Source organism: Homo sapiens, chromosome 21 (genome assembly GCF_000001405.40).
Source record: "Homo sapiens chromosome 21, GRCh38.p14 Primary Assembly".
NCBI lineage: Eukaryota > Metazoa > Chordata > Mammalia > Primates > Hominidae > Homo > Homo sapiens.
In genome coordinates, this window is record NC_000021.9 from 7550891 (window position 1) to 7693700 (window position 142810).

Below are 142810 nucleotides of genomic sequence, written 5' to 3' on the forward strand. Positions count from 1 at the left end.
GATCCATGGGAGAAGTGTGGTTTCTCAGGGTCACGTATTTGCTCACCACTTCCTTGGGCAGGGTAGGTTCCCTTTGGTCTGTGTTACTCCCGGGTGGGCGGTTGCCATGCCCTTCTTTTTCCCATGGGTTGAGCTGTTTCCTTCATTAGTCCCACTGCAAATATCTGGGTGTTTCAGTTGATGGTGCTGTATTTATTTTCCCTCTTTGTTTCTTTTCATGAAAGCCACACACCATAGCTACTTCTAGTCAACCCTCTTGGCACACTTTGCTACAATATTTCAGTAGATGGTTTTTATCCTGTAGGCTGTCTCATGGTCCCATATGGCTGGCTGTAGGAGCACAAGCCTGCACCAGCAACCATGTCCATTTCAAAGGCTAAGAAGTAGGAAAGATGCAAGGTCAAAGTGGCTTGCACAGCTGCATCAGCTCCATCTGAGGAATCTCCCTGAAGTCCCATCAATACTTATGGTTACAACCAATTGTCTTGAATAGGGGTCAGAAACTATAACCTTTGTGTTTGTAAGTTGCTGTTTGAATAAAACTAAATTTCTAATTTTGTGTTTTGTTTTGTTTTGTTTTGTTTTGTTTTGTTTTGTTTGATGGAGTCTCACTCTGTCACCAGGCTGGAGTGCAGTGGTGTGATTTTGGCTCACTGAAACCTCTGACTCTTGGGTTCAAGTGATTCTCCTGCCTCAGCCTTTCAAGTAGCTGGGATTACAGGTGTGCTTGCATCACCATGCCCAAAATGCTGGGATTACAGGCATGAACAACCACACCCAGCCCTGACTCTCTGTTTTTAAGAGTGAAAGCAAAATTAAAACTGTGGCGATGACAAGTGCTCTTTTTCTACACTAAATTCAAAGGTAAACAGAAGAAGATGGAGGTTTTCTCAGGTGAAGTGGGCACTCATTTTTCAAACAAAGCCTTTTTTGGTGATTATTTATTTTCAGATCAGATGGGAAAAAAATCTGGGTTCTTGTAAGCACTCCCTTTATGACCAAATGTTAGTCAAGCTTAACTGAACCCTCTTTTTGACTAAGCCAACCTTGACTTCTTGCCCTGCTCCTGGTTTGAGAGGCTCACTTTCATAAATCCTGCTAATACTGTTTAGTAAAAATCCACATATCCCTTATGTCTACTAATATCGTGATTCCCTTTCTTTGATATTTAAGTCCTTAGCCAACCTGTAACCAGCCTTCTGCTATAAAAAGTTCCTCTTCCTCCTTTGGTATTTTATCAAATGTTTTTCAATAATTTTTATCCACTGATTTATTCTGCTTATTGACTATAAATTCTTCGTTGTCTGTGTTCAGAGTTATGATCAATTTCTGAACTGAACCCTATTACGATGGCCATAAAATCTACTACAATAGTATTAATGTCTTTCTTCCCAATTTTTAACAAACATCAGAAATTTTTATTTCACAGTTTCCCAACAGTATGTTTGAGTATAAAAACAGTTTTCAGTTTGCCCCCAAAAATGATGTGATCCACTGTGTAGATGTGTATGCCTGATCCTTGTGTCCAAAAAAGTATGTTTTTATTTAAATGGGGTGAGGGTGACAGATTATAGAGCCAATGTTTTCCTAAAATGCTGAGTCATAAGTGAAACCATACAAATCAAGAATATAGAATGCTTGGACTCCAACGTTTTTAACCCTGAGGATATTTTGATGTCCATAATTTATATTACTGTGAAAATAATGCACAAGAAAGAAAACTGATAGCTCTCCCTCTCCCTCTCCCTCTCCCTCACCCTCTCCATCTCCCCACGGTCTCTCTCTCCCTCTCTTTCCACGGTCTCCCTCTGATGCCGAGCCGAAGCTGGATGGTACTGCTGCCATCTCGGCTCACTGCAACCTCCCTGCCTGATTCTCCTGCCTCAGCCTGCCGAGTGCCTGCGATTGCAGGCGCGCGCCGCCACGCCTGACTGGTTTTCGTATTTTTTTGGTGGAGACGGGGTTTCGCTGTGTTGGCCGGGCTGAGCTCCTAACCGCGAGTGATCCGCCAGCCTCGGCCTCCCGAGATGCCGGGATTGCAGACGGAGACTCGTTCACTCAGTGCTCAATGGTGCCCAGGCTGGAGTGCAGTGGCGTGATCTTGGCTCGCTACAACCTCCACCTCCCAGCAGCCTGCCTTGGCCTCCCAAAGTGCCGAGATTGCAGCCTCTGCCCGGCCGCCACCCCGTCTGGGAAGTGAGGAGCGTCTCCACCTGGCCGCCCATCGTCTGGGATGTGAGGAGCCCCTCTGCCTGGCTGCCCAGTCTGGAAAGTGAGGAGCGTCTCTGCCCGGCCGCCATCCCATCTAGGAAGTGACGAGCGCCTCTTCCCGGCCGCCATCACATCTGGGAAGTGAGGAGCGTCTCTGCCCGGCCGCCCATCATCTGAGATGTGGGGAGCACCTCTGCCCTGCCGCCCCGTCCGGGATGTGAGGAATGTCTCTGCCCGGCCGCCCCGTCTGAGAAGTGAGGAGACCCTCTGCCTGGCAACCACCCCGTCTGAGAAGTGAGGAGCCCCTCCGCCCGGCAGTCACCCCGTCTCGGAAGTGAGGAGCGTCTCCGCCCGGCAGCCACCTCGTTCGGGAGTGAGGTGGGGGGGTCAGCCCCCCGCCTGGCCAGCCACCCCATCCGGAAGGGAGGTGGGGGGTCAGCCGCCCGCCCGGCCAGCCGCCTCCTCCGGGAGGGAGGTGGGTGGGTTAGCCCCCCACCCGGCCAGCCGCCCCATCCGGGAAGTGAGGGGTGCCTCTGCCTGGCAGCCCCTGATGGGAAGTGAGGAGCCTCTCTGCCCGGCCAGCCGCCCCGTCTGGGAGGGAGGTGGGGGGTCAGCCCCCCGCCCGGCCAGCCACCCCTTCTGGGGGGGAGAGAGGTGGGCGGGTCAGCCCCCCGCCCGGCCAGCCGCCCCGTCCGGGAGGTGAGGGGTGCCTCTGCCCGGCCACCCCTACTGGGAACTGAGGAGCCCCTCTGCCCGGCCAGCCACCCCATCCGGGAGGGAAGTGGGGGGGTCAGCCCCCCGCCCAGTCAGCCGCCCCGTCCGGGAGGGAGGTGGGGGGTCAGCCCCCCGCCCGGCCAGCCGCCCCATCCGGGAGGGAGGTGAGGGGGTCAGCCCCTCGCCCGGCCAGCCGCCCTGTCCAGGAGGGAGGTGGGGGGGTCAGCCCCCAGCCTGGCCAGCCGCCCCGTCCGGGAGGTGAAGGGCGCCTCTGCCCAGCCACCCCTACTGGGAAGTGAGGAGCCCCTCTGCCCTGCCACCACCCCGTCTGGGAGGTGTACCCAACAGCTCATTGAGAATGGGCCATGATGACAATGGCGGTTTTGTGGAATAGAAAGGGGGGAAAGGTGGGGAAAAGATTGAGAAATCGGATGGTTGCCGTGTCTGTGTAGAAAGAGGTAGACATGGGAGACTTTTCATTTTGTTCTGTACTAAGAAAAATTCTTCTGCCTTGGGATCCTGTTGATCTGTGACCTTACCCCCAACCCTGTGCTCTCTGAAACATGGGCTGTATCCACTCAGGGTTGAATGGATTAAGGGCGGTGCAAGATGTGCTTTGTTAAACAGATGCTTGAAGGCAGCATGCTCCTTAAGAGTCATCACCACTCCCTAATCTCAAGTACCCAGGGACACAAACACTGCGGAAGGCCACAGGGTCCTCTGCCTAGGAAAACCAGAGACCTTTGTTCACTTGTTTATCTGCTGACCTTCCCTCCACTATTGTCCTGTGACCCTGCCAAATCCCCCTCTGCGAGAAACACCCAAGAATGATCAATTAAAAAAAAAAAAGAAAACTGATAATGCTTAAAATTAAACATGGTGCAACGTATCACTGACTAAAAACTGATATAAGAAAACATTATTCCAAAAAACATTTGGGTATCCACCACTTAACCCAGGAAAGTAGACCGTGTAGAAATAATGGTCCCTACAGACAATTTGTAGAAGCAGAATCTATAAATTATGATGTGAAAAATTCAGGTAATTTTTGTTTAAATATAGTGATCCTGATAAAAATTCAATTGAATTAAAAATTAGAGAAGATTAACTTGAATTAGTTATGTTTTTATAAAATATAAATTATGAAGTTAAAACGTAATATATAAGTATGCTCTGGAAAACACATTCTCAAATGAATAAAATTTCTTTTTATTGGATTAGTTGAATGTTTGATGTTATCTGTTTATTAAACCCAAGGGGATATCACCACCGATCCCACAGAAATACAAACTACCATCAGAGAATACTATAAACACCTCTATGCAAATAAACTAGAAAATCTAGAAGAAATGGATAAATTCCTCGACACATACACCCACCCAAGACTAAACCAGGAAGAATTTGAATCTCTGAATAGACCAATAACAGGCTCTGAAATTGAGGCAATAATTAATAATTAGCTTTCCAACCAGAAAAAGTCCAGGACCAGATGGATTCACAGCCAAAATCTACCAGAGGTACAAGGAGGAGCTGGTACCATTCCTTCTGAAACTATTCCAATCAATGGAAAAAGAGGGAACCTCCCTAACTCATTTTATGAGGACAGCATCATCCTGATACCAAAGCCTGGCAGAGACACAACAAAAAAAGAGAATTTTAGACCAATATCTCCGATGAAGATCTATGCAAAAATCCTCAATAAAATACTGGCAAACCGAATCCAGCAGCATATCAAAAAGCTTATCCACCATGATCAAGTGGGCTTCATCTCTGGGATGCAAGGCTGGTTCAACATACACAAATCAACAAACGTAATCCACCTTATAAACAGAACCAATGACAAAAAAACCATGTGATTATCTTGAGATATCAAGAGATGCAGAAAAGGCCTTTGACAAAATTCAACAACTCTTCCTGCAAAAAACTCTCAATAAATTAGGAATTGATGAGACGTATCTCAAAGTAATAGGAGCTATCTCTGACAAAGCCATAGCCAATATCATACTAAATGGGCAAAAGCTGGAAGCATTCCCTTTGAAAACAGGCACAAGACAGGGATGCCCTCTCTCACCACTCCTATTCAACATAATGCTGGAAATTCTGGCCAGGGCAATCAGGAAGGAGAAGGAAATAAAGGGTATTCAATTAGGAAAAGAGGAAGTCAAATTGTCCCTGTTTGCAGATGACATGATTGTATATCTAGAAAACCCCATCATCTCAGCCCAAAATCTCCTTAAGCTGATAGGCAACTTCAGCAAAGTCTCAGGATACAAAATCAGTGTGCAAAAATCATTAGCATTCTTATACACCAATAACAGACAAACAGAGAGCCAAATCGTGAGTGAACTCCCATTCACAATTGCTTCAAAGAGAATAAAATACCTAGGAACCCAACTTACAAGGACGTGAAGGACCTCTTCAAGGAGAACTACAAACCACTGCTCAATGAAATAAAAGAGGATACAAACAAATGGAAGAACATTCCATGCTCATGGGTAGGAATAATCAATATCGTGAAAATGGCCATACTGCCCAAGGTAATTTATAGATTCAATGCCATCCCCATCAAGCTACCAAAGACTTTCTTCACAGAATTGGAAAAAACTACTTTAAAGTTCATAAGGAACTAAAAAAGAGCCCTCATTGCCAAGTCAATCCTAAACCAAAAGAACAAAGCTGGAGCCATCACGCTACCTGACATCAAACTATACTACAAGGCTACAGTGACCAAAACAGCATTGTACTTGTACCAAAACAGAGATATAGACCAATGGAACAGAACAGAGCCCTGAGAAATAATGCCACATATCTACAACCATCTGATCTTTGACAAACCTGACAAACACAAGAAATGGGGAAATGATTCCCTAGTTAATAAATGGTGCTGGGAAAACTGGCTAGCCGTATGTAGAAAGCTGAAACTGGATCCCTTCCTTGCACCTTATACAAAAATTAATTCAAGATGGATTCAAGACTTAAATGTTAGACCTAAAACCGTAAAAACCCTAGAAGAAAACCTAGGCAATACCATTCAGGACATAGGCATGGGGAAGGACTTCATGTCTAGAACACCAAAAGCAATGGCAACAAAAGCCAAAATTGACAAATGGGATCTAATTAAACTAAGGAGCTTCTGCACAGCAAAAGAAACTACCATCAGACTGAACAGGCAACCTACAGAATGGGAGAAAGTTTGTGCCATCTACTCATCTGACGAAGGGCTAATATCCAGAATCTACAACGAACTCAAACAAATTTACAAGAAAAAAACAACCCCATCAAAAAGTGGGTGAAGGATATGAAGACCCTTCTCAAAAGAAGACATTTATGCAGCAAAAAGACACATGGAAAAATGCTCATCATCACTGGCCATCAGAGAAATGCAAATCAAAACCACAATGAGATACCATCTCACACCACTTAGAATGGCGATCATTAAAAAATCAGGAAACAACAGGTGCTGGAGAGGATGTGGAGAAATAGAAACACTTTTACACGGTTGGTGGGACTGTAAACTAGTTCAACCATTGTGGAAGTCAGTGTGGCGATTCCTCAGGGCTCTAGAACTAGAAATACTATTTGACCCAGCCATCCCATTACTGGGTATACACCCAAGGGAGTATAAATCATGCTGCTATAAAGGCACAAGCACAAGTATGTTTATTGCGGCACTGTTCACAATAGCGAAGACTTGGAACCAACCCAAATGTCCAACAATGATAGACTGGATTAAGAAAATGTGGCACATATACACCATGGAACAAAATGCAGCCATAAAAAATGAAGAGTTCATGTCCTTTATAGGGACATGGATGAAGCTGGAACCATCATTCTGAGCAAACTATCCAAGCACAAAACACCAAACACCGCATGTTCTCGCTCATAGGTGGGAATTGACCAAAGAGAACATATGGGCAGAAGAAGGGGAACATCACAATCCGGGGCCTGTTGTGGGGTAGGGTGAGGGGGGACGGATAGCATTTGGAGATATACCTAATGTTAAATGGCGAGTTACTGGGTGCAGCACACCAACATGGCACATGTATACATATGTAACAAACCTGCATGTTGTGCGCATGTACCGTAAAAGTTAAAGTATAATAAAAAAATAAAATAAAATAAAATTTAATTAGAAATGAAAAAAGAAAATTCTACAACTTGAAACTAGATAGAAGATAGATCAGAAACAAAAATAGGAGTAAAGTGTGACTTTCTTCTCACTGTTTGATTATTATAGAGGCATTTTTATTTCATTAAAATCTTATATTTCTGGGGCTAGTTAATGTTATGATATTTTATTTTTAAATAGTTTTATTTTATTTACTTCAGTTAATTTGTAATTTTTGAGGATGCATTGTAGGTGTATATACTTATGGGGTTCATGAGATGTTTTGATGCGGTCTCGCAATGCATAATAATCACATCATAGAGAATGGGATACCCACCCACTCAAGCATTTATTCTTTGGGTTAAAATCTGATTATTCCTTCTTAGCTAGTTTAAAATGTACAATTACATTATTATTGACCAGAGTCATCTCGTTGTGCTATCAAATAATATGTCTTATTTATTCTATTTTTTTGTACACATTAACAGTCCCCACCTTTCCCCCAGCCTCCACTGTCTTTCTTAGCTTCTGAAAACCATCCTTCTGCTCTCTATGTCCGTGAATTCAGTTGTATTAATTCTTCCATCCCACGAATAAGTGAGAACGCACAGTGTTTATCTTTCTGTGCCTGGCTTATTTCACTTAACATACTCTTCTCTTTTATCCACGTTGTCGTAAAAGACAAAATCTCATTTTTATGGCTGAATACTACTCCAATGTATATATGTACTACTTTTTTTATACATTCATTCATTTGTAGACAGTTTGCTTTCAAATCTTAGCTATTGTAAACAGTGCAGCAACAAGCCGATTTTCTTTCTTTTGTGTCAATGCCCATCACTGGGATTGTTGGGTTGCATTGTAGCTGTGGCAGCTCAATTTTTAGCTTTTTGAGGAACCTCCACACTTTTTTATAGTGGTTATACTAATTTACATTCCCACCAAGAGTGCACTAAAGTTTTCTCCACATCCTCGTCAGCACTTGTTATTGTCTGTCTTTGGGATATAAGACATTTTAACTGGAGTGAGATAATGTCTTATTGTAGTTCTGATTTGCATTTCTCTGAGGTTTAATGATGTTTAGCAACATTTATATGTCTGTTTGCCATTTGTATGTTTTCTTTGTAGAAATGCCTCCTCCTGGCTGGGTGTTTCATGCCTATAATCTCAGCACTTTGGGATGCCGAGATGGAAGGATCACCTGAGGTCAGGAGTTTGAGATCAGCCTGGCCAACATGGCTAAACCCAGTCTCCACTAAAAATATAAAAATTTGTCAGGCATGTGTTCTGCATGGGAGATCCATGAGGAAGAAGAAAAGGCACACACAATACTTTTAAGGGTAAACATCTTTTGTCTCAATTATATGGCAATACAGATATAATAAGTAAATGATATGATAAGCAAATTGATATGAGAAGGGAAAAAATATATATATTTTTTATATATATAAATATATATATTATATATATATAATTATATATGTATTTATTTACATTTATTTATTTAAATAATTATGTACATAATTATATAATTATTTTTATTTACAGTTATATGTATAAATTATATACATATATATGTATATATATATATATATACATATGTTTACACACAGCAGACTACAGAGTATGGAGGAAGCATCACCAGACAGAGAAGCAATAGCCTGGGCTCCAGAGTCAGACACTACACTCACCAGACTATGGAGGATTCATCAACAGACCGGGAAGCAACAGCCTGGGCTACAGAGTTGGCCCCTCATCCCTGCAGAGATGGGGAGAGGTCTCAGGAAGCTCTAGTGCCATCTGGGACCCTAGCTCTTTTTGTAAGGAGTTCTTTGGCATAAGGCCGGGTAACGAGGACTCTTCACTACTGGGCTCAAAAACCACAAAAATGTCAAATTTTTGGCGATTGTCTGTTGTTTTTCAATAACTAACATACAGGAACAGATTAAAATAGAAATTTCTCTGAGACACTGGTGGATGAACGCCTGAAGAAACTCACAGAACCTGTTCCGGGACTTGGTGACCATTGTTTGTGTCCATGTTCAATTGAGATAAAATTGAGTATTTAACTTTTCTTCCAAATTTGGCTTCAATTTGATACTCAATTGTAGGAAAATACCCTTACAGATACTTGGGGAAAGCATACTTTATACAGATTACAGATTCAGTGTAAGCACAGGAGAATTAAAAGCACAGTTAATGAAAACCACACCCACCATGGCTGTGCAAGGAGAGTCGTAGTGTGAGAATTGTCAGGGATATACACACAACATTCGGTATGCAGTAAGGTACAGGGACGATTCTCCAACGTAGCCCATTTTTGGTGGCCTCTGGCAATTCCACGCATAGCCAACATTGACTGCAGTTGGCTTCTGTTGCAGTGGTGGCTATGCAGATGATGAATTTATTCTTGGCATCAGACACAGAGACACAGGTACTGACCATTAGTAAACAGGTTATTCTCTGTAATAACCAAAACAGAGGGGAACATAATATTGTTTTTCATCTTTAGGAAACTGTACTATGCCTTCAGTTTCTTCTCCCATAGCTACAAGTTCACCAGCCATAGGAGTAGGATGTGATGGACGCTGTACTCATATTTTGGCTCCAGGATTTAAGCTACGTGTACCAGTGCGTCTGAATCTCCCAGTTCTGTATGTAGCCTCTGTTGGGGCAGAGACATCCTCAGGGGTTAATTGTTGACAAGGTACCACTAAAAATTGAGGAACCCACATCTGCAGTTTTACAGCAAAAGATTCTCGAGTGATATTGTATACAATGATCTTTAACTCTCCCCTGTAACCACTCTGAATTATACCACCATACATTATGCCGTTCATTGCAAGACTTGAATGTGTTTTAATCCATTCATCCGCATTCAAATTTGCAACTATGGTGGAAATTTTGGCCTGTTGATCTGTCTGCTGATTAAATAGTCTGTCGAGAAAGCAGAGACACATGAGCATCAACATGAAAAACAGTGATAATGATAGTGTGCACCAGGATTCAGGTATCTTCCCAGGAGTGTTTTCCCTCTTTATGCCTAATTAACCATTTGTAAAGATAAAATAGAGAATGAAGGTGGTGTCGGTGAGATTGGACATCAAAAGACACAAAAGGAATGTGACATGGTGACCTGAGAAAGGAATAGAGAGAGAAATTAAAATAGACAAAAAGGGGAATCAGCAAGGAGATGGAGGAGGCAGAATAGAAGAGGGGACTCAACAAACAGGAGCAGTTGGTGCAACAGAGGGTGCATCGCATACTTGTACAACGCTTCTTTCATTTTCTAGTTACTTTTCCTTTTAAATTTGTGTCAGATTTAGTTAAGGTGTCAACGTTTTTTTAAATCTTTTTATATACTGAAAATATTCTTTGCTGTTTAGTAAATAACTTTCAGTATTTCAATTTGCTCTTGATAAGAGTATTAATTTTTAAATCAACAGACAACATTCAGTAAAACTAGTTAGTCTAATATGCAGCAGCTTCTTCTCTTCCACATGTGATTTGGGAATTTAATGCACTGTGAGACGAAATTTCCAAGTCTATGATGTCTTTAAGTTCCCTTTGCTCTTTTTTTTTTTAGCAGATATTGAAGAATGGGCTGGCTGGGCATGAAACTTTCTTCCACCAAGACCATCTTTTCATGATAAATACATTGTCCTGAGTTATTTTTATAGCTAATCCTCTTTCTTGTTTCCAATTGTCAATTATTACATATTTTCAACTTTATAATTTTGGAAGTTCGATGTGATTTCTCAAAAAAAAGAAAGAAAAAAAGAAAATGCTTGAGTTTAATGTGATTAGAATAACAGAGAAGTTTCTCCTGGTCAAGAGTATAAAATTTGGTCTGAGACCTTTAGCCAGTGCTGGTGACTCTCTGCTGGCCTGTCCTCATCCTATCCCTCCCTTCCCAAACATACACTTACACAGTCACAAGGCAGCTGAGGAGAGGAGAGCACAGACTTTAAACTCTGTATGTGTATATATTTTAAGATAGAACCTTGCTCTGTTGCCCAGGATGGAGTGTAGTGGCACTATCTCGGCTCACTGTAGGCTCCACCTCTGAGTTCAGGCGATTCTCGTGCCTCAGTCTCCCAAGTAGCTGGGATTACAGGTGCCTACCACTATGCCCAGCAAATTTGTGTGTTTTTAGTAGAGTCAGGGTTTTGACATGTTCCCCAGGTTGGTATCATACTCTTAGCCTCAAGCGAGCCACTGGCCTTGGCCTCCCAAAGTGCTGGAATTACAGGCATGAGCCACAATACCCGGCCTGTCTTTATATGATTTCTTTGGCTGTAAAGAGTATCAGTGGTGTCTGTACCTTTCTCAGTGGCTTAGGGTATCGTTTTTAGCAGAGGCTGTGGTAAAGTTTTGCTGGGAATAGGGGCACCAGAGGTTTAGTCATTGGATCCCAGTGGTGGCAGTGGTGAGCTTACCATGCCTGCTTTTGGGTCTCAAGGCAGTTATGCTGGCAGCAGTGTTAACAGGTCCAGGAAGACTAATTATTTGGCCTTCATGTGATTTGCTCAGGTGTCAGCAGTGAGCAAGGTGGGTGGGCAGCTTCTTGAGCCCCTGGACAGTGGTTATGGCATGGATGATGGCAGTAGCAACGACAAGAAAAACCTCTGACTCCCAAGCGTTCCATGCTGGTGTTGGTGTTTGCTGTGATGGGCTGGGAAGGCCAGTTTCTAGGAACACAGGTGGTGTATATATGTGGGTATCAGCTGCGTTAGTAGCTCCAGGTTCAGTGAGTCCATCCTCAGGTCTCAGAGAAGAGTGCTCAGGTGCCAATCTTGTTAGACTTCACTGGACTGAAGTCCATATTTTAAGCACTATCTGGCTCCACACACTCATTGGCCGTTCTTATCATCACTCTGAGCCCATTAACCCCGCAGCAGAAAAACATCAGGAAAGTTTTTAATATTTCTTCTTTGGGGCACAGTATGCAAGGAAAGGAATTGTATTAAGAGATGAAGTAAGTACTCTTATTAGAAAAAGGAACACTTTGGGGCCAGAAATGGACCAGTGTCCAAGGCATGCAGAAAGCAGGAAATAATTACCGGGTCATGGGATGGAACTATGGAGAGTGACTAAAGTTTCAAGATCATAAACCAGTCTTTAGTTGCTCCTAATTTAATTTAATGCAATCCTCACTCTTTGTCATCATTTGGTTTTAATGTATAAAGCTATGGGGTCTGCTTATTGTATGTTTTGTAGTATAATTTGGAAATTAATCTATCAGCTCTTTTTTCTCAGCCCAGTTGGTGTCTTGTCAACTCCTCTGCACGAATTGCTTCTTGTTTTCTCACAGTCCAGCCCTATGTTCTCATGAGCTGTGACCCTGGGGTATCCAGGCTCTGGTTTGCCTGCTGTGGAAAAAGTGCAGCTTTCTAAGCTGGTCACATATCTCTACATTAAATGTACATTGTCTTTTTAAAGCAATGTTCAGACATTCATATATTCTTTCTTCCTGAGGTTTAAGCACCACAAGCAGCAGTCATATAATGGAGAGATTCTCAACAACAGAGTGAGTCTCTGCCATAATTGGATTTATTATACATTAGAAACAGCAGTTACATACTAAATGTTTTACAAAGTGTTTTTTATAATTTTTATTTCCTTAAATATTGCAAATAGAAAATTTAGAGGTCCAACATTTATTTAAAATTTGGCTCTTGTAATTTGCAGTGGAAAGCTTATATGAGTATCTACCTCTAAACCAATTAATTAAAAATGCTCTGGGGTTAACTGGGCACCAAAGTATAAGAAAATTTTAATTAAGTGAAAAAGTCTAAGTAATGACCAACTAAGGAAATAAAAAGGAAATTATACTTTCAACCCCCTTTCCCCCAGTTGCTCTATGCTCTATTTTTTTTCTATTGCCAAGTTGTACAATTTTATTTTTGTCCTTGATAATTGTACTTTATTTTAACGTGACTAGATTATATTTTATTTTATTTTATTTTATTTTATTTTATTTTATTTTGTTTTATTTTATTTTAATGTGACTAGATTTTGCCTCACTCCAGGCTGGAGTACGGTAGCATGATTATAGTTCACTGTAACCTCAACTTCCTGAGTTCAAGTAATCCTCCTGCCTCAGCCTTCTAAGTAGTTGAGACCACAGTTACATGCTATAATGTCAAAATAATTTTTAAAACATTTTCAGTGACAAGGTCTTGCTTAGGCTTGTCTCAAACTTCTGGCCTTAATTGATCCTCTGGCCTCAGCATCCCTAGCAGCTGAAATTTCAAGTGTGAGCCACTGAGCCCAGCTCTTTATTTTTATAAATATTTATCTCTTTAGTTTTTTCTGAAGCATTTTCAACACCTTCACCTGAACTTTCAGGCTTTCAACTCACAGTTGATTTTATCCATTTTGCTATTCATCCTATTTATTCTATTGCTTATATACTTTTGTAACATATTTAATATTTTGAGTTTTAAATTCTTGATACTTATATGTATGTATTTTTAGTTGTCTCTTTTGCAAGGCTGCGATTCTCTCTAGAGAAGAGAATGGGCTCTATGCTTTCTTGAGAAAAGCATTTTATAACATGGGAGTAAAACAGACCCTGTGGAAAATAAAATAAAAGGCATTTTAATCATGATTTTTTATAAATTGCTATTTGGGAGACACAAATTTAGCAAGAAGCTATATCATGTTCCATTCAGATGAGGTTAGGGAGGGACTTATAAAGTTTTACTGCAAGTTTACACAAGTGAAAGATTTTAGCACAGTCTATGATGGACAATGTTTGATTGCCAGCTTAGACTGTATCTAGGCAATCATCAGCTTAATTCAGCACAGCTTTCTCTCCAGGAGGTTTGTGATCAGGCTCAGTATAAACAATCCAAGTCAAATGCAGTTGCCTTTTTAGGACATCTGTAATTTTCCCAGTTCGAACAGGTAAAATTCCACCTGGGTGTGTATGAGTATTAATTCAACTCCTCATGTCCTCCTAGTTGTCTTTAGAGACCTCTCAAATAACTATCTCCATTTTGGATTTCTTTTAATTAGAAATAAAGAGCGCAAGGATTATCACTGGTTGGGAATATAGAAAAATAGTGCCCACCTGTGATTCATCGGACCCCAGTCAGAGAGAAAAGGCCAAGATATGCCTGACAGAAAGGCTTGAGGACCTTTAGGTAATTTATTCCTCAAAAAGAATTGGTTCACACCTGTAATTCCAGCACTTTGGAAGGCCAAGGCGGGCAGATTATTGGAGGTCAGGAGTTCAAGACCAGCCTGACAAACATAGTGAAACTAAAAATACAAAATTTGCTAAACATACTAAACGTACAAAAATTAGCTGGACATGAAGCTGGGTGCCTGTAATCTCAGCTACACAGAAGCCTGAGGCAGCAGAATCTCTTGAACCCAGGAGGTGGAGATCGCAGTGAGCCAAGATTTTACCAATGTACTCCAGCCTGGGTGACACAGCAAGACTCTGTCTCAGAAAGAAAAAATTGGATAAAGAATTGCCCTAATGCTGGGAATTTTACCTCATAGGTAGTAAAAATATTTACAGAATAAGGCCCAGGTGTAGCCATAAAGTGGCATTACAATTCTTTCATTCTAGATAAGAAACTAACTTAAAAAAAGAATAGAAATTCTAAGGTAAGAGACAAAACTCTGGGAGGATTTACATCTAAGGTAAAGGCTCAATCACAGGACACCAGAAGAAGATTGAGAATGCAGCTTCCTTTCTGCCCTGCATCCATTGTCAATAGACTTTCCCTGGCCTTCTCCTTTTGACTTTGGTCATTTTATTTTATAATGTTTTTTTCCACATAGACCTGATGCAACTCCAGAGTTGGAAGAAAAAACAACAATGTCCTAATAGTTGCTTAGAGGAAACCTCAGCAAGTGAAGCAGAAGTTGATTTATTTTTTGTAAAATCATAGAAAGGTATTCATCCTCCTGATCTCTGCAACTGCTTTTTAAAGAAATCTATATTTCCAAGACTGTCGCTATGCTTTGTGAAAATACCTTCAAATTATTAATTCTGCAAGTTCGAATGATCTATCTTCACTCTTTCCTTGGGTTAATATTAAAATGAACATATGCTCTGAGAAAAATGGACCTGGGTGTCTTATCCGGCAGCCAGAAACTATGACTGCTTTTCTCTTCTTCCTCATACATTATGCTGCCGACTCTTTAGGATTTCATAATTCAAGGAGAAATGTTAGAGTCTGTATCTCATTTAAGCTTACACAAGTGAAATAAAAAGAACCACAACCACAACTCCGATTTTGTAGTAGAATGAGATTTTCATATAATATTCGACTCTAGCATTTACTATTTACGAAAAATAAATATTTCCCCTCCTCTCTGGATAAACACATTCTGGGGAAGAGCTCTCAGGGAGATGGAGAAGAGCTGTCTCTTCTTCTTCTGATTTTCAGTTGTTCCAGCAAATGTCTCACAATATTCTTTACATTGAAGCTGCAGGAAATGAACCAAAACACCAAGTGCCTTAGTTGGGCCCTGCTGCTGAGGAAGAGGCTGTGTTTGAGCTGGTCTCAGTTTGCCCTGTCACTGACATAGGACTCTGTACTGGGGCCCGGCTACTAGATGGAAGGGCTAAATTATGTTGGGACTTCCCTCAGAATTATGGCTCACCCTCCTCCCTCATCTGCATTCTGAGCTCCAGGCACTGTGTAGAGCACTCCGTTCATTGACAGTTCCCATGTATCCCTGATATGTGAGTCATCAGCACGGCTGCACTTCACAGAGGACAAAATGAAATCGAGGGGAGGAGAGGCAACTCTCGCCACCTGCAGGACTGGTCAGTGGTGGAGCCGGGATCCCAGAGTCAGCTTTTAGGATCACTTCACTCACATTAAGCCCAAAACTTCACTGAGCCTTTTAAAATAAAGGGATACTGATTGTCCCACCTCACAGCCCTCGGGTAAAGCTAGATCAGGCTCAATGTGGAGGGCACTGAGCACAGCACAAGTTGCATGTGAGTGGGGACTGTCATTGTTTCCTGGGGCCCTCAGGTTTGGAGGTTTCCTGCCATGTAGTGACAGCTGGCTTAGGGGGCATTAGGGGAGGGGCTTCCCCACAGTTTGTTGCAACAGCCACCTGGCTCAACCAGGAATGTTCCAAAGTCATCCAGATAATTTCCCAGATGACCACTCAGTCATGTGGTGTCCTACTACCCATGGGATACAGCCTAAACTTTTTATCATAGGAGGAATAATTTCTAGTGTCTGACAGCACAGTAGGATAACTACAGTTAGCACTAATTTTTAGTATATTTTAAAATAGATAGAAGAGATGGCTTTAAATTCTCCCAACACAAAGGAAATTTTTCAAACACAAAGAAAATAATATCCATGTTTGAGGTGATGGATATTCTAATTACCCTGATTTGATCACTGTACATTGCATGCATGTATCAAAATATCACTCATGCACCACAAATATATACTATTATTATGTATCAACAAAGGGAAAATTGCTAAAAGTGGCTCCCAACTAAAAAAAAAAAGTCAATTTCTAAGTCACAGAAAAAGATGCTCACTTTAAATTGTAAGTTCTGTGACAGAATGTAAAGGTTTGCATAGTCACTTTTACAGTCCCAGACTATCATGCATAGAACTGCCTGGCCCCGTGTGTATGTACACACAGAGATACAACCATGCTTCTCTAGTGGGGCATTTTTTTCTCCCTGAAACATTTGCCAATGTTTGGAAACCTGTCTTGCTGTCTGGTTATTTTAGTAAATTGATTGTGACTGTAATTAGGCCCAATTTAATGACTGTAATTAGGCCCACTTGCTGTCTGCACATAGATGATCAGGGGCAAGTAGTCGAAGATATAGTTAAAGACATGATGAAACTGGCACATGTGCCAGTACAGGTGTGGCACCGATTTGACACTGAGGCCATGTTTGAAAATGGTTCCCGGCACTAGAAGGATTTAAAACTCTTATAATGGAAACTATAGTAGTAATAGGAACCTGCTTACTGATCTCTTGCTTACTAGCTGTACTCATTCAAGTGGTAAAAGTTTTCATGGCAACTCTAGTTCACCAGAACGCTTCAGCACGAGTGTACTACATGAATCACTATCAATCTGTGATAGAGGAAGACATAGGTAGTGAGGAAGAAGGTGAGAACTCCCACTAATAAAATGAGTGAGAGTCTCAAAGGGGGAAAATAAGGGAGGAGACCAACCCTCATATTGTCTTATACCCAATTTCTGCCTCCAAAGAAAGAAGAAGTAAAAACTAGAAGGCAGAAATGAAATCCACAAGCAGACAGCCCAGCGCCACACCCTGGGCCTGGTAGTTAAAGGTCAACCCCTGACCTAATCGGTTATTTGCATAAAAAATGCACTGTGAAGATCCCTGTCCTGTTCAGTACCTTTCTAATTACCAGTGTATGCATCCCCCAGTCACATACCCACTGCTTGCTCAATAGATCGTGACCCTCTCATGCGGACCCCCTTAGAGTTGTGAGCCCTTAAAAGGGACAGGAATTGCTCACTCGGACGGTTCAGCTCTTGGGAAAGAAGTCTTGCTGAAGCTCCCAGGTGAATAAACACCTTCTTTCTTTAACTCAGTGTCCAAGGGGTTTTGTCTGCAGCTCTTCCTGTTACATTGGGAGAGGCCAATGTGGGCAGCGACATGGGGAGGCACAGATCCCTTAGTGGTGGCTGTGTGCTCTGAGGCGAATGTGGGGAAAATCAGACCTAAGATGCTTCATATGGCTGATAGTACCAGCTTTACAGCTGCAGCAGTCTGCGACAGGGGAAGGCATGGTCCTGGCTAAGCAGCATCTGAAACTCCCGCAATAGGACCAGGTCTGGTGGACTCAAGAGTGAAAGTCAGAGTGAAAGTGAACTGCAAGAGAGGAAATGAGAGTGAAAACATCAAAAGTGGCTCCTTTGAAAAGCATAATAAAGAATTTTAAAAAAAGAGTTAGAAGTGATTATAGGATGAAACTGAGTGTTCAAAAGTTAAGGACATACTGTGAATTAGAATAGCCCTGTTTTAGTGTCAGATGGCTTGCCAAAGGCACTATAGAAAAATTGGCCGTGTGTTTTAAGGTGGTGACTAGGGTCAGAGAACAGCCAGGACATTCAGACCTAGTCTTTATATTGACTCATGGCTAAATGAATGCAGCCCTGCCTAGCAGTTTACTGTAGAATGCTCGCAGCTCACGGCAAGAGAAAATCAGCTGCTCTGGCAGCTACAGAGTTAAAAGGAGACACAGAGGCTTGTAGCACCTCCCAGCCAAAAGTGAAAGTAAAATCAGCTGCCCCAGCAGCTGAAGACAAATGAAAAAATCTCAGAAAAGGCAGAAAAACCGGTTTTGTAACAACCACAGAAAAGAATAGAGACCGCTCCTCCTTACATTCCAATCTACCCCCTTTACCAAGGTAACTGTCCCTAAGGAGTTAAGTTCAAATGGATACATGCTGCCAGTCTCACCCGAGAAGGTGAAATGAGAGCGAAAATCAGGCAGGCCGTCTCAGGTCTGGTCGTGCATAAGATATGCTCATGCCTCTTAAGAGGACAGGAGGACCCCCACTAGGACCCAGATGATGCAGTCCAGATTCAGCACCTACAAAGGTGCCGAGAAGCCCATCTGCAAAGGCTAAAGGATGGTAAAAGAAAAAGGCAATCAATATTTTTAAAAATCTCAGACATGCTTCAGGGTGCAGATAAAAGCACAGCAAGTTCTATGAAAGACTTTGTGAGGCATTTTTATTGTACACTCCGTTTAACCCTGAGGCTACTCAAAAATCAGTGCAGGGTGAATCCAGCACTTGTAAGGCAGACCCAAGGAGATATCAGGCATAAATTGCAGAAGTTACAAGCTCCGTAGGCGAGAATGCTACTCAGCTTATTAAAGTGACAACCAAGGTGTTAATTAACCGAGATGAGGAGGCAAAGGAAAAGGCTGATCACAGGCTTAAGAAAGGCTAACTTACTAGCAGCAGCCCTTCCGGGAAGAGGAGCTGGCTTTACAAGGAGGCATGGACGCGGGCGTGAACGTAGTCATGAAAAAGGCTAGTCTGGACAGGAGTGTGAAGGCCAGCCGAGGCTAGAGAGAGATTAATGTGCATGGTGCAAAAGGAAAGACACTGGAAGCATAAATGTCAAAGAAATAATGAAAATGATCAGGGCAATAGTAAAAGAAACAAAAAACAAACCAAAAAAACCCAAAAAAACAGAACCAAAAAATCACACACACACACCAGCCAAGGGCTACTACACGCAGAAGAAACCCAAGAACCACTGCACCTGCTGTAGAAGGCAGAATAAAAAGTGTCAGAAAAAAGCTCAAATCTCCTCTAAAAGTGTCAATATTTAAGCTTTTATATAAGCCAAGAGGAAAGATGGCTTAGTCCTGAAAAAAAGCAGGCTGTTTGTGCACTTTCTACTCCAACCACCCGGTGTCAAGTAAGAGAGTTTCTAAGAGCAGCAAGGTTCTGCCGCGTTTACAACCCAAATTTCTTGCTCATGGTCAAGCCATCATACCAAGCCACTAAGAGGAGGAAAAAAGGAGCCCCTCCTCTAGGAGGCCAAAGAGGAGAAGGATTTTAAAGAAATCAAAGAAGCCTTGACTCAGGCCCCAGCTTTAGGACTGCCAGATCTAACTAATCAAGCTTTTCTTCTTGTATGTCCACAAGTGAAAGGGAGGCCATAGGGGTTCTGACTCAAGCCATAAGGTCATGGCATCGCCTGGTGGCATATTTATCCAGGCAATTAGATTCTGTTGCACTTGGATGGCCTCCTTGTCTTAAAGCACTAGCAGCCACTGCCGTACTGGTGCAGGAAGCTAGTAAACTAACTTTAGAGACTGTGAATACCCTAAATCCGGCTACCTTACTCTCATCGAGTCAGTGCCAGGAGGACCGTTTCATTGTGGTGTGGACGTGGTAGATGAAGTGTTCTCAAGCCAGAGAGATTTGACAGATCAGTCCCTCAGGGACCCAAACATTGAATATTCTACTGATGGAAGCAGTTTCATACTAAAAGGAGCCCGCCAAGCTGTGTATGCAGTGGTGACTTTAGACTCAACAGTAGAGGTGCAGTCTTCATCTACAGAAACTTCTGATTAGAAAGCAGAACTAAGAGCTCTGACAAGAGTTCTCTGGCTAGCAAAAGACCAAAAGACCAATATTTATACAGGTTCCAAATATGCTTCTGCCACTTTGCATGTTCATAAGGTTATTTACAAAGAAAAAAAGAAGACTTTTAACTGCGGAAACAAAGAAATAAAGTACAAGGAAGAAATCCTACAGCTCTTAAACGCTGTATGGGCCCCAAAAGTGACGGTAGTGAAGTCCTGCAAGAGGCAGCAAAAAGCAAGAACACTAAGGGCTAAAAAAGATACGAAGGCAAAGAGGCAAAGAAGGCTGCAATGACAACTCCACCTAAAGAAGATGCCTTAGCTATGCCTCTCCTCCCGGAGATTCCCCTCCTGGAGATCCCAATCTTCACTCCAAATAACAGAGCTTGGCTTCCCCAGGAAAATAAGAACTACATTGAAAGAGGATAATACAAATTCTTCAATGGGAGGCTAGCCATACCTGAAATGGTGACCCCCAGATTTGTAAAACAATTCCACCACCGAACTCAGATTAAAAAAAAAATAAAGACATTATTAAGGCATCATTTTTATCTGCCATGGCTCATTGCTATTACTCGGGCCATTTGTAAACTGTGTTTAACTTACACTCGGAACAATCCACGACAAGATCCTACTCGGCCCATGGGAGTTCAGGAAAAAGGAGCCATGCCCTGTGAAAAACTGCTAATGGACTTCACTGAATGACCCTGAGACGGGGGCTATCAGTACATATTGGTGTTCATTTGCACCTTTTCAGGATAGCTCAAGGCCTTTCCCACCAGGACAGAGAGGGCACTAGACGTGACCAAGGCGTTAAGAGACATTGTTCCCAGATTTGGGCTGCCTCTAACTCTAAGATCAGAGAATGGACCAACATTTGTGGCTAAAATAGTTCAGGACTTAACTCGACTATTAAAAATAAAATGGAAATAACATACAGCCTACAGGTAGCAGATCTCAGGTAAAGTGGAGAGCATAAACTGGACACTCAAGCAGCTGTTGAAGAAATTTTGTCGAAAAACTCATCTGAAGTAATATCAGGTCTTGCCCATGGTCCTCTTATGAGTCAGGTGCACCCCCACCAAAAAACTGAGTATTCGCCCTCTGAGATTTTGTTCAGCTGCCCACCCCCCAGAAAAATCAGATTCAGGGTAATCTCTGTAAATTGGGAAAACTAACTTTAAGAAGGCAAATGCAGGCTTTAAGTATGGCTATACTAAAATGCATGGTTAAGTATGTAAAAAAATGCCTATAAGTCTAACAGACCCAGTACACCCTTTCAAACCTAGGGACTTCGTTTAGGTAAAAAATGGAATTCAACCACTCTAGGACCCATATACGATAGGCGCCATATTGTAATCATGTCTACTCCCACTGCTGTTAAAGTTGCAGGTGCCACACCTTGGATTCACCATAGCCATCTAAAACCAGTGACAGTAGCGAGTCGTGATGACAACCTGTGGATTAGCCAACAAGACCCAGATTGCCCCACTCGAATAGCCCTATGGCAAATCTCAGCCACCGGTAAAAAGGACAACCGCCCTGCTCTGACCACACTGGAGGCTGGTCAGTCTAAGCATGGCTGAAGCTTAAGGATTCTTCAAACTCTGCTCTAGTCACATCCCGGAAGCTGACTAGTGTACACACAGCCGAAGCTAAGAGGACCATGTCCAGATAAGTAAATGTGAATACAATTTATAACCATAGTTACAATTCTGTCAATACTGATTGTTCCGTTGTTATGTTATTACTGCAAATGCTGCAAATGTCTATGCCCAGAGGAAAGTTTTTGTGCCCATGTGTAGTGTAAGCATGTTTCTATTACATACAACAATGTTGTTACCATTTATGCTTATACTGAAAGGGGATAAATCTCTTGAAGGATGTCCATGCTGTGTACACATTACCTGGATAAAAAATACCACAGTTAAAACTCTACTGTACCATACCTACTATGAATGTACAGGAAGCAAATTAGGAATATGCATATACAACCAGACCACCTATTCAGTCTGTGACTGAGGAAATAATCAGCTATATGTATGTTATGAGCCTGGGCTCTTACCCTATTAATTCTATTTTGAGGTAAATATTATATCAGAGGGAGAAACAGAAGGAAAGCTTATAGCTCAAACCAAAGAAATCCCACCCTTCTAAAAAGGGCCTATTTCTTCTTTGATGACTGCCATGCCACGTATGTTCATAATCCTAAAAACCAGATTGTAAGACAAGGACATGCGATCCTTTAAATTTTACTATCTTAAAGCCAGAGCTACCTTTTTGGTCTACAGGACAGACAGCACTATTACCAGTTGATAGACAAGGAGCAGGTCTTGGAGTTCCACTACTAATTGTCAAAAATACTATAAGGACTCAAATGCATCCAACCCCTCAATACCAAGTCATTCTGTAAGCATTTTGATCAGCCAGTGCCCGAGGTTCCCCCATCAACCAAAAACTTATTTGCTCAACTAGCTGAAAACACAGATGGCAGCTTAAAAATTTCTTCATGCTATGTATGTAGAGAAACTAATATGGAGAATGAGTGGCAATGGGAGGCAAAGGAATTAATGCCACAAGATAACTTCACTTTGCTTAACCCTGCCAGTGAACCAACAGCCTCAGCCAGTGTTTGATTGTTAAAAATCTCCATAACTGGAAAGTACTGTATCACTCGATGGGGAAAGGCTTTCACAGACGCAGTAGGAAAAACAACCTTCCTAGGGCAACAGTATTATTACGAGACTAAAAACAAAACTCTATGAAGAAATGCCCAGAATGACTCCTACTTACCAGATCCAAACACTTTCTCTGGATTCCTTACTCTAAGCTGCACTTGGCATCAGGTAGATGATTCAAATGCTTGAAAGGCACCCTCTGGCCTATATTGGATCTGTGGAGCATGGGCATATTGGCAACTGCCAGCAAAATGGGCAGGGACATGTCTGTTAAAAGCAATCAAGCCATCCTTCTTTCTAATTCCTCTAAAGCAAGGGAAATTCTTAGAATATCCAGTTTATAATAAAAATAAAAGAAGAACTAGAAAAAGCATAATCACAAAAGTAACAAAAATATCAAAAAAGATGTGGACACAGGAGACTAAAAAGATAATAAATGACCTCCTGAAAGAATCATGACATGCTATGGGCCAGCTACCTAGGTGCAAGACAGGTCATGAGGGTACTGCACCATAATCTATATCCTCAGCCGCATCATGAAGTTGCAGGCAGTCCTTCAAATCATAACCAATGAAATATCGAGGGCACTAGATTTATTGGCAATACAAGCAACACAAAAAGGAAATGCTATATATCAAAATAGGCTGGCTTTAAATTATCTCTTATCCTCCGAAGGAGGAATATGTAGAAAATTTAATTTAACCAACTGTTGCCTAGAAATCAATAGCCAAGAAATCAATATTAGTGGTCATAAAAATTACAGCTAGAATGCACAAGTTGGCCCAGGTTCCACTTCAGACTTGATCCAGGTAGTCCCCGGATTCCTTGTTTGGAGGATGGTTCTCAGCATTTGAAAAATTCTAAACCCTCATTAGTAGGTTCTTGCTTATTCTTTGCATCTGCCTTATCCTCCCTTGCCTTTTGTCTCTGTTTATTAGGAGTATTCAGTCAACTATGGAGGCAATGGTAGCCCAAAACACTACTGTACAGTCTGTACAGTTGATGCATTAACCAGATATCAGCCACCGCCAGAAGAAGAAAAAGCTCAGCTCCATGAAGACTTGGCAAATAATGGTGCTTTCTATTAACACCTCTGTTATAAAAAGCACCAATGGGGAGAATGGAACAGGAATTATAAGAGATTAAAGAGTGTGTAAGCAGAAACTCACTTGTGTGTAAGAAAACCCAACTTCTGTTGAGAAAGAGTAAGAGCTGGAGTCCTTTAAAAACTAACTGCCTGTTTTTCTGTGGCTAGTGATCCTTATCTCTCCTCCTTTCCCAGGGATTGTGAAGACCCTGTTTCCCAAGCTGTGAAGCTGCAAGGTCACTAGACAGATAAATTCAAGTCACAAAACAGGTTTTTCCTTGAAAAGTAAGAAATAATGTAATGCATGTCTCAATTGAATAACTGTCTTTGTTTCTTGCTTCTGTAGTATGATTCTCCCTGCACAAATCTCTCCCCACCCATGAAATGCTTAAAAGGTAACTTAACTCTTTGTTCAGGACTCATTCTTTGGATGTTAATCCACTGGACCAGTGCACCTAAATAATTAATAAATACCCTCCTGAACCCCATCGGCCTCTCTGATTTCTTAAAATTCCACTACATACAGACTTCTCTACTATTGACCCCCACATTCTTTTCTTCCACACAGGAAGTCCACATATAAAATCGTGTGTGAAACTATTCTATTTGAGGTGTATTTCTGTGCCCTAGGATCCAGATAATCCCTTACATTTTAAATTCTTGCTTTTTTGTGGCTCACAGTATGATGTTATCAAAAATTAGGCAAATATTCTGATACTTTCTTAATTTTACAAGGGGGAGAATTGTCCTTAGATAATTACATTCTGGAAAGGCCATAATGAGCAACTCTGGACCTGATTGATTGTCATTTTTGGGTCCACTGCAGGGCTGCATACTAAGGGACAGTGGTCATTCTGAGTTCATAGAAAAAACCTGACATGAGAGGGGACATTTTGCTAGACATGCCACCTGGTGCACAGAGCTGAAAAATGAGACCTGCTGGTGACGTGCTTATCAAGCTTAGGGTCTTGAGGGCTTTTTAAATTCAGTGCTTTAAAAGCTGGCCTCACATCCTGAGTTCAGAAAAACCAAAATTTTTTGTTTTCTATAGACTTTTTGGTTGAAAATCCCTTTTCCATGGACTTTTAAACTAGTTATTTACAGCACAAGCCCCATGTCTAGTAACAAAGGTGTCAGCCATCTTCAAAATGTGTTTTTATTAATACTTTATTTTTAAGCTTTATTAACTAAAGATATATTTATTTATAGTCACTTTGAGTCTCCAGGATAAATATTAGTCTTAAATTGTTATTTCTCATAAAGTCTTGGAGGTTGCTAAGTTCTACTGTTTTGCACGTAAAGAATCAAGAAACTCTTTAGTACAATATTAGAAAATACTTGTATTTACTTAGATTTTATAGTACTATTTTTATTTTTCTTTTTATTTCTTAGATATAGGTACTCAAATTTCTACAAACTGACAACATAATATGCTTACTTGAAAATATTACCAGAATAATTGAAGTTGATAATTAAAAATGAAAGATAAAAAATGTGAGAATTGCTGAAGCCTTGTGGTGGGTATGTATGATAAATGTTAGTTTATAATTCTCCCTATGTTTGCTAAGATTTTTTATTTTCATAATATCTTTTAAATATATAATTTAAACATCTTCTCACATGTTTTATCAATAAATTTAGGAGTTCAATATTGAATTTGAGTGTTGAAATTGGTTACAAATGAGGGACAAAAGAGCAGCTTTCTAATTGGCCATACACTAAAAGTACCAGCAACTGTGGACAGGGGTGCCACTAACACACTTTATTTAACATTTTTGCTGTGAGTCATTTTTGATAAGGAATATTTTAACCTTATGATGACATCATAACAAGTTTCTAATAATCAGTGACTCAGAGTGGTCTTCAATAGTGTACTATTATTTAATTTACATTTCTGGCCTGGTAAATCTAAGCAGGTAATTTATGTCTATTAATACATTTTACAATTGTAATTTTTTTCTTATAACTATTTGCCATGAAGATTTTAATGTTATAACTATATCTTTGTCTTTTCCTCTTTATTTAACATGCCTTGAGATGAACAATAAATGGGTTTGGTTTTACAGTCTGTGACTTAGTTCTCCAAAAGTCAACAGTTTCATTTGGAAACATTTTAGAGGGATATAATCTTATAACAAAACCATCACATGTTTTAAGTGTACAATTCCAAGTTCTTAAAGTGTATTTACAGACACCCATAACCACAATCTAATTTTGAAATCACCTTATCACTATGGAAAAAGAAATTAATCTCTTTTGTACTTACTGATTTCATTACCCTGGTCATAGGCAATCATTAGCCTGTTTTTATATATAAGCCTTTTATTAAAAGTTATTTTAAGTGAAATCATAAATTATCTGCCCTTTTGCATTTGGTTTATTTTACTTACTTTAGTGATTTTGAGGTTTTTTCCTGACATAGCAGGTATTATTACTTCATTTTCTTTGTTTGGCACATAGTATTTTATTGTATGGACACACCACACGTTATTTTTTCTGTTATTATTTGATGGATATTTTGGTTTTATCCCCTTTGGGCTATTACAAATACTGCTCCTTTGATCATTTACATCTGATTCTTTGTGTAGTCATAGGTTTTCATTTCTTTTGAGTACGTAACAGAGTAAAATGTCTCAGTCATATGGTGATACTATTTATAGCATTTTGAATAATTGCCAAATTGTTCTTTAAATCGGTTGTTTTTTACACTCCCACATACAATGTGTGAGGCTTTCATATTTTTGATATCTTTGGCAACCTTTTTTATTGCCTTTTACAGGTCTTCTAGTAAGTATGTCATTGAGCTTTTGATTTGCATTTCTCTAAACTAATAATGTCACATATTTTAAATTTAATGACAAATTTTGCTTCTTATCTGTAGAAATTTTTAATTCAAATTCCTTGCACATTTTTCAAGTAGTCAATTGTCTATTTATTATTGATTTATAAGACTTTGTGTATTTGAGCAAGATGGCTGAATAGACAAACCAAGGTGGAACAGCTGACACCAAGGGACCAGGATGACTGGCACACTCTTAACCGAGGGCAGGTACTGATAGTGATGGAGGAAAGACACAACATCTGAACTTAAGATTCAGAAGCTGGGAACCCTGCACAGGGCTAAAGCACAGTGGAACTGATTTCTGGCCCCCAGTGACTCTGAGAAAAACAGGTGAGTTTAAGTGGCAAGGAGCTACCTGCTTTCCTGACTGGCCTCTGGAATCCCACTGGCAGAGACCCTCTGACCATCATGGAAAATGAGTTGAAAGGAAGAGCTGCTTAGAGAAGTGACAGGGGCAGCACACCAGCCAGTGCACAGCCAAGAGGGTTTATTGTGGGAACATGTGTAGTGAAGCATGTCCAGGGATGCCCACACCAATAAGCTTAACTTGCTCCCATAAGAGACGTTAGCCCTAGGGGAAATTTTGGACAAAAAGTCTGCAGGGTGGTGGCCCATCAGATGGGGCTGTTTTGACCTGAGCTTGCGTTGGTGTGCTGGCCTCTCCTGCGACCCCAATTCGGCCCTGCATGCTTGCAGTGCAGCCTTGAGTACCCTGGGGGCCTGCATCATAGATCCTGAACTGGCAGATCATGTCTGACTAGTAGACAGCTCCAGTGGGGTGACCCCATCCAGGCATCAGCCTGCCTGCTGCCTCTCCTCACTGCAGCTTCCCCCCAAGGCCCATTGCCACCCCACACATCACTATGCTGGTGTGTGTGTGTGTGTGTGTGTGTGTGCATGGAAGGATCTTGCTTTCCCTGTCCTGTCAGTGCACATGTGCATATGCATTCTGCCCTGGCACTGCTGTTGGTAGGAGTGTACTCCAGGCCCCCTCTCCTGCTATACCACCACTGCAGACAGAATCTTGGGGGAAACAGAGGCCATCTGCCCCACAACACCAGCACCCTGCTCCTTTGTCAACACTGTCATTTGAGTACAACTAAGCACAAAAAACAGCATACTCTCCTCAGCCCTGAGCAGCCACCTTCGCCTGCATGAATACACACAAAACCACTTGACTGAGCCAACCTTATAACACAATTAAACCCTTAAGGTCATCAAGCAGAATAAAAGGAAAAATCCAAAAGTTGACAACTTCAAATATTAAAGAAATATCACCCCAGAAAGATAAGAAAGAACAAGCACAAAACCTCTGACAACTCAAAAAACCTGAGTTCCTCTTTTCCTTCAAATGGTCACAGTACCTCTCCAGTAAGGTTATAAATCAGTCCAAGATAGCTAAAATTACAGAAATCAAATTCAGAATATGAATAGAAATAAAGATCATTAAAATGCAGAAGTAACTTGAAACTCAATTCAAAAACGTTAAGAATCATAATGAAATGATACAGGAGCTGAGAGACAAAAGAGCCAGTATTAAGAGCATAACTAACCTGAGAGAGCTAAAAAAATCACACTAAATTTTTTTATAAGAAATTCACAACTATTAATAGTAGAATAGACAAAGCTAAGGAAGAATCTCAGAGTTTGAAGACTGTTTATGTGAAGTAAGACATACAGACAGAAATAAAAAAGAGTAATAAAAACCCCCAAGCCTCTGAAAAATATAAGATTATGTAAAGAGACCAAAGGTATGACCCACTGGTGTTCATGAAACAGGTGGGGAGAATGGAAGCCATTTGAAAAACATATTTTAGGATATCATTCATGAGAACTTCCCCAACCTGGGGAATGCTGGCTAGAGAGGCCAGCATTCAAATTTAGGAAATGCAGAAAACTCCAGTAAGATACTTCATAATATAATAATCACCAAAACACATAGTTATCAGATTGTTCAAGCATGAAATAAAAGAAAAAATGTCAAATGCAGCTAGAGAGGAAAGGGAGGTCAACCACAAAGGAAAGATTATCAGTGTAAAAGTACGCCTTTTAGCAGAAATCCTACAAGCCAGAAGAGACCAATACCAATATTTAACCTCCTTGAAGAAAATAAATTCCAATCAACAATCTCGTATTTGGCCAAACTAAGCTTCATAAGTAAAGGAGAAATAAAGTTCTTTTTAAACAGGCAAATGCTGAGGAAATTCATTACTACAAGACATGCCTTACAAGAGCTCCTGAAGGAAGAACTAAATATAGGTGAAAAAAACCTTTATTAGCCACTAAAAAAACACACTGAGGTATACAGACCAGTTGCGCACAAACAAGTCTGCATAATAAGCAGCTACCATTATAATGGCAGCATCAAATGCACACATATCAACACTAACTATGAATGTAAATGGGCTGAATGTTCCAATTAAAAGGCAAACAGTGGGAAACTGGATAAAGAACAAAGAACCAATGATATGCTGTCATCAAGACTCATTTCACATGCAATCAGTTTCATAGGCTGAAAATGACGGGATAAAAATCTACCAAGCAAATGGAAAACAGCAGAAAGAATGGGTTGCAACCCTAAGTTTAGACAAACAGACTTTAAAACAACAAAGATTTAAAAAGGCAAAAAGGCATTACAAAATGCTAAAGGGTTAAATTCAACAAGAATATATGTATTCATATTTAAATATATACATTTTAAATATATACACACCCAACACAGGAACACCCAAATTCATAAAGCAAGTTCTTAGAGGTCTTTAAAAAGACTTAGATTCCTACACAATTATAGTGAAAAACTTCAACAACCCATTGACAATATTAGATTATTAAGGCAGAAAATTAACAAGATATTCAAGATCTGAATGCAGCACTGGATCAAATGGATGTAACAGACACTTTCAGAACTCTCCACCAAAAACAACAACATATACGTTCTCATTGCCACATGGCACATACTCTAAAATCAACCACTTAATCGACATAAAACTGTTCTCAGAAATTATAAAAGAATTCAAATTATGACAACCACTCTCCGAGACCAGAGTACAGTAAAATTGGAGGTAAAAGTTGAGAAAACCAATACTCAATACCATATGATTACATAAAAATTAAATAACTCACTCCTGAATGACTTTTGTGTGAATAATGAAATTAAGGCATCAATCAAAAAGTTATTTGAAAGTAATGAGAACAAAGACACAACCTACCAGAATCCCTGAGATGCAACTAAATCAGTGTTGAGAAAAAAACTGATGTTGCTGAACACCCACCACAAAAAGTAACAAAGATCTCAATTTAACCACTCAATATCACAACTAAAACATCTAGAGAATGAAGAGCTATCCAACCCCAAAGCTGGAAGAAGACAGAAATAACCAAAATCAGAGATAAACTGAGATTAGGACACACACAAAGAAACTAAAAGATTAATGAATCCAGGAGTAGGTTTTGTTTTAAATGTGGACTACTAGCTAGACTAATATAGAGGAAAAGAGAGAAGATCCAAACAAAGACAATCAGAAACAACAAAGGGGATATTACCACTGGCTCCTCAGAAATAGAAATAAACATCGGAGAATATGATGAACACCTTTATGCAAAAAAACTACAACACCTAGAACAAATAGATAAATTCCTGGACATGTACACCTTTCCAAGACTGAACCAGGAAGAAATTGAATCCCTGAACAGACCAATAACATGCTCCAAAATTGAATCTGTAATAAATAGACTATCAATTTTAAAAAGCCCAGGAAAAGACGAATTCCCAGCCAAATTCTACTGGATATGCAAAGAAGAATTTGGTATCATTCCTACTGAAACTCCCAAAAATTTGAGGAGGATCATCTTCCTCACTCATCCTATGAGGCCAGCACCCTTCTGATATCAAAACCTGGAAGAAAAGCAAAAGAAAGAAAAATTTCATATCTTTGATGAATATTGATGCAAAAATTCTCCATAAAATACTGGCAAACCAAATCCAGCAGCACACCAAAAAGCCTATCCACCACAATCAAGTAGGCTTTTTCCCTGGGATGCAAGGTTGGTTCAACATATGCAAATCAATAAATGTGATTCATAATACAAACAGAACGAAAGACAAAAACCTCATGATTATTGTAATAGATGCAGAAAGAGCTTTCATTAAAATTCAAAACCACTTTATGTTAAAACTCTCCATATACTAGGTATTGAGGAAACATGCTTTGAAATAATAAAAGTCATCTATGACAAACCCACAGCCAACTTTATACTGAATGGGTGAAACTGGAAGCATTTTTCTTGGAAACTGGCACAAGACAAAGATGCCCTCTCTTACCAGCCCTGTTCAACATAGTATTGAAAATCCTGGCCAGAGCAATCAGACAAGAGAAAAAAATAAAGGCATTCAAATAAGAGGAGAGGAAGTCAAACTACCCATTTGCAGATTGTATTAGTCAGTGTTCTGTGTTTATGGATTGGAAGAATCAATATTAAAATGTCCATGCTACACAAAGCAAGCTACAGATTCAACGCAATTTCTGTAAAAATACCATTGACATTCCTCACACAAATAAATACAACAGCTCTAAAAAATCTTAAATTTATATATAATCACAAAAGACCTAGAATAGCTAAAGCTATCCTGAGCAAAAAGAATAAAACTGGAGGAATCCCATTACATAGCATACATTATTACATTACACAAAATTATACTACCGATGTGTAGTAACCAAAACAGCATAGTACTGGCATAAAAACAGACACACAGGAAAATGGAGCAGAATAGAGAACCCAGAACCAAACCATCCATCTACAGTGAACTCATTTTTTACATAGGCACCAAGAAAATATATTAAGAATAAAAACTCAGTCTCTTCAATAAACAGTGATGGTAAATCTGGATATCCATATGCAGAGGAATAAAACTAGACCTCTATCTTTTGCCATGTGCAAAAACTAAATCAAAATGGATTAAATATTTAAATGTAAAACTGCAAACTATGAAACTTCTGAAAGAAAACATTGGGGAAATTCTAAAAAACCTTGGATTAAGCAAAGATTTCTTGAGTAACACCTCACAAGCACAGGCAACCAAAGCAAAATGGAAAATTGGTATCACACCAAGTTATAAAATTTTGCATGGCACAGAAAAGAATCAACAAAGTCAGAAAACAACCCACAGAATGAAAGAAAATATTTTCAAACTACCTATCTGAAAATGGATTTGTAACCAAAACATAGAAGGCGCTCAAATAACTCTATAGAAAATAAAATCTAATAATCCTATTTTAAAAAATAGGCAAAATATGTAAACAGACATTACTCCAATAAAGACACGCAAATGGCAAATAGGTATATGAAAAGATGATCAACATCATGAATCATCAGAGAAATGCAAATCAAAATTACAATGAGCTATTACCTCACCCCAGTTAAAGTGGGTTTTAGCTAAAAGGCAATAACAAATGCTGACAAGCATGCGGAGAAAAGGGAACCCTCATATGCTGTTGGTGGGAATGTAAGTTGGTGGAACCACTATGGAGAACAGCTTGAAGGTTCATCAGAAAACTAAAAATAGAGCTTCTGTACAATCCAGCAATTTCACTGTTAGGTATATATCCAAAAGAGAGAAAAATCTGTGTATTGAAGTGATAGCTGTACTCCTGTGTTTACTGCAACACTATTCACAATAGCCAAGATTTGGAAGTAACATAGGTGTTTATCGACAGATGAATAAACAAAAAAGTGGTACATATACACAATGTAGTACTATTCAGACATAAAAATGAATGAGATTCTGTCATTTGTAAAAACATGGGTTAAACTGAAGGTCATTTTATTAAGTGAAATAAGCCAGGTATAGAAAGACAAACTTCACACGTTCTCACTTATTTGTTAAAGCTAAAAATTAAAACCAAAGAATTAATGGAGATAAAGAGTAGAATGATGGTCTCCAGAGGCTGAGAGAAGTAGTAGAAGGTTGAGGGCGGGGAGGTGGGAATGGTTAATGGGTATAAAAATATAGTTAGAAAGAATGAATCAGTTCTAGCATTTGACAGCACAAGGTGACTCTAGTTAAGAATAATTTAAGTGTACATTTTAAAATAACAGAAATTGTATAATTTGGTTATTTGAAATCCAATAGTAATACTTCATGTGATGAATACCCCATTGACTCTGATGTAATTATTACACATTGTATGACGGTATCAAAATATTCTATATACTTCATAAAGGTATACACCTACTATGCACCCAGAAAAACCAAAAATAAAAAAATTAGGATATACTTTAAGACAACAAATACTATTACTAGAGATGAAGATAGATTATAATTAGAAGGATAAATTCATGAGGAAAATAAATTAACATATATGAATGTAACAAAAGTTCACAGAAGTACATAAAGCAAAACTGATAGAAATAAAGGCAGAAATAGTTGCAACAATAGTTTCAACAATAAAAATTGCAAGCTTCACTTCCCCACTTACACTATTGGGTAGAAGAACTAGACATAAGAGAAACAAGGAAATAGAAGACATGAATAACATAAACCAAATAAAACTAGAGATATATGGAGAACTCTTCACCCCAAATCAGAATGTATATTCTTCCCAAATGCACATAGAACATTCTCTAGAATGGAGAATATGCTGCATCATAAAAAAAATCAATAAAATTGAAAGATTGAAATAATAAAATGAATGTTTTCTAATCACAAAAGAGAAAATTAGAGACCAAAAAAGCAAGAAATTTGGGAAATGCAAACATGTGTGCATTAAATGACACAATCTTAAATAATTAATGAATAAAAAATGTACAAATAGTGTCAGAGAATATTTTAACATAAATAGACATTTAGACAAAACATAATAAAATTTATGAGACTTAGTGAAAGTTGAGCTCTGAGGGAAACAGCAGAATTACTTTATAAAAAACAAAGAAATCTTAAATTAATAGCTTAACGCTTATGGAAGCATTTAAATAAAAATGAACTACCCAGTTCACCTGGAGCAAACACTATCAGTGGGGTAAAAAGGTAGTCACGCTGACAATCGTAGGAGGAAATACTTGGAAACAAGACACTGAGAATTAGGATAGTGATAGTACTCCTTGGAATCTAGAAAAAAATGGGGATGCTCTAGGCTAGACAGATTCTCAGGAAAAACGCTAAAACACTAAGCTCCCACCTGTTTGTCTTTTAATCTCTGCATGAACAGAAAGTATAGGCACAAGCAGAGTTAGGACTTTATGGCACACATAGAGATTCTAGATGAAAGGATCAGAAGATTCATATTTTGAGAGGGCTAAAATATCTACAGTCTTGCTGTCCTATTAAAGTTTAGTGAAACTATATTGCAGATTCGCATTGCTCACTTCTTCCAGTAATCCAGTGATCTAGTAAAGCTTGATTTTGCCATTTGAATCCTCTGATAAATGAAGTCAGCCTCTAACTTGAGGTACTTTTTGGGATGTTGGAGTTATGGTCACCATGACGTTACTATTGGTTACACTAATTTGTAAGTCAACAATGAGCTTGCTACAGAGCTGTGAAACTGAATTCTGACCCCTGAGGGAGGTCGTTAGCTTGATCTTTCTGTTTTTAGATGGGTCGATTTGAACTCTATGAAAAAGACCACAGGAGGCCACTTGGTAAATAGAAATAACATATTCTAGAAGGAAATTAGACTAAAATAGAAACGGCACTAAAGTAAAAATTAAAATTCATATTCGGTAGAAATTTTATGCCACCCTCTACTATCTCAAGCAAACTTTCTGACTCTGTGGGACTCCCCAATTTACTGAATATTTTCTAAATATCTGTTCCTGGTTCACTAATGGGCCAGGGAAGATGACACCTCATGGTGTTCACTGGGCTGGTGTGGGTGTTTGATCTCATTGTCAGCCAATGAGGAACCTGAATCTGGGGTGATTACTTCACTCAATTGTCAGAACTGAGAGTTCCGGGTTATTGCCACATTCTACGTGTTTAGGCTTCCATATTGAAAATGATTAACTGTCTAATTAAGAACATCTTCTTTGGGGCTGCAAACTGAAATTTATCTTAGCTGCTGATCTAATTGTCAGGCCATTAATTTAGAAGTTCACAATTAGGGTTATGTCTCCAAAGAGATGAACAACAATCAAGCCTAAATCCCTGTCTACTGCAGAGGTCATCACTGCATGCCAGGTTGGTGGTTCTTGGAGAAAGTTGATCTACGTGTCCCATGTATGGGGAAGTCCCAGACCATTTCTGGCAGAATGACTGTCTTAGACTTTTGACCCGTTACTTGAAGTATTTGTCACTACTGTTGACACTTTCAGCATAAAGATCAGCTGACTCCAGCCACATTATGTGTTACTTGAAGCTAATCCATGTCATCTTTTAGGTATTTGAGACCGCTTAAATTCTCTCTTTTTTTTTTTTTTTTTTTGCTTTTATCACCATATCTATTAAAATGAGCCAATAGTCTCATTTTAACTTATTTTCCTCATCAGGGTCCACAGCTTTTGGTTAGGTAATGTGTTGATTAAATGGTTTATTAGTCACCTTCTTTGGTCCCAGAAGAGATTATCTCCTGTTGACTGTCTCTAAGATATAGATAACATTGTTATTGAGTAAAAGGAGCTCACTTCTTGAAGTGCTAGAAGCCAATACTATGACATCAGGTTTTTAAGAGAAAGCAATTTTATACTGAAACGTTACTCTCAAGCTCATTGCCTCCTCATGGATGTCATGGGCAAACTGAAGGGGAGTTGTGATGAAACAGGCAGTGAAAATTCAGACGGTGACCTCAGCAAGGTGATTCTGCCAAAACACCATTTGGCCATAATGATTCCACCAATTTAAGCCAGTTTGTTTATTTCATAAGTAGAGGGAGTTTCAGTGTTTTGGCAAGTTGTGTTTTTGTTTTTTTTTTCTTTTCTGTTATTCTGCAAGCTCAAGATTTTCTGTTAGATACTGGCTTTCTTTTAACTCTGCAGAAGTGTTGCAAAATGATTGGGGCTATAGGAATCTATTTTCCAAATCTGAGTTTCCACACTGACATTCCTGGGCAAGATGTGATTTCTCCTAACTGCAACCTCCAGGCAGCCTGGTTTGTATGATTTCTGAGTAGCAGCCCAGTCAAAAAAGGGGTTATGGAACTCCAATTTAGTTCTGATTATGGTGTATATAAACATTCTTGTCTCTATTACAACTGGATCTACTACATAAAATGTCTACAGCAAAATAGGAGGGGATCAGATAAAGGTACAATTATAAGTATTGGAATGGATCACATTAATTCTGAGGATATAGAAGGGGAGCAACAACCTGAAACCAGGGGAGTGAACGACTTAGATCTCAGGAGCTATGGGAAATGGATAGGCATGAATAACCTCTTTTCCTTCTGAATTGCCCCTGGCACACTCCAGAAAAGTCTGGCAATAATTTTGGGATAGGATGAGAGTAGGGTTAGTTAGACCAGGTGGAAGTGCAAAGACTAAGTTTATTTTTTCCATTCCATCCCCCATATCACCCTTAAGAATCCTTTGGGCTGGGCACAGCAGCTCACACCCAGCACTTTAGGTGACCAAGGAGGGTGGATAACGAGGTCAGGAAATCGAGACCATCTGGCCAACATGGTGGAACCCAGTCTGTACTAAAAATATAAAAATTACCCAGGCAAGGTGGCACATGCCTGTAGTCCCAGCTATTTGGGAGGCTGAGGCAGGAGAATTGCTTCAACCTGAGAGACCAAGGTTGCTGTGAGCTGAGATGATGCCACTGCACTCCATCTTGGATGACAGAGGAAGACTCCATCTCAAAAAAAAAAAAATCCTTTGTAATTATCCCATTTCTCTGCAATGTAGTAATGAAATTCTAGTGAGGAGCATGCGTTCTCAGTGCCCAGTTGTCTGAGGCCACAGTTGAGTTGCTTCAGGGAAAAAACAAACAAACAAAAAAAAACCAAAACGAAAACACAAAAGCAAAAGCAAAAACAAAAACAAAAAACCCTATTGCTTTTGTTTTTTTCTAAAAAGATTAAATGCCCCATGGTTTAAAATAAGCTGGCTCTACAAAACATTGAATTCATCTTTTATTTTCTCTGTGAGCAGAGGCTCCTCCTTCTGTTTTTCTACCATCTAGAGATGAATCTATATTTGTCAATATTGACATAAATTGGAGACATAAATCATGTAAGAACCCTAGACAAGCCTTCAAAATAATCTGAGTCTTGCTCGTTTCTCTTCTCAATTATGTTGTCAGAGAGAGCTACCTGAGATGAAGTCTCTCAGGAATAGTTAGAACATTGCACTTCTAGAGAAGATGGTGAGACAGGGCAAGACTCACAGTGAGAATAAAAGCTTCTTCTCAATCTTTCAGTGTATCTGTTTCTGGTAGATGAATCCAGAAAAGATTCCAGAGCCAGGGAAGAGCTATTTGAGAGGGTAGAATCACTGTAGATCAGAGTACTAGGTCATATGTTTATTAGTCACCTTCTTTGGTCATATTCTCAGTGCTAAGCCTCTGATAGGGCTTCAGAGCAATGTATGCCTGTGAAAATCTCTAATTCCATTTGAAAGATGAAGTTCTGGCTCTGGGAGAAGTCTCCTATCTGACAGAACATCATGCTTCTGTGGGCATGAGATTCTGTGCCCTTCCTCAGCAGACACCACTGACTCAATAATTGTTTAAGAATCATGCATAAATAGGCCTTCCTTATCATGAATCTCTTAAATAACAAAACAGAGAAAACCCATTTATCCACGTTCAAATTGAATAAGAGTGTAAGAAACTTCACAGAAATTGTTATAGAAGGAAACTCTTGGGCTCTGTCCATCTCCAGAAATCTCAAAATTCTGGCACAATCTGTTACAATTAACCTTATCAGAGCTTGAATTTTTTTTTTGCTATATATATTTACCTTTAATTGGACCTTAATTTTGTTATATGTTTTAATTTAATTTTATTTTTTTGATGGAGTCTTGCTGTGTCTCCGAGGCTGTAGTGCACTGGTGTGATCTCAGCTCACTGAAAGCTCCACCTCCTGGGTTCACACCTTTTTCCTGCCTCAGCTTCCCTAGTAGCGGGGACTACAGGCGCCCGCCACCACACCCAGCAATGTTTTTGGACTTTTAGTAGAGACGGGGTTTCACCGTATTAGCCAGGATGGTCTCGATCTCCTGACCTTGTGATCCGCCTGCCTTGACATCCCAAAGTGCTTGGATTACAGGCTTGAGCCATCATGCCCGGCCAAGGATAAACCATTGTTTAACCTTTGTGATAGAAACATCAAATTCCCATATCCCAAGCATTAATAATACTGTCCACTGCAATTGTTATTGCTTATTAACTTTTTGCTATGGTCTGGATATTTGTGTTCCTCACTCTCCACATTCATATTTAAAAACTTAATCCACACGTGGATTCAGTGTGATACTATTAGTTATTGGAACTTTGAGAAAGTTATTAAGTCAGGAGGGCTGCATGTTAACGAGAAAATAATAGTGCCCGTGTGACGGAGGTTGAAAGGAATATTCATGCCCCTTCTGTCGTGTGAAGACATAGCTAGAAGGTGCTACTTGTGAGGAACAGAACCTCACAAGAAAGAGCCTCAGAAAGTTGTTATACAGCAGAACATCTTTCTCTCTTGAGAGATTCTGGCCAACAGTGCTGCATGGTGGACTGTCTTTAGAATGTGAGTTTTTGGTTACCAGAATACTTAGTACTGTTAGGACCTTTCACCAAAGAAATGAGGTCACTTCTTGAAGGTATTATTCTTCTTTCAATAAGACCTATCTTCCTTCAATAAGACCTACTCAAAGGCTTTTCTGCACTGCTGACTGCTCACCATTCTCTCCCAAGTCATCTGATTACTTGTGCACAATTATGCAAATACAGCACCTCCTGCACCAGTGCCGGAGGAAATGGAATGCAGCCAGAGCCACAAGTTTGAGGATACAAGCTGAGTTAAAGTCTTTATGTTTAATGTATTAATTATGTGATGCCAAGTATGTCATTGTGCCTCTCAGGGGCTCCATAGTCTCACAGCCTGCACAGTGGGGATTATGGTGGCATCCAGCTGCAAGGGATCTCATGAGATATGTATAAAATGATACGCATGACTGTTGGGTTTGATATTAAACACAGCTACTGCATAAACTTAGAGAAAGAAACTACAAGGGATGGGACATTGCTTGAATATCTCTCAAACATGCCTGGGTTTTATAACTTGAATCTTGAGAAAGTCATGTCCCCTCTTGAATTTATTTTTCAAACTCCACCATGAAAACATTGAAATTGAATAAAATTTAGATGTTGTTATTCTTTGGCCAGAACAACAACAATAACAACAACACACATTGTAGTACCTTCTCGTTATATTTAGAATCAGGCCCATTTGTCTCACCTTGGCATACGTAGTGCACAGCCTTCATGATGGCTCATAATAATTTTTATTTCCAACTATACACACCCAAATGTAAACAGTAAGTGGTTAGTGACTCACTTCATGGCAGTAGAATACATTGGAAAATAGGGAATGTCACTGCCAATATTTGATTATGAAAAGATTGTCACTTGCTTCTTACTTTCTCTCTCTTGTGATATTGTTTACTTCCTTTTTTCCTGTCTTTCTCTCTGTCTGTCGCATACTTTGCTCTGGAGAAGCGAGCTTCAGTGTTTTAAGCTTTCATTTTTACAGGCTTGTGTGACAGAGAATAGAGAGAGTGCCCTGACCAAAGACAGAAAGAAACTAAGAACTGAGTCAAAACAATAATGCACAACTAACCAGATTGAGCTCAGAAGTGCATCCTTCCCAGTCAAGCTTCAGTTGAGACACAGCTTCAGTCTCATGAGTGAGAGGTGACAGCATGCTGGCAGCCCTCACAGCCCTCGCTCACTCTTGGTGCCTCCTCAGCCTTGGTGCCCACTCTGGCCGCGCTTGAGGAGCCCTTCAGCTCACCGCTGCACTGTGGGAGCCCCTTTCTCAGCAGGCCAATGCCGGAGCCGGCTCCCTTATCTTGCGGGGAGCGGGCAGGAACCGCGGCTGCCCGCGGTGCTTCCGGGCCAGCGCGAGTTCCGGGTGGGCGTGGGCTTGGCGGCCCCGCACTTGGAGCGGCCAGCTGGCCCCGCCAGCCCCAGGCAGTGAGGGGCTTAGCACCTGGGCCAGCAGCTGCTGTGCTCGACTTCTCGCCAGGCCTTAGCTGCCTCCCCACGGGGCAGGGCTCGGGAACTGCAGCCCACCTTGCCTGAGCCTCTCCCCCACTCCTGCCAAGGGCTCCTGTGCGGCCCGAGCCTCCCCAACGAGCTCCACCCCCTGTTCCATGGCACCCAGTCCCATCGACAACCCAAGGGCTGAGGAGTTCGGGAGCACAGCGTGTGACTGGCAGGCAGGCAGCTCCACCTGCGGCCCTGGTGCGGGATCCACTGGGTGAAGCCAGCTGGGCTCCTGAGTCTGGTGGGGACTTGGAGAAACTTTATGTCTAGATAAGGGATTGTAAATACACCAATCGACACTTTGTATCTAGCTCAAGGTTTATAAACACACAAATGAGCACCCCGTGTCTAGCTCAGGGTTTGTAAATACACCAATCAACACTCTGTATCTAGCTAATCTAGTAGAGACGTGGTGAACTTTGTGTCTAGCTCAAGGATTGTAAATGCATCAATCAGCACCCTGTGAAAAGGGACCAATCAGCTCTCTGTAAAACAGACCAATTGGCTCCCTGTAAAATGGACCAATCAGCAGGATGTGGGTGGGGCCAGATAAGAGAATAAAAGCAGCTGCCCGAGCCAGCAGTGGCAACCCTCTCGGGTCCCCATCCACACTGTGGAAGCTTTGTTCTTTCGCTCTTTGCAATAAATCCTGCTGCTGCTCACTCTTTGCGTCCACACTGCCTTTATGAGCTGTAACACTCACCACAAAGGTCTGCAGCTTCACTCCTGAGCCAGAAAGACCACGAACCCACCAGAAGAAAGAAACTCCAAACACATGCTGACATTAGAAGGGAAAAACTCCAGGCACGCTGCCTTTAAGAACTGTAACACTCACCGTGAGGGTCCGCGGCTTCATTCTTGAAGTCAGTGAGACCAAGAACCGACCAATTCCGGACACATGAGGACATTGTGGTAGACCCATTCAACTAAGCTGTGTCAGTATTTGTAGCCAACAGAAAATAAGACATAATGCATATTTGGAATTTTAAGCCACTACACATTGAGCTAATGAGTAGAATTATTTTTTCTAATTTTATTTACTGATTGCCCTTAGTTACTGTATAAAAGTGCAATTTAATATTGTGCATTTATCTTGTATCTTGTGACCTGCTGAACTCATTTATTAGTTCCAGTTGATTTTTGTAAACTCTTTAAAAATTCTTGAATATAAGTTGATGCCATTTACAATAAAAGTTTATTTTATAAATTTAGAAGTTTTATTTGTTTTTATTATATAATTTCTCTGCCTAACACCTTTAGTTCAATTTAGTAGAGTAGCGAAAGTAGCCATGCTTATCTGTTTCCCACAACTGTGAGGCAAAGAGCCTAGTCTTTCATCAGCAAGTGTAATATTAGTGGGAAATTTTTATGAATCCTTTTTAGTAGTTCCAGTAAGTTTTTCCTTCCTAGTATGTTAAGGATTTTATAATGAATCAGTGTTGTTTGTATCACAAGCTTTTCTGTGTCTATTAAAAGGATCATTTTATGTTCTTCACTTTATCAATGTTGTGTATTAAATTATTGGTTTTTAGATATTAAGCCACTTCATTTGTAAAAAGATTGTACTTGGCCATGGTGTATAATTACTTTTACGTGTTTCTGTATTTAACTTATTAGTACTTTTTGAGAATTATGTGTCTTTATTTATCAGCCGTATGTACCCATATTAATCCTAACACATGATGGGTTTGTCTGGCTTTGGTATAGTAATATTGGCCTCATAAAGTAGTTAGGGGTTGTTTATCTCTTATCTATGTATGGTGTGTATTTGTAAAGGATTGGTATTTTTATGAAATATTTTGTATAATTTAACAGTTAAAGTATTTGACTCTGATTTTTCTTTGTGGTAAGATTTTTAAAATAATTTAATCTTTCATTATAGGTCTCATATCTCCCACTTCTTGAGCTTCATTTGTTAAATTGGGCCTATCAAGTTATTTACTTCTAATTTGTAACAATCCATGTTTCCAGATATAGGCAGCTGGTATGCCTGTTATGTGGGATAATGTAGCTTTGTGAAAGTTTTACGTATTATGTGGGATAATGTAGCTTTGTTAAAATCAATAAATAGCCAAGTTTTTACTCAGCTTAAGGATTGAGACTATAATTTTTATACTTCATACTTGCATGTATTGCCTGAGTCAAAAAAGCTATTACATCTAAAAGAAACCAGTGAAACATATCATTTGACATGAAGTTTTATCAAAATGACACATTAGCCTAACCCCTTTTTCACAAATATTTAGAAAAGAAAAGAATAAATTTAAATAAGATTACAAAATAATTTAGTCAATAAAGAATATTATAAGGAATAAAAATTTAATGAATCAGGGTTATTAGTACTTAGTAGCCCCTACAATGTTTTAGAAATTATTCTAAGTCATTTACCCACATATACTTAATAGCTGAGTCTAAAACATATAATACAGAAATTTGTTAATAATGACAAATTGAAATATTTACAATTATATTAAATGACATTAAGACCATCAGAAATCAAATGTTTAACATACAGTAACTAAATAAACACAAGTAATGATAACTTTATTAGAAAGTATGACTACTAGCAAGAGAGAAAAATTAATAAAATTTTTCAGCAGTGAACCAAAGATACACACTGTATGACAGAGGGGGAAAATAAATGGCAAGGGTTTAGGCCTAACAATATCATTCATTTTATGAGAGCAGAAATTCAACAGCTCATATCTTTTAGGACACTAAAATGACAGTAGAAATTCTAAATTGTACTCAACAAGTAATATTTAGCCATGCACAAATTTTGTTTCATTAAATTAATTTATAAAATAAATATAAGATTTCATGAATTATTTTTGTGAGGTCAAGGACATACTAAAAGGAAGCACAGAGTTCTGTTCTCTGTAGTTAAGTATATATTTTCATAAAGGCACATAAAAGAAAATTTTAAGTATCAAAAGAACTACCCCTTACAAGTGACTATTACTACATATTTGAGAGAGATGTTTTGAATGAAGAAACGGAATATCTCATAAGATGTGGTTGTATGCTGCCCAATGCCTATGAAATATTCTACTCATGTGTACACTGCATATTTGTGCTTTCAGAAGAAAAGGCTACATATTTTTAAATATTTTAGTGTAGACAAGTAAAAGTTCTCAAGAAGCTACAAGAACTATGAAAATAATGAATACAGTTTAAAAATATAGAAGCACTTGATGAAAGCTAAAGTAAATCAAGAGAATAAGCCAGAGAAGTAATCAAACTGAAAAAAAGTGGTCCCTTCAGATACTGATAGATCACAAGGATGTCAAGTCTGTATGCTGTCCACCTTCCTCCAAGGGAAAATGGAATAAGCACAGAAATAACATGACTACAGACATCTCAAATGTGATATTTCCCAAATATTGGAACCAAGTTAAAAACTAAAGAACACAAGTAAATAAAAAGAAATTTCTGAAGAAAAACTAGGCCACCATTTTCCATATTCAAATATCATATTTGAATCACAGCTCGGTAGAATGTAAAGAATAAAAAAATTAGGACAAGGTATAGGTGAAACACTAAATTAAACAGAGATAAAAAATTACCTGAGTATTGAATAGAATGAATATAACCAAATATAGTAAAGAGAGATGACATATCATAAGATATAGTTTTAACAAGATAAAGGCTGGGATGAGACGCTAAACATCTTAATTATTTTATTAGAACAAAAAGTATGAATGAGGCAGAGCAAATAAGGCCAGCCAGATCCAAGATTTGGGAAAAGAAAATCTTTCCCTCCATGGAAGCAGCCTCAAGTGTACATTGCAGAGGGCCCAGATCAGAGAGGAATGAGAAGTGGTTGCCATTCTTGCAATCAGTGTTATCCGTTTTCTTGCAGCCCAGGTTTATATAACTGTTCTAAGTCCAGTAAATTGTCTATAGCTGCACATCTATTAAGAGGCTGAGACAGCAGTCAGGACCAACTTTGCTAAATGTCCATAAACTACTCTACCTCATGGAAATTCTCTGGATCTTGGAGACTCTGGAGAGTGACGCTTCTGCAAATAGAGGCATAATTTATTTGAGATTTTTATCCATCTGTTATTATCCTTTACTGTTAGGAATAATCTTCTCTGAAAAATGCTTTTGACCCACCTTGGAAGGTCTTTTAATAGTTTGGGAAAGTGGGGCATGGCAAGGTGGCTCATGCCTGTAATCCCAGCACTTTGGGAGGCTGAGATGGGTGAATCATGAGGTCAGGAGATCCAGACCATCCTGGATAATACGGTGAAACCCTGTCTCTACTAAAAATACAAAAAAGTAGTCGGGCGTGGTGGCAGGTGCCTGTAGTCCCAGCTACTTGGGAGGCTGAGGCAGGAGAATGGCATGAACACGGGAGGTGGAGCTTGCAGTGAGCCGAGATAGCTCCACTGCACTCCAGCCTGAGAGACAGAGCAAGACTCCGTCTCAAAACAAAAAAAAAAAAAATTGGGAAAATGGCTGAGGGCTGAGGTTAGAAATCCAAGGTAAAACATTATGTTATATATTTTACATCATAGAAGAAATTTGAGAACACATAGAATACAATCCGCTATTCATAATTTTTTTTGAGCATTTTCAGGCTATGTTTTTGACATAGACTAAGTTGAATTACTGTGCCAGAGACAATCTCGTGTCTAAAAGCAAGTGACATAAAAATAGATCTGCAAAGATACATTTTCTCCCGCTTTAATTTAAGTAAACAGCTGAGTACATCTTCAAGTTGTACTTTGAGTTCAGTAAGATAAATCTGTTTTTTAAGACTCCAAATCTAGCACTAACAATGGGTCAAATCCCTGCAACAGACATGAAAATCACAAACAGCTAATGCGTTCCTCATCCTGAAATTCTCGCTGCCAGCACAGCAGTCTGAAGTTGACCTGGGCCAATTGAGGTCAGTTGGAGGGAGTGGAGTCCACCATTACTGAGGCTTTAGTAGACAGTTTTCCCCTGACGGTGCCAAGGAGGCTGGAAGGTCCGGGTTGGGTGCAGCAAAGTGGCTGTGGCAGACTGCTTCTTTAGAGTCCTCCTCATTGGGCAGGTCATATTTGAAGGAAAGGTAACAGCCCTAGTCAGAGGCTTACACAGAAAACCTCTATCTCCCTGGGACAGAGCACATGGGGGAAGGGGAGGCTGTGGGTGCAGCTTCAGTGGATTTCATCATTCCTGCCTGCTGGCTCTGAAGAGAGCAGCTGATTTTGACTAGAGGGATTCTGCCAGCACAGTGCACCAGCTCTGCTAAGAGACAGACTGTCTCCTCAAGTGGGTTCCCCGTGACTCCTGACTGGGAGAAACCTCCTAACAGGGGTTGACAGACACCTCATACAAAAGGGCTCCAGTTGGCATTGGGCGGGTATCCTCCTGGGATGAAGTTTCCAGAAGAAGGAGAAGGCAGCAATCTTTGCTGTTCTGCAGCCTTTACTGGTGACACCCAGGTGAACAGGGTCTGGATTGGAACTCCAGCAAACTGCACTGGACCTGCAGAAGAACCTTGCTGTTAGAAGAAAAACTAACAAGCAGAAAGCAACAACATCAACATCAACAGAAAGGACCCACCCAAAAAAAACCCCATCCAAATGTCATCAGCCCCAAAGATTGAAAGTAGATAAATCCATGAAGATGAGGAAAAAACAGCACAAAAATGCCAAAAATTCCAGAAACAAGAATGCCTTTTCTCCTCCAAATGATCACAACACCTCTCCAGTAATGACACAAAACTGGATGGAGAATGAGATTGAAGAATTGACAGAAGTAGTCTTCAGAAGGTGGGTAATAATAAACTCCTCTGAGCTAAAGAAGTATGTTCTAACACAATGCAAAGAAGCTAAGTATCTTGATAAAAGGTTATGGGAACTGCTAACTAGAATAACCAGCTTAGAGAGAAACATAAATGGCCTGATGGAGCTAAACAATGCCTTTAAGTTATATGGGACTATGTGAAAAGACCAAACCTACGATTGATTGGTATACCTCAAAGTGACGGGAAGAATGGATCCAAGCTAGAAAACAAACTTTAGGATATTATCCAGGAGAACTTCCTCAACCTAGCAAGACAGGCCAACATTCAAATTCAGGAAATACAGAGAACATCACTAAGATACTCCTCGAGAAGAGCAACTCCAAGACACATAATCGCCAGACTCTCCAAGGTTGAAATGAAGGAAATAATGTTAAGGGCAGACAGAGAGAGAAGTCAGGTTACCTACAAATGGAGGCCCATCAGACTAACAGCAGATCTCTTTGCAGAAACTCTAGAAGCCAGAAGAGAGTGGGGGCCAATATTCAACATTCTTAAATAAAATAATTTTCAACTCAGAATTTCATATCCAGCCAAACTAATCTTCAAAAGCAAAGGGGAAATAAAGTCCTTCACAGACAAGCAAATGCTGAGGGATTATGTCACCACCAGGCATGCCTTACAAAATCTCCTGAAGGAAACACTAAATATGGAAAGGAAAATATGGTTCACCACTGCAAAACCACACCAAAATATAAAGACCAATCGATACTATGAAAAAACTGCATCAACGAATGTGCAAAATAACCAGCTAGCATCATGATAACAGGATCAAATTCACACATAACAATATTAACCATAAATATAAGTGGGCTAAATACCTCAATTAAGAGACAGAGCCTGGCAAATTGGTTAAACAGTCAAGAATCTTTGGTGTGCTATATTCAGGAGACACATCTCACATGCAAAGACACACATAGGCTTAAAATAAAGGGAAGGAGAAATGGCAAATGGAAAGCAAAAAAAGCAACAACAACAACAAAAAAAGCAAGGTTTCAATCCTAGTTTCTTGTAAAACAGACTTTAAACCAAGATGAAAAAAGACAAAGAAGGGCACTACATAAAGGTAAAGGGATCAATGCAACAAGAAGAGCTAACTATCCTATATATATACCTACCCAACAGAGGAGCACTGAGATTCATAAAACAAGTTCTTACAGACCTATAAAGAGACGTAGACTCCCACACAATAACACTGGGAAGTTTTAACACCCCACTGCCAATATTAGACAGATCAATGAGACAGAAAATTAACAAGGATATTCAGGATTTGAAATCAGCTCTGGACTAAGCGGACCTAATAGACAACTACAGAACTCTCCATGCCAGAAGAACAGAATATACATTCTTCTCCATGCCACATAGCACATATTCTAAAATTGACCACATAATTGGAAGCAAAACACTCCTCAACAAATGGAAAAAATGGCAACCATAACAAACTGTCTCTCAGACCACAGTGCAATCAAATCAGAACTCAGGATTAAGAAACTCACTCAAAACCACATAAATACATGGAAATTGAACAACCTGCTCCTGAACGACTACTGAGTAAATGACAAAATTAAGAGAGAAATTAAGTTTTTTTTGAAACAAATGAGAACAAAGAGACAATGTACCAGAATCTCTTGGACACAGCTAAAGCAGTTTTAAGAGGGGATATGCTAGCACTAAATGCCCACAACAGAAAGCTGGAATGATCTGAAATCGACACCCTAACATCACAATTAAAACAACTAGAGAATCAAGAGGAAACAAATTCAAAAACTAGCTGAAGGAAAGAAACAACTAAGATCAGAGCAGAACTGAAGGAGATAGAGACAAGAAAAACTGTTCAAAATCAATGACTCCACTAGCTGGTTTTTTGAAAAGATTAACAAAAGAGACGGACCACTAGCTAGATTAATAAAGAAGAAAAGAAAGAAGAAACAAATAGACACATTAAAAAATGATAAACAGGATATCACCACTGATTCCACAGAAATAAAAACTACCATGAGAGAATACTATAGACATCTCCACACAAATCAACTAGAAAATATAGAAGAAATGGATAAATTTCTGGACACATACACTTTCCCAAGACTAAGCCAGGAAGAAGTTGAATCCCTGAATAGACCAATAAAAAGTTCTGAAATTGAGGCAGTAATTAATAGCCTACCAATAAAAAAACGCTCAGAACCAGATGGATTCACAGCCGAATTTTACCAGAAGCATAAAGAGCAGCTGGTAACATTTCTTCTTAAACTATTCTAAACAATTGAAAAGGAGGGACTCCTCCCTAATTCATTTTATGAGGTCACCATCATAATGATACCAAAACCTCGCAAAGACACAACCGCAACAAAAATTTCAGGCCAATATCCCTCATGAACATCGATGTAAAAATCCTCAATAAAATACTGGCAAACTGAAACCAGCAGCACATCGAAAATGTTATCCACCATGATCACGTCAGCTTCATCCCTGGGATTCAAGGCTGGTTCAACGTATGCAAATTAATAAATGTAATCCATCACATAAACAGAACCAATGACAGAAACCACAGGATTTTCTCAATAGATGCACAAAAGGCCTTAGATTAAATTTAATATCCCTTCATGTTAAAAGCTCTAAATAAACTACGTATTGACGGAAAAAGTCTCGAAATAATCAGAGCTGTTTATGACAAACCCCTAGCCAATATCATACTTAATAGGCAAGTGCCGGAAGCATTCCCTTTGAAAACCAGCACAAGACAAGGATGTCCTCCCTCAGCACTCCTATTCAAGATAGTATTGGAAGTTCTGGCCAGGGTAATCAGGCAAGTGAAAGAAATAAAGGGTATGCAAATAGGAAGAGAGGAAGTCATATTGGTACCAAAACAGATATATAGACAGAGGGAACAGAACAGAGACCTCAGATTGCAGGGATATGGAGGAAGCTGGAAGCCATCATTCTCAGCAAACTAACAGGAACAGAAAACCAAACACCACATGTTCTCACTCATAAGTGAAATTTGAACAATGAAAACACATGGACACAGGGAGGGGAACATCACACATCAGGGCTTGTCAGGGGGCAAAGTGAAGGAGAGCACTAGGACAAATATCTAATATATGTGGGGCTTAAAACCTAGCTGACAGTTTGATAGATGCAGCAAACCACCATGGCAAATATAAAACTATGTAACAAGTCTGCACATTCTGCACATGTATCCCAGAACTTAAAGTATAAATAAATAAATAAATCTCCAGCAAGGAAGGAAACCAGAGATCAGGTTGGAGTCTTGCTATTCACATCTGAGTATACAGACTCACTCCCCAACTCTCTTATTTTTATTCTGCCAGCTCTGACCTGAATATGAACATAACAAACACACAAGAGTTCCAACACCTGACAATCGGCTTCTGCCCAAGAAGTGTGCCCTCTCTTTTGTCCATCCTGCAACTCATGGTACAAAGAAGTGGTGTGGGGCTGCCCAGATGAGATGATGAGAGAGGCCTGGCCTCGATGGACATGTCCTGGGCTGCTCTGTGTTATCTGTAGGTGCACTTGGCCAATGGCCAGGGGTATCAGGAATGAGGGCTGAGTTGATATCTGTGTTATCAGAGAAGGCTTTTACATTGAGGCTTTGTAAGGCTAGAACTCAGAAATATCAAGGCACAATGAAAGGACATCTCACTCTCTTGAGCATCTCTCACCAACAGAGGTGGATACAGAGCTGTCTCAAGAATGTGGGTTCCTGGTTTCTTAACTGCTGTGGGGTTCTGTCACCAGGAAAGTGTGTTAAACTCTTCAAGGTTCCATCTACTGGGCCCCTTATTTCTATAAGACCTACCCAAAGGCCCCACTATGCTATTGATTGCTCAGTCTCCTCTTCCATGTCAACTCTTTATTTGTACACAATTATGCAAACACAACTTCCCCTTAATTCCCTGGAAAGACCTAAATGCATCCTGGGTTCCAGGATATAAGAGACAGCTGGAAAATAACCTTGTTTTTCTTACCATCTCTGGGACCTAATAAAAGTCACTGTGTATTTGAGGCTTCCCCAGCCTCCTAGCGTGCACAGTGGGGATAATGTTATCTACTTCCTAGGGAATGTATCAGATGTATATAAGATAAAATGTAAAAATCGTGGTGTAGTTTCACATGTAAATAATGCACACACTTAGAGATGGAAGCATTAGGAGAATAGGTGGGAGGTAGCATGGGCCACAACTCAGGTAGGCCTGGGGTCCAGCAGTGTAATCTTGGGAAAGTCACTTCCCCACTGGGCTTCAGTTTCATTCTGCTGCAGTACGAGGTTGAAATTAAATGTAGATATCATCCTCTGGCACTGATGTGGTTTAGCTGTGTGTCCCCACCCAAACCTCATTTTGTATTATAACCTCCAGGTGTTAAGGGAGAAACCTGAGGGGAGTTGATTGGATTATGGGGACGGGTTTTTCTTATGCTGTTCTTGTGATAGTGAGTGAGTTCTCAAGAGATCTGATGGTTTCATAAGCTTCTGGTGTATCCCCTGCTCTCACTCACTTCACTTGTTGGCCACCATAATTGGAAGGTTTCTGAGCCTCCCCCACCCAATCTTGTGGAACTGTGAGTCAATTAAACCTCTTTTCTTTATAAATTACCCAGTCCCAGGTATTCCATCATTGCGGTATAAAAATGGACTAATACAACTATTAAACTTTCTAGTGACTTCTTATTATATATAGAATTATATCCATGTGCCTTATCTCACCTAAGTTGGGGAAAGCCTTCACAAAGTCTCCCAGCACTAGGTGGTTAGTGACTCAGTTTGTTATTGAACAAAATGACCTACTGCTCGATGCCAGTAGTATGGCACTTGGGTTTTGAGAAAAATGGCATCTTGTTGTAGGTTGGCCAACAGGAGACAGGAGTCCAGCTGAAATCAGTTTCCTTATATAGGCTTTAAGGTGTTGATTAAAAAATGCTTAAGAAGTGGGCTCTGGATTAGGAGGGGATTGCTGGAAGGAAAGTAGTAATATGGAAAGTCATGAGACATGCACAGTCATCTCCTCTTGTTTCCTCACAGGTCACATGAATATTCAGGGAGTGTTAATATGAAACATGCAACGGAAATTTGGGCTCTAACATCAGCAAACTCATTCTCCATGGACTTCAGTTGGCCATATTGCTTCCAACATATTTCAGCCAATTTTTTAAAATCTTATAAGCAGAGGAGATTTAAGTGTTTCAACAAGCTGTTTCTTATCTTTCATTCTGAATATCCAATTTTTAAGTCTTTTTTTTTTAACAGTTTGAAGGCACAAATTCAGCTTCTGTCAAATGGAATACAGAATAGTGTATGACTTTTGTATTAGTTCAGGCTGCTATACCAAAGAACCATGAACTAGACAGCTTATAGACAACAGGATTTAATTTCTCACACTCCTAGAGGTTGGAAATTTGAGATCAGGGTATCAGCATGGTTGAGCTCTGGTGATGACTCTTCTGAATTTCAGACTGCACACATCAAATTTTATTCTCATTTGGTAGAAGGAGACAGACATCCCTCTGGGGTTTCCTGTGTAAAGCCAGTAATCTCAATCATGATGGCCTCAACCTCAGGAGTTAATTACAACCTATCTCCTTATAGCATTACACTGGGGGTTACAATTTTAATACAAATTATTGTAACTCTCAAGTTTTTTTAAAGCTGTCATTATTCCTCCTACTGGGTTTTTCCTATTTGCTTCCTCAGTCTTTCCATTTCTTTATGTCTCTTTGTGTGAAACTGTTTGCCTAATTCTGTCTCTCAATTGTATTCCTCAAACAGAGGAAGCAAGCTCCAATGCTATGAGATGCTCTATGTACAGACGCACATAACAAAGAACGGAGGGAGTGCTCAGGCAGTAGACAGAAGTAAAGTCATGCTCTCAGTCTACCCTGAACCCTGCCAATTTTCACAAGCATGAGCTTAAAGGTTGATGCTTTTCCGGTCCACATTCAGTTGAGACCACAGCCCCAATCTCATAAGAGACCTGAAGGCAGAGGCAGCTAACTAAACTGTGTCCAGATTCTGGTCCACACAAATTGTGAGATACTATATACTATTGAAAGGTGCTAAGTTTTAGGGCAATGTTGTCAGAAAGGAGCAGATATCTAGCCTCATCTCCCAAGCCCCAGGATTCTCCATGCCTCTGCTTATCTCTTCCTCAGGCTGTCTGTACCAAATTGGTCCCTTTCTAATCTCTGCCAAACTCACACCTGTAAGACTCTTCACCAAGGGTGGCTTCTCACTGACACATTCTTGTGCAGAGATGCCTCCCTGTTATCATTCTCATCATGGATTAAAGATCACCTCAGTGAGGACTTTGGGTCCCCCCATTCAATGACTTTGCAGCTCTTCTTCTCAACATTCTACTTTATATAATAGTCCTTGCTCTTTTCTTTTATATATACTTGCTTTAGTGCTTTTGTCGAGCTGACTTCAGACTGTTCTGTCCTTGGAGGGGTATGCAGGCATGATGTAATCATTTTCTGTGCCACATGTTGGACCCACCAGGGTAGCTGGCAAAGGGTGAGTGCAAGGGAAAAAAGATTGGCTAAGTGGGCAATGTGGAAATTGTTGATAATAACATGAGGTGTGTGACTCTTACTTGCTCCAGCTGCTCCAGCAAAGCTCAATAGGCACCAGAAACACAGCAGGCTGTAACCACCTCCAGGCCATCACTAACACTGCAGCCCCATGCAGGAACATTATGGAACAAATCAGGTACCATTGTTTTGTGTCCTCAAGACACTGACTCTTTGGAGTTCCAGAGGACAAAGGAGCAGAATCTGAAGGCTCCAAGTACACTGAGTGACCTTGGAATCCTCCATTGCCCTCTCTTTGCCTCCACCATTTGGAGTGTGCCATTTACTCATGAGGCACCCTCCCCTTATCCAGGGAAATTATTTAATACGACTTTCAAATGAGGAGCTCAAAAACCCAACAGGAACTGGCATTTTCCCATGACTTCAGACTCAGGGTCCAGTGTTCTGACACGTTTAGCTCTATCCCATCTTTATCTACCCAAAATGCCTCTGGAGTGGCCATGCCTCTCTCTGATTTGAAGGGCCTCCAGGGAGTAGAAGCATTTCTGCAGAGTTTCAGAGCAAAGAGTCTTAGTTCACCAATGAAGAATCAAGGCTGGCAGACACTTATGAGTATGTGAAACAATCAAGGTTACCCACTTCGAGCACCCCTATTTATGAGGAAGAAAACAGTCTTCTCTGTAGCCATTGTCTACATTAGGCTGAGGTGGAGCATAGCTCATTTTACTTCCAGCTCTCCACAGAAGTGGATACAGAACCCCAGTCCTGTCCTCTTGAAACCGACCTGGAGAGGACCCCATGTGAGACACAACCCTGGAACTGCTCATTCTCTGTGCCCCTGGATATGTATCTAGGGAAGCGGATGCCCTTGCCTTATGGCAGATCTGCCCGCCCAGCTATTCATTTGTAATACATGGCCTTTAATGCTTTGAAGTGAATTTACTTTACACCTAATTTGTTGAGAGTTTTTATCATAAAGCGATGTTCCTTTTTGGAAAAAAGTTTTATTCGTCTATTTAAATGTTATGCTTGATCCTGGGTCTGTCGTTCTGATCAGAAGCTGACAGGTGCATCCATTCCTAGAGGAGAGCATGAGAACATCAGTTCTCACATTCTGTGATCATGACCTGCTTATAATGTCCACTCTGAGTGTCTGACTCCCTGAAGTAAATTGTGGCCCAGGAACTGTCATCTGTTGTCTTCACTGAATTAGGCCAAGTGTCTGGAAAACTGCGTTATATATATGTGATGAATAAATAAGCCCTAACTACAACCTTTTTAGCTATGTCTGAGTGTGCCTGGGGACTCTTTCCTACAGGATCTCTCTGTTTCAAGGACAAAGTCCAGCTAACAGGAAGCTCAAGTGCCCTTTACAAATGTAAGAACATGTTTGTTTTCTATATGATTGTCTAATTATAGAGGGACATGAGTCACTGTGACATGAAAGACCTTCTGGGGTGAAAGAAGAGAAAAAAGTAATAAATACGAACAATCAGAGCATGCCCCAGCAGGCTTTCCACAAAGCCGAGCATTAGGAAACCACTTTTCATATTGTATGCCATTCATTTCTCACAAAAAACATATAAGGTTGTGGGGGAAAGTTAAATATTAAATTTGAATTCAATTGAACATGGACAAAAGCAATGGTCATTAAGTCTCAGACAGGTTGCATGAGCCGCTTGAAGCATTCATCTGGCACTGTTTTGGAGAAATATCTATTTCAATCTATTCCTATGTGTTAGTTATTGAAAAACCACAGACAATTGCAAAAACAAGATAACCTTTTCAAGTTCCTTGAGCCCAGTTGTGAAGAGCCCTCGTGACTGGGCCTCATGCCAAACAACTCATTACAAAAAGAACTAGGGCTCTAGGCCACGCTGAAACTTCCTAAGACCTCTTCTTGTCTGTGCAGGGATGGGTGACCTACTCTGGAGTCGAGGCTGTTGCTTCCCGGTCTGGTAATGAATCCTCCGCAGTCTGGTGGGCGTAAATATGTATATATGTTTCCCTTCTCCCCTTCCCATTGCAATTTGCTTATTATAGCTGCACTGCCATTTACGTCAGATAAAGCTTGTTTACCCTTAAAGGTTTTTTTGGGTGTGTTTTCTTCTCCCCTTGCATGTCTCTCGTACAGAACAGAGGTTCATTTTACAATTCTCTATAAAGATGCAAATTGAGGCTGATAAAGATGCACTGGTATGCTAAGACACAGTTAGTAGCTGGCAGAGTCACCACTGTGCCTTGGAGAAGACATATGCTCAACTACTAGACAGCTGGTCCAGGAACTACAGAGTGGTGAGGAAGTCCTGGTAAAACTTGAGAAAAATGATAAAAAGAAGAGAGTTTGACCCTGGAAGGCTGCTGTCAGGGACTTCGTCAGCTTCTCCGTTGTGCCTGGTTTGGCGCATTGGCATCATTCACACCTCTAGGTTAAGAATAGACTCATTTCCTCTTGGGGAGGGGACAAGACTTTTCATGGCAAGACCATGAAACACCAGAGGCTTGGAATGTGGAGCTTGGATGAGGAAATCTCCATCCTTCAGAGACTTGGGCATGTGGAGGACATGGGTGTTTATGGTGAAAAAGGTTTTAGGCCTCTGATATCAAATTTAATGTGGAGGTAGAGAATAATTAATCCATGAATACAGTCAAGGCCTTCACGATATCATATCAGCTGTAAGACAACAGCACCCACTTGTATTAATAATCTTTATGAAGAGCATTATCCCAGAGAATTCCCAAAAAAACATACTCAGCCTACAAATGAGAAAATAAAGCTTTGTGATGTCAAATGGCTGCTCAGAAAAACACAAGTAAGAAAGAGAATCTTCCACGGTGGGGGTTGCATGAAATTCCCTTTAAGCTACCTGAGGCTCTATGTCTGTCCCTGACTTAGGGGGAAGGGCATGGGGAAGGCTCACTTTCTTTCTGTTTTAGAGACAGGGCACAGGATAAGATACCCTAAGACAACCCTTTTGACTTAAAGCAACTGAACTGGGTCTTTTAAAACCTTAAAGGGAGTGTTGAGAAATAACTACAGCAACCCCACACCTGACAAAGGTGTCAGTGCTTGGGGACTCCAAGGTGAGAGAAACCCCTCACAGGGCCAAGGAATTGAGCGGATTAACTGAGGGAACAGAAAACTCAAATAAGTATAAATCAACTGAAAGGTAACTCAAATATATCAGTTGAAAAATTGAAATAGAAACATGTTTTTTTGCCACATAGATAGCAGATTGACAAAAAAATTAAAAGAATGTTGACAACCAAGAGGTTCTGGATACATAAAAGCAGATAAATTCAGAAACTACTATTTACAGTACGGCTTTCACAACCCTTTTGGAATATATTCCGGCTTCTCCTATTAAACCTTTACACTTTCCTACTGTTTCACTGAGTAATCATTTTCCTGGGAGACTATAATCTACAAGGGATTAGTAAATGTTGTGAGCTAGATTGCATTCCCTTCCTAAAAATTATATGTTCATGTCCTAACACCTAGTGCCTCAGAACATGACTATATTTGAACATATAGCCTCTGCAAATGTAGTTAGGTTTAAGTGAATTAATTGGGGTGTATCCTAATTCCAGATGACTGGAGCCCTTATTAGAAGAGGCAGGAAGGACAGAAAAGCACAAGAGAAGATCTTGTGAACACAGATATAGTAGATGACGATCTACAAGCCAAGGATGGAGACCTCAGAGAAACCACACAGCCAGTAGCTTGAGGTTGGATTTCTAACTTCCAGAATTGTGCGACATTCAGTTTTTGTTGTTAAAGAACTTCAGCCTGTGGTACTGTATTAGGGAAGTCATAGCAAAGCGTTACAGCCTATTAGGACACAGATAAGATGTTCCCTGTAGCGGCTGGGCGCGGTGGCTTACACCTGTAATCCTAGCACTTTGGGAGGCCGAGGCGAGTGGATCACGAGGTCAGGAGATCGAGACCATCCTAGCTAACACGGTGAAACTCTGTCTCTACTAAAAAAAAAACCACACACACACAGAGAAAAAAAATTAGCCGGGCGTGGTGACAGGCGCCTGTAGTCCCAGCTACTCAGGAGGCTGAAGCAGGAAGATGGCGTGAACCCAGGAGGCAGAGTGCAGTGAGCCGAGACTGCACCACTGCACTCCCACCTGGGCGACAGAGCGAGACTCCGTCTCAAAAAAAAAAAAAAAAAAAAAAAGATATTCCCTGTAGCATGGCTGAAGTGGAAATAGAATTTATTATGTCAGGCTCCACCAGTATTAAAAGCCTAAATTACTGAGGGAAAGGCCCCACTTATGGAATCTTATAAAGACATATGAGGACACAGCTCCTGTCCTGATGGGGCTATAGAGGTGGGCTCTGGGACACATATGTAAAGAGTCATATAAGACCCTTTTGCATAACTCCCACTTTTTGGGTGAAACCTCTCTCTAGTAACAGTGTGAACTTCTAAGACTTAGAGAAGGTCTGGCAAGGCAGCGAAGCTGCCTGCTCCAGGAAGTATGTGGGGTAGGTAGATATAACAATAAAAATAATAGCAAAATGCAAAGATACTCACAACTTAATGTAAAGTAATAACAACACAAAAGTGTTTCTTTTGACATTCCTGCAAGCATATGACCAGGGACTGTGCACCTAAGTTGCCATTATGGACTAATGGAGGCCAAATTCCTCTGGGAAGGAACTGTGGGTCCTTAATGGAGAAAGCCCTAAAACGGTTTCTGGGGAATCCTCACATTTGGGTCAGGGTCCTGGGCTTCCCTGGTCTTTTCCATTTGGAGACCTCTCTGTGCCCACCTTGACTCCAGACTAGCACGGGCCATGGTTGTTGGCATGATGCACCTGCCTTTTGTTCAATGAGATGGAGTAGTTGGACTCATCAAACAGCTCCTCAGGGATCTCCTCAATAGAGTTCTGCAAAGAGAGTGCCTGGAAGCCTGGCCAAGAGGCATCAATGGCATCCTGGCTTTCCCCACAGGGGAAATTCCAGTTAGAAAGTCTACTCCCCAGATCAGGCACATAGGAGCATTTGCGCAGACCTCCAGCCAGGGAGAAAACAAGAGGACAGCTTGAAGCCTTAGAATAAATGTCTGAACAAACAAAGGTGACCCCCAGCACTCACCTTCCCCTCCTGCCAACTGTAACCTGCGGTATAAATTTGACAGGCTTTTAGCCTCCCAATACCTGGAAACCTGCTCCTGCCAAGAAAGGACCCATTATCTCTTTCTTTCCCACGAGACGTGGAGATGAGGAGGGGTGTGTGCCTGCCGAGATGATATCAAAGGTGAGGCCTGGCCTGGATAGGCCTGCCATGGGTGGCCTTGTGTTATCTATGGGTAACCCTTTCCAAATGGCCAGAAGAGCCAGCAGTGCAGAATGAGCACTGTCTCCATCATAAAAAAAAGTCTCTCTGTTCAAGCCTTCCTGAGATGAGAGCCTCAGAAATTCAAGACATAGCAGGAGAACATCTTGCTGTCTTCAGAGTCTCCTTAGTAAATACAAAGCTGTCTCTAGAATTAGGGCTCCAGGTTACCAGAGTTCTAAACTTTCTTTGAGTTTGTAACTAAGGAAGTGAGGTCACTTCGAGATTCCATCACCTGGGCTCCGGTGCGGGAAATGAACGAGGGGAAAAGAAAAGGCACCCACAATAGTTTTAAGGATAAATAGCCTTTATCCCAAGTGTATGGCAATACAGACTTGATAAGCAAATAATATAATAAGCAAATTGCAATGGGAAGGACAGAAAGAAAATATATATATGTATATTTATATACATATACATGTATATAAATATACATATATGTATATGTATATTTACACGCACCAGACTATGGAGGATTCATTACCAGACTGGGAAGCAACAGCCTGGGCTCCAGAGTCAGCCACGTGTCCATGCACAGATGAGGAGAGGTCTCATGAAACTTCAGCACAGTCTGGGACCCTAGCTCTTTTTGTAATGTGTTGTTTGGCATGAGGCGCAGTCACAGGTGCCCTTCACAACTGGGCTCAAGGAACACAAAAGATCAACTTGTTTTTGCAATTGTCTGTTGTTTTTTCAATAACTAATGTATAGGAATGGATTGAAAGATTTCTCTGAAACAGCGCTGGATGAACACCTCAAGGGGTTCATGCAACCTGTTCCAGGACTTCGTGACCATTGTTTGTGCCCATGTTCAATTGAGTTCATATTAAATATTTAACTTTTCCTCCACATTAGATTCCCAATTCTCAGAACCATGTCCACTGCCACAGGGCCTGGCTGGGAATATTGTCACTCATAGAGTTTAGAAGATGGAATGCTGGTCAGTGATGATGCTAGGGTGTTAGGTGAAGGCAGCCGGGACAGTCCCTCTAGGTTGAGGGAGGAGCTGGCCTCTCTTGTGGGGTCCTTGGCATGTCATTGCCGCTTTGGGCCTCTGTTTTCTTATGTGGAAAATGTAGGAATGATGAGCCTGTTGGGCAGGCCTCACAAGGTGGTGATGGGGCTCAGGGAGACAGAGAATCTGAGGGTGCTTGTGTCTGGCTCATCCTGAGAGGGAAGATGGTGACAGCAATCATGACAACCACATGAAACCGAGGTGGTAAGAGGCCTTGTGAGGTGGTTGGTTCCCACCACACTTTCCAGTTGAGGAAACAGCTCAGGGAAACCCGACTGCATGCCCAAAATGACACATCCAGGGAGTGTTGGACCTGGGAGTGAGTCTAGAGTCAGAGCTTACTGGAGATGGTCAGAGCATTGGACAAGCTGACTCAGGCCACTTATCCGTGTCCAAGGTTAGTGTGGCTGAGGCGTAACTGAAAGAAGCATATTTTCACTGACCTTGTCCCTCATCCTAGCAGGTGAACACCGTACAAGTTGTCTACCCTGTAGCGGAGCCTCAGAGAGCTTAGATGAGGCTGTGACAGCAGAAGGTGAATGTGTCTGTGATGGGGAAGGGCTCCAGGGTTTCAGAGAACAGAGCTTACTTCTCCCAGCTGGAAACCTCCAAATCAAAAAAGCAGAGGGCCTTTCTACTCCAGCCCTTTTCTCCTGGGGCTGCAGTGCCTAAAACACCTTCATTAGACAGACCAGAGCAAGGCCTGGGAGAGCTGGGCTCCGTGTGGCTTTTAAAACAGGTGGAGCCAGGGACCACATGACCTTGTGGCTTGTTAAAATCCCACCAAGGAGGTAATTATGGTGAGGTTGGTGGCAATAGAGGCCAGCTAATGGGAAGACATAGAGAATTGGGAAAAGGCAGCTGAGGGTTCTCAGCTACTCCAAGTGGGTAACCTAGGTAGAGGGCGCCAGGAGGCAGGGGTTTATAAGAGTTCAGCGGACAGGACTTGGGTGGGCACCTCCCAAGTCATGCCCTCTCTGGGGACATTCCTCACTGATGTGGTGATGCTGGACATTGCCATGAAGGAGTGTGTGGATGTGAGTGAGCCTGGAGAAGACAGGTCAGGGACCAGGATCCTGAGGCCTGGGAGAAGAGAGTCTTGAACTGAGCTCCTAGATCTCAGTCCTTGCCAAAATTTTTTGCGAGGGCCTCGCAGCCCTCCCCATCCCGTAAACAGGGTATTTTACTCATGAGTGATGGAGGCTCCACAGCAGCCATCAGTCCCACTCCCTGAGTAGTGAAGCTGCAGAGCTGCAAGACCTCTTTTGTGCACATTCCCTGACCCTGGTGGCTCTGGTAGTGGTGAAGCTTGGAAATCGCTGGAAATGGAGGCTAGTTATGGACCAGCGGACCTTTCTGATGGTCTTTGGCTTTCTGTCTTCCAGAGAAATGTGATCAAAACCCAGAAAAACAGAAAGGTGAGCAGTAGCTGAAGTCCTCACTTTGAGGGAGGGTGGAGGTGGAAATGAGAAATCACCCTGGGCAGGACATTCCCTGGTCCCTTCTTCCGCATCTAAGATTTATTGAAAGGGAGTAATACACAGAGAAGGAGGAGACCTATCCTAATGCAGGGTGCAATCAGGGGAGTGAAGTTGATGACAACTTCCTAGAGGAAGGGCCGTTTACATTCAACTCTGAGAACCAGTTAGGGCTGCATGATATTGGAGGGGAGGTGAGAGCCCCTTAAAAGAAACACCTCAGAGACCAGCCCTCCTCCCTTCTTTTATAAGGCCCCTACAGAGTCTTTCACCCAGGCCCTGTCAGCATCCTGTCTTTCCCTCTGTTTCCAGAAGATTAAAGTCCTCCAGGAGATGCAGCAGTTCCACACAGCTGGAAACCATCATCATCTTCAGACTCAAGAGGAATTTCGGGCTTTGTTCCAAGCCTGGAGCAGCACAATCAGAATAAAAGGCAAAGACCTAGCAGATGAGCAGAGGGTAGGAGGGGAGACTGTCTTGCCGCCAGCCTCACACAGCGTGTGGCCATGGTTCCCTGGCCGGCATCAGGTCCTGTTGCACCTGGACTCCAGCTGCTGGGGAGGAACTGGGGGACCTGAGGTGTGGCTTCTGGAACCTCACAGCTGTCACTCTTCTCTGAAGTTGCTAGCCATGAAGAACAGGCTGTGATAAAATCTCAGAGCCATTAAGTGCCTGTTGTTGGAATTGCTTTCATGGCTCATTGAAGTTTGTACTAAGCATGGGCTCTGGCAGTCAGGCAGCTCAAGTAGGGTTCCAGCCACACCATTGACCAGCCCTGCGAGTGGGGCAGAAAGCTCACTACTCTGGCACTTGAGGCATCACGTCGTAAATTTAATGCAACCAATCCCTTTTTCACTGTTACCTACCTTTCTCTATAAACACCATGACCTGATCTCTGCTAGCATTTTTCTTAAAATGGATAAACATATGTTATATAGTATATATTATTCTTCCTCATGATTTTTTTGCTATATTGTCTCTTTCCACTCATATGAGATATTTACAGCAGTTAAGTTCATAGAAACACGAAGTAGAAGAGTAGTTTCCAGGGACTACACAAAGGGCAATGGAAGGGGAGTGTTGTTTACTGGGTACAGAGTTTCACTTTTAAAAGATTGAAAAACAGTTCCTTATGAACTTGGACAATGGTTGCAAAACAATGTGAATGTATTTAATTTCTTTAAACTGCACACAAAAAAAATAATAAAATGGTTAATTTCATGTATTTTTATATTTTACTAAAAGGTAAAAACTACTTTCTAAAATGAACAGACTATAGCTATTTGCAACTGGTGGGTGAATATCACAAATGTAATGTTGCATAAAAGAAAGCAGACATGCCAGTTTGGGCAACATAGTGAAACCCTGTCTCTACCAAAAATACAAAACAATTAGCCGGGCATGGTGGTGCAAGGCTGCGGTCCCAGTGACTCAAAAGGCTGAAGTGGAAGGATATCTTAAGCCTGGTAGGCAGAGGTTGCAGTGAGATCATGCCACTGCACACCAACCTGGGGAAAAGAAAGAAAGAAAAAAGAAGAGAGAAAGAAAGAAGGAAAGAAAGAGAGAAAGAAAGAAGACAGAAAAGGAAAGAAAGAAAGAAAACAGAAAAGGAAATAAAGAAAACAGATGTACAAGTATACATACTATATAATTTTGTTTATATAAAATGCTACAATCAAATAAAACTGAGGTTCTGACTTCCACTAAGTGTGGACTAGCTTGTTGAACTCTCACAAATAACAATGATGAAACTTGAATAAAATATATTATTATAGAAAAACGCCTATGCATAATACATATATGATATGTGTGTTTAACAACTGAATGAAGATTTCAGCTATACCCACTGTAGCGGACATAAGCATTGGTTTGACACTAGCCCAATGAACCCTGTTTATAAAACAAAAGTCTTCAAGGTAAAACAGCAAAATCCAGAGTTTCTATTCTATAATTATCATTTATAGTTTCTAGTGCACAATTTTAAAATTCATAAGACTTGTAAAGAAACGTGAAAATGTCATCCATACACAATATCAAAAGCAGGCAGTAGAAGCTATCCCAGGATGTTGCAATCAGCAGACAAGAATTTGAAGGCAGTTTTTATGAATATGTTCATGGGGAAAAAAGAAAATATTCTATTCATAAACAAACAGATGTGGAACTTCAGCAGAGAAATGAACATATATATAAAAAAATTATAGATAAGGAAATGAAAAAAATCTTTTGAGTTTAGCCATAGATTTAAAACAGAAGACACAGCAATAGAAATTATCCAGTCTGGAAAAAAAAAAGTACAAAAAGTTTAAAGGAAATGAACAGAACTCTCGAGACCTGTGGAATGACTGAGTCTAAGGAGAAGGGAGAGACAAAAAATAATTAAATAGGGAACAGAAGTAAATCAACAACTAATAGCGGAATACTTCCAAAAACTGTCCAAATACCTAAATATTTATATCCAAAAGGTCAATAAATACAAAACAAAATACAAATAAAACCACAGCAAGGCCATATCGTGGTTTATGAAACAGGCAAGGCAGGGCTTTTGCTTGACTTGCTGTGATATCTAATTGCTACTATTTATGGATACTATGGAAATAAATACTAAATAGAATGGGAGATAGGTTATTCTCAGAGTTTTTTTTTTTTTTTTTTTTGCAAAGATGACTGTTATTAAAGGTAGATGACTTTCCAGCATGTCGAAAGGGGCGTGGCAGGGGAGGGGCGAGGAGAAGGGTCGGGGCTGAGGGAGGGGCCCTGCAAAGGTCTGGGCGCGCCCAGCTCCCCGAAAGCAAGCGTTACAGCAACGCTGGGCAGGCTGTTGGAGGCTCCCGGGCTCTGTCTTGTCAGAGAGAAATCAAACTTCAGGCACAAATAGTCGTACAACTGGCACGTGGGGAGACTGTGCCACAATTACAAGTGAGACCACCTGCCCTGGCCACGCTGTCTCCTCGCACGCAGAAGTTTGGGAACAGATAGGCTCCCCTCAGCAGGGCGGAATTGCACTGGAAACATGGAGGGGCGGAGGAGAAGATGAAATTATCCCCTCAGTGTTGGAACTGTAGTCTCAGAGAAGATGAAATTTTCCCCGTAGTGTTGGAACTGTAGTCTCAGATCCACTCCCAGCCTTTCTGTCGCGGCAGTCGGACTATGATCCCAGCATGCGCTGGGCTTAAGGGAGGTTCCCAGCCCTGGAGGAAGGGTCAACAGGGTGGGTCCCTCGCAAGGCGTCCTGGGAGTCATAGTCCTTAAACAGTTTCCAGCACGTTGATCGCAAGGCTACCGAACTACAATGCCAGCATGCACCGGGATTGGGGCGGTGTGTAACGCTGGAGGGAAGGATAGAGAGGCGCGTCCCTGGCCAGGGATGCTGGGAGTTATGGTCTCTTAACGGTTTCCAGCGATGGCCCCCGGCCTGCAGACTACAATCCCAGCAGCCACCGGGCTTCGAGGCGGTGTGTAGCACTGAAGGGAAGGATAGGGAGGTGCGTCCTTAGCCAGGCGTGCTGGCAGTTATGGTCTCTTAACAGTTTCCAGTCAGTTGGTCCCAGGACTACCTGACTACAATCCCAGTATGCGTTGGGCTTGGGGGCGGTGCGCAGCCCTAGAGGAAGGATCGGGACGGCGGGTACCTCGCAAAGCATCCTGGGAGTCATAGTCCTTTCAGTATTTCCAGCCCATTGGTCGCGAGGCTAACGGACTACAATCTCAGCATGCGCTGGGTTTGGGGGCGGTGTGTAGTATGGAAGCGAAGGATAGGGAGGCGCGTCCCTAGCTAGGAGTGCTGGGAGTTATGGTGTCTTAACGGTTTCCAGCCCATTGGTCGCCGACCTGCTAACTACAAAACCAGCATGCGCTGTCTGTCCTACCCCGTGGTGCGCAGCCCTGGAGGGAGGGACAGGGCGGTGTGGACTCGTCCTTTCCTAAGCGATGCCACATGCTGATTCTGTGCCACCCCCTCGCCAAGGGAGTCCGCAGAAGGACTTGAGGGGCAGGTCTAGGCTGGGCGATGAGGACGGTGTGACCCTGCGAAGTGCACCTCCCTTGCTCAAATCGGAGGGGTCTGGTCCTCACTGAACAGCCCGCTGAACATCTCGGTGTCCTCTCACATACACACCCGCGGGGGGTTTCCAGAGCATCGCACCTCTTCCAGCCCAGGGAGCCGCCTGCTCTGCTAAACTCTATGGGAACTGAGACATCCACCTGCTGCGTGACCCACCCGTGCGCAACTTCAGAGCTTTCAGGGGGTGATGCGGGCTGTGGCTCCTTCGTGAAAATGTCACCGTCTGCAGCGCCTTTCTTGTGATATAGAACTTGACGGGTGAGAGCGGGTATTTCTTGGGTTACTCAGGATCTGCTAACAGCAGAGGAGAAAACCACAATTCCCAGGCATAAGAATCTACCTAAAGACGATGGTTTAGATATTTTACAGTTGAAATCACCAGCCTCATCTCAACTGAGTCCTGACTGACGAGTGTCTCAAAAAAGCAGTTGGTGACCTCATCCCTCAGGAACAGGTGGTGCTCCAGCTTTGTGGGGATGACTTTCAAGGTGCAGAGCACTTGAGCCGCATTTGAAGTCATTCATGTTTTACATCTCTGCTTTGGATGGAAAGTTGATCCCCCACAGCCGTTGGGGATGTACCTTAATATACTGGGGCTTATGAGTTAAATTTTTCTGTCTAGACAATGAAAACCCAGAAGTTCCACTTGCAGGTAGCCTCTTAATAATCGACGTCCCTAAGTTCCTTATGTCCTCAGGATAGTTCCTTTTGTTCCCAGATGTTACCAACTTTGATGATGCATCTAATCTGTATAAACCTGTGTATTTCTCTATGTGAAAAGAATACTTTGTTCAAATTACATGTTCTTATAATTTTCACTTGTGATCGGTGAGTATGGGACACTATAAAAAAATCCTGAAAAACCTCATCATAGCAATTGAATCACGTTACTGTACTTTATGAGGAATTAACCCCTTCAGGATGAATTACTCATGGGTTCATCAGCACATTTGTGAAGAAAGGAAGAAAAACTGTATGGCCTTTATGAAATTGGAAAAATAAAGAACTATATATAGGAGGACCACAGCACAATACTAGGGCCCTTCTCTTATTTTAAATAGACTCTATGGGGTCGAATGCCTGCATTCCTAACCTATCCTGCAGTATTCTCATCCTACTCTTCACTGTGTATTTAGGTGTGGGTTTCTGAATTCACTTGTCCACAGCGTTAGTGGGGATGTTGTAACGTGAGGGTATCCATCATCTATCATCTTAATAATTAGTGAAGAGAAGAGCCTTGAGATCTGTCTTCAGATACACTGCTGCCGAGTATGTGCCTGCAAAGACACTGCCCACACCGGTGGTCTCAGAAAGTTGAACCTGATGCCACCACAAGCTGCTGTTCACAGATCTAGGTGCTCCTGGTGATTTGAGTCTCCTGCTTACATTTGTGGTTGTGAACCTGCTATGCTCACCCCATTTATGGTAGTATATTTTGTGTCACCTTTTCTATTCCATTTGTTTCCTGGGAACTCACTGTGTAGCTGCAATTCAGAGAATATGTAGGGATTCCACCCCCGACTACCTAAGTCACTGTACACTGGTCACATTTGTGTCATGTTTTCAGACTACACACTCTTCCTCTCTAATGGAATTTGTTGAAGAAATATAGTTGCCTGTAGATCTCCTCAGTGTAATGTGGCTGGGATTGATTGTGAAGCTGGGCATGTTGTCCTTGGCCTCATAGACATTATTCAAAATACCTTTCCCATATTTTGAAGTTTGATACTACTTTGTTAATGTGAACACTTGCCATAGCAGGCTCTATTAAATATCTCTGTGAATTTAACTGTCAAAACAACTTATGAAGTAGGCACATGATCCCCATTTTACAGGTGAGGAAACAAATGTTCCAAGATTTTGAGTAATTTTATTAACTTTACACAGCTTTCTGGTGCATTTTGAATCTTAAGTTGGATCTCTTTCTCCACAATATATGGGCTTACCTCCTTTTCTATTTTGTGCCTCTCTGCTAGCATCTGCAAGGGTACATTTTATTTTTAGTACATCTTCCACTTGATGGTAGGAAACTTGACAAACAGATCCTTAGTGGGAGAGGAAACTCACTGGCATTTGTCCTTCTCTCTGCTCCTTCTTACCCTGGCAGGCATGAGACTTATCAAGTGAGATGGAGCAGTGGTAGATCCTGACCAGTCCTCACCTGGAATATTTGTTATTATAAAAAAATAGTCCTCTCATTTTTTACAAGTGTAACTTCTTTGCCTTAAAGTTTTGTCTGGGCTTTCTCTTACAGGTTCCTGCGAATTAAGTTGCAAATATTGATGAAGATAATACTACTGCCTTGCTGTCAAACAGTAACAGTCACCTTTTTTTGTATCTCCAATTATAAATGCAATGCGTACTGTAAAAAGAAAAGAAAACATCATAAATATCTTTATAAAGTAAAAGTCTTGGCTGGTCGCCGGGAGCAGTGACTCATGCCTGTAATCTCAGCACTTTGTGAGGCCGAGGTGGGTGGATCATGAGGTCAGGAATTTGAGGCCAGCCTAGCTGACATGGTGGAACCCCATCTCTGCTAAAAAATACAAAAATTAGCTGGTCTCGGTGGCGGGTGCCTATAATCCCAGCTACCCACGAGGCTGAGGCAGGAGAATCACTTGAACCCAGGAGGCAAATGGTGCAGTGAGCCAAGATCGTGCCATTGCACTCTAGCCTGGGCAACAGAGTGAGACTCCATCTCAAAAACAAAACCAAACAAAAAACTTGGTTGGCCTAGTGGCTCAATCCCAGCACTTTGGGAGCCCAAGGCAGGTGAATTGTTTGAGCCCAGAAGCTCAAGACCAGTGTGAGCAACATGGTAAAACCCTCTCTCTACAAAAATACAAAAATTAACCAGTTGTGGTGATGTACACCTGTATTCCCAGCTACTAGGGAGGCTGAGGTGGGAGGATTGTTTGAGCCTGGGAGGCCAAGTTTGCAGTGAGCTGAAATCACACCACTGCGCTTCCATGTGGGCAACAAAGTGAGACCCTGACTCAAAAAATAAAAAACACATTAAACTGAAAGTCCCCTTTATTCCCTTCTCTTCAAACTCACTTTTTTTATTTGAAAAAACTGTTAAGAGGTTGTTTTTTATTCTTCTGGCTAAGTTGTATAAATTTCTTTTTTTTTCGAGACAGACTCTCGCTCTGTTGTCCAGGCTGGAGTGCAGCGGCGCGATCCCGGCTCACTGCAAGCTCTGCCTCCCGGTTTCACGCCATTCTCCTGCCTCAGCCTCCCGAGTAGCTGAGACTAGAGTTGCCCGCCACCACACCCGGCTAATTTTTTGTATTTTTAGTAGAGACAGGGTTTCACCGTGTTAGCCAGGATGGTCTTGGTCTCGATATCCGGCCCCCTGATCTGCCCACTTCGTCTTCTCAGAGTGCTGGGATTAGAGGCGTGAGCCACCGCCCCCGGCCTGTTCTATAAATTTCTAAGTGATACACACATAAAGTTTATTTTAAAAATTACATCACACTACATTAAAATTTACTCTTTCTCCAGGTGTATTCCATCTATCTATCTATCTATCTATCATCTATCATCTATCTATCTATGACAAGGCCTTGCTCTGTCACACAGACTGGAGTTCAGTAGCTCAATTATGGCTCACTGCAGACTCAAACTCTCAGGCTCAAATGATTTTCTAACTTCAGCTTCTGAAGTAGCTGGGAGTACAGGTGCATGCCACTACTCCTGGTTAATTTTTAGTTTTTGTTTGTTTTTTTCTTTAAACAGGGTCTCACTGTGTCACCTGGGCTGGAATGCAATGCATAATCACAGCTCACTCTAGCCTTGACCACTCAGGCTCAGGCAATTCTCCTGCCTCAGCCTCCTGAGCAGATGGGACCACAAATGTGTATTAACACACTTGGCTGTTTATTATTATTTGCAGAGACAGGGTCTCCCTATCCTGCCCAGGCATGTTGTGAACTCTTGTGCTTAAGCAATCTGCTACCTCGGCCTCCCAAATTGCTGGAATTACAGGTGTGAGCCACCACAACTTACCCAGCCTTTTTACTTTGTGTAAGAATAGCATCAGTGTATTAAAAATACAACGGAAATTATTTATGGTGTCTTTTCAATTCTTATGCATTAAAATTCTCTTATTAGGGCCTTTTATTAATGGTTACAGTGTATTTTCTGTGAAATTTTACTGTCACACACTGCATGCCAATGATTCAAGATACCCGAACTTCATGAATGCACAGTCACAGTAGAATATTTTAGTTATCTAAAAAGTATTTTCATAAATGATATATCAAGTTTATATGCAAGGTAGCCTGGTCTGGTAGCAGGTGCTTGTAATCTCAGTGAAGGCTGAGGCAGGAGAATGGTTTGAACTCAGGAGGCGGAGGTTGAAATGAGCCGTCGTCTCGCCACTGCACTTCAGCTTGGGTGACAGAGTGAGACTCTGTCTCAAAAAAAGAAAAAAACTTTGCTTGCAAGATTTTATGAGTAAATATGTTTCTTATTTTTCTTTACAATTCCATATTACTGTCTCGATTATTTATAATAGGTTCCAGGGCAGCAGTTGATTTTATTTTGGGTTTTACTTATGTATTATAACTTTGGATGTTATAATTTCCAACTCTGCCTGTACACTTCAAGTCAATGTGGATTTTTAAAAAAATGTTAATAGTACAAACTATTCATAGATTCAACTTCGTAATGTTAAAAGCAACGGCAGCTCCTGGTTTAAAAAGGGAACGGTGGAAGCAGCCGGCCATTTTATTTAAAATCGCGTTAGATTTTTCAGAAGGATGATAGTTAAGATCATTAAATCCCATTACTGCTTCTAAGATTTCCACAAAATAGCACATTAAATCCTCAGTCCTAAACAATCACGACAGAGATTCAAAATTGCCTCTCAATGTCAAGGTAAACAGCGCACTATCTTCTCTTGCAATAAAGGTACATCATTTGATATACAAGGGAGCATAGCAGTCAGACACTTACAAGATCGTGCTGTAGAAATAACTTCCATGTTTTCATCCGCCATGTGTATCCTCACCTCTGTCTCCCATGCAGTAACACTATCAGTTTCCTCATCTGTCCTTTCTACTTTCTTTTAAAGAGGAGGCTGATTGCAGACAATACATGACAGAGGCATTTCAAATCAGAAAGGAGTTTCTTGAGATATACGTGATTTTAGTTTTAAGTAGAATGTCCTGAAGAGTTTTAGTTACAATACCACCTTCAAGAGGATGGTGGTGAAATTCATAGTAAACATTTGGCAAAATATAGGTTATGAGGCAGCCATCTCCTAGAAACACTTCATCGGGGTTTATATATGAAATGTGAAATATCGTAGGTTTAATCCTGGCACAGAACCAAAACTGAGTGCATTGCACTTGAACAGCTGACCAATCCCCAGCACAGGTCCATATGAAGAAACGGAGAAGAAAGAATCCTTTTAACCACAGAAAGGTCTTCATTTGCCCAAACTGAAAACCAAATTTCACTCAGGAAACTAATGTTGGGTTTAATTAAAATATAAATCGGTCATACGTTTTCAAAATTAAATTATATATGTGTTTGTCTCTATAAATATGTCCCCAACTTTGCTCATGGCTTATCTTCCATATTTTTTGGCTGATTTTCAGTGGTTGTCTTATCTTGTGTGGATGAATAGTCATTGAAATAATCTTAATTTCACAATGTGTTTAATTATAAATCTATACTTCCTTTGTGTGAGAGAAAATCTTTTGTGAACAAAATTTAATTTTTGGAAAGCTTTATAAGTCCATATTTTTCCTTTTAAAAATTGCGATTGTGGTAAAAACACATAATGTAAAATTTACCATTTTAATTCTTTTTAAGTGTATATTTCATTAGCGTTAAGTACATTCACATAGTTATGCAAAAGATCTGTAGAACTTCTATGTCTTGCAAAACTAACATTAAATGTCTTTTAAGACAATTGCCCATTTTACCATCTCTTCAGTCCTTGACAAACACCATTCTAACTTTTTTTTTCTATGAGTTTGTCTACTTAAGATACCTGATTATGAATGGAATCATAGACTGTCACTTTGTTCCTGGCTTATTTCAGTTAACGTGATATTCTCAAGAATAATCATATAATGTGACTTTTTAAAGACTGAATAATATTCGACTTTGTGTATGTGCCACTTGTTGTTAATCTCTTCATTGGTCAAGGGACAGCTGGGTTGTTTCTGCCTTTTGGCTTGTGTTAGTAATGCTGCAATAAATTTGGGTGTGCAAATATCTCTTCCGGATCATGTGTTGTATATTTTAAATACATAGCCAGAATGGGGTTTGCTGGATTGTATAATAATCTCATTTTAAATTTTTTGAAGAGCTTTCATACTATTTTAAAAATAGGTTTGATGTGATAGATTATTGTGACTTTTCTTTGTATTTTTCTAGAAGAGAGTTGTCGAGTATCCTTTTAAATGCCTAGTCATTTCTATGTCTTCTTTGGAGAAAGTCATTTCAAACATGTGCCATTCTAAATCAAGTTATTAACTTTTTTTGTTGTTGAGTTTTAGGAATTTATATATTTTGAAAATTAACACCTACCAAATATGTGATTAGAAAATATTTTTACTCTTTTTAGTTATATGTATGTATGTATGCATATATATAACCCTATACAAGACAGGGTCTTGCTATGTTTTCATGGCTAGTCTCAAACTTTTGGTCTCAAGTGATTGTTCTGCCTTGGCCTCCTAAAGTTGTAGAATTAAAGGCATGAGACACCATGCCTAGCTTTCACCCACTTATTAGGTGACGTTTGTATGGCACTAAATGTTTTATTTGATGTGTAGAATAGTTGAAGCTTAATGTAGTCCCTTTTCTTGGTCGTTGTTCTTTTCCTTGTTGCTTATGAATTTGATGTCAAACTTAAGGAAAGAGTTTTAAGACTTATGTCATAAACTTTTCCCTTATGTTTACTTCTAAGAATTTTATTAGGTTTTATGTTTAAGTATTGAATTCATTTTAAAAACTTTTCTTTTTATATATGATACAAAGGAAGCATCCAACTTTATTTTTTTCTCTGTAAATATTCAATTTGGAAAACTCTTTGTTAAATGGATTCTTATTTTTCTATTGTGTGGTCATGGAAAGCTTACGGAAGATTATTTTATCACATATGCAAGGGTTTATTTCTGGGATCTCTATTCTGTTTCGTCATCTATGTATCTGTTTTTGTGGCAATACCACATTGTTTTTATTTTTGTAGCTTTGTATCATGATTTTGAATCAGAAAATGTAATACCTCTTTGTTCTTTTTAAAGGGTGTTTGGCTAGTCACCTGTCCTAAGCAACGTTTAGAATTATACACAAAAATTCTGCAAAAAAAATACCATTGGGATTTTGACAAAAATTACCTTACATTTTTATATCATCATGAGTAGTACTGACAACATTTTTTTTTTTTTTTTTTTTGGAGATGGAGTTTTAGTGAGTCACTCAGGCTGAAGGGCAGGGGTGCGAGATGTGCTCACTGCAGGCTCCGCTTCCCAGGTTCAAGCAATTCTCCAGTCTCAGCCACCAGAGTAGCTGGGATTGCAGTCGTGCACCATCACGTCTAGCTAACTTTTGTATTTTTAGTAGAGATAGGGTTTTGCCATATTCACTAGGCTAGTCTCAAACTTCTGATCTCAAGTGATCCACCCACTTTGGCCTCCCAAAGTCCTAGGATTACAGGCATGAGCCTCATGCCGGCCCTGACATCTTAACAATATTAAATCACCTGACACTTGAGCAAGACTATATGAAAGATTTTGCTTAATTTCCTCTTATTTACATATTTGCCACATTTTCTTGCTTTTGAATTCTAGTTTCATTTACATTGTATGGCTTCAGTTTTCTTAAATTTAATAAGACATGTATCCTAACAGAATGTACCATGTGTGATTTAGAATATTGCAGATTTTGCTCCTTTAAATTGGAGAGTTCTGTAAATGCTGGTTGGGTCTATAATGTTCAGGTTTGGCTTTCTTACTGATATTACTTCTGACTATTCTAGTCATTACTGAAAGTGGAGTCTTGAAGTCCACCATTGTTGTGTTGCTATGTATTTCTTGCTTGACTTCTGTCAATATTTGTTTTACATATTTGAAAGACGAGAATCAGTTGAACCTGGGAGGAGGAGGTTGAAGTGAGCCTATCGAGAGATCATGCCACTGCCCTCCAGCCAGAGAGAAAGAAACTCTGTCTCTAAAAAAAAAAAAAGAAAGAAAGATGTCAGTGCTATTTATAGTAATACAAAAATTTAATGTAATTTTTGTCAAAATCTCAGTGGTATATTTTTGCAGATTTTTCAAATTATATATATATGATTTATAAATTATTGTTATAGATTCCTGGAAAGTTAATCCATCTCACCATTACATAATACCAATCTCTCTCGGCCGGGCGCAGTGGCTGACGCCTGTAGTCTCAGCAATTTGGGAGGCCGAGGCGGGTGAATCATGAGGTCCAGAGATCGAGACCATCCTGGCCAACAAGGTGAAACCCCATCTCTACTAAAAAGTACAAAAATTAGCTGGGTGAGGTGGCGGCGTGTGCCTGTAGTCCCAGCTACTCGGGAAGCTGAAGCAGGAGAATCGATTGAACCAGGGAGGTTGTGGTTGCAGTGAGCCGAGATCGTGCCACTGCACTCCAGCCTGGTGACAGAATGAGACTCTGTCTCCAAAAACAAAAACAAAAACACAATACCAATCTGTCTCTTGTTCATATTTTTGATTTAAAATATATTTTGTTTAGTATAATTATGACCATGGCCCTCCAATTTTAGCTACTCTTTGAATAAAATATATTTTCTTTATACTGTTACTTTCAACTTATTTGAGTCCTTAGAGCTGAAGTGACTCTTGTAGAGAGCAAATTGCTGGATCTTCTTTGTTCTTAATCCATTAAATTATTTATTAATTTTCTTTAAGGTATTTAACTTTTTATATTTGAAGTAATTACTGCATTTAATGAAGTTACTTTATTATTTGTAATTGTCTTCTGTGTTTCTTGTAGATGTGTTATTTATCATTTTTTCTCTTACTGCTTTATTTCTGTTTGTTGATTTTGTAGTGACGTGATTGAATTTCTTTCTCATTTGCCTTTGCATACATTCTACAGGTTTTTTTTGGTAATCATCCTGAGAAATAAAGACTTCATAAATCATCTTAAAGTTATGACAGTATAGAACAACTATATTTCAACTGAATGCAAAGTTGTACCTCTTGACACCCCCACTGTTTTATTAATATCGCATATTATCTTTCCTTATGGTCTATGATCACAAATTTATGCAGATTTCTGCCTCATGTTTTAAACTCCATGGCAATATTTTGAAAGTTTTGTGCACCATGATTATGACAGTAGAGATTTCTTTACCTGTTTATATATTTACCTTTAATAGAGAGCTTTCTATTTTCATGTGCTGTTATGATGCTCTGCAGCATCATTTCATTTTTGGACGTGATAGACTCTTTTACACTTCCTTTAGGACTGTTCTAGTGGTTAGTAACACAATCAACTTTTATTTATTTGGAAAGGTTTAGTTTTTTTATTTCTGAAGTGATATTACTCCAGTTGAAGGTTTTTGTTTGGAAGTATTTCTTCTTGTTTAATTATCTTGCCATGTGGGGATTTCTCAGCTACTTTTTAAAAATAACCTCTTTATTACTTTTCTCCTATATTGTTTTTGTAAGACTCCTTTCATAAATATAATGGTCCACTTGACCATGTGCAGTACTTCCCATACTTTTTCCTCCATTCTGCTTAAAAAATTTGTTTTCATCACTCAATATTTATAACTACAATGTCATCAATTGTGTAATTTTTTCTCCTTTATTAGTCTGCTTTTGTGACTGTTGATTAAATTTTTAATATAGCTATTATGTTCTTCAGATTCACAATTGTTGGTTTTTAAAAATCTTTTTATTGATATCTCATTTTCTTTATGTATCACTTCTTCTAATATTCTTTTGTTGTCTATGTTCTGTTTTTGTTCATTAAGCAGTTTTTTCTAATCACATTTTATTGAAAACTGCACTGAATGCTAAATGTCCATCTTTACAATAAACAACTACAGTAACGGTAATTCGCACTACACTAAAACAAAACGTACTTCTGATAGCCATTATTTTTCTGTTTGGGACAGTCTTAAAAATTTCTCTTTTCTTACAAAAACGGGAATGTACCTAATCAAAGGATCAAAACAGGCCATCTTTTTAAACAAAAAGACTATATTCACAAAAGACTATAAATAGAACATGTAACTAATTGATGCAAATCTAATATAATTTGTTAAAATCAGTCACATCCAATACAGCTGAAGTGTTCTTGTATAAAACACAACGTGAAGAAAAGAAGACTTTATCAATGTCTTAAAAAGTGGGTTTGTTCATAGACAATCTGACAAGTTACCATTAAAAGTGTTTCCTGTGACATAAGAAAATGCAACACTATTTTTCTTGAACCCTTTTAGTGCAAGACTTCCCACTAAATAAAATAGCAGAGGATCTGAAACTGAGAAAATATACTTGATTACAAACAGCGTGTGAAACTTAATACTTTTTTTTTTTTTTTTGCATTATCAGAGGCTTTTACTGAACTTACAACCAACTTGCCCGCTCAGTATGCAGTTCAGATGTGAGAGACGCTTCTCTGTACAGGAGCCGGTACTGTCTTCAATCTTATGTGTGAGGATGTCTACCATAGGCAAACAGTTTACTCCATATTTTCTAGTAATGTGATCTTCCTATTAACAAAATGCTGTAACCAGTCCCTGTAGACTGAAGGGACTCAAGTCACAAGATGGGGATTTCCTCCTCATGGTTTTTATTTTGATGTTTGAAGTCTTGATGCAACATTCTGAGCAGGGTGTTCCAGACCTGCTGTGCCCAAGGGACTGATAAAGGAAAAAATTGTATTCATTCTTTGTGATTTGATGCACAGATGAAAAACTAAACACATAATAACGGAAGTTGGTGGTTAATAAATCACATCCTAGTCTTTCAGAGCTTCCGTAAGCAGACGACATCTGCAGTTTTCTAGGTCTTGCAGTTTTAACAGTGCAAAACCAATGAGCATATGTCCAGAATCAGCTAAAAAGAGCGTCAGATTCTTTTTCTCTTAGTTTGTCTATTTTTCACTGTCTCTTCTTCAAAAGTGTATCTGAATGATTACCTTCCGGCATTCTCTGTTATTACTCGTTGGGGTGCTCTCGATTGTCCCCGTGTTTGAGGGCTGGTTGGGAGAGGGTGCTTGGGAAGGATGTGCCACTGTGGGGAGTTTGTGAGTCACCGGGATGCCTCCAGGGAATGTCCCTTCCATGGATGCAGGAAGTCCTCCTGGACCCACGCCCAAGATGCCTGGATGAATTTCTTGCTGGTCTATTTCCCACCAAAGCACAGATGTGACAAAGAATTCCTCGTTCACACAGTTTCTTAAGCTTCCTGGGATGCGACCTGTGATGGCTCGGCGGAGCTCGGTGGCAGCTGTCTCCCTCATCTCCAGTGACACCTGCTGGCTGTAGCAGGCAGTGAGAGGAGTGCAGATGAGATTGGGGGCATCTTTCAACGGACCCTGAGCAAAGCTAAAGGGCTGCGACTCGTTCACGTCGACGACTGCCCTTCGTATCCTGCCTTCCTTGAGGGCCTGTGCTAAGGCTCTCTCGTCCACCAGGCCACCACGGGCTGCGTTCACAAGGAATGCTCCCTGCCTCATCTGCTTTATGGTAAAGTCATTGATGAGGTGGTGCTTAAGTTCGTTGAGACTGCAGTGCAAGGAGATGCAGTCGCTCTGATACAGCCAATCCTGCAGGGTGTAGACCCTCTGCATGCCCAGGGACTGCTCGATCCCATCCTGCAAGTAGGGGTAATAAAACATGACGCTGAATCCAAAGGCTGTGGCTGGAACTGCAAAAGCCTGCTGCGTGCGACCCTAGCCGATGAGGCCCAGCGTCTTCCCACGAATGCGGGCCACTCCCGAGGCCACCTCGCAGATCTGCTCCATGCTCTGAACCCGCTTGCCTTCCCACAGTGCCTGGTACAGCCATGTGTTCCTCCGGTACATGTTGAGAATGTGGCAGTTGGTGGAATTGGCTGTCTCTTCCACGGCTGCGGACGGGATGTTTCACACAGCAATTCCGAGCTCGCTGGCAGCCTTGATGTCCACGTTGTCATAGCCACTGCCCACCCCCACGATCACTCTCAAGGACTTGAAATTTGCCAGAACCTCCCTGGTGAGGTGATTGTGTGGTGCATCATGGGGCCCACGGCTCTGTTTAGAACTTTCTCGTGGATTTCCTGCGTGGACTGCATCATAGAAGGCCACGGTGGCCTTCAGGATGGGCATGTCCACAGTGCAGTCACGGCCGACCAGGAACGCTGCCAGTGAGCGGGGGCTTAGGGGGTCTTTCGTGATCTGGCGGCGAATTCCTTCACAAATTCTGTCCAATCGCTGTCTCTTGACTTAGCGCTTATCCACAGGGCCATTCTTTACGGAACTTTGCAACTCTCAGATCAAAAGGTAAAGCAGTCCTCTAAGAACTTAGGGGAACTCGCAGGAGTCTGTGTGCATGATGCCACTATGAACCCAATATAAATTTGTTCACAAACTCTATAGTTCACACGATGGGCTGTCCGTCTCTTTAAGGGAATATAGCTTCATTGGTTCAAAACCATTTAAGGTGATGAAACCCATTTGGTTGCAACTCAGCCACCATCGCGCAGTCAATCAACGAATCTCACCACGACCCCAGGTCTGGAGCTCCTGGAGTCCGCGACCGCTGGGGGTGGAGGCGGCTTCGGCCTGGTGCAGCCAGGTCCTTGCTCCTGCTCTGAGCCTCGGGCGTGGGTTGGGGGTCCACCCGGGTGTCCCGCATGGTGTCTAAGCTCCTCCCTTGCCGGAGCCCTGCGGACTGGAGGAGTGTTCATATCATTAAGGAGCTTTGATAATTATTTTGATTTTCAAAATTATATAATGCAAAAACAACAACAACAAAGAATAAACCTACAAATTTTGACCTTTAAAAGTCAACAAAGATTTTTAAAGATCAATATTTGTAGGTTTATTTTATTTCTTCAATTGGGACATGTTTTCGTCCTTTTCTGTATGCCCTGCAATCTTTTGATGAGATTCAGAAATTTATAAAACAACTGTGTAATGTAGTATGTACAAACTTGCTTACTACAAGATAATACAACAATCAGTGAGGCTGTACATCCTGGTTCTTCATTAACAGTGTCTTCAATGTGTCTTCTCTGGGCTTGTGTGTGGATTTTTAAGGTAAAGATATTTTTTCCCATTGTTTTCCAGACACTGTGGTCCTTTGCTTCCGCAGTTGATTGTAGTGTTTGTTTCTCTGAGGCTGTGGTAAGCATGTAACTTCTCTTCTCAGCAGTCATAAGTTATCATTCTCATTACTCTGCCATTTCCTTTAGCATTCCCTGTTTGGGGAGACAGAATCTAGTCATCAGCGGTAGCCCACAAAGCCAAACCTTTGAACATATGTTCCACTGTTCTCATTCTATACTGAGGGATATACTAAAAGTTGGACGTTTTCTCTTGAGCCCAATTGCTGTTCTGGGAAAGAAGAAGGGATGTGGTGAATATAAGCCAGACCTGGTTGCCTCGTACAGCAAGCTTTTCCAACCCGCCTTGTTTTGTTTTTGTTATGGCTCTGTTTTGTTTTAGGTTTTTAGCAGCCTGCAGCAATGGTTTTTGGGTTCTGTGTCTAGTGATAAGTGGAAAAGGGGGATGAGGAAAGGGCCTTACTGGCTCAACCAGAAACAGAAACTAAGAACTCATGGCTGTAGTCTCCCGTGGATGCCCCTGTCCTACAGTAAAGGAAATGTCTTTGGAATGTAAAAAGAGAGAGAATAATAGGCAACACCCCAATAGGGAAGAATAAACAAATAACAAAGATGAGAGGTGCAAAGGCCAAGGAGAAAACCTTAAAAATGTGGTGTTGGAAGTTCTGCTTCAAAGAAATTGGTTCTGGAAAATTCTAAATTTACTTCTTTTGCTGCCACAGGTGGAAATTTCCTACCCTATGCTTATTATGCTCTTAAATCTTCTAAGGCTTCTCTGTTCATCCACTAACATTCCAGGGCATTCACAGTGACAGCCAAAGTTCACCTCTTCTTTCTGCTATTCCCATGAAGCTCTTGTGGTCTGAGTGCTTTTCCATTGTTTTTGGGATCTGAGGAAATCTGCACATTTTGTGAGACTTCTATGTTAAGCTGTTTTGTAAAAATCTGTGCCTCATGTCAGAAGTTTGTGAGAGCAAAAGTGCAGGCATTGGGGTTTGGTTCACATATTTCAGAAACACCAAGGACAAATGTTTCCTCCTCATAATTTTCAGTCCTATTATTTCAAATGTGTTCCTGCAAAAAAATCAGAAAAAAAATTTATCAGAGCCCAAAGCACCTCAGCAGATATGATAAAGTTGAATCTTCTATTTCACTTTATTCTTTTTTTCATCTCTGGTAATGTAGGTCAAAAAGTTTTCTTTCCCTTAGTAGAAACTAACTTAGAAATGTGAACTCTCTATGCCAAACATATCACCTATGGAATAGTTTATTGTATCTACTCATCTCAAAGAATTTTTAAGGACCTTAATCCATAGAAAAACTTAGAAACATGCCAGGAATAGAACAAATTCTTAACTGTTACATTATTTCTTAATGAGTTATTTTATTAATTAATCTTATATAAAGCTTAGTGGGACTGTGATCTGTATGTTTTCCCTGTCCTGTTTTTACGTATGTCAAATTAGCCTATAACTTTAGCTTCAGGGGTTTCAGAAAACATACTTGAATTTATGTGTTATATAAAAAGTGAATTGGATGATATGCACATCACATTAAGAAAAGTTTTAGTTTGTGTCTAAGTTCACTGCATAGAAAAACTTATCATTAGTGTTTCCATTTACTTTCCTCAACATTTATCTGAATGATAGTATAATTTATTTCTAATTGCTTATTATATTGTAGTTTTCCACAGCATATTTTACAATATTCATGTTGTTCCCATATGTAAAAATGTAAGGCTTTTCTTTGTTTTAAAAATAATAAATTATAGGCCAGTGCTGTGTTTCATGCTTGTAATCACAGCACATTAAAAGGTCGAGATAGGTGGATCATGAGGTCAGGAGTTCAAGACCAGCCTGGCCAACATGGTGAAATCCTGTCTCTACTAAAACTACAAAAAATATCGCCGGCGAGGAGCGGTGACTCAAGCCTGTAATCCCAGTACTTTGGGAGGCCGAGACGGGTGGATCACGAGGTCAGAAGATCAAGACCTTCCTGGCTAACACGGTGAAACCCCGTGTATACTAAAAATACACAAAAATTAGCCGGGCGTGATGGTGGGCGCCTGTAGTCCCAGCTACTCAGGAGGCTGAGGCAGGAGAATGGCGTGAACCAGGGAGGTGGAGGTTGCAGTGAGCCGAGGTCTCGCCACTACACTCCAGCTTGGGTGACAAAGCGAGACTCCATCTCAAAAAATTAAAAAAAATAAATAAATTATAGCCTTTCCATTTGTATAAAAAGAGGAGTAATATATTAAGAACATAATAAAAAGTGTCTCTAATATCATTGAAATCTTTATTAAAATTTTCTTCTAAATGCTCTTTATGGGAGATTATAATGTATTTGTTGTGCAATTTTGTTACTCTAACCATATGCTAAGAATTCAAAATCTGCTCTTTATGGGAGCCCAGTTATGGTTGAACATGCTAGTTATCTGGAAAGAGTCTTCTTCCGTTGCATGCTTTGTTTATTCGGTATTTCACAGGCTAATGTTTATTTAATTTTATTTTCTAATATTATATATTCTTGTATTTCCTTGTTAGGATAGGCTGCCTTACATTATTTAATTGTGTTTTTAGATTCTGCCTATATATTATAATTTTGTATGACTATATTCAACTGTGTACAGTTGAATATGAATCAGTCAAATATGAATCAACCACACGTCTATTGCCAACATAATTCTCTGTTCATTTGCTTGTATAAACATTACTCATACTTTATTTATGACTTGTGTATTTGTTTAATTAGTTGGTGGTCAATTATTTTTTTAATCCTCTCTGGGTGAGTAGTTGTGGAAATTGTCTTAATTTCCACTTCTATATATTAATGAATCTATATTACTTTTGTGTTGAAGGAAACACTTCTGTGATTTGAAGTTAATTTTTTTTTACCTCTGAACTTTTTACTGGCCTCCTGCTCCCCAAAGGGACCTTGCTTCTGATGGCTTAGCACAACAAAAAGTCTGTATTGTTGGTCTCAGACACCACTTTCCCGTCCACTATCCTGCGGGGGCTGTTCTTTTGGATAGCTTGCAGGTATTTACTGCTGTCCAGAGCATCCAGGAGATTGAAATCCTCCCCGTCTTCTAGCAGGCGGCAGTAAGTGGCAATCTCAGCCTCCAGCTCGACCTTGATGTTCCACAGGTCCTCGTGCTCTTGGGCGTGGTACCTCTCTTCCCGGTTTTGGGATAGCTCTGACTCCAGGTGCAGCAGGATCCTGTTGAGCTGCTCCATCTGCGTCTACCTCCCTTAGGCTGTTCTCCAAGCTGACTTTCAGATATCTCATTGAGTCCAGTTCGATATCCAAGGACTGGACTGTACATCTCAACCCCCTGAGCATCCTCTCAGCAGCTCCGATCTCAGCGGACTGCATGGTGACTACTCTGGTGCTCTCCTCAGTCTGCTGGGACCAGTACTTGTCCAGCTCCTCTCAGCTGTTCTCAGCCATCTCGTCATATTGGGCCCAGATGCCTGTCATGATCTTGCCAAGGTCCTGAGACTTGGGGACATCTACCTCCATGGTCAACCAAGAGCTGGAAATCAGGTATTATAGACCTTTAACTTCCTCCTCATGATTCTTCATGAAGAGCAGCTCTTCCTTGAGGGCCTCCATCTCTGTCTCCAGCAGAGGCTGACTGACACTGGTGTTATCAGTAATGTCGCACTCCACAAACTGGCACATGGCCAGGTCTGTCTCACACTTTAAAGTCATCAGCAGCAAAATGATCATTGTCAGTCTGCAGGATGATGCAGGCACTGTCTGCAGCAGTGGCAAAGATTTTTTTATTAGTCTAATTGTCTGTCTTTATGCTAGTAACATAAGATTTTGATTACTGTAGATTTCTAACATGTCTTGAAATCAGGAATTGTAATGCTTCCAACTTTTTTTATGTGGTCCCCTGAAATTCCGTATACTTTGGGGAGTCACATTCTCTGTTTCTGTCAAAAATAATATTAAGAATTTCATAGGGATTGTATTAAATCTGCAGCTCACTTTGGGCATTATAGACACGTTCAAAATATTAAATTTTTAACTCTTGAACAAAAACATGTTGAAGAATAAATTGTTTAATTATCATGTATTTGTGAATTTTATGAATTTTCTTCGGTTATTGATTTCTAGTTTTAATCCATTTTGGTCAGAAATTATAGTCTGTAGCCTTCAGTTTTTATTATACTTTAAGTTCTAGGATACATGTGCAGAACGTACAGGTTTGTTATACAGGTATACATGTGTTATGTTGGTTTGCTGCACCCATCAACTCAACATTTACATTAAGTGTTCTCCTAATGCTATCCCTTTCATAGCCCCCCACCCCCAAACAGGCACTAGCGTTTGATGTTCCCTGTCCTGTGTCCACATGTTCTCATTGTTTAACTCCTACCTATGAGTGAAAACATGCAGTGTTTGTTTTTCTGTCCTTGTGATAGTTTGCTGAGAATGATGGTTTCCAGCTTCATCCATGTCCCTGCAAATGACATGAACTCATCCTTTTTTAAGGCTGCGTAGTATTCCATGGGGTATATGTGTCACAATTTCTTAATCCAGTCTATCATTGATGGACATTTGGGTTGGTTCCAAGACTTTGCTATTCTGAACAGTGCCACAATAAACATACGTGTGCATGTGTTTTTATAGTAGCATGATTCATAATCCTTTGGATATATACCCAGTAATGGGATTGCTGGGTCAAATGGTATTTCTGGTTGTAGATACTTGAGGAATTACCACACTGTCTTCCACAGTGTTTGAACTAATTTACACTCCAACCCACAGTGTAAAAGCGTTTTTGTTTTTCCACGTCCTCTCCAGCATCTGTTGTTTCCTGACATTTTAATGATCCCCATTCTAACTAGCGTAAGATGGTATCTCATTGTGGTTTTCATTTGCATTTCTCTGATGACCAGTGATGATGAGCAATTTTTCATGTCTGTTGGTTACATAAATGTCTTCTTTTGAGAAGTGTCTGTTCATATCCTTTGCCCACTTTTTGATGGGATTGCTCGTTTTTTTCTTGTAAATTTGTTTAAATTCTTTGTAGATTCTGGATGTGAGTCCTTTGTCAGATGGGTAGATTGCAAAAATTTTCTCCCATTCTGTAGGTTGCCTGTTCACTCTAATGATAGTTTCGTTTGCTGTGTAGAAGCTTTTAAGTTTAATTAGATTTCATTTGTCTATTTTGGCTTTTGTTGCCATTGTTTTTGGTGTTTTAGTCATGAAGTCTTTGCCCATGCCTATGTCCTGAATGGTATTGCCCAGGTTTTCTCTTAGGTTTTTATGGTTTTGGGTCTTACATTTAAGTCTTTAATCCATCTTGAGTCAATTTATGTATAGGGTGTAAGGAAGAAATCCAGTTTCAGTTTTCTGCATATGGCTCGCCATTTTTCCCAGCAACATTTATTAAATAAGAAATCCTTTCCCCATTGTTTGTTTTTGTCACATTTGTCGAAGATCCAATGGTTGTAGATGTGTGATGGTATTTCTGAGGCCTCTGTTTTTTTCCATTGCTCTATATATCTGTTTTGGTACCAGTACCATGCTGTTTTTGTTACTGTAGACCTGTAGTATAGATTGAAGTCAGGTAGTGTGATACCTGCAGCTTTTCTCTTTTTGTGTAGGATTTTCTTGCCTATGCAGGCTGTTTTTTGGTTCCATGTGAACTTCAAAGTAGTTTTTTCCAATTCTGTGAAGAAAGTCAGTGGTAGCTTGATGGGGATAGCATTGAATCTGTAAGTTATCTTGGGCAGCATGGTCATTTTCATGATATTGATTCTTCCTTTCCAGGAGCATGGAATGTTCTTCCATTTGTTTGTGTCCGCTTTTATTTCATGGAGCAGTGGTTTGTAGTTCTCCTTGAAAATGTCCTTCACATCCCTTGTAAGTTGGATTCCTAGGTATTTTATTCTCTTTGTAGCAATTGTTGAGTGGGAGTTCACTCATAATTTGGCTCTCTGTTCATCTGTTATTGGTGTATGGAAATACTTGTGATTTTTGCACATTATTTTGTATCCTGAGACTTTGCTGAAGTTGCTTATCAGATTTAAGGAGATTTTGGGCTGAGACAATGGGGTTTTCTAAATATACAATCATGTCATCTGCAAACAGAGACAATTTGGCTTCCTCTTTTTCCTAATCGAATGTCCTTTATTTCTTTCTCTTGCCTGATGGCCCTGGCCAGAACTTCCAATACTATGTTGAGTGGGAGTGGTGAGAGAGGGCATCGTTGTCTTGTGCTGGTTTTCAAAGGGAATGCTTCCAGGTTTTGCCCATTCTGCATGATATTGGCTGTGGGTTTGTCATAAATAGCTCTTATTATTTTCAGATGTGTTCCATCAATACCTAGTTTATTTAGAGTTTTTATCATGAAAGGCTGTTGAGTTTTGTTGAAGGCCTTTTCTGCATCTATTGAGATAGTCATGAGATTTTTGTCATTGGTTCTGTTTATGTGATGAATTATGTTTATTGATTTGCATATGTTGAACCAGGCTTGCATCCCAGGGATGAAGCTGAATTGATCGTGGTGGGTAAGCTTTTGGATGTGCTGCTGGATTTGGTTTGTCAGCATTTTATTGAGGATGTTTGCATTGATGTTCATCAGGGATATTGTTTTTTTGTTGTGCTTCTGCCAGGCTTTGGTATCAGGATGATGCTGACCTCATAAAATGAGTTAAGGAAGATTCCCTCTTTTTCTCTTGATTCGAATAGTTTCAGAAGGGATGGTAGCAGCTCCTCTTTGTACCTCTGGTAGAATTCCGTTGTGAATTCGTCTGGTCATGGACTTTTTTTGGTTCATAAGCTATTAATTATTGCCTCAATTTCAGAACCTGCTATTGGTCTACTCAGAGATTCAACTTCTTCCTCGTTTAGTCTTGGAGGTGTGGATGTTTCCAGGAATTTATCAATTTCTTCTAGGTTTTCCACTTTATTTCCGTAGAGGTGTTTATAGTATTCTCTGATGGTAGTTTGTATTTCTGTGGGTTTCGTGGTGATATCCCCTTTGTCGTTTTTTATTGCGTCTCTTTGATTCTTCTCTCTTTTCTCCTTTATTTGTCTTACTAGTGGTCTATCTATTTTGTTAATCTTTTCAAAAAACCGGCTCCTGGGTTGATTGATTTTTTGAAGTGTTTTCTGTAACATTCAATTTTTTTTAATTCTGTTAAAAAATTTTTTTCCTTATATTTATTTTTAGGACAATGTTTTATGAGCTTTTGACAAGACTGTGAGTTTTGTTGTTGTGTAGAGTGATCTCTATGCATCTGTTACATCTAACTGTTTTACAGTATTTTCATGTCCTCTGTTTTCTTCTTAACATTCTCTCTGGCTTTATTATTAATTACAGAACTGGTGTATTAAAATATTGTTCTCAGTATATTGCAGTTTTTTGTTTATGTTCTGACAAAATATTATTGATTTATTTTAAAATCTTCATGTGAGGTTCATATATATGTGTGTCTGTATACATAATTAGATAAATACACACAATTATATAAATGTATATTATATAAATGTATATAATTTTCCTAGGTTTCCAGTGAATAAACTTTTTTATTATTTTGTCCTTTGTTTTCTTTGACAGTTTTAACTTATAATTTATTTTATAAACTAAGACAGTTATTTAAAAAGTATTTTGCATAATGTGCTCGTGACGTTGTCTTCATTTCATTACGATTTGCATAAAATTGTTTTGATGCATCTTGCCACTTTTAGTCTGTTTTTGTTACTATATAGTAAGATGGCTCATATCTGTCATCCGAGCATTTTAGGAGATTGAGGTGGGAGGTTAACTTGAGCCCAGAAGTTTGAGACCAGCCTGGGAAACAAAGCAATACCATGTCTCTAAAATAAATAAATAAATAAATAAATTGAATCCCCTGTAGACAGATGTAGTTAGATTTTATTTTATTTTTTATCTCTGTACTCTATTTATGACTTTTGTTTGAGAAGTTTAGTTTGTGAGTAGCTACATAATTTCCTGCATTTGAAGGAATTACTTTTGACACTTTTTGGAGTAAAAGGTAAATATTAAATTTGAACTAAATTGGACATGGACTCAAACAATGGTCACCAAGTCCCGGAACAGGTTGTGTGAGCCCCTTGAAGCCCTCATCCAGCGCTGTTTCAGATAAATCTCTATTTCAATTTATTCCTATATCTTAGTTATTGAAAAACAATAGACAATCAAAAAAACAAGTTGACCTTTTTGTGTTCCTTGAGCCCCGTTGTGAATAGCCTTCCTGACCGGACTTCATGCCAAATAACTCATTACAAAAAGAGCTGGGGTTCCAGACTGCGCCAAAGCTTCATGAGATCTCACGTTGTCTGTGGACGGATGAGTGGCCAATCTGGAGCCCAGGCTGTTGCTTCACAGTCTTGTGGTGAATCCTCCATAGTTTGGTGAGTTTAAATATATATATATATCTTTTCCCTTCTCCCCGTCCCATTGCAACTTGCTTATATATTTGCTTATTATATCTGCATTGCCATTTAAGTGGGATAAAGTTTGTTTGAATCACTGGCTGTGCGTGAGGTGCAGCAGGGAGTCCCAGTTGGTAATTGTAATGCTGAGGGAATTTCCCAGCATTGATGATGCTTGCTTACTTCTTATAAGTTAAAGTGTCAATGTAGGGACTGGTTGTTACAAGAGAAATGTAAGCTGGAAAAGGAAAATTTTAATCTGACTTCCAGACTGACCCTGGTACCATGCCAGGCCTGTCTTGACTGATCAGGCTCAAAGCTATCAGCCTATTGCTGAAAAAGCAGCTGTCCGAGTTGCCCAGTCAGGGTAAAACTGAATAACTAGTCAGTTTTCAGGGCAGAAGAGGGTAAAAACCCAAATCCTATCTCAAGGATGGGAAGTTAACTCTAATAAAATTCAATGGCCTGCACAAAGTGTAAAGTTCCTTGGCATCCTATGGACTGCAGGGAAACAGTCCATTTTACCAAAGGCTAACGCTAAAATACTAGAATTTGCAGCCCTACCACTGAAAAGGAGGTCCAAAATTGTATTGGCTTGTTTGGATTCTGGAGACATCATATTCCCCACTTGGGTAACATATTACAACCTCTGCATGCAGTCACTAGAAAACACTATGAATATCACTGGAGAGAGAAAGACAGCCTGGCTTTTCAACAAGCAAAACAAGCTGAGCAACTGGCCCTGGATCTATGGCCCTTATAGGATGAGTCAACAGAACTGCAAGTAACTGTCCTACATCAACATGCTAATTGGAGCCTTAGGTAGAAACAAGATGGGAAGAAGATACCTTTGGAGTTTTAGACCCAGAAGCTGCCAGAGGCTGGCAAAGCTTATACTCTTTGAGAAGCAGCTGTTGGCCTTCTACTGCGCTTGAAGGAAGCAGAACACCTTTGTTTTAATCATGATGTTTTTATGAGGCCCCAAATTCCTATTATGACTTGGGTCATGAGCTCCCTCAAAACCCATTGGATAGGGTACACTCAAGAATGTAGTATCATAAAATGGAAATGGTACATACAAGACCAGGATAAGCCAGAACTAAAAGCGGTATCATTTTTACTTGAAGATGTGCAAAACTTGCCAACTCAGGAAACCACAGGGCAAGTCCTGCATATAGGGAAGGAAACCTCCCCTGCCCAATGGGGCAAATCCTTTAAAGAACTAAGCCCAGAGGATCAGAAACACGCTTGGTTACTGATAGTTCCACCAAATACATTGATGGGACCTGATGCTGGGAGGCCGTGGCTTATAATCCTGTTAAAAACATAAGCGTTTCTGATGAAGGGAGGGGTGTGAGCAGCCAGCTGGCTGAACTAGAAGCCATCCTCCGAACTATTCAGGAGGAGGCCAGAGCAATTTGTTGCTTGTATACCGACTGTTGGTCAGCAGAAAATGGTCTTACTACCTAGTTGCCCGAATGGCAATGAAACAAATAGTGAATAATGAATAAAGAGGTTTGGAGAAAACAATACTAGGAAGATACCTGAATCCTGATGCACATTACTATTATTGCTGTTTTTCATATTGATTCTCATGCATCTCTGCATTCTCTTGACAGACTAAACAGCAGGTAGATCAACAGGCCAAAATTTCCAGCATAAATGCAAACTTGAATGTGGGTGAATGGATTACAACACATTCAAGCCTGGCGATGAGACACATTATAATGTATGGTGGTATAATTGATAATGATTACCAGGAACAGTTAAAGTTCACTTTACACAATACCACTCCACATTCTTTTGTTACAAGACCGCAGATTCGGGTTGCTCAATTGTCAGTGGTACCTGGTACCTTGTTAACAATTAACCCCTGAGGAAATCTCTGCCCCAACAGAGGCTACGTACAGAACTGGGAAATTAAGATCCACTGGTATAGGTAGCTTAAATCCTGGAACGAAAATATGGATACAGCCTCCATCAGATCCCGCCCCTAAGGCTGTGACCTTGTAGGTATGGGAGCAGAAAATAAAAGGGTAGTACAGTTTCCTAAAAATGAAAAACAATATTATGTTCCCCTTCAGTTTTGTTGTTACAGAGAATAACCTGTCTACTAGTAATCAGTACCTGGGTCATCAGGTCTGAGGTGGAGAGTGAATTCATCAACTGGGCAGCAACCACTGCGACAGAAGCTAACCGCAGTCAATGCTGGCTATGCATCAAATTGCCAGAGGCCACAGGAAATGGACTGCCTTGCAGAGTTGTCCTTGCCAATATTTCTGAATGGCTCTGTCACTACAAATGGGGCCAAAACAACAACACTTGCAATCCAACCTGGACTTCCTTTGCTACTTTAATAACATCTTAATACACTATAATTGTAGTATAACCATTGCTGTCCCCTGGGGGGCCCTCTGGGTATGCAGACCCTATGGGTGGCCTATCTGCCCCCTTATTGGATGGGGAGATTCACTTGGGGGTGCCATTAATTCCATTCACCATCCGGGATAATATTCCCTTCCCCAATAATCTAGATGCTTACAAAGGTAGCTGGTTATGAACGTGCCAGACTCCCTGGTGGTGGAAAACTATCACAGTATTCTCCCTTGCCCCTCGTACAATCCTGCTTCAGCAACAAATTAAAATATTAAGTCCACATATAGTAAAAGCTCCTAAGATAGTAGCACTGGACTTCTGTTGTTATCAGAAGAACTTGTTCAGCTGTGTACTGTTGTGTTGCAAAATCGAATGGCATTAGGTATGTTTACCGCAGCCCAAGGAGGGGTTTGAGTCTTGCTGCATTCTGAATGTTGTGTGTATCCCTGACAGTTCTCGCAGTATTACTCTCCTTGCCGAAGACATGCAAGGACAAGTAAAACAGTTAGAATCTAACCATCAGGACCCCATCATGGACTGGCTGTCAAACTAGCATTGGCGTTGGCCGTGGTGGGTGTGGTTTCTATTAATTGTGCTTTTAATTCTCCTCTGCTCTATCTGTAATCTATACCAGTTGTGACTTCCCCGTATAACTGTAAAAATATTTTCCTATGATTCAGTGTCAAATTGAGGCTGAATGAGGAGGAAAAGTTAAATATTAAATTTGAACTCAATGAACATGGACAGAAACAATGGTCACTAAGTCCTGGAACAGGTTGTGTGAACCCCTTGTGGAATTCATCCAGCACTGTTTCTGAGAAATAGTTATTGAAAAACAACAGAAAATCGCAAAAACAAGTAGGCCTTTTCGTTTTCCTTGAGTCCAGTCACGAAGGGCCCTTGTGAGTGGGCCTCATGCCGAACAAATCGTTACAAAAAAAGCTATGGTCCCAGACTGTGCTGAAGCTTAATGAGACCTCTCCTTGTCTGTGCAGGGGTGGGTGGCTGACTCTGGAGTCCAGGCTGACGCTTTCCTATAGGCAAAGCTCAGGGAACAGAGGAGAGTCACATCAAATAGTTGATGAGTCAAGAGATATGTCACAGGGACTCCTGTATGCAGGGTCCAGACAGGAAATCCACATCGTTTTGGTGCTGAGCCCAGCAATATATTACAATGTCTTCTGAGGGAAGAACCAAGGCAAAAAATTAATGTCACTTTGGTGTTAAGCCCAGTGATACATCACAATTTCCACTGCAGGAAGAACCTAGGCAGAAGAGAATAGTTACATCAGCTAGATGGTGCCACCATTGATATGTCACAATCTCCACTTGAACAGGAATCAGTCAGCAGAAGCAAGTCACATCACCTGAGTGATGGGTGCAGAGATAAGTCACAATGTCCCCTGTAGGCAGAGCACAGAAAGGAGAGCTGCATAACCTGGGTGTTGGACCCAGCAATATAGCTTATATGGTAGACCCCTGGCAGAAAAATTACAAAACATGGGTGCAGCACCAAGTATATGTTATAATGTCCCCTGTGAGCAGCACCAAGGCAGGACAGGAGACTCGCATCACTTGGTTGCTAAGACAAGTGATCTGCTACAATCTTCTTTGTAGGCAGGGTGCACACACTTTTTTTAGGTGGTGAATGCAGAGAGATGTCCCAAGGCCCCCTGTGAACAGGGCTCAGGCAGTAGCCATCAATTCCCTAGGTATTATGCCCAGCAGTATGTCACAATATACAAAATATGCAGGGCCCAGGGAAAAGAGGAGAGTCACATCATGTGGGTGCTTGTCCCAGTGATTTGTTACAATCTCTCTTTTTGACAGGACCCAGGCAGAAGAGGGGGGTCATAGGTGCTGGGTTCAATAATGTCACAATTTTATCATGGGCTGGGCTACGCAGAAGAGTCAAGTCACTCACGAGCTGGGCCGAGATATATTTCACAGTTATACCTCCAGGAAAGTCCAGGGCTGAGACTGACAATCCTGCACATGTCCCATATCTAGGTGTGAGAGCAAACACATTGTGTTTGTTGGGTCTAAGTGTAGAAGTCACAGTCTCAATGGTGCACTGGATCTGTGCATGGCAGCTTCAGTCTTTCCCGAGGACCGTGGCCCCTTAATGGAGTCACAGCCTCACGTGTTTGCTGAATGTTGGTTTTAGAGTCACTGACTCAAACATGGATCGCATCCACTTATGAGAGTCAATTATTCATCTCTCAACCGCCTCCAGGTGTGAGATTTGGAACCTCAACAATGGGCTGTGTTCATGTGAAAAGATGACAATTTTTACTCTTGGCTCAGCGTAGATATGAGTGTCACAATCTACTTTTGTTCTGGGCCCTGTCAGGACACTCTCTTCACCATATGCAGCCTTTATAGAGTATGCATGAGTGTAACAATTCTCTCTGAAACCTTAAGCAGGCACGGACCCCTCCTTGTACCTTTAGCTTTAAGCCCTGGTATGACAGTCAACATCTTTCTACTTGGATGGGTCCAAATAAGAGTTCTTAACTGCCTATGAGCTGCGTTTAAAAATGAGTCACCATCCCACCTGTGGCTGGATGTTCACATATGAAAGTCACAATCCCAGTTGTGGACTGTGTCTGCATGTGTAATTCAGGACCTCAAGAGTGGGCTCTCTCCACGTGTGATAGAGACCATCCTGAATATTGGTGTGGTGTGCATCTGAGAAGTATAATCTCACCAGTGTGGCGAGCCCTGTGGTGACAATTTCTCTACCATAGTTTACACAATATGCAAGACAGTGGTACTCCTCCGTGTGACGTATCACTGGGCCTTGCACACAGGTAATGTGAGTCTCCTCTCCTGCCTTGGAACGCTCACAGGAGGCATTGGGTCATACCACTGAAGCTGATATTCAGGTTATGTGCCTGTCTTTCCTGTGCTCTGTCCATGGGCTTTTGTGACATATTTCTGGGTCCAAAACACAGGTGACATAACTCTCCTGTCTGAACTCTGCCTAGAGAGGGCATGGTGGCATATCTCTGCACCAGCCACTAGATGATGTGACTCTATCTTCTGTCTAGTCTCTGCCTACAGGGTGAATTGTGACTTATCACCCGGCGCAGCATTTAGCTAATGTGACTCTTCCCTTTTTTCAGGTTCTGCCCTCGGGGGAGATTGTGACATATCGATTTGTAAAACACCAAAATGATTTTACTCTTTTATCTTGGCTCTGCCCTCAGAAGGCTTTGGGATATATTGCTGAACAAGCACCAAGGTAATGTGATTGTCCTACCTGAACCCTGCCCACAGGGAGCATTGTGACATATCTCTGAGCCCATGAACTATTTGATATGGCTCTATTCTCTTACCTGGGCTTTCGCCATGAGAAAGATTGTGAAGTATTTCTTGGTCCAGTGCTTAGGTAATGTGATTCTCCTCTCCAGCCTGAGACATGCCCACAGAAGTAAGAGTGACATCTCTGGGCCTAGCCCACAGGTGATGTGAACCTTATCCCTTGTTTCTGCCCAGGGGAGTCATTGTGATGTATCTCTGAGACCATTATTAGAATGATGTGACTCTCCTGTTCTTACTGCGACCTGTCCACAGTGGGGATGATGATGTATCACTTAGGCCAGCACATATGTGGTGTGACTCTCTTTTCATGCCTGTGCCCTGCCCCCTGGGTTAATTGTGACATATAACTGGGCCCCTCCCATAGGTTATGCAACATATCCCTGTGATAACACTCTTTGTACCATTTAAGAGCTTTATATAATATGAGAGAGTTGTATTCCTCTAAGACCTTCATACAAAACGAAGAGTTAAGACCTACCGGTTTTCCAAAGCCTCCCTATGAAAAACAGTATTTCTCTTAGTGGCAGGTTTGAGGTATGAGAGTCATTATTACACCTGTGAGCTGGCCAAGATATATGTTTCAATCTCTTCTGTGGGAAGGGAGTGAGCAGGAGAGTCACGTCACCGGGATGCTTGGCCTGAGATCTGTCAATATCTTCCCTGATGGCAGGGAACAGGTAGGAGAGTCACATACCTAAGGCTGGGCCAGGGATATGTAACAATGTTTTCTGAGGTCAGAGGCTAGGAGGGGAGTCCCATCACTTGTGTGCTCACAGGGGATATGTTACAATCCCCTCCTGAAATCAGAGTACAAGCAGCAGAGTCAAATCACCTGAATATTGAGCTCAGTGATATGTCACCACACTCCCTGTGGGCAAGGCCATAGCAGGAGAGAAACATCACCTGATTACTGATTACTGGGCCCAGTGATATGTCAGAATCTTTCCTGTGGGCAAGGTGCAGGCAGAAAGGAGAGTCACATCATCTGGTGTTGGAAGCAGAAATATGCTACAAGGCTCACTGTGGACAGAGTTCAGGCAGGAGCCTCTAATCTCCTAGGTGTTAAGTTCAGTGATACGTTACAATGCTCCCTGTGGGCAGCACGAAGTCAAGAGAATAGAGCCACATCACCTATGTTCTAGGTCCAATGATATGTCCCAATTTTATTTGTGAGCTGGGCTTAAACAGAAGAGTCTAATCACTCAGGTGCTGGACAAATGTGTATGCTTGTCACAATGACACCTGCAGGAAAGTCCAGATATGGGATGAATCCCGCACATATTCTGGTTTTATGCATGAGAGTGAACACCTTCTGTATGTTTGATCTAAGTACACAAGTCACTATCTCAATAGTGGACTAAATTTGTGCATGGCAGCCCCATTTTCTCTTGCGTACTTTGTCCCCTAATTGAAATCACAGCTTCCTAGGTGTGCTGACTCATGATCTGAGAGTCATCAACACATCTGTGACTCTCAAATATGAGAGTCAATTTTTCAACTTTTCAATCTGCCTTTGGGTATGGGATTCAGAGCCTCAAAAGTGAACTATGATCATGTGAAAGAACGACAATCTTTAATGTTGGCTGGGTGTGCATCCCAATGTCATTATATTACTGTGTGCTGAGCCCTATTAGGACTTTCTGTGTTGCACCTGACGGCTTTATGTTGTATGCATGACAGTCTCAATTCTTTCAGAGATTTTCATGCTGGTATGGACCCATGATCAAACCTGTGGCCCTAAGCCTATATATGAGTCAACATCTTTACAATTGGCGGGGTCCAGATAAGAGAGTCATCAGCTTTCTATGCGCTGGGTTTATAACGAAGTTCCCATTCCAACTCTGGCCAGATCTTTACATATGAGATTCGCAATTCCAACTATAAACTGCATTCATGTGTGAAATTCAGGACCTCACCAGTGGGTTCTGTTTATATGTGAGGGTGAAAATCATAATGGTCAGGAGGGTTCAGGGTGCGCATAGGAGTAACAAATTTCACCTGTGTGCTGGGCCCTGTGATAAGACTCTCTACCACCTGAGGACTTTCTGTAATATATGAGAGAGTGGATGATCTTAGCGAGGAGACCCAGGGTTTTTTTTCATTTCCCTAAGTGTAGCTAGGAGAAGCAGTATCTCTTCTATTGGCTGGTTTGACATATGAATGTCATCATTGCACCTGTGTGTTGTGTTCCAAGATATATGTAACAATTACACCTGCATATAGGAAGAGAGCAGGAGAGTAAAATCAGTTGGATGCTGGGTCAGTGATATGTCGCTTCCCTGAGGACAGGGACCAGTCAACAGTCACATTACCTGAATGTTCAGGCATTGGTATGTTGCAATCCACTCCTCACATTAGGAACGAGGCAGCAGAGACACATCACCTGCATGCTGGATCTAGCAATATTTCACAATCCTCTCTGTGGTCAGGATGCAGGCAGAAGAGTCACATCTTCTTGGTGATGAATGCAGAAATATGTCACAAGCTTCACTGCACGTAAGGTAGAGGAATAAACCTCTTATTCCCTAAGTGTTGGGCCCAGGGATATGTCACAATACCCAAAATATGCAAACCCAGGCAAAAGAGAACAGTCACATTACCTTGGTGTTAGGGTCAGTGATATGTCACAATCCCCTCTTTTGGAAGGGCCCAGGTAAGAGTGGAGAGTCACATCGCCTAGGCAATGAATAGAAGAGTATGTCATAATACCCCTGTTGGCAAGACCTATGCAGAAGAGTCACATCACCTATGTGTTCAACCCAGATATATGTTACTGTACACCATGTATGCAGGGCCCAGGCAAGAGAAAAGGCCACATCACCTCGGTTCTGGGCCCAGCAATATATCACAATTCCCCCTAAGAGGAGGTAACAGACAGCAGAGTCACATCACCTAAGACTGAGGAGCAGAGCTATATGGTAGTTCCCTGTGTGTGTGGGCCCAAAAATAGAGGAGAGTTACATCACCTGAAGACTGTACCCAGCTATAAGTCTTAATCACCCCTGTGGCCAGCACCCAAGCATGAGAAGAGAGTACCATCATGTAGGTGCTGTGCCAGGCTGTATTTCACAATCTCCACTATGGATAGGTTTCAGGGGGAAGAGGAGCATTACATTATCTAGTTGATGAGTCTAGAGATATGTCAAAATGACCCCTCTGGAGACACCAGGATGCAGAATCACATGACCTGTGTGCTGGGTCTAGGAATAACCCACTCTCCCTTCTGTAAACATGGCCATGGCAGAAGATGAGGGTCACATATTTAAGGTGATGAACACGGAAAGATTTCACAAGGCTCCCCATAGGCAAGACCCAGGCAGGACTTTCCCTTCCCTCAGTTGTTGGGAGGAGAAATACATCACAATGTGGGGCTCAAGCAGAAAACAAAAGAAATATCCCCTATTTTCAGGGCTCAGAATTATGTCACAATCTCTCCTATGGGCAAAGCCTTTGTTAAAAAAGGAGAATCTTGTCAAATAGTTGATGGGCTCAGAGATATGTCCCAATGCCATATGTTACAAATTGCTGTAGGCAGGCTTCAGGCAGGAGACTCACCTTGGTGTTGGGCCCAATAATGTGTCACAGTGCTTTCTGCTTGCAGAGCACAGTCAACAGAGTAATGTCACTGAGAAGTTGGACCCACCAATGTATCACAATCTCCTTCCAAACAAATCCTAAAAAACAAAAGAAGAGTAACATGAGATAGGTGCTGGGCACAGTGATATGTCACAATCCTTTCTTTAAGCAGGGACTAGGCAGGAGAAGAAAATCACGCCACATGGGTGATGGGCTCATAGATATTTCACAATGTCCCCTTAGGCAAAGCTCAGGAAGGAGAGGTAAATCATCTAGGTTTTGGATGCAACAATATGTCAAAATGGCCATTGTGGACTGGGCACAGGCAGAAGAGTCACATAACATGGATGTGGGACCCAGCAATACATCACAACACCCCTGTGAGTAGCACTAATGCAAGGCAGAAAACATACATTACCTAGGTGCAAGGCCAAGTGATATGTCCCAATGTCCCCTGTGGGCAGCACCAAGGCAGGAGATAAGAGTCACATCATTTAGGTGCTGGCTTCAGTGATATATCAGAATCCCATCTGTGAGCTGGACACAGGAAACAGAGCTAAAACACTCAGGAGCTGGGCAGAGATGTATGTCACAATCCCACCTGCAGAAAGCGACAGGGATGAGATGAACAACTCCACACATGTCCGGATTCCAGGTATGAGAATTTGTATGTTTGGCCTAGGTACAACAGTCCCAATCTCAACAGTGAACTGGATTCATAAATGAGTCTTCTCTGGCTGAGAAGAACTTCTCCCCTTAGGAGAGTTACAGTCTCACAGATGTAATGAATTTTGGTTTGAGAGTCACCCACCTACCTGTGGACAAGATCCATATATGAGAGTCAATTTTCTCTTTCTTTCTTTCTTTCTTTCTTTCTTTCTTTCTTTCTTTCTTTCTTTCTTTCTTTCTTTTTTCTTTCTTTCTTCTTTCTTTCTTTCTTTTTCTTTCTTTCTTCCTTCCTTCCTTCTTTCTCTTTCTTTCTTCTTTCATTCTTTCTTTTCCTTTCTTTCTTTCTCTTTCTTTCTTTCTTTCTTTTCCTTCCTTCCTTCCTTCCTTCCTTCCTTCCTTCCTTTCTTTCTTTCTTTCTCTCTCTCTTTCTTTCTTTCTTTCTTTCTTTCTTTCTTTCTTTCTTTCTTTCTTTCTTTCTTTCTTTCTTCTTTCGGTCCCTTGAGACGGAGTCTCACTCTATCGCCAGGCTGGAGTGCAGTGGGGCGATCTCGGCTCTCTGAAACCTCTGCCTCCTGGGTTCAAGCAACTCTCTTGCCTCAGCTTCCCGAGTAGCTGGGATTGCAGGTATGTGCCATGACGCTCAGCTAATTTTTGTATTTTTAGTAGAGATGGGGTGGACAGGCACAGTGTCCCATGCCTGTAATCCCAGCACTTTGGGAGGTCGAGTTGGGTGGATCACCTGAGGTCAGGAGTTTGAGACCAGCCTAATCAATATGGTGAAACCCCGTCTCCACTAAAAACACAAAAATTAGCTGGGAATGGTGGCATGAGCCTGTACTCCCTGCTACTCGGGAAGCTGAAACAAGAGAATTGTTTGAACCCGGGAGGCGGATGTTGCAGTAAGCCTAGATGGTGCCACTGCACTCCAGTCTGGGTGACAGAGCAAGACTCTGTCTCAAAATAATAATCATAATCATAATCATAATCATAATCATAATCATAATCATAAATAGTAGAGAGACGTGGTTTCACCATGTTGGCCAGGATGGTCTTGATCTCCTGATCTCATGATCTGTCCGCCTCGGCTTCCCAAAGTGCTGCGATTACAGGTGTGAGCCACTGAGCCACGCCGGTTGTGCCCATTTTTGAGGATGGCAACTTTTATTGTCACCAGAGTGTGCATGAGTGTTAGAATCTCACCTGTTTGCTGGGCCCTGTTAGGACACTATGTACCTCCTGTGGGCCTTGTAGAGTATGCATTAAACATAATCCACTCTGAGGTCTTCATGCTGATATGAACCTATGATCATACCTGTGGCCATAAGTCCAGGTATGAGAGTCAACATCTCTCCAGCTGGCTGGATCCAGATAAGAGGATCTTTACTTGGCTGTAAACTGGGTTCAGAAATAAGTCACTATCCCCACTGTGACTGGATGTTCACAAATGATAGTTACAATTCCAACTGTGGACGGCATTCAGGTATGAGGTTTAGACCTCCCTAATCACCTCTGTTCCTGTGTAGGAATGAGAATTCTGATGATTGGTGGGTGTGCACACAGAGAACACAATCTCACCTGTGTTCTGGGCCCTGTGATGACACTGTACCATCTGAGTGCTTTACAGGATATGCAAGAGTGCTTACTTTCTCTGACCTTCATAGTAAGAGAAGACCCATAATTTTGCAAGTTTTGTTAAGCCTGGCTGTGAGAGAAAGTATCTCTGCTATTGGTTGGTTTAAGGTATGAATGTCATCGTCACACCTACATGCTAAGCCAAAATATATGTGACAATCTCACATTTGGGTAGTCAGAAGCAGGACAGTCTCATCACCTGGGTCTGTGTCAGGGACATGTTGCAGTCTTCCCTGAGGACAGGGACAAGGCAAGAGAGTCACATCCCTAAGAGTTCTGCCAGGGATATGTTCTTGTTCCCTCCTGAAAGCACGACACATGCAGCAGAGTCACCTCACCTGGGTTCTGGGCCCAGTGATATGTCACAATTTTCCCTGTGAACTAAGCACAGGCAGGTGAAACACATCACCTGTTTGCTGGGCCCAGAAATATGCTACAATTTTTCTTGTGAGCAGGGTTCAGGCAGAAATGGGGGGGGATCATATTTTCTAGGTGATAAATGCAGAGCTATGTCACAAGGCCCTCAGTAGTCAGGGTCTTGGTAGAAGCTTCCTATTGACTAGGTGATTCGCACAGTGATACATCACAATAGCTAAATTATGTGGGGCCCAAGGCAAAGAGGAGAGTTGCATCACCTAAGTGATGAACAAAAAATACTTCATAGTACCCATGGGGAAATGGCCCATGCAGGTGAGTCACCTTACCTACGTGTTGGACCCAGTGATATGTCACAATACACAATAAATGTAGGGCGCAGCCAAGAGCGGACAGTCAAATAGCTCAGGTGCTGGGCCCGGTGATACATTGTAATCTCTCTTTGGTCAGAGCCCTACAGTAGAAGAAACTCAGTTCACCTCGGTGCTGAGGTCAGCCATATGTCACAATACCCCTGAGAAATGAGCCCAGGCAAAGAGTCACTACATTTAGGTGAGAGGCCCACAGATATTTTGCAATGGCTCCTGTGGGTAGCACTCTGTAAAAAGACAGTCACATTACCTAGAGTCTGCCCGCAACGATTTGTAACAATCCCTGCTATAAACAGGTAGCAGTCAGGAGAAGTGAGTGCCATCACCTGGGTGGTCAGTGTAGAGATATGTCACAATGCCCCCTGTAGGCAAAGTCTAGACAAGAGTTACATCACCTGGGTGTTGGACCCAGCAATATGTCACAATGGCTCATGTGGGCAAAGCACAGGACAGAGTCACATAACAAAGTGCCAGGACCAGTGTTAGGTCAGGATACCCATTATGGGCAGTGCCAAGACAGGAGAATAGAAGCATATTAATTAGATGCTGGATTCAAGGATATATCACAATCTCATCTGTGGGCTACACCCAGGCAAAAATGTCAAATCACTCAGGAGCTGGCTAGAGGTGTACGTCAGAATCACACCTGCAGGAAGGTCCATGGATGAGATTAACAATCCCACATAAGTTCCGGTTCTGGGTATGAGAGTGAACGCCTCCTGTATGTTGCATCTATGTGCATAAGTCACAATCTCAATGGAGGAATGGGTTTTTTCCATGAGAGCCTTAATCCCTTTTGAAAACGGAGTTATCTTAGTGGATTCACAGCCTCACAAGTGTTTTGGATCTTGGTCAGGGAGTCACAAACCCACTTAAGGACAACATCCACTTTTAAGAGCCAATTTTCCAACTTTTGACTGCCTCTGGGTGTGAGTTTCAGAACCTCAATTATGGTCCATGTTCGTGTGGGAGAATGACAATTTTGACAGATGGCTGGGCTCAGGCAGGAGCCTTTCATCCTGCAGGTGTTGAGACAAAGGATATGATACAACACCTAAAATATGCTGGGTGCAGGCAAAAGAGGAGACTCATATTAGCTGGTTGCTAGGTCCAGTTATATGTCACCACCTCCCTTTTTGGCAGGGCTAAGGAAAAAGAGGAGAGTCAGAGCTAAAGAAATGTCATAATGTCCCTGTGGGTAGGGTCTATGCATAAGAGTTGCATCACCTAGTCATTGAACCCAGCCATATATTAGAATACATAATGTATACAAGGCCCAGGCAAGAAAGGAGAGAATATCACATAGGTACTGTGTCCAGCAATATGTCACCATACCCCCCAGAGGGGAGGCTCCAGGCAACAGGGCAACATTACCTAAGTGAAGTGCCCAGAGAGATGTTTCAATGCCCCTGGTGGGTAGGATTTTGAAAAACGAGAAGTTACAGAACCTAGGGGCTAGGCCTAGCTATGTGTCACATTCATCTCCAAGACAGAGCCCAGACATGAGAGAAAAGTCACATGATGAAGGGCATGTAATATGTCACAATCCTTATGTGAGCAGGCCCTAGGAAGAAGTAGAGAGTCACATAGTCTAGATGATGGGCCCAGAGACATTTGACAATGACTCCTGTAGGTAGGGACCAGGCAGAAGAATCACATCACCCCTGTGCTGTGCCCAGTTATAAGTCACACTTCCTTCTGTGGGCATGCCCCAGGCAGGGAGAATTCACATCATCCCAGTGCTAGACCCAGGGATATGTCACAATCTCTCTTATGGGCAATGCTCTGGTAAGAGAGGAGAGTTGCATCAAATAGGTGATGCACCCAGAAGTATGTCACGATGCCTTCTGTGAACTCGATCCAGGCAGAAGATTCACATCAACATCAACTTGGTGCTAAGCCCAGCAACGTGTCACAATCCCTTCTGTGTAAAGGGACCAGGCAGGAGAAGAGAATCACATCACCTGGCTGATGAGCACAGAGATATGTCACAATGCCCCTGTAAGGCAGGGCCCAGGCTGTTGGGTTACATAGCCTGAGTAGTGGACCCAGCAATATTAACACAGTGTCCCATATGGGCAGTGCACAAGCCGGAGAGTCACATAACCTGGATGCGAGGCCAAGCTATATATAACAACGCTTCCTGAGGGCAGCGCCAAGGCAGAAGAGGAGACTCACATCACCTGGGTGTAAGGTCTAGCGATATGTCAAACTGCTCACTGTGGGCAGTGCCAAGGAAGGAGAATAGAGTTACATCCTCAATGTGCTGGATCCAGCAATATGTTAATATCCCATCTGTGGGCTGGGTCCATGCGAGCCCGTCAAGTCACTTAGGTGCTAGGCACTGGGAAATTTCACAATGGAAGCTGCAGAATGGTCCAGGAATTAGATTAACAATCCCACAGCTGTCTCAGTGGTAGGCATGACATTCAACACCTCCTGTATGTTGGGTCTAAGCCCAAGAGTAACCATCTCAACACCAGACTGGATTTGCGCATGACAGCCTCAATTCCTCTGCAGACTGACCTGTGTTCCCGTGAGAGGATGACAATAGTTACTGTTGGCTGGGTGTGCATATGAGTGTGACAATCTCACCTGTGTGCTCGGCCCAGTTAGCACGCTCTGTGTACTACCCAATGGCCCTATACAGTATGCATGAGAGTCGTAATCAACTTTGAGACCTTCCTAATGGTAGGGACCCATGATCATACTTGTAGCATTAGGCCCAGGGATGAGAGTCAACATCATTACAATTAACTATGTCAGGATAGGAGACTCATCCCTTGCCTATGAGCTGAGTTTAGATGTGGGCCACCATTTTAACTCTGGTTGAATGTTTATATATGAACACAGGCCTAGCACCAATGTGATGTGAGTCTTTGGCCTAGACACTTCAAGCAGGAGGCAATGTGACATATCTCTGGGTCTATCAACTATTTGATATGACCTTCCTTTTTTACCTGAGCTTTCCCCATAAAAGAGATGTGACATATGTCTAGACCCAGCACCTGGGTGATGTGGCTCTTCTTTATTGACTGAGCCCTGTGTATTTTGGGTATTCTGACATATCCCTGTACCTAACTTCTGGAAGATAAGAAGATCCAACATGGGCCCTGCCTAAAAAGTCTCTTGTGACAAATTTCTACATGAATCACCTTGGATATTTGACTCTTCTCTCTTACCTGAGCTTTGCCCATAAGAGAGATTGTTACGTACCTCTGCAGCAAGCACCTAAATGCCGTGACTCTTCTTTCTTGCCTGGGTCATGCCCACAGATGAAAGGTGGCTTATCGCTGTGTCCAGCACACCGGTTATGTGATTATGCTGCCTGATCTCTTCTCACAGGAGCTGTTGTGACAAATCCCTGGGCCCAGAAATTATTTAATACGACTCTCCTCAATGACCTTAACTTTGTGCATGGGATAAATTGTGACATACCTCTGGATCCAGCACCGAGGTGATGCGACTCTCCTTTTCTGCATGGGCTATGCTTACAAGAAGGAGGCTGACTTATTGCTGTGTTGACAACTGATGTGATACCTCTGTTCTTGTCTTCCTAGATTTTAAGAATTTAAACAAGAGACACAAAGAAAAAAAGTACAGCATAATTTATTGGAAAAGAAAATATTTGAAAGTTAAGTGCAGAATACAGTACACCCTGAGAGAGATACTCCAGGGCTGACTGCTCATAAGAGTGAGACAGCGTGGACTGTCGCTGGAGAAACCCCTTTATGGCAGTTTTACATTATTATTAATAAGGAGGAGGGAAGAGGAGTTGCTAGTAAACATGTTCTCTGTGGTATTCTGGGTGCATATGCGCAGTAGCTGTACATGCTTGTTCATATGTTGCATGTCTCGTTAGCATCTTATATTTCCACCCAGGAGTGTATTTCTGTGTGTTTGTTTGTTTGTTTGTTTGAGACAGAGTCTCGCCGTGTTGCCCAAGCTGGGGTGCAGTGGTGTGATCTCTGCTCACTGCAACCTCTGCCTCCTGAGTTCAAGCCATGCTCGTGCCTCTGCCTCCTGAGTATCTGGGATTACAGGCATGCACCATCATACCCTGCTAATTTTTGTATTTTTAATTTAGACGGGGTTTCTCTATGTTGGCCAGTTTAGTCTCGAGCTTCTAGTTTGAAGTGATCCATCTTCCTCAGCCTCCCAAAGTGCTGAGAGTAGAGGTATAAGCCACCGTGCCTGGCTAGGGGGTGCATTGTTTGCTATTAAAATAAGCAAAATTTAAGTTTGAGGGCAGGTGAAATCAAAATACACATGCTCTCTAGAACAGAAAGTCCTTAATGAGGATAGCTTTGCTCGAATAAGCCCAATTACAATGCGAATGCTACGGCTTATTGTGTTGGCTGTACAGTCACCATGGTTTCTGTATCCTGAGATCATGGTCATTTTCTGTACTATCTATTCTGCCTCAATTTCCCCCTAAGAGATTTTAGGGCAATAACCATATTGGAGGTTGAGGGGTTAGACCACTTTTTCTGGAGCTGTTTCCTGCTGAGTGGGTGTTACTTCTGCCTAGCCTGGGCCTTAAAGTTTCTTCCTGTGTGATCTAACAGGGTGTAAACCATGTCATTCGTGGAACCAGTGGGAAGATGTTGGCAGCCAAAGATTGAAAGCCTTGCAAACCATCATGCAAACATGGAGCTGCCACAAGCAACATAGCAGGAAATCAGTTAACATTTTAAACAAAATTGGAACAAAAGTAGAAGTTGAAAATATAATAATGACGGGTACTATTAAAGAGAGCAAGGCAGGCAATGGACATTGCTTTCATGTTCCCATGGAAGTTCCTAGAGATTCAATTTTGTCTGCCTGGGTGATGATATTATTAATATTTTCTTGGAATAAACCAGAATGATTGATCTCAAAAAACAGCATTCTTCTTTTAGATATAAACATGTTCCTCTTTGCTTGGCTGGGAGAAGATCCCAGGCTCTTTGATTTTGTTGGAATGCAGTGGCCATGGAGTCCAGATGTTGTTGAAGTCTATTGAGGCCCTCTGCTGCCTGTTGGGGACACACTGAGATTTTCTGAGATAGTTTATACTGGATTCCCAAGGCTCCACCTTATGGTGACATTTGTGCTGCAAAAGTATTCTGCTTTAAAATGGTGAAAGCAGCAAAAGTTTTAAGTCTTTTCTATTTTTCGCAAATAAGAAAAAGTTTTGTGCAGCTGAGTTGGCAGCAGTCATTGGGTCCATTTATGGATGGTAAAGTTGAATGGTGGTCAAAGTTAGAGACTGGAAGGCTTCAGTAAACGCGCTGAAGTTGTCTGAGAGCCATCAGAGCTGTTGCTTACATTGGATTAGATCATTTACTGGGAAGAGAAGAAGCACTCTGATGGTCCTCTCTCCATTTGAGACTTTCTGTAAGCGGATCAAATTCTCTGGCCCTGCATGGTGTGAAGCTCCACTGTGAGTAACTGCAGCTGGACTGGTCTCTATTGTAACTGGCAAAGGCTGATAGAGGAGCATAAGGAGGAGGTGAAACAAGCTTAGATTCTACAGAAGACTCTGATAGTGTGGGGACGCTGGGGATTCTAAAGCAGGTGTAGGCCTCTGAGGGCCCCTATCTGGAGCTGGTATTAGGCTGTGGGGTCTGGGGTCACTTGTCCATAAAACAAATGATCTTCTACTGGATCTGAGGGGCTTTGTGGCTTACTAGGCTTTAGCCCACAGGTGCTGCATGGAGCTGGGTTTTGTTGTCGGGCCAGAAAGTCTTGCACATAGGATACTTCAGACCATTTTCCCTGATTACTACAGAAAAGATCTAGCTGTATGATGGTGTTAAATTTCACAGTCTCATTCTCCAGCCATGTTTTGTCAGCTAATCTGTATGCAGGCTAAATAGTTTTACAAAAGAAGATAATTGTTTTTTTGCTTCATTTAGCCAAAAGCTGTTTCAATTTTTAAATATACATCCCAGGTGTGTTTCAGTGACAGTAGAGGAAGTGATTCCCATGGTGCCGAGAGAATCCTGCAAACGACAGAACATGTACTAAAGTCCAGGAGGCTGTGGGCAGCCCCATGAGCCAAGTGGAACCACCAAGTTGTCCAACTCATCCCCTTGAAACCCCATTAACTGAAGCTCTAGGAGGTCATAGGCATTTGCCATGCACCGTCCTAGCTCTCACCAGCGCTGGACATCTCCAGCCCTGCCGAGATGACCCCCACTGCTCGCTGGGGGGCAGATGTCTGGCTGACAAGCCTTTCCCTAATTCAGTGGTTTGCCATTTATGATGCCCAATTATAACACCTGCAATGCTCAGATTCAATCCCTATGACTGGGCCTATCCATGACTGTGCATCTTTTGTTCAGCAAAGAAAGCCTGTTGAAGAACAATTTCAAGGAGCTGGGAAATGCATAAAGCCTAAAGGGACAGGGTTTCCCCAGAACTTTAGTGAAACAGTGCTGGAAGAACCAGCGATAGTTAACCAGGTAGTCTGGAAGTGCCACAGTATTCACGGCAAGTAAAGGGAAAGTGAAATCAGTGAAGCGGACAGACCTCTCTCCAGGCCATGGCAAAAGAAATGTTGATGGCTGATGTAATACCTTGATTCTTATTTTCTTAGTTTAAAAGAATTCAAACAAGAAACACACAGCAAAAGAAGTACAGCATAGAGTAATTTATTGCACACAAAAAAAGAAAAGACTACTTTGAAAATTAAGTGCAGAATAGACGGTACATTCTGAGAAAGAGATTCCAGGGCAGGCTGCTCATAAGAGTGAGACACCATTAATTGTTACTGGAGAAACCCTCCTTCTGGGGGTTTTGCACGATTATTCATAAGAAGGTGGAAAGAAGTGTTAGTGTAAGCATGTTTTGAGTGGTCTTCTGGGTGCACATGTGCACTAACTGTACATATTTGTGCATACATTGCATGTCTCATTAGCATCTTAAGTCTCCACCTAGGAATGTGTTTTTACTATTAAAATGAGCAAAAGTTCAGTTTGAGGACAGATAAAATCAAAATGCACATGTTCTCTAGAAGTAAAAGTCCCTACTGAAGATAGCGGGTTTCAAACGACCCCAAGTGCTCCACATCTTAAATGTCGCTCCAACAAAGCTGGAACACTATCTGCTCCTGAGGGATCCGGTCCCATTTGTGTTTCTGAGACACTGGCAAGTCAGGAGTGACTTGAGATGAGACCGATGATTTCAAGTGTAAAATGCCTAAATAGTCAGCAGCTTCAGGTTTCATTTTGGAGCTTGTCCACTTAAATGGGTTGATGAAAATGGCTCACAAGACTCATGCCTCGGAAATGGGGTTTTCTCCTTTGCTCTTAGCAGATTTTGTGCAACCCAATAATTAACCTTCCTGATGCCTCAACTTTCACATTCGTGAAAAAGGCGCCATTGACAGTGACATTTCCAGGAAGCCACAGACCTTGTCACCCCCTACAGAATTCTGAAGCTGTTCATAAGCAGGCCACGTGGAAGATTTCTCTCAAAAGCTGTTGAGCATGAGGCTTGGCTAGAGAAAAAAGAGGGCTGCGGCACAATGGACAGTGTCTCAGACATCAGGACAGTTTCCACAGCAGTTTAGGAAAGAAGGCAGCGCCCTGGGCTGCAGAAGGCGCAATGCTCTGGGAAGAACCCTGGGTGCAGCTGAAAGAGGAACTTGAGAAGGATAGGGCCAATCAGTTGAGGACAACCCGCCCGATTTGGGCAAAGGTAAGGTGCCTATGTAGGGTAATACCCTCCTCAATGCTCAGCGCAGACCTGTCCTCTAGGTCCACCTATGTACTCATTCTCCTTGGCAAAGAGTCGGCATAGCATAAGAACTCAGCAGTGCTTTGGACACCGGGAAGTCCACACCGCTCTGCCCCTCCCTCCAGGGCTATGCACCCCGGGTCCCGGTACATGCTGTGATTATAGTTCTGAAGCCTACCGACAAACAGGCTGAGAGCAGTTAACAGACTACAGCTCCCAGCATATTAGGTAGGGCGTGTACCACTCGGCCCCTTCTTCCAGGCCTGTACCTCGCCCCCGAGACTGGCACATGCTGGGATTGTAGTCCTGTAGCCCTTTGACCAAAGGGCTGGGAGTGTTTATAAGAATACATCTCCCAGCAAGCCGAGGGAGACGCACACAGCCCCGCCTCTTTCTCCACTGACGGGCCGTGTCCCTGACCCCAGTGCATAATGGGATGGTAGTCCTGCAGCCCTGTGACACAAGTTCTGGTAGTCTTTATGAAACTACATCTCCCAGCAAGCAGAAGGAGGCATCCACATCCTAGACTTTTCCTCCAGTAATGCGCACTCTCCCTGAGCCGGGTGCATGCTGGGATTGTAGTCCTGCAGCCCGGTGATGAGAGGTCTGGGAGTGTTTATGAGACTGCAACTCCCACCAAGCCCAGAGAGGCGTGCACAACCCTGCCTCTTCCTCCAGTGACGCGCACATTCCCTGCGCCCGGTCCATGCTAGGATTGTAGCGCTGCAGCCCAGTGACCAAAGGGCTGGGAGTGTTTATGAGACTGCATCTCCCAGCAAGACCAGCGAGGTGTGCAGAGCCTCGCCCCTTTCTCCACTGATTAGCGCACTCTCCCTGATCCCGATGTATGCTGGGATTGTAGTGATGCAGCCCAGTGACCAAAGGGCTGGGAGTGTTTACGAGAATACGTATCCCAAAAAGCATAGCGAGAACAGCACAGGTCCACCTCTTCCTACAGTGACGCGCGTTGTCCCTGAGCAGGATGCATGCTGGGATTGTAGTCCTGAAGCCCTGTGACCAAAGGGCTGGGAGAAATAAAGAGACAACATCTCCCAGAAAGCCCAGCAAGGCGCTCACACGCCTTTCTCTTCCTCCAGTGAGGCGGACTGCCCCGGCGCCCCGTGCATGCTGGAATTGTAGTCCTACAGCGATGTGATGAAAGGGCTGGTAGTGTTTATGAGACTACCTCTCCCAGCAAGCCCAGAGAGGTGCGCACAGACCTACCTCTTCCTCCAGTGACTAGTGCACTCTCCCTGAGCCAGAGATATGCTGAAATTGTACTGCTGCAGCCCTGCGACCAAACGACTGGGGTAGTTATGAGACTGCATCTCCCTGCAAGCCCAGCGAGGCACGCACAGCTCCACGTCTTCCTCCAGTGATACACACTGTCCATGAACCCGCTGCATGCTGGCATTGTAGTCCTGCAGCCCTGTGACCAAAGGGCCAAGAGACCACATCTCCCAGAAGACCTAGGGAGACGCACACAGCTCCGCATCTTTTCCCCGTGTCGCATACTGCTTTGATCCCGATGCATCCTGGGATTGTAGTCCTGTAGCCCTGTGACAAAAGGTCTGAGAGTCTTTATGAAACAACATCTCCCAGCAAACGCAGCGAGGTGCGCACAACCTGCCCCTCTTTCTGCAGTGATGTGGACTCTCCCTGAGCCCCGTGCATGCTGGGATTGTAGTCTTATAGCACTGTGACCATAGGGCAGGGAGAGGCCATGGGACTACATCTCCCAGGAAGCCCAGCAAGGCGCACACTGCCCTGCCTCTTTCTCCTTAGACTAGCGCACTGTCACTGAGCTGGGTGCATGCTAGGATTGTAGTCCTGCAGCCTTATGACCAAAGGGATGGGAGTGTTTATGAGAATACATCTCCCAGTACGCCCAGGAGGTGCACACAGCCCTGCCTCTTCCTGCAGTGATTAGCGCACTATCCCTGAGCTGGGTGCATGTTGGGATTGCAGTCCTGGATCTCTGTGACCAAAGGGCTGGGAGCGTTAATGAGACTACATCTCCCAAAAAATCACAGCTAGAAGCGCAAAGCCCTCCCTCTTCCTCCAGTGACGCGCGCTGTCCCTGAGCCCAGTGCATGCTGGGGCTGGAAGTGTAGTCCTTCAGGCCTGTGATGAAAGGGCTGGGAGGTTTTATGAGAATACAACTCCCAGCAAGCCTGGCGAGTAGCACACAACCCCGCCTCTTCCTCCACTGACGCACAATTTCCCTGAGCCCGGTGCTGGCTGGGATTGTAGTCTTCCGCCTCTTCCTCCAGTGACAGGCACTGTCTCTTAGCCAGGTGCATGCTGGGATTGTAGTCTTCCCGCCCTATGACCAAAGGGTTGGGTATGTTTATGAGAATACATATCCCACCAAGTCCAGCGAGGCGTGCACAATCCCGCCTCATTCTGCAGTTACGCGCACTATCCTTGATCTTGGTGCATACTGGGATTGTAGTCCTGCTGCCCTGTAATGAAAAGTCTGGGTGTCTTTATGAAACTACATCTCCCAGGAAGCCAAAGGAGGCGCGCAAAACTGTGTCTCTTCACCCAGGCACATGCACTATCCCTGATCCCGGTGCATGATGGGAATGTAGTCCTGCAGCCCTGTGACCAAAGGGCTGGGAGTGTTTATGAGACAGCATCTCTCAGCAAGCAAAGCAAGGCCTGCACAGCCCCGCCTTTTCCTCCAGTGAGGCGCACTGTTCATTAAGGAGTGTTCATGAGATTACATTTTCCATCAAGCCCAGCGAGTCACGCACAGCTCTACCTCTTCCTCTGCCGGCGCGCACTGTCTCTGATTCCGGTGTATGCTGGAATTGGGGTGCTGCAGCCCTGTGACCAAAGGGCTGGGAGTCTTTATAAGACTACATCTCCCAGCAAGCACAAGAGGTGCTCACAGCCGCACACCACCCTCCCCGCCCCACTCTTCTTTCAGTGACCGCGCACTGTCCCGTGAACCTGGTGCATGCTGGAATTCTCCCGTTGCGGGATTCAGGAGGATGAGAGAGACCCCGGGTTGAAACAGGAGAATTTTTATTGAGTGCACTCAGTGTCAGGCCTCTGAGCCTAAGCTAAGCCATCGTACCTTCTGTGACCTGCACGTACACATCCAGATGGCCGGTTCTTGTTTTAACTGATGACATTCCACCACAAAAGAAGTGAAAATGGCCTGTTCCTGCCTTAACTGATGACATTGTCTTGTGAAATTCCTTCTCCTGGCTCATCCTGGCTCAAAAGCTCCCCGACTGAGTACCTTGTGACCCCCCCACTCCTGCCCGCCAGAGAACAATCCCCCTTTTTCCTTTACCTACCCAAATCCTATAAAATGGCCCCATCCCTATCTACGTTTGCTGACTCTCTTTTCGGACTCAGCCTGCCTGCACCCAGGTGATTAAAAGCTTTTATTGCTTACACGAAGCCTGTTTGGTGGTCTCTTCACACGGACCCCCATGAAACTGAGGACAAGCTAACTCACATCAAAAAGACTGGGCCCGGAACAAAGACAGAACCTGACTTTTATGCACATTTCACAAAAGGTGGTGGGCTAGCTTGAAGCAAGTTTACAGTGGCGTGAAAGCAGGGATACAGAGGCAGGACAGACAGGATTGCACATGACCGTTGCCAAGCAACCCACATGTCCATTTTCTAGGTTTCCCTGGGCATGGGCTTATCCTATAACCCTCACTATGGTGCCCAAACAGCTGTAGTTCAGCCTACTCAGGCTTCTCATGACTTACATTGTACTTCTTAGATAAAACAGAATACTTGAAGTCACTAGTTACAGAGAACAAGAATCTATAAACTCATTCCGTAAAAAAAGGAAATTTGTTTTTCTTTTCCCGATGTTGGGGGAGCGTTGGGAGAGCCTCCAGAGCACATTAGATAATATTATCAAGACTATTCCTGGTTCTGGGCTGTGCCTGTTGAAGCCTCTGGGACAAGTCAGCCCAATACAAGAAAATTTATTTCTCTTTCTTTTTAATTTTATTTTTCTTTAATTTCCCTCCTCAGTCCCACAGCCCTGTGACCAAAAGACTGGGAGTGTATGTCAGGCCTCTGAGACCAAGCCAAGCCATCGCATCCCCCGTGACTTGCACGTATACGCCCAGATGGCCTGAAGTAACTGAAGAATCACAAAATAAGTGAATATGCCCTGCCCCACCTTAACTGATGACATTCCACCATAAAAGAAGTGTAAATGGCCGGTCCTTGCCTTAACTGATGACATTATCTTGTGAGAGTCCTTTTCCTGGCTCATCCTGGCTCAAAAAGCACCCCCACTGAGCATCTTGCGACCCCCACTCCTGCCCGCCAGAGAACAAACCCCCTTTGACTGTAATTTTCCTTTACCTACCCAAATCCTATAAAACGGCTCCACCCTTATCTCCCTTCGCTGACTCTCTTTTCGGACGCAGCCCGCGTGCACCCAGGTGAAATAAACAGCCATGTTGCTCACACACAGCCTGTTTGGTGGTCTCTTCACACGGACGCGCATGAAATGTACAGTTACGCTTCTGTTCACTTGTCATGAGACTGTTTTCTTTTACCCCCATGAACGTACTTACCATAGCTTCTTTCAAATCTTATCTACTGATTACAGCATCTTGCACATCTTGAGAATAGGTTCTATTGTCTGCTTTTTATCTTGTGAATCGATTACACTTTCATGCTTCTTCACACATCTCATGAATTTTTAAATTGTGTGATAGGAACTACAGGGACTCTGGATTCTGTTGTATTTCTTTGAAAATTATTATTTTAAGAGGGAGTTAATTTGAATAGATTCAAACCCCAATCCTTATCTCTTCCACAGTGGCATAGATAAAATCTTCATTCAGTCTTCTAAACAGTGTGCCTTTCTATATAGCAAAATATAGTATTTTATTAAGCTTTATTATTGTTATCTGTGAAATAGTTATTCAACGAACTAGTCTACTTCATTATTACTGGAAACCAGAACCTCAGTTGTGTTCACTTTCTGGATTTTATATAAGTGAAATTATATAATATGTATACTTTTACATCTACTTTCTTCTAGGCAACTTTATATTTATGATATTAATTCATGCTATTGCAGATAGCTATAGTTTGTTTATTTAAAAAATATTTTTTACATTTTGGCAAAGTATACATAAAATTAACCATCTTAACTATTTTAAGTGTTCAGCTCAGAGAAATTAACTACACTCACATTGTTTTGCAACTATTATTCCCATTCATAAGGATCTTTTTTCAACTTCCAAACCAAAATTCAATACACATTAAATAACAGCTCCCTGTTACTCCCCCTCCAGCTCCTAGGAACCACTCTTCTACGTGGGTTTCCAGAATTTAACTACTCTAAGTATCTCATAAGTGGAATGATACAGTATTTGTCCTTTTATGACTGGCTCATGTCACTTTGCACAATGTCCTTAAGGTTCATGCATGACGTACCATGTGTCAGAATTTCCTTATTTTTCATAACTGAATAATATCCCACTGTATGTATAAATCACATTTTATCTATTTATTCATTGATGATAATTCAAACAACACAGGTAATTCAAAAACCTTTTGAGTGATGTGAGTCATGCTGCTATGAGCTTAGGTGTACGTGTATTATTTTGTGTCTTCGCTTTCACATCTTTTGCAACATACCAAGATGTGAAATTGCTGGATCATACGGTGATTTTGAGTGTAAATTATTTCGTTACTATGGTGTTGTTTTATAGCAGCTGCAGCATTTTACATTTCCACCAAGTGTACAAGGGTTCTAACTGCTCCACTTCCTCACCAACACTTGTGATTTTCTGTTTTTTTTTTCTTTTTGTACTAGTTATGCTGATGTGCATTAAGTGATATGTCATTTGGGGTTAGATTTTCATTTTACTAATGAAAATGAAAAGGTTTTGTTGAGTACCTTTTCATGGGCTTATAAGCCACTTCACATAATTTTTAGAGAAATATCTGTTTAAGTATTTTGCCCATATTTTAAACAAGTAGTTTATTATTGCTGAATTGTTCTTTGTATATTCTGGATAGAGTCCTCTTTATCTATTTTTCTTTTGTTTCTTGCATTTTTGGTGTCCTGTTAAAAGAAATCACTGCGAAATCCAGCCTTATGACGTGTTTTACCTACATTTTATACTAAGAATTTTGTAGTTTTAGCTCTTACATTTAGGTCTTTGATCCAGTTAGTTAATTTTTTCTTATAGTAGAAGTTAAGGGCCCAGCTTCACTCTTTTACATGTGGGCACCCAATTTCCCCAGCACTAATTGTTGTAAAGGCAGTTCATTTCCCATAAAAATCATTTGACCTTATATATGAGGGTTTATTTATATGGGCCTTCTATATTACTCCATTAGTCTCTTTGTAGCATGCTATTTTGGAATTTTGTAGTAAGTCTTGAAATCATTAAGTGTGACTTGTCTAACTTTGGTATTTTTTTCAAAATTATTTTTGCAATTTAAAGATCTTTGAGATTCCCCATAAACTTAAAAATTGATTTTTTAATATCTACACAAGAGTAATTGGCATTTTACTTCTTCGTTACTTCCTAACTACTTTATTCTTTTGATACTATTGTAAATTGAATTGTTTTCAGAGTTTTCTTCTCAGATTATTCATGTTACTACATAAAATGCAGTTTGTTTTTGTATGTTGATTTTGTATGCTACTATTCAGCTGAATTTATTAGTTGTAATATTTTTTGGTGGAATCTTAAAGATTTTCTACATATAAGAATATATTTTCTGTACACATTTTGATGCAGTTTATTTCATTGTCTTTTTTAATTTCTCTGAATGAAACTTCTAATACAGTGTTGAATAAAAGTGGCTAGCAAGAGCAGATATTCACTCTGTCTTCGGAGCTTAGAGGAAACACTTTTGATCTTTTCCTCTGGAATATGTTGTTTGCTGTGGGTTTTTATATGTGAATTTTACAAAGCTGGTTTCCTTTTATTCCTAATTTATTGTTTTTATTATAAAATATTTTGAATTTTGTAAAATACGTTATCTGTATTAATGAGAGAATACTTTTTAAAAAGTTTGTCAATGTGGCATATGCATTGATTAATTTTCATATGCTTAAACTTTTGTTAAGAAAGGCTAGCTAAGTGAACCAGTGAGACTGGAAAAAGAATAAAGAAATCTATACTGGTTGTGATCAATTATTTGTAAACACCACTGCACTGAAACCACCCATATGCTAAAACTTCCTTTCATTCCAATAATAAACTCCCCTTGGTCATGGGTTGTAATCTTGCTAGTATGCTGCTGAATGTAGTTAGCTAGGATGTTGCTGACTAGTTTTGCATCCGTGTTCATAAGGGATATTAGTCTATGGGTTTTTGTAGTATCTTTGTCTGGCTTCGGTATGAGCTAATGGTGGCTTCATGGAATAAGTTTGGAACTGCTCTCTTCAGGCTTTTGGTAGACTTTGGAAAGGATTTTTGTTCTATAAATGCTTGATCTAAATCACTAGTGAAGCCAACAAAATAAGGGCTTTTCTTTATGAAGAGGCTTTTAATTACTGATTCCATTTCCTTAGTAGTTTTGTATCTATTCAGATTTTGTATTTCTTTGTAATCAAGTCTTGTATACCTAGGAATCTGCCCACTTTATCTACGTTTTCCAATTTATCATCCTATCATAGTTCACAGTACAGTTTTTTAAACATTTTAATTCTTTGAATTAGTAGTAATGTCCCACTTTCATTTCTCATTTTAGTATGTGAATATGCTGTTAATTTTTTGTGTGTGTAGCTGAAAGTTTGCCAATTGTTAATTTTTTGAAGAAGTGAGAATGAACTTTTGGTTTTTTGGAATTCTGTGGTTTGTATAATCTCCATTGCATTTATCTCTGCTAAAAGCTTTAATATTTTCTTCTTTCTCTTTGCTTTGCATCTAATTTGGTGTTATTTTTCTAATTTACTAGGTGATAAAGTTATTATTTATTTGAAATCTTTGTTCTTTTTAAATGCATTTTAGCTGCAAACTTTACATCTTAGCACTCTTTTTGCTGTTTCCCTTAACTTTTGATGTGTTTTGTTTTCATTTTTCTTCCTCTGTAAGTATGTTCCAACTTCCTCTGTGATTTCTTCCTTTACTTATTTGTTGTTTAAGGGTATGTTGTTTAATTTATACAGTTTTGTAAACTTTCTAACGTTTCTTCTGTTATTGATTTAATTTGAGATCTACTACACAGCCCATCGTGGGGAAATCCCCATGTGCATTTGAGAAGAGTGTGTAGTCTCTTTTGTTGGATGGAGTATATTGTATATATCTGTTAGATCAATTTGGTTCATTGAGTTATTCAAGAACTCTATTTCCTAATTTATCATCTATCTCATTTTTCTATTCATTACTCAGAGTGGAGTATTAACATCTTCAACTATTATTTTAGAACTGCCTTTTTGCCCCTTTAATTCTGTCAAGTTATGCTTTCTATATCTCAATGTTTTATTATTAGGTATGGGTTTAAACTATTTCTATCTTCCTGCCAAATGGACAATCTATGACTATATAATGTCTTATTGTCTCTTTTAAGTTTTTAAGTCTATTTTGTCTGCTATTAATATAGTCATTCCCAGTCTCTTTTTCATACTATTGGTATAAAATAATTATTTTCTTCCTTTTTTTTTATAACCCTCAAGTCCTGTGGAAGGCTAAGAGCAGCATTACTTAATTTAAAAAGCAGATAAATCTTAAATCCATAGTTTAATATTTCTAAAAGCATTTAAATGGAAATGAGCTACGCAGTCTACCAGGAACGAAGGATATCAGTTGGGTCTAAGAATAATCATGTCAAAAAGCTCTAGGAGGAAAAGCTGCTGGGAATTAAGACTGTGATAACGGTCTTTGGGATCAAGAAGGAAATGGGGAATTGGGGATGCTCAAGGTCAGGTACATGCTTAGCAAAAGACCCAGAAAACCCTAAGCTCTCACCTCTGCATTTTAAACTCTGCACAAGTAGAAAGTAGAGGCTCAAGGAGAGATGTAACTTTATGCTGATTGGTAAAGGCATGCTCCAACACACATACATAGATCTCAGGTGAAAAAATCAGATATTTATGTTTAGTGAGAGTTAAAAAATCTGGAGTCTTACTTTCCAATTAAGGTTTAGTGAAAATATTTGGGGAGATTTGCATTGATCAATTCATCCTGAGGTCAAGAAAATCTTGATTTTGGCATTTGGAGCCTCTAGTAAAGGACTAGCCTCCTCCCAGAGGTGTTCTTTGGGCTTTTGGACTCAGTGACACACTACTGGTTACACTGATTTGAAAGTCAGCTAAGAGCTTGCTGCAGAACTCCTGACAAACTCAGTTTCACCCATAGAGGGCTAGAGCATCCCCAGCTGGTTGAAATTTTATGCCTCCTTCTATCCTCTGAAGCAAAGATGCTGTCTCTGTGGGGCCCCCAATTTACTGAGTGTTTCCTATATGACTGGTCCTGGTTCATAGATGAGTCAGGGAAGGTGAAACCTCATGATGTCCACTGGGCTGCTGTGGCTGTTTAACCTGTGCCAGCCATACAGAACCTGACATGAGTGGTTGCTCCTCTCAAAGGTCAGAACTCAGGGTTTGGGATAATGGCACATATTCTATCTGTTTGGTTATCTACAATGGAAACTGTAGACTGTCTGAATATCTTTTGGGCTGCAAACTGGAGACAATCTCAGATGCTGATCTAACTGGATCACTCATCTAGAAGTCCATGGTAAGGGTTTGTTTTCTAGAGAGTGACAACAATCAAGCTGCAGATTGAACCTAAATCTGTGTCTAACGCAGAGTCTAATACTGCAAACCAGACTTGGGGTTGCTGGTGAAAGTTGACCTATTTGTCTCATGGTTGAAGAATTCCTAGACCATACCAAGCAGAGTAACCAGAAGTGGACTTTTGGCCCACTTCTTGAGATATCAGTCACCACTCTTGACATCTTCAGCATAACAGTATGCCGACACCATCCATACCATGTGTCCCGTGAAGCTAATCTGTGCCATCTTTTAGGCTTTTGAGACCAATTGAGCTCTGACTTCGCGGCATTTTTCACCACACGTACTAAAACAAGCCAACTCTATGATGTTCCCTCCTTTTCCACACATGCTGGTTAGATAATTTGTTGATTAGGTATGGTTTATTTTCTCTTCCTGATTGCCTCCAAGATAAGGATGAAATGTTTGGGGGATCTAGGAATCATCTAGGAATCTATTTCACAAACTTGGAATTTCGTGCTAATAATTCCTGGGTGAAATGTGACTTTCTTTCCCATAACTGCAATTCTAGGCAAGCCTGGCTTTTGTATCCTCTGAGTTGCATCTCAGCCTAGTAGCAGTTATGGGACTCCAACTTAGTTCCAGCTAAGTTTTATGTAAATATTCTTGTCTCTATTTTACCTGGCTCTAGTAGATAAAGTGTCTAGAAAAAAGTAGAGGGCGACTAGAATAAAGATGAGATTATAGGTACCGGAATGAGACACACTGATTCTGTGGAAGTAGTGGGAGAACAACCTGGAACCTGGGGTATGAACAACACAGACCTCGGAAGCTACGGGAAACGGTGGGACATTAACAACTTTTTTTCTTTCTGAACAACCCCTGGTGCAGCCCACAGAAAGGTCTGGAAATACTATTAGTTAGATCAGACGGTAAGGCAGAGGCTGTGGATTCATCTCCTTTTGGTCCCCACATTACTCTTAAGAATCCTTTGAGACTATTCTATCTCTCCGTGATGTAGGCATGGAACTCTAGTGGGCAGTGTGCACTCTCGGTGCCCATGGTTCCAGGCCACAGTTTTTCAGATGATGGACAACAATTGCTTTTTCCTGAAGAGACTTAGTACCCTGTGGCTGAGCTTAAGCGGGACTCTAGACAGCATTGATTGCATTTTCTTCTTCCTCTACGAACTGGGATTTCTCCTTCTGTTTTTCTACTGCCTAGAGGTGAATCTGTATTTGTCAATATTTAGGTAAATCAGAGACATAAATCAGGTAAGGAACCCTAGACACTGCTTCTAGGCTAGCTGGACTCTTGCCTATTTCCCTTCTCACTTTATGAGATCAATTATATTGGCACAGGTTGATACCCTTAGATAGTGTCTCTAAGGAGCAATTAGAGAAGCATACTTCTAGAGAAGCTGGTAGGACAGGGCAGGAGGGCCAATGAGGATCAAAGTTTCTGTCCAAATTTTTGAGCCTAGGTGTGTGTGGCCGACGAATCCAGGAAAGATCCCAGATCCCTGGAAGGGATTGTTAAGAGAGGATCCATTAGATTAGAATGCTAGGGTGGGTGTTCATCCGTCGCCTTCTGAGTGGGATTTTCAGGGTTAAGACTGAGGTAGGGCTGCAGAGAAATGCTATCCTGGGAAAGCCTCTGATCGAGTGCAACATAGGTGGCTCCAGCACAAGGAGAAGTCCTCTATTTGAGGAACATTATACTTGTGTGGATGTGTCTGTGCTCTTCCTCAGCAGAGCCCCACTGACTGAATGATTGTTTGAGAATTATGAGTAAAGAGCCCTATATTATTTTGAATTTAGTAAATATTGGAAGAGAAACAAACAATATTATCTACTTTCAAATTGAATAACAGCATGAGCAACTTTCAGGAAAATGTCACAGGAGGAAACTCCAGGGCCTTGCTCATCCCTGGAAACCTTGAAAATCCTGATGCAACCTGTAGGGTTAAACTTATCAATACTTAATTTTTTGCCATATAGATTTATCTTCATAAAAAATATTTTCATTGGACCTTCATTTTGATATATGCCATGAAGAATAAATCATTTATTTCCTTTGTGATAAGAACATCACATTTTTACACCTCATGTATAAATGATGCCATCACCCATGTAGTTTTTATTGCTATGGCCTGAATGTTTATGTCCCCTTTCAAATTCATGTGTATAATTTTAGGCGTGAGGCCTTTGGGAAAGTGGTGAAGCCAAGAGTTCTTCATCTTCATGAATGGAATCAGTGCTCTTTCAAAGGAAGTTGAAGGGAATGCCCTTGTCCCATGTGCGAGATGGTACCATCTATGGGGAATAGGGCTCTCACCATATACGAAATTTGCTGCTGCCTTGATCTTGCACTTTCCAGACTCCATAACTGTGAAAAATACATTTCTCTTATTTATCCTTTACCCAGTCTAAGGTATTTTGGTATAGCAGCCAAGATGCACTATGACACTTTCTTAGACACTTTGGTTTATTTCTGAATTTTTAGTTTCAGTGATCCATGAGTTTTTTAATCAATCAAGATTTTACACAGGGCTTGCCAGTGGTTTTTTTTTTTTTCAGAGTTTTCTTGTCTATTCTTGTTTGTGTTTTCATCTATATAACATTTTATAGTAACGTGTACTTGCAATATTTAATGGTATCAGTATAGGAACAAAATTGAATTTATAAATAACTATAAGGACAATTGATGTTGATAATATTGAGTTTTTCTGCCTAAGAATATGATACAAATTGTCTATTTGCTTATGTCTACATTCATATATTTCATAAACTTTCTATGTTTTTTCCATATTCCGTAGATATTTTTGTAATATTTATTCCTAGTTTATTCTGCTAAAAAGTAATTTGAGACACAATGAAATTGCAAAGTGTTTATTTGAGTAAGAGCAATTGATAAATTATAAAATATCAGACGGAAAGATATTGAGTGCTTCATTGACAGTGTAAGAAGCAAGTATTTATTTGAAAAATGTAGAAACAAAGAAATCATTTGGTGGTAGCACAACTTTTTTTATTGTTTTTTGTTTGTCTGTTTACCTTGTTGGACAGTTTCTATTTATATAAGGTTGTTGGCTACTTCTGACTGGTTGAGCTTCATTTCTCTTTTTTCAATATGCAGCTACAAGAAATAATTTAAGTTTTGTTTGTATTTGCAAATCAAGCGAGGTTGAGATCACTTATGAGACCTAACTAATTTTGTCTGCTCAGAGATTATTGAGACATGATCTCCATTTTAATTTCCTTTAACAAATTTTCTGTACTTTTACTTTCCATCCAAACAGTAACTTATAAATTATTATTGTTGTACATATGTAGGCCCATGTTGTGTATGCTTTGAAGACCTGTCCTGCATTCAAACTCATTTGTATTATGTTATTATTGAATTTGCCCCATTTATTGGAATTATAAACTGCAATCCCCCAACTACAAGAGGTATGAGCTCTGATGAGATAAGAGTAAAGATGAATCAGAAGTGAAAACAGTCCTCCAACCCACACATGCAGTAAAAACAAATTTCACATGAATACAATGAGTAATTATCTAAAATTTAAAGTACCCTGAAAACATTAATGTTTATCTCATTATTATGTAATATGGAAATTACAAGGCAAAAAAATCCAAAGACTTACTGTTTAAATATAATTGAAGTTTTTTATATGATGAAGTGCTCCATAATTTAAATGTAAAAAGCCAATAGGAAATATATGAAATAAAATAAAATTATACGTAAAAGTGACAATGCCTCTATTAGATTTAACAGTATCTTACAATAGAATAAGTTGAAACCTACAAAATGGAAGAAAGTTTAAAATTAGGCAGATATTATCAGCCTGGTGAAGAATAAATACATATGTCAATAAGCATTTAATGTATTTTGTCTTAGATTTTACATGAAATAATAAAAAGTAAGCAAACCAATAGCATGGTAGTTTCACCCTGATTGATTCAAACTGAAAAAATATTAACATTTCTCCATGAGAAGTTGGATTCATGGATTGGCCTCATGCTGCATTCAAGGCACTTTAGCCAGGATCCAACACTCATTGCCAAGAGTCAGCAGGCTAGAAGTTTGCTTTTAAGATGTTCCCCGGCCTGCGACCAAGACGCTTTTTCCTGACTACTTCTTCAACTCTGACATAGGTTTTGCTGATATAAACGCAAACCCGGCTCTATACCTACCAAGTATCTACTTGGCTAGAGCTGCAAATGGAGCATTTAGGCACTAGGCAAGAGCTCTTCCCACGTTTCCAAGCACACTTTCTAGAATTTCCCAAAACTACTGACATTGTCTTTCAGACCCCATCTCCCAAAGAGAATCAGAGAGATGGTCTGGAAGCCATTTAGAATCTCCAGCCTCCAACCTAGTAACAATGGACTTGGATACAAAGACGCAACCTACTGACCTCAAAGACACCAGCCCAGATTCTGGGCATTGAATTCCTGCCTCCCCATGAAAGATCTCAACTGAGTCACATCAAAGCCCACACTCTTCTTCAAGGTTCACCTTCCAGACACGCTCCAAAACAGTCCCTCAGAATTGTCTTGAGATGAAACAAAAGGTGATGAAGGTCCAGGTTTGGAATGCCTGCCTCATTCTTCACTCCTGAAAAGTCTACACCTGCTGGTTAGCACTCTCATATGTTAGGGAGCCCGGGCTCTGAGTGCATCCTTTAACAGGACCTCCTGGCCTTTTCCTACTTGGAGTAGAGTGCCCAAGAATAATAGGGAATACAAGGCCTCCACTCTCACATGGCTTGATTGACTGATGAACTGATGTCGGAGGAGGAAACATATGTAGGGAACAGCCTGGGTCTTGTGAATCCGTTTCCCAGCTATGATGCCTGTGCAAATGGAGGGAGAATCGTCAAGTATTATTGGGTGGTAGACAGACACTGCCTAATAAAATTAAGTAAATGTAAGGTGACTTGAAGGGGAATTTATCATATGTCATATACAAAATTTTAGTTGGTCAACTTTATTTAAAAACAGTCACAATTTGTAAGGGCATTCAAATATAATTTTAATAGGGAGCTATGAAAATTATCTGCACTTGCTATGTAAGTGATTGAGTTAGGGGTAACTATCTGAAGGTCATGAGCTTGATATCTGCTACTTAATTTCATAAGACATTTACTTGCAAATGGTTGCCATTTTTGCTCTCACTATATGAAAATTTTTTCTTGCAAAGAGCATTCCTATGAAAGAAAAACTAGAAATTTTGCCAATTTCGGCTATTAAAACGATAAAACTGGTTTGTTTGTTATTCTTAACCAAATGCTCTTACAGATGACACATAGTACCCATGCTTTGATTGTTTTTTGTTTTTCTTTTCACCTTAGGTCAATTGCCTTTCATTTTATTTATCAAACTGTATTTACTGTAGATAGACATTGCAGTTCTCATGTGCCCTATGGATTTGTACTTTCTTAGAAGTATGAAAAAATTCTCAGGCTGAGTATATTGGCTTATGCCTGTAATCCCAGCAATTTGGGAAGCCGAAGCAGGTGGATCACCTGAGGACAGGAGTTCAAGACTAGCATGGTCAACATGGTGAAACCCCATCTCTCTACTATTCACAGTTCACATTGTACCTTGCAATGAATATACATTTTATCCAAAAAGGCTAAAAAATAATGAAATTGGGGTGGAAATGGCTGGAAGTATAGGTGAAACAAAAATGACACATGACTAGTAGCTGTTAAATCTGGGTGACTGGTCTGTTATCCTTTTTTTGTATTATGTATACGTTTTTAATGTTCTGTAATAAAACACGTGTAGAAAATGACAAAGTTTATCTACACTTAGCTCTTAAGGTCTTGGTTACCTTTGGGAAGGAGAAAGTGTCAAGGGCATGAGCAAATCTGATTCTTACATACACAAGTGTATTTATTTAGTAATAATTCATCAAGCATTCCATAAATATTTTGTTCCTATATTGCTGTATGCATGTTATTCATCAATAAATATTTAAATAGTACATATTTGCATAACAATCCTAAATTAATATTTTAGAATAATAGTAATGTTTTGTTTTGTTTTAAAGTGGGGCGTGTTCACTCAGGACATCGTCAGGTGTATATTAATGTTCCAAGATATTTATTTACGTTTTAACTTTTGGAAGAGTCCCCTAGGTCTTTTAATTTTTACCTCAGTACAGTAAGTAGCATGGTTTTAACTTTTTGGATTGCAGCTTTGTTTTCAGAAAGGTTCTCCCCGAAGAATGATGCTCACCCCGGCCAGCGCACACAGCACAGTGACCCGTGCACAGGATGCACTGAGCACACACGGCACTGGGTGAACCATGAACAGAAGGACAAGCCAGCCTGGGTCTGCAAAATATACTTTGCAGGAAAAGCAGGTAAAATTGAAAGGTCACAATTCAGCAGCAAACGTTTTTACATTCATTTGAGAAATCATTTCTAACAAAAGCTGCTCGTTAAAGCCATGGTTTTCTGGCTTGCCTACACATTGTAATCACCTGCACAACTTTCAACCGTATTTTTTTCAGATCCAGCTCCAAGGATTCTGATTTAGTTGTGCGGTTACAACTTGGGTTTAAGGGATTTTGATAGTTTTCCTCCCCGCAGGTGACTCTCTTGCGCCAGGGGTAAGAAGCGCTGGATAGGGGTGAGGGGTGCTTTAGCTGTGAGAGATAGCCATGTACGCTTCAGGATTTGCCCCATCGCATATCTGGAGTTCGGGGTCTTAGAAAATATTCTTGCCCTGTTAAAAATTAAAGGATGGCTTCAATACAAATTTAGCTATTTGGCTACGTTGCAGAAAAAGAAAATGCCTTTCCAGAGATCAGTTTTTTGAGTCAGAGTTTTGTTCTGTCAGTGAGGCTGGAGTGCAGTGGTGTGATCATGGCTCACTGCAGCCTTGACCTCCCAGGCTCAGGTGATCCTCCAGCTCCAGCCTTCTGAGTAGCTGGGACTGAAGGCATACACCAGGCATGGCTAATTTTTCAATTTTGTTGTTGTTGTTGTTGAGATGGCTTTCTCTATGCTGCCTGGGCTAGTCTCAAACTCCTTGCCTCAAATGATCCTCCCACATCAGTCTCCCAAACAGTTCAACCTACACGAACAGGCAACCATGCCTGGTGTATTTATTAAAATGTAGCTACTAGAATATTTAAAATTCACATGTGCCTCACATATTATTTCTTAGAGAATTGCCTCATTTTTGAAATCTCAGGCTGCCTGCTCTAAAACCTGGATGTGCCAGGAAAGTAAAACATCTGAAATTTTAAAACAATTGTCATTATATTGCTTCCATGTATGAATAACACATATATATTTTTCATAAATACAAATAATCTTACACACAAATGAAAATGCAAGTATTTTACAGGCAGGGCCAGTGTCCAGTGCATGAAGGAAGCCCTGCCAGAAAAGGATCCAGGAAAAACTTATAATTCTTGCTTTATTCAATCCAGTGTCAAATCACATATGTCACTCATGGCCTGAGGGGGCTTGGTGGGGAATTGAACTATATCCAATCATGGGTGCTGGAGTGGAAATTATCTAATCAGGTGCACAGCTGGAGAAGAATGGGCAGCTTTTTGGATCTAGGGATGCCTTTGCCTGTCTCTCTACTCAGAGCTCAGGACACTAGAGCCACCTCAACGCAATTGCCTGTTTTTTAGTTGTTTTAATGCTCCAAAAGAGAATTAGTTTTCTCATGCATTTTCCAAATGTGTGGCAAGAAGAGCCTCAAATCTACCACCCTGTTACCCCAGCCTAACTCTGGCTTGCTGTCAGAGTTTAAATTTCCAGTTCTTTCCTGACACTTACCAACACTAACTAACCTTGTGTAACTCACAACATTATCAACTGTTCTTTATTGTACATTTTAGACACAGTATTTTAATTCTGCATTTTTTCAAAAAGCAGTGGATGACACTTAAAAAAATATTTTTCATTTGTAAACATTTTACAGGACATGAAAGCAGATAATAATCCCCTGACAATCCACAGTAAAAAAAAAGAAAAGAAAAGAAAAGAAAATATTTGTGCCCCTTTCTTTAATCTTCCCTTGGCACAGACACCCCATCAGAATGTTTTTGGGTTGAGGTTTCATTTCAGAAACCTCACAGGGCAATACATCCTCAGCCATCTTGTGTTATTTTCTTGGTTTTGGGTTTCAAAACTGTTTGAGAATCCCCAAGATACCAACACTGGCCATGACTCTTGAAGTGTCTAGTAAATAACATCCCTTGTGTCATCTCCTCTCAGGGAACAGCCCAAGGTATGGGAATGCAGCCTCTTTTTGGAGTGGTTGGATGCACTATACCTGGAAGGAATCTCCACGTATACATTTGCGCTAAAAGCAAACCCTTTAGGACATTAAGAATTTCTTACCCCAACGCTTAGTTTCCATTCCTTAGAGACACATTGCATGCCAGGCAACTGGATGCTGAATAGTGAGGAAAAAATGTCCTCAGATTGGTGAAGGGAGAGAAAATATTTCAAAGGACAAAGAAACCCAACCTAGTGAGGCAGTGCAAAAACCTGCAAAGTAAAATGCACCTCACAGACACAGTGGAGCAGAGCGTAGCAGCTCCTGGTAGGACGCTCATGACCCACATCACTGAACCAGATAGAAGCAGGGAAAATATCCCAAGTAATAGAACGGCTTGACTTGACCCTTGGGTCAGATATGTCTGTGTTTCAATCACCATTGTCACCTTCTAATTTTGTCACCTTGAAAATATGATTGTATTTATTTTAACTTCACTTTTTCATTAACTGTAAATTATGTTTTATCAGTAGAGCTTCAAAGGTATGAGAATATTTATAAAGCACATTAAGTTGGTGAATTTTGAATAAAATTAAGTAGTAATGTATTTCATTTGTTAAAAATTGTTACTTACCTATTTCCTCAGCAGAATGAGTGTAGCATGTCTCCCAGGTCTGTTTTTTATTTGTTTGAGAGGTGATTTCAAGCAGAATCTCACAGCTTACTGTTGGAAATGCTATCAGTTGTAAAGATAGGGAAAATCTCTCTTCCACTACGGTGGTAGGAAATGAATACATATCTGCAAGCACATGAGGTAGATTAATTGTCAAATTACATAAATTTATCACATAAGTTATTCTTTTTTTCAAAAGAGAGAACTTGTGAAAGTGAATAACTCTATTCCATATGCTGCCATCTGGGTGTTTGAGGGTAATGTTAAGTTTTAGGAGCTGGGACTTTGCACCTCCTGGAAGTGTTCACATATGATTAATTGTTTACTAAATGATTTGTTTTGAACATAATTAAATTACATGTTTATTTTCTGAAAGGGATAGATACTTTGGCTTTTCTTGATGAATTATAAGATATAAGCCCCTTATAATGTTTTTATTTTATTTTATTCTGTTATTTTTTAGATGTAGTTTCACTCTTCTTGCCCAGGCTGGAGTGCAATGGCAAGACATCTGCTCACTGTAACCTCCAACTCCTGGGTTCAAGCGATTCTCCTGCCTCGGCCTCCCGAGTAGCTGGGATTACAGGCATACAACACCACACCTGGATAATTTTGTATTTTTAGCAGAGACGGGGTTTCTTCATGTTGGTCAGGCTGGTCTCAAACTCCTGATCTCAGGTCATCTGCCCGCCTAGGCCTCCCAAAATGTAGGGATTACAGGCATGAGTCACCATGCCCGGCTGTAATTTCCTCTCTTTTATATCTTAGATTTGAATAATTTTTGCTGGATTCTTCAAACATGAAGTATTTTTTGAATTGAAAACTAACTGAATGACTAACTGGTAAATAGAAGTCTTAGACCATTGACTAAAAGCTAAGGCCCACCTTGACCCTGCAAAAGAGGACCACTGAAGGCCCAGTTGATTATTCCTGGGTGTCTGCCCTGCAGGTGTCCAAGCCTACTCACACCAACCATGGAAGGAGCCTTTGTCACTGCCAGAAGATATAGAGCCTTGGTAAGCTGGAAGTTCACAGGCAGATGCAGTTGAGGTTGAGATAGAAGAAATGTTGGGAGATTCTTTTTAGAATGGAATTGTTATTGTCCTCAGACTGTTTCTAGACTTGGTCTAAGAAGTTACCTAAGAAGTATTGCAACAAAGAAAAAGTACAAATGATTAGATCTTTGAGTATCTCTAAGGTTAGGTGGAAAAGGGCCTTATTTCATAGGGAGGAGAAAACAAGTTTACAAAGAAGGTTGGAAAGGAAGCACACGATGGAGGGTAGCAAAATGCGATCCCAGATAAGATAATGTTTCACCTTGAACTCAGCCTGTTCTTAGGAGGGGTATGTATAAATAAGGGTTGTAGGTTTGCTGAAGCTGTGGGTGAGTCAAAGTTCAGGGGCTGGTTGGAAGAAGAGAAACAAGCAAAGTTTCTTTAAGAGTATGTTATTTGGACCACTGAAGACTAAATTACTGAATGGTTGTTCATTTTTAAAAATGGGAATTTGCAATCTGTGTCCATTTTTGTGATAGGTTAAAAAAACAGCAGGGAGCATCCTCAAAGTCATCAGGGGAAGCACGTTTCTCTTCACTAAGCTGTTCTTTGAGAATGCAAAGAATGGGGGAATTTCTTTAAATATAGCTATTTCCAGGATTGCCTTCACCCACAACTGTTCCTTGCCCTAGACATCTCTTCCATTTGGCTGTTTCTGAGTTATATTTTTATAATAAAGTAGTAAATATAATTACAGTTATTTGTTGAGGTTTTCTTTTTAGTAATTCTATCAAATTATTTAACTTGAAAAGGGGTTTATGCTAGTCTCAGATTTATAGGAGGTAGCTCAGAAGTGTAGATGGGCTTCAGGGATGTGTAACTCTCCTCTACAGTGAGAGGGGTGATGTGGGACTGAGCCCTGAATTTCTGGGATCTGTGTGAACTCTAAGTTGTGTCAGAATTAAATTTTGGGGCAACAAATGGGTGTTGGAGAAGCAGTGGGTTTTCAGGGAACTTTACACATTTAGGATCAAAAGTGTTGTAAGGAGAAAGACAATGTGGGGGCCTCTGCTGGAGAGAGACTCCAGGTGTCTCGGGGAAGGTAGGCTCTGCTCTGCACACAGGCTGCTACACCATGCACTGCCCTGTGGTTCCAGGCATTCTCCCATGGTAAGAAGGACCGACGACTCTGAGGGAAGAAGTTCTGAGAACAGATGCCTTCTACCCTCCTGCCAACCTGAGGCCACCACAGGTTTTTCACCCACTGAACATACACACTGCATGTTGATGTGGCCAAGCCCCTCTCAGGACAAGGCTTTGGCATCAAGATTGTTGCCCATGCTACCTTTCCTCATAGACTTTCCCACCAAAAACCCACACATGTGCCTACAAGACCCCTGGCATACGTTCTACCTCAGACACCGAATCTGCAGGGGCAACCTGGTTTTTTCACCATCCCAGGTTTCTGTGCCACCTGATCATAATCTCGTCTTCCTGCATGGACACAGAAATAAGTCAGAGTAAAGTTTCACCTGGGTCAGTATCTGTAGCATGAACCAGTCCTTCCACCAACCCTGTACTGTCTCCCAACTGTGGGTTCTTAATAGCACCTTCCCCTCTTTTACCTTTTAGTTCACCTCAAACCTTTTATTTACGTGCACTTAGTGTGTCCAAGCCACCCCTCAGTTGCCTGAATCCAGCACCTACTAAAATTCAGATGTCCAGTAGTTCAAGACCATGGGCCTAGACCATGTTTTTGCAGAAGGAAATACATATTAGAAATGAGAGGCTCTATTCTCCCATTTGAAAATTAAAAAAGATATTTTTTCTTTTCCCTTTTCTTAAACAATGTAATTTAGAGAACTTTTTTTAGTAATTTTTTGAAATGGAATCTTACTCTTTTGCTTAGTCTGAAGTGCAATGGCATAATCATAGCTCACTATAACCTTAACTTCTTGGGTTTGAGCAGTCCTCCTGCCTCAACCTCTTAATTACCTAGGACTATAGGCATGCACCTCCAGGCCTAGCTAACTTTTTATTTATTTATTTATTTATTTATTTATTTATTTATTTATTTATTTTTTCAAGACAGTGTCTTGCTCTGTGGGCCAGGCTAGAGTGTAGTGGCATGATCTTAGCTCAATGCAACCTCCGCCTCCCAAGTTCAAGCAATTCTCTTGCTTCAACCTTTTGAGTAGCTGGCATTACAGGCGCACAGCACCATGCCTGGCTAATTTTTTATTGTTATTATTTTTAGGAGAGAAAGGGTTTCACCATTTTGGCCAGGCTGGTCTCGAACCCCTGACCTCATTATCCACCTGCCTCCGACTCCCAAAGTGCTGGTATTACAAGCGTGAACCACCATGTCCAGCCATATTTATTTTATTTATTTTTTTATGGTGACAGAATTTCACCATGTTGCCTGTACTGGACTCAAACATTTGGCTTCAAGAGATCCTCCTGCCTTGGCCTCCCCAAATGTTGGGATTACAGGCATGAACAGCCGTGCCTGGCCTGGAAAACTTTTATATGTATCTTTTTTTCTCTGCTTCTTTGAAATATAAGCAAATCATTTTAACAGCTAAATAAGCCTTTTGCCACTCTTCATGACACAGAATTGTCTTTGTCTAAGACCTGGAAACTATTGTTTTGTTTTTTAATTTGGCAAAGATTTATTGATTTTTTATTTTCAGTCTTTTGAAGTAGGCACAGCTCAGTACAGTGGCTCATGTTTTTAATCCCAGTGCTTTGGGAGGCTGAGATGAGAGAATTGCTTGGGCCCAGGAGTTTGAGACCAGCCTGGGCAGCCTAATGAGTCTCCTTCTTTATAAAAAATTAAAATCAACTAGCAGGGCATGGTGGCACAGGAGGCTGAGGTGAGAGAATCATTTGAGCCCAAGAGTTTGAAGCTGCAATGAGCCATGATCACAGCACTCTACCACAGTACTCCAGCTTGGGTAACAGACGGAGACCTGTCTCTAAATAAATAAGTAAATAAAAAAAAGTGTTTTTCCATACATAAAAATAAGTAAATAAACAGATAAATAAAATAGACATGGATTTGCTGAGAATAAAGCTAATTACAAGATAACAGAAAAGTGAGAACCAAAGATGGGGTTCACCCTAGCAAATGATTCCAGCCTATTAGAACACTCAGAATTTTCCCTGCAGCATGACCGACATGAAAGTAGAATGTCATCATGTCAGGCTGTACCAGCGTCGGGAGACTAAACACTGTGGGGAAGAACCTCCCTTATGGAATATTATCAACAGGTGAGAGCCCAGCTCCTGCCCTGATGGGCTACAGAAATGAGTTCCTGAGATAACACATTGCAGAAACATGCATAGAGTAGTTTAACCTTTTTTGTGTGTAACCCTTTCTCCATTTTCCTGCGAAATCCTCCCTAGTAATAGTGTTAGCTTTTAAGTTTTGAGGGTCCGATAGGACTGAAGCTGCATGCTGCAGGAGATACGTGGGGCCGGAAACTAACACAAACTGCAGCCACAGGCATAAATACTCATGGCCTAATGTAAAGTGAAAACTATACAAAATTCTTTACCGTTATTCGCACAAGTGTGTGAAGAGAGACTTTCCACATAACCAACTTGCCACTGAGACTAGTGAAGGCCAGATTCCACTGGAACAAGGCTATGAGTTACTCATGGGAAGGCCGTAGGACAAAGCCCAGAGATTTTTCATATTTGAGTCTGGGTCCTGTTTCTTTCCCTGTCTTCTCAGCTTTCTGTCTGTAGAGACCCCTATGTGGCTGCTCTCAGCACAGCCCAGTGCTGGCTGTGTTTGCTGGTTTAGTGCACCTGCTCTTTTTCCAAAAAGAGGGAGGAGTTGGCCACATTAAACTGAATGATGAAGCTCCTCATCAATCTGAATGCAGCTTTGTAAATGTGCCTAGAAACCACGCAAAGAAAAGTCTGTGTTCTTCCTTGCTTTGACCGTATGTGACACCTCCATTAGAAATTCTGCTTTTCTCTGCACTCCAGCCTGGGTAACAGAGTGAGACTTCATGATAAATAAAAAAGAAAGAGAGAGAGAAGGAAAGAAAGAAAGAGAGAGATGGAAAGAAAGAAAGAGAAAGAAAAAAAAAAGAAAGAAGAAAGAAAGAAAGAGAAAGAAAAGAAAAGAGAAAAGAAGAAAGGAAAAAAGAAAAGAAGAAAGGAAAAAAGAAAAAAGAAAATAAAAGAAATTCTTCTCTTCAGATTAGGCACATAAGGAGAATCTGTATAAATCTCCATGAAGGAAGGAAACCAGAGGACAAGTTAAAGTCTTGGAATTCACATCTGAGTACACAGACTCGTTCTCCAACCCTCTTCTTTTTATTCTGCCAGCTATGGCCTAGGTATGAACATGACAGGTACACAAGAGTTCCAACACCCGACAATCTACTTCAGTCCAAGAAGAGTGCCCTCCCTCTTGCTCCCCATCCAACTCATGGTACTAAGAAGTGGTGTGGGACTGCCCAGATGAGTTGACAAGAGAGGCTGGCGTGGAGGGGCCTGTCCTGGGCTGCCCTGTGTTATTTGTAGGTGCACCCGGCCAAAAGCCAGGGAAATCAGTGATGAGGGCTCAGTTGACATCTGTGTTATCAGATAAGACTTTTACATTGAGCCTTTGTAAGGCTGAAACTCAGAAATTTCAGGGCACAATGAAAGAGCATCTCACTCTCTTGAGCAACTCTCACAAACAGAGGTGGATACAGAGCTGTCTCAAGAATGTGGATTCCTGGTTTCTTAACTGCTGTTGGGTTCTGACACCAAGAAAGTATGTTAAACTCTTCAAGGTTCCATCTACTGGGCCCCATGTTTCTGTAAGACATACCGAAAGGCCCCACTATGCTACTGATTGCTCAGTCTCCTCTTCCATGTCAACTCTTTATTTGTACACAATTATGCAAACACAACTTCCCCTTAATTCCCTGGAAAGACCTAAATGCAACCTGGGTTCCAGGATAGAAGAGACAGCTGGAACATAACCTTGTTTTTCTTACCATCTCTGGGACCCAGTAAAAGTCACTGTATTCAAGGCTTCCCCAGCCTCCTAACATGCACACTGGTGATGATGCTAACATCTACTTCCTAGGGAATGTATTAGGTGTATATAAGATAAGACATAAAAATAATGATGTAGTGTCACCTGTAGATAATGCATACACTTAGAGATGGAAGCATTAGGAGAATAGGTGGGAGGTAGCATGGGCCACAACTCAAACAGGCCTGGTGTCTGCCAGGGTGATCTTGGAAATATCACTTCTCCACTGGGCCTCATTTTCATTCTGCTCCAGTATGAAGTTGAAATTAAATGTAGATACTGTCCTCTGGCATTCATATAGTTTAGCTGTGCGTCCCCACCCAAAACTCATTGTGTATTATAACCCCTAGGTGTTAAGGGAAAACCTGAGGGGAGATGATTGGATTATGGGGACGGGTTCTCCTCATGCTGTTCTTGTGATAGTGAGTTCTCACGAGATCTGATAGTTTCATAAGCATCTGGTACATCCCATGCTCTCACTCACTTCACTTGTCAGCCACTGTAATTGGAAGGTTTCTGAGGTGCCCCCACAATTATGTGGAAATGTGAGTCAATTAAACTTCTTTACTTTATAAGTTACCCAGTCTCAGGTACTCCATCATTGCAGTATGAGAATGATCTAATACAGGAATTCAACTTTCTAGTGCTTTCTCTTTATATTTAGAATCATATCCATGTGCCTTATCACGTCTATGACAGAGGAAGTCTTCACAAAGTCTCCCAGTACTAGGTATTGAGTGACTCAGTTTTTTATTGAATAAAATGGAATACTTCCTGATGCCAGTACTATGGCCCTTCGGTTTTGAGGAAAATATCATCTTGTATGTTGGCTAACAAGGAGATAGGAGTTCAAATCAAATTTGTTTTGTCATACTGGCTTTAAGGCAGTGATTAGAAAAGGCCTAATAGGTGGGTTCTGTAGGGGATTGCTGGAAGGAAAGTAGGAATATGGAAAGTCATGAGACATATACAGTCATCTCTTCTTGTTTCCTCACAGGTCACATACAAATTCAGGGAGAGTTAGTATGAAGCACACAATGGAAATTTGGGCTCCAAAGTCTGCAAAGTGATGCTTCATGGACTTCAGTTGGCAATATTGGTTCCAACAATTTCAGCCAATGTTTAAAAAACTTATAGCAGTTAAATTTTTAGTGTTTCAACAAGCCGTTTCCTATCTTTCATTCTGAAGATCCATTTTTTAAGTCTTTTTTTTTAACAGTATAGGGGGTACAAATTCAGCTTCTCTCCAATGAAACACAGAAAAGGATATCACTTTTGTATTAGTTCAGGCTGCTATGCCAAAGAACCATAGATAGGCAGCATATAGACAACAGGACTTAATTTCTCATACCTCCAGAGGTTCAAATTTGAGATCAGGGTGTCAGCATGGTTGAGATCTGGTGATGACTGGCTTCTGAATTTCAGCCTGCACACTTCAGGTTTTACCCTCATTTTGCAGGAGGATGAGAGCCCTCTGCGGTTTCTTGTATAAAGCCAGTAATCTGTATTATGAGGGTCCCACCCTAAGGGTTTAATTACATTCTACCTCCTTATAGCATTACGCCCGGGGTTACAATTTTAACACAAATATAGAAGAAAAATTATAGTAACTCTCAAGTTTTTTTTCTTTCTTTCTTTCTTTCTTTTTTTTTTTTTTTTTTTTTTTTTTTGAGACACAGTTTCACTCTTGTATCCCAGGCTGGAGTGCAGTGGTGTGATCTCGGCTTATTGGAACCTTTGCCTCCCAGGTTCAATTGATTCTCCTGCCTCAGTCTCCCAAGTAGCTGGGATTACAGGCATGCGCCACCACATCTAGCTCATTTTGTATTTTTAGAAGAGACGGTGGTTTCACCATGTTGTCCAGGTTGGTTTCAAACCCTTGACCTCAGGCGATCCACACGTCTCAGCATCCCAAAGTGCTGGGATTACAGGTGTGAGCCACCGCACCCTGTCAAGATGTTTTTAAAGCTCTAATTTTTCTCCTACTGGGTTTTTCTCGTTTGCGCCCTCGATCTTTCTGTCTCTTTTTGTGTAAACCTTTTTGTCTAATTCTGTCTATTGTATTCCTCAAACACAGGAAGCAAGCTCCAATGCTATGAGATGCTCCATGTAGAGACCCACATAACAAAGGGTGAGAGGGTGCTCAGACGAGTAGAGAGAAGGAAAGTCAGGCTCTCCAGCCACACTAAACCCTGTCAATTTTCACATGAGTCAGCTTAAAGGCTCATGCTTTCCCAGTCCAGCTTCAGTTAAGACCACAGCCCCCAGTCTCATAAAAGACCTGAAGGCAGAGGTAGCCAGCTGAGCTGTGTCCAGATTCTGGTCCACACACATTATGAGATATTATATGTTGTTGAAAAGTGCTGACTTTTAGGGCAATGTTGTCAGAAAGGAGCAGATATCTAACCTCATCTCCCAGGCCCTAGGATTCTCCATCCCTCTGCTTATCTCTTTCTCAGGCTGTCTGCAGCCAAACTAGTCCCTTTTTACCTCTGCCAAACTCACACCTATGAGTTTTTTCACTAAGGGTGGCTTCTCCCTGACACATGCTTGTGCAGATGCCTCCCTGCTGTCATCCTCATCATGGATTAAAAGTCACCTCAGTGAGGCCTGAGGTCCTCCCATGCAATAATTTTCCAGGTTTTCTTCTCAATAATCTACTTTATATTATAGTCCTTGCTCTTTTCTTTCACATATACTTGCTTTAGTGCTTTTGTCCAGCGGTCCTCAGATTGTTTGGTCCTGGGTTGGGGGGTGCAGACATGAAGTAATAATTTTCTGTACCACATGTTGGACCCACCAGGGTCGCTGGCAAATGGTGAGCGCAAGGGAAAAAAGACTGGCTAAGTGATTATATGGGGGATCCCTAATATCCCTTCCCCTTTTGACCACCTGATAATGTGGACATCACTGATAACAACATGAGGTGTGTGACTGTTACTTGTTCCAGCTGCTCCAGCAAAGCTCAGTGGGCACCAGAAACACAGTAGGCTGTAACCACCTCCTGGCCATCACTAACCCTACAGCCCCAAGCAGGAGCACTACTGAACAAATCTGATACCTTGATTTTTCTGTCCTCAAGACACTGGTTCTTCAAGGTCCTAGGGGATAAAGTAGCAGGATCTGAAGGCCCCAAGTATAATGAGTGAACTAGGAATCCCGTTTTGCCCTCTCTTTGCCTCCACCTTTTTGGTTGTGCTATTTACTCATGAGGTATCCTCCCCTTATCCAGTGAAATTATTTTCTACCACTTTCAAATGAGGACCTTAAGAACGCAACAGTAGCTGAGATTTTCCGTGGACCTCAGCCTCAGAGTCCAGTGCTCTGGCACATTTAACTCTGTCTCATCTTCATCTACCCAAGATGCCTCTCAAGTGGCCATGCCTCCCTCTGATTTGAAGGATCTGCAGAGTGGGTGCATTTTTGCAGTCTCAGAGCAAGAATCCAGGCTGGCAGACACTTATGAGTATGTGAAATCATCAAGGTCACCCACTTCAGGCACCCCTATTTATGAGGAAGAAAACAAGCTTTCCTGTAGGCACTGTCTACATTAGGCTGAGGTGGAGCATAGCTCATTTTACTTCCAGTTGCCCTCAGAGCTGGATGCAGAACCCCAGTCCTGTTATCTTGAAACTGACATGGAGAGGACCCCATGTGAACAGAACCCTGAATCTGCTCATTTTCTGTGCTCCTGAATGTGTAGCTACAGACTCTAATTTCGAAAACAAACCTGATAAGTGGGACGGTGCCAAGGCCTAGGAAGCTGGAGCCCTCTCTAATGCTCTGGAGCCTGCCCACCTCCTGAGATCTGGACCAGTCTCTGCCTCTTCTGGGGCCTCAGTTTCCCAATTGTAATGTAATGAGAAATTAAATGTAAAACTGCATAAACATATGCTCTGTGAGAATTTGGTGTCAGAGTTCTCAATACTGGATGATAATTTGGAGTGGGGTGGGTTTGGGACCCATGGGTTCTCAGGCCTCCTTTCACACCCAGTGCAGTAGGTGTAGAGCTCTGGACAGCCAGGTGTTCTTTCCTGAGCCAGCTGATTACAACACAATGGACCAAGGGCTCTGATCTTAAATATGGTTTCACAGGATACCCCACCTTCAGCCACCACCTGCTCTGTGCTTCCCATATTTTGGGGAGCTGATGACAAACCCCATTATAGTGAAGAAGAACAAGAAACTAGACTTGTGGGCCTGGGGAAAAGAAAAAAACACTTCTATTTCTCCCAAACTGTAGAATCTCTTGTCAAATATTTAATTTTGATTATATCTGAGCTTGATAATACATTCATGTGTTAACAGCTGCTTAAATTTATTTTTTCTGTGAAGTGTGGGATAATGTCTTTGCCGTATTTTAAATCAAATTCTAAAAGCTCTCTTTAGAGTGGATAAGTGAGCATCTTTGTAATATAAACTTCACATATTTGTTGCCAGTTTGTTCTTTTTGTTTTTGTTAAAATGTTTTGTTTTATTCTGATTTGGATGTCTTTTGGCGTTTTGCTTTGTGGCTATTTATTATGACAGTGTAACTTCTCCTCTAATTGACTGACGGTTTGTACATTCTCAATAAAATATTTTCATAAAATCTTTGTAAAAATTGTGTAGTCAATTTTACATTACATAAACATAAAACAGTAAAGACTATCACGATGAAAAAGGAAGATTGAGGGCTTAAAAAGTAAAATACGACACAGCTAAAGTAGTCTGAAAGGGAAATTTACAGCACTAAATCCCCACAAGAGAAAGCAGAAAAATGTCTAAAATCGACACCGTAACATCACAATTAAAAAAACTAGGGAAGCAAGAGCAAACAAATTCAAAAACTAGCAGAAGACAAGATTTAAGATCAGAGCAGAACTGAAGGAGATAGAGACACAAAAAGCCCGTCCAAAAAATCAATGAATCCAGGAGCTGGTTTTTTTAAAAGATCAAGAAAATAAATAAACTTCTAGCCAGACTAATAAGGAAGAAAAGAATCAAATACATGCAATAGGAAATGATAAAGGGGATATAACCGTTGATCCCACAGAAATAAAAAGTATCATTACAGAATATTATAAATACCTCTTTGCAAATTAACTAGAAAATCTAGATGAAATGGATAAATTCCTGGACACATATACCCTCCCAAGTGCAAACCAGTAGGAAGTCGAATCCTTGAATAGGCCAATAACAAGTTCTAAAATTGAGGCAGTAATTAGTAGCCTACCAACAAAAAGAAGTCCAGGACCAGACGGATTCACAGCCGAATTCTACCAAAGGTACAAAGAGGAGCTGGTACCATTCCTTCTGAAATTATTTCAAACAATAGAAAAAGAGGTACTCCTCCCTAATTCATTTTATGTGGCCAGCATCATCCTGAAACCAAAACCTGGCAAAGACACACCAGAAAAAGAAAATTTCAGGCCCATATCCCTGATGAATATCGATGCGAAAATCCTCAATAAAATACTGGCAAACCGAATCCAGCAGCACATCAAAAAGCTTATCCACCACGATCTAGTCAGCTTAATCCCTGGGATACAAAGCTGGTTCAACATATGCAAATCAATAAATAAAATCCATCACATAAACAGAACTAATGACAAAAACCACATGATTATCTCAATAGATGCAAAAAAGGCCTTCAATAAAATTCCACACCTCTTCATGGTAAAAACTCTCAATGAATTATGTATTGATGGAACCTATCTCAACATAATAAGAGTTATTTATGACAAATGCACAGCTAATATCATACTGAATGGGCAAAAACTGGAAGCATTCCCTTTGAAAACCTGCACAAGACAAGAACACCCTTTCTCCCCACTCCTATTCATTATAGTATTGGAAGTTCTGGCAATCAGCAAAAGAAAGAAAGAAATAAAGCGTATTCAGATAGGAAGAGAAGAAGTCAAATTGTCTTTGTTTGCAGATGACATGATTGTATATCTAGAAAACCCTACCATCTCAGCCCAAAATTTCCTTAAACTGATAAGCAACTTCAGCAAAGTCTCAGGATACAAAATCAATGTTCAAAAATCACAAGCATTCCTATACGCAATAATAGGCAAACAGAGAGCCAAATCATGTGTTAACTCTCATTCACAATTGCTACAAAGGGAATAAAATACCTAGGAATCCAACTTAAAAATGATGTAAAGGACCACTTCAAGGAGAACTACAAACCACTGCTCAAGGAAATGAAAGAGGACACAAACAAACGAAAACAATCCATGCTCATGGATAGGAAGAATCAATATTATGAAAATGGCCATATTGCCCAAAGTAATTTATAAATTCATTGCTATCCCCATCAAGCTCCCATTGACTTTCTTCACAGAATTAGAAAAAAAACTACTTCAAATTTCATATGGAATCAAAAAAGGTCTTGCATAGACAAGACAATACTAAGCAAAAAGAACAAAGGTGGAGGCATCATGCTAGCTGTCTTCAAACTATACTAAAAGGCCACAGTAACCAAGACAGGATGGTACTCGTACCAAAACAGATATATTGACAAATGGAACAGAACAGAGGCCTCAGAAATAACACTCAACATCTAGAATCATCTGATCTTTGATGAACCTGACAAAAACAAGTAATGGGGAAAGGATTCCCTATTTAATAAATGGTGTTGGAAAACTAGCTAGCCATATGCAAAAAACTGAAACTGGACTTCTTCCTTACTCGTTATACAAAACATAACTGAAGATGGATTAAAGACTTAAACATAAGACTTAAAACCATAAAAACCCCAGAAGAAAACCAAGGCAGTACCATTCAGGACATAGGCATGGGCAAAGACTTCATGACTACAACACCAAAAACAATGGCAACAAAAGCCAAAATTGACAAACGAGATATAATTAAACTAAAGAGCTTCTGCACAACAAAAAAAACTATATCAGAGTGAACAGGCAACCTAAAGAATGGGAGAAAATTTCTGCAATCTATCCGTCTGACAATGGGCTGATATGTAGAATCTACAAAGAACTTAAACAAATTTACAAGAAAAAAAGAAACAACAACATCGAAAATGGGCAAAGGATTTGAACAGACACTTCTCAAAAGGAGACATTTATGCAGCCAATAAACAAATGAAGAAAAGGACATCATCACTGGTTATTAGACACATGCAAATCAAAAACACAATGAGAAACCATCCCACACCTGTTAGAATGGTGATCATTAAAAAAATCAGGAAACAACAAAGGATGTGGAAAAATAGGAAGACTTATACACTGTTGGTGAGAGTGTAAATTAGTTCAACCAGTGTGGAAGACAGTGTGGTGATTCCTCAAGGATCCACAATGAGAAATACCATTTGACCCAGCAATCACATTACTGGGTATATACCCAAAGGATTATAAATTATTCTATTATAAAGATACATGCATACGTATGTTTATTATGGCACTGTTCACAAGAGCAAAAACTTTGAAACAAACCAAATGACCATCAATGATAGACTGAATAAAGAAAACTTGGCATGTCCACATCATGGAATACGATGCAGTCATAAAAAGGATGAGTTCATGTCCTTTGCAGGGACATGGATGAAGCTGGAAACCACCATTCTCAGCAAACTAACACAAGAGTAGAAAAGCTAACATCGCATGTTCTCACTCATAATAGGGAGTTAAACAAAGAGAACACACGGACACAGGAAGGGGAACATCACACACTGGAGCCTGTCGGGAAGTGGGGGACTATGGGAGGGATAGCATTAGAAGAAATATTCCTGGCCTAGGCCACTATTGCGATTTTCTAAATTTTGTTTCAAAAACATGATATGTTTCAAAAATTGTTATTGGTATGTAATTATATAAATATATAGTTCAGAAAAAAGAATCAACATTAATTATGCTTTTTCCAAAATACTTTATGGTTTTGAGCTCTTCTAGCAGTGACATTTTTGCTGTAGGTAATTGCTGTGTATCTGGTATATTCATCATAGCATACTTTGTGCCGTTTACACTTATCCTTCAATTTCCCACTCTCCTAAGTGTAAAAGTTCAAGGCCAGAGCTCCCATATCTTCCCAATATTACTTTTTGAAAAGAAGCTTCTATGTACTGTTTTCTCTGGGTCTTGATTGGATATATTGCTAAAAGAGCTGAAAAATAATAATTTTTTTAAAAATTCGGTGATGAGATTAAAGTAAATATATTTTATAAATCTAATGTACAAAATGAGGTCAGCTGAGAAGACAATGACAGTTGAAGCAGAACCTGAGATCCTGTTTCTCTCCATTGACATATGAACTTAACTACAATTGGGCGAACAAAGCCAGTTGAGTTTGTAGCACCCCACATGAGAAAAAAGCCAACCATAACCACATTTAGAAGAAAATTTGGTCACATTTGTGCACTACAGAACAGCGCAGTTAGATAAAAATCTGTCCATTCCATGATTCTCCTTTGGGAAAGAAAAAAGAGTGAAATGCGTATGCAAACTTCTGACTTACTGAGTTATACCGGGGTTATCTAAAGACTGGAAATTGCTTCCTTTAACATTTAGTGTTGATGAGAATAGAGACTGAGTTTAAATGACAGCTTGGGTCAACTGAGAATAAAGATAAATGCTTCTTACAACAACAGAGACTGTAGTGCCTACAACAGTGACGAAGGGAAGAGACTAAAGGCTCCTAAGAGGAAACAGAGGTAAACCTTATTAACAAGAAAATACATACAGTAGTCCAAAGAAGACACATTTTGACAACAGATTGGAGAAGCTCCCAGTATGACTACTGTGGCTGAATGTTGTCAATTTTCCCATGTATAAAGCTCTTTCATAAAGGATAAAATAGGTAGTGGTTTCTTAATTGATCAAAACCTTAACAAAACTACAGTAAGTAAAAGCAACCAGGAAATATAACCTAATCAAAGGAGAAAAATATATATTCAAGTGAACCTAAAGAAGTGGAGATCTAGGAATTATTTTTTTAACTTAAAATCTTTTTATTTTTCTTTACTTTTTCATTTTATGCAGAGGATCTTACTTTATCTCCTGGGACAGAGTACACTGGTGGAATCACAGCTCACTGTAACCTCAAATTTCGGAAGTCAAGCAGTCATGCCACCTATGTCTCCTGAGTAAATATGACCACAGTTGTGCACATTACCCCTCCTGTATAGTTTCTTTAAAAAAATTTGTACAAACAGTATGTTGCTGTGTTGCCTCGGCTGGTCTCAAACTCCTGGTCTCAGGCAATCCGACTGCTTCAGTCTGAAAGTGCTGGCACAAGCTACCATACCTGGAATTGTTTCTCTTTTAAGAAAAAATAGCTTTAAATCATTAATAGTAAAATAAAACAAAGAAAGGTATTGCGTAACGATAAAGGGTTCAATTCAACAAGAAGACTTAACTATCGTAAATGTAGATGCACCCAACTTTGGGGAACATAGAGTTATACAACAATTACTGCTAGAACTACAATAAGCCTCAAGTAGACACACAATAATAGTAGGGGAATGCAACTCCCCACTAAGTGTTTGACAGATTATCTAGGCAGAAACTTAACAAAGAAATTCTGGAGTTTGATTCGACACTTGATCAATTGAAACTAATAGACATTTATAGTATATGCAACACATCATCTAAAGAAAGTAAATTCTTCTCATCTGCTCACAGAATATGACAGGCCACAATGGAACAAAGATAAAAATCAATACCAAGAAAATCTCACAAAATCACAGAATGATATTGAAATTAAACAACTTGCTCCTGAATGAATTTTGGATAAACAAAAAAATTAAGGCAGAAAATTAAAAAGATTTTGAAATAGAAGAGACACAATATAACAAAATGTCTGGGTTGTAGGAAGAGCTCTGTTAAGAGGAAAGTTGAGAGTGCTAAATACCTGCATCAAGAAGTTAGAATGATCTCAAACTAACAATTTAACATCACACTTAGAGAAACTAGAAAAATAAAAACTAACTTACCCCAAAGCTAGCAGAATGGCAAAAATATTCATAACCTATGAACCTGACAAAATCTAATACTCAGAATCTATAAGAAACTTAAAGAATTCACAAGGAAAAAATTACCCCATGAAAAAGTGGGCAATAACAGACACTCTTCAAAAGAACACATACAAGTGGCCAAATAACATGAAAAAAGCTTATCATCACTAACCATCAAGGAAATGTAAATAAAAACCACAATAAGACACCATTGTACACCAGTTAGAATGGTTTTTGTTAAAAAGTAAAATGATAATAGATGTTGATGGGGTTTTAGAGGGAAAAAACCACTTATACACTGTTAATAGGAATGTAAATTAGTTCAGCCACTGTGGAGAACAGCTTGGAGATTTTCCAAATAACTGAGAGTTAAACTGTGATTCAACCCAGCAATTTCACCGCTGGGTATATACCCAAAAGAGAATAAACTATTCTACCAAAATAGCACATGCACTTGTTGGTTCATCACTACACTATTCATAAGAGGAAGGACCTGAATCAACCTACGTGCCTATTCATGGTAATTTTTTATTTTTTTGAGATGACGTCTCACTCTGTTGCCCAGGCTGGAGTGCAGTGGCACGATCTCAGCTCACTACAATCTCCACCTCCCAGGTTCAAGCAATTCTCCTTCCTCAGCCACCCGAGTAGCTGGGACTATAGGCGCATGCCACCAAGCCTGGCTAACTTTTGTATTTCCAGTACATACGGGGTTTCATTACGTTGTCCAGGATGGTCTCGATCTCCTGACCTCATGATCCACCCGCCTTGGCCTCCCACAGCACTGGGATTACAGGCATCAGCCACCATGTCCAGCCTATTGATGGTAAATTGAATTTAAAAAGTGTCACATGTACAGCAATACTACTTAGCAAAAACAAACAAAAAAAACCTCCTTTGCAGCAACGTTAACACAACTAAAGGCCATTATACAAAGCAAATTAATGCAGAAATGGAAAATGAAAATACTGCATATTCTCACTTATAAATGGAAATTAACACTGGGTACACATGGACAGAAAAACAAAAATAATAGACAACTCTTAGAGGGTGGAGAGAGGGAGGGACCAAGAACTGAAAAACTGTCTACTTAGTACTATGCTCACTACCTGATTGATGGAATTACTCATACTTCAAACCTCAGCATTATACAAAATACCCATGTAAAAAACCTGTGTAGGTACCTCCTAAATCTAAAATAAATTTGAAATTCTAAAAAGAGGTCTTACTCTCTCACCCAGACAGGAATACAATACGATGATTATAGCTCAATGCAGCCTCAAGTTCCTGGGGAACTCAAGGAATAATCTTACGTCAGCCTCCAACTTCCTGAGACTACAGGAACATTCCACAATGCCTGAGTAATCTGTGAAAATATTTTTTACCAATAGCTTGTCACAATATTGCCCGGGGTAGTGTCGAACTCCTGGATTTAAGTAATTGACAGGGTTTGGCTCTGTGTCCCCAATCAAATCTCATCTTAAATTGTAATAATCCCCACATGTCCTGGGAGGGACCCTGTGGGAGGTAATATTTTTATCAAAATATCAATGACATTTTTTCACAGAAATAGAAAAAATATTTTAAATTTATGTGGATCCACAAAAAACTCTGAATAGACAAATAACTTTGAGCAAAATAAGCAAAGCTAAAGGCATCACTTTATCAAACTTCAAAACTTGCTACAAAGCTATAGTAACCAAAAGAGCACTGTACTGGCATAAAAACAAACACATAGACTAATGTGCCCAAGAAGCCCAGAAGTTAGTTTATGCACCTAAAGCCAACTGATTGTCAACAAAATTGCCAAGAACACACTTTAGGGAAAAGCTAATTTCTTCAATAAATGATGCAGGGCCATTTAAATATTTAAATTCAGAAAAATTATACTAGACCCCTGTGCCTTGCCATATATGAAAATCAATTCAAACTAAAGACTTAAATGTAATGCTATCAATTATGAAACTATTAGAGAAAAACTAAAAAATGCTTTATAACATTCGACGGGGAAAGGATTATTAAAATAACATGTCAAAACATAGGCAACAAAATCAAAAATAAGCAAACAACATTATGTCAAACTAAAATGCTTTTCCATATTAAAAAAACTAAAAGATTGAAGAGACAGCTTAGGCAATAAAAGAAAATGCTTTCAGGCTATACATATGACAAAAGGCTAATATTCAGAATAAATAAGAAACTTTAAAATCTCAAAATAAAATACACTTATAATCTAATTAAAAAAATGCAAAAGATC

At 40.8% G+C, this 142810-nt stretch overlaps 2 long non-coding RNA genes and 1 pseudogene across 2 annotated transcripts; 1 reads left to right on the forward strand and 2 right to left on the reverse strand.

Annotated features, from left to right (window-relative positions):
* The first annotated feature begins 63415 nt into the window (after positions 1–63415).
* Positions 63416–70407, forward strand: LOC124904991 (uncharacterized). The gene is made up of 2 exons (XR_007067800.1): positions 63416–65601; positions 66431–70407. It is a non-coding gene; the product is annotated as an uncharacterized LOC124904991 (long non-coding RNA).
* A 1432-nt stretch (positions 70408–71839) lies between these two features.
* CTBP2P9 (CTBP2 pseudogene 9) lies at positions 71840–116498 on the reverse strand (annotated as a pseudogene).
* A 2008-nt stretch (positions 116499–118506) lies between these two features.
* Positions 118507–141311, reverse strand: LOC102723360 (uncharacterized). Its single transcript, NR_170983.1, has 3 exons — positions 141263–141311; positions 124524–124688; positions 118507–120492 (listed from the first exon to the last, which is right to left on the reverse strand). It is a non-coding gene; the product is annotated as an uncharacterized LOC102723360 (long non-coding RNA).
* Between the last annotated feature and the right edge of the window lie 1499 nt (positions 141312–142810).